General features: G+C 37.8%; 4 protein-coding genes across 11 annotated transcripts in view; all 4 read right to left on the bottom strand.

The window, feature by feature from the left end:
• Positions 1–27370, bottom strand: part of HCLS1 (hematopoietic cell-specific Lyn substrate 1) — a 39372-nt gene extending 12002 nt beyond the window's left edge. The window contains exons 1-8 of one of the 2 annotated variants that reach the window (XM_074214635.1): positions 27263–27370; positions 25242–25384; positions 24574–24647; positions 8819–8948; positions 5384–5494; positions 3995–4049; positions 3073–3183; positions 1389–1444 (exon numbers count right to left, since the gene is read on the bottom strand). In XM_074214635.1, the coding sequence (XP_074070736.1) occupies positions 1389–1444; positions 3073–3183; positions 3995–4049; positions 5384–5494; positions 8819–8948; positions 24574–24647; positions 25242–25325 (621 nt within the window). In that variant the 5' untranslated portion in view covers positions 25326–25384; positions 27263–27370. The remainder of the gene's footprint in view (positions 1–1388; positions 1445–3072; positions 3184–3994; positions 4050–5383; positions 5495–8818; positions 8949–24573; positions 24648–25241; positions 25385–27262) is intronic. The other variant, XM_074214634.1, reaches the window with a different exon arrangement.
• A 10527-nt stretch (positions 27371–37897) lies between these two features.
• GOLGB1 (golgin B1) lies at positions 37898–122979 on the bottom strand. 7 transcript variants are annotated; one of them, XM_074214627.1, is made up of 23 exons: positions 122874–122979; positions 117873–117938; positions 111601–111695; positions 110689–110841; positions 110348–110506; positions 103664–103795; positions 102865–102996; positions 101805–101927; positions 96074–96187; positions 94706–95108; positions 93714–93829; positions 89508–89622; positions 83890–83966; positions 77353–82667; positions 73211–75140; positions 58196–58374; positions 47668–47833; positions 47358–47498; positions 45401–45559; positions 44530–44627; positions 40198–40332; positions 39346–39451; positions 37898–39020 (listed from the first exon to the last, which is right to left on the bottom strand). In XM_074214627.1, the coding sequence occupies exons 3-23, from the start codon at positions 111691–111693 to the stop codon at positions 38886–38888; spliced, it is 9981 nt and encodes a 3326-aa protein (XP_074070728.1). In that variant the 5' UTR covers positions 111694–111695; positions 117873–117938; positions 122874–122979; the 3' UTR covers positions 37898–38885. The 7 variants fall into 7 exon arrangements, with proteins under 7 accessions (XP_074070728.1, XP_074070731.1, XP_074070732.1 ...); XM_074214630.1 differs by having other exon boundaries at positions 47358–47495; XM_074214631.1 differs by having other exon boundaries at positions 101805–101912.
• A 7298-nt stretch (positions 122980–130277) lies between these two features.
• On the bottom strand, positions 130278–133179 carry LOC141505484 (intersectin-2-like). Its single transcript, XM_074211356.1, has 2 exons — positions 133046–133179; positions 130278–131079 (listed from the first exon to the last, which is right to left on the bottom strand). Exons 1-2 carry the CDS (start codon positions 133174–133176, stop codon positions 130278–130280), a joined length of 933 nt encoding a protein of 310 aa, XP_074067457.1. The 5' UTR covers positions 133177–133179.
• A 932-nt stretch (positions 133180–134111) lies between these two features.
• On the bottom strand, positions 134112–135075 carry LOC141505479 (uncharacterized). The gene is made up of 2 exons (XM_074211345.1): positions 135072–135075; positions 134112–134713 (listed from the first exon to the last, which is right to left on the bottom strand). Exons 1-2 carry the CDS (start codon positions 135073–135075, stop codon positions 134112–134114), a joined length of 606 nt encoding a protein of 201 aa, XP_074067446.1.
• Between the last annotated feature and the right edge of the window lie 9104 nt (positions 135076–144179).

The following is a 144179-nucleotide window of genomic DNA, read 5'->3' as shown; positions in this document are numbered from 1 at the left end:
AAATATTTCTGAATTGATTTGACCTCTGTTGATCATAGATATTTAATGATGTTTGGCTTAATATCTCTTCTAATGACACTTATCTATCTATCTATATATATATATATATATATATATATGTAAGTATGTATGCAAGTACATATACATAATTCTGTATTCTTTTTAAGCAAGGTTGTATTCATTGTCCACACAGCTGAATGGTGTTCCTAATTGCATTGTCTTGGCTATGTCATCTCCCTATTCAATGACTGCCTCCCTCATACTGTTGGGATCAAAAACTTAACTACTATGTATACTATTTAAAACTCTTCACAATCTGCCCATTTCCAAGCTTCTTATATGTTACTGCCTTCTACAATATCAGCAATCTGGCCAATCAATTTTACTTGCTTTTCCTCACATTTTTGGGGGGGAGGGGTTGTTGTTGTTCTTTTGGCAAGGCAATGGGGTTAAATGACTTGCTCAAGGTCACAAGCTAAGTATGCATTAAGTATCTGAAGTTGAATTTGAACTCAGGTCCTCCTGACTCCAGGGCCAATGCTCTATCCACTGCACCACCTAGCAGCTCCTTGCTCAATCTCTTCTTATCTCTTTGTCTTTGGCCTAGCTGTCCTTGTACCTGAAATACTCTGCCTCCAAACCTCTGTCTCTTAGAATCTCAAGCTTTCTTCAAGATTTAAATCAAATTACACTTTACATAGGAGACCTTTCCCAGTTCCCATACCTAATAGTGCCTTCCCTTCTAAGGTTATATTTCATATATATTGCATACATCCAGTGAATACAGTGTCACCTCCACTAGAATGTTGGACAGAGATTGAGTAGCCCAATTTAGCCTGAATCTCACATCTTTTAAATGAGGCAATTTCATATGAAATGAGAGGCATTAATGGGTGATAGAGAGGGGTAAGTCAGGATGGCCAACTGAGTTAAGGTCAAAAAGAACATTCTTATAACACAGGGGAAGTTGTGATAGAGACTGGGCTTAGAATTAGACAACACAAGGCAATAGACTGTAGTGGTAGTGTGAAACAACCTTCCCACACCAATTCCTAGGGTTTGCATCTCTCTCACTTCTCCAAGTTCACTCACTCCAAAATCAGGACTTCTGACTAAGTCACTAGAAGCCAGAGCTAAGGAAAGTAAATGAAGGAAAAGAGTCCAATGCGTGTATTTTGTTCCCTAATATCCTTATTCCCACTTTGTTGCTCATCCACTCTTCAGAACTACTCCCTTATCTGTCATCACCCCTTTCTTATTCTTTCCCTCTTGACTGAACAATGGGTGACATACATAAGAGACAATAATAAATAATTTCTCCTGTTCTCCCACCCTAGTCCCATCTCCATCAACATTTTTGGTTTAGTTAGGGGGAATCCCCCTCTTACCTTGTCTACTCGGTCCCTCTGTACCCCATATTGACCACCAAAGCCTTTGGCATAATCTGAAAAACAGAAAGTTCCAGGAGTGAAATCCGTAAGACAAAACCAAAGAATGGGGAAGAGAGATGGAGAGAGAGAGAAAAACGAATATGAAGGTCAGGAAGAGATAGATAGGGCACAACCATGAGAAGTGTGTACTTAAAGAGAAGAATGTACAGATGAAGAAATAGGAATATGGATTGGGAAAAAGTACTTGGGGCAAAAAAAAGGTAGATAGGGATAGGCAGAAAAAGACAGAGTTAAGGATAATAAGGAGTTCCTCCCTAGCCCTGATCTATCCTACTCACTTCTACAGTAAGAGGCCTTGCCAGCAGTAACATATTGATATCTTAGGATGTCCCCTATGATACCAGTGCAGTAAACTCCCCTTTATTTACAAGAGCCTCTGGAAGCTGGTGGCCTAGCATCACCTCTCCACTCAGCTATATTTTTCTTGATTGGGGGGGGGGGGGAACAGGTTGTATTGTCAGATCTTTAATTACATGAATGTTGGATACTCTCAGTATCCTACTGAATGTAGTAGAAATTTCCTCCACTGATACCAATCAGCAATTGGTAAGAGCAGTGAAAGGCTAATTGCCTTAATTACTTTTATTATTTCCATAGAAGGCAAAGAAATTCTGCTATAAGGGACAGAAAACCTAGCTGAGTAAGGAAGACCTTGGTTTAGATCTTATTCCAGACACATATTGGTTTTCCACCCTTGAGTAGACAACTAGGTGTTGACCCAGTGGATAGTGTTAAACTTGGAGTCAGGGAAATCTGAATTCAGATTCTGATGATGCTTACTACTTATGTGACTCTGGGTAAGTCAATTAACCTTTCTCAGCCTCAGGTTCCTCATTTCTAAGTTGGAAATAATAACATCTACCCCACAGAATTGTTATGAATATCAAATGAGATAACATAATACAGAGCAAACTTTAAAGGACTATATAAATGCTAGCTAGTAGTAGCAGCAGAAGTAGCAGCAGCAGGAGTGATAAGTTAGTGCTTCAGGTAAGTTCCTAAATCTATAAATTGCAACTAACATAGTGAGCTGTATCGGTAGAGGAATTTCGTCACCACATTTCCTTATTCCAACAAGATCACAGGTCCTGGTCCTCAAAAAATATTTTTTTCACATCATGAAGTAGAAAGTTGATTTTAAATTTCTGTCTTTGAGCATATTGCATGCTACTTGCTAGTTCCAGGTAGGATGGAGAACAAAGGTAGAGAATGAGGCAGAGGTAGAAGTGAGACTGAAAATATCAGCTTGTTATTCTGTATTTTGTTCCCTAATATCCTTATTCCCACTTTGTTGCTCATCCACTCTTCAGAACTAACCCCTTATCTGTCATCATTCCTTTCTTATTCTTTGCCCTATTTTCCCACTCCTCCTATGATCCCTAGTCTCCCTGCTCACATCATTTCTCCCATCCAATCATCCCTTTCCCATTAACCCTCTCAATCACATTTCCCCCTCAACATTCTTATATCTAACAATTCCAACACGAAAGTATACCTGTGCTTCCAGGATGCCCACTAAGGTAGCTTCAGGGGCAGAGGTAATCTGTCTCATCTGTCTCAGCCTCTCAACACCAACAATCCTCCCCAAACTCTACTCTGCCTTCCAATATCTCCAACTCACCTCGCTGGGACTCATGTTTTTCTGTCTCTCCTTTGTAGTCATAGCCAACAGCTGCTTTATCTAATTTATCCTTCTCTACTCCATAGCGACCACCAAAACCCCGGGAGTAATCTGTTGAATGAGAAAGAGAGAAAGATATCAGACCTGTCATCCCATCTCCAACATGGAGATTAAATTCATTCAGAGAATGGGAAGTGGGATGGACACAAAAGAAATGGGAGAGAGAATGAACTAAGTGGATAATTATGAGACAGAGCATTGTTCAAGTGAAGGAAGGAGTGTTGAGGAAGGGTTATCTTATTCTTTCAGTATAAATTCAGCTACCTCATTTCTAATTTAATGCAAAGCACTTTTTTCACCCCCTTCTTCCTCTGCCCTTGCCTTTTGCTTCTTCCTGCTTTCCCTACTCTCAAACACATTTAGGGAAACTACCTAAATGATCTCCCCAACCTCCACCCTCTACAGAGTTTGAAAAACCTAAGGACAAATCAGGACACAGGGCAAAGAATAGTAAGTATTTTGAGGGTGGGGAAATTTCATTTTTGTCTTTTTATCTCCAAAGTCAGAATGGAATATGAAAAGAGAGCTGACCTCTGAGACAGGAAAGCCTGACTCATACTAGCTATATGATCCTGGGAAAGTTACTTAACTTCTCAGTGAATTAATCAATGAAAAAATGACCAACCTAACATTGGAAAAGGAGATTCCTGATTTGGAAACTGCCTATGTCAATGAAATTACCAGTCCAGTCCCATCCCTAATCTATCCCCAAAGCCTAGCATAATGCCTGACAAACAGCAAGCACTTGATAAATGCTTATTGACTGAGTAGGGAGTAAAACCATAAATGGGATGAACACCTGAAAGCTGAGAGGGGGAGGGAATTGGTCAGGGCAGAGGCAACCATAAGGAAGAGTCCTTGCCTTTCTGAGATGTGTGTTTCTCCACTTCTTCTTTGTAATCAAACCCGACTGCTGACTAGAGAGGAACAAGGGAGATTTGATCAAAACATCAGCTGCTAAAATACATACATTCTTTTTCTCCCACCTTCTTAACTTCCTGCCAAAGTTTGGGCTATGAGGAGTGCCAGGAACAAATGAGAGTTTACTGGGGAGAGGAAGGTGACCTGACCTGTAGGTACTACCTACTCTATCCTTAGACTCAAGTTCTTACAATATCAGCAAGGGAGAAGTTTGGGAGCTCTCTAACATCACACATCTCCAATTTCTTAATCTGTCACTCAAAGTCCATCATAATCTATTCTAAATTCCTTTCTAGTCTTATTTAATACAACTCTCTCTGATGCACCCTTCACTCTTGCCAAATTGGATTATCCATTCCTTTACATTTTCCCATGTTCAGAATGAATTTCCCTCATGTCACTGACTACCAATTTTTTTTATTTCAATCTCCATGAAGCCCTTTCTGATTCCCATTAATGATCCCTTTAAATCTTTTGGTATGCTTGCTTTAAATGCTCATACGTTTGATTTATGTATGAGACTGGTTGATACATGGATTTGATTTAGGGGTATTTAATCAAGGGGAGTGATAACGATTCAATCACATCCACTATTCAGCTACCAAAGTGATTTTCCTGAAGTACAGAGGAATGACCATGTCATTGCTCAATATAAACTCCAGTGACCCACTTTTACATCTAGGATGAAATAAAAGTTTCACCAGTTGGCATTGTAAGCTCTTCACTACCTGAACCCTTCCTATCATTTACATAATAGACTTATTAATCATGACTGCCCTCCTCAACTCAGCAGTACAGCCATACAACCCTAGTTACTGTTTCTCACATATAACCCTCCCTTTTCTTGATTCCATGCTCTTGCATTGGAATGCTTTCTTTCTTCACCTCAATATTTTAGAATCCCTAGCTTCCTTCTAGGCTCAGCTCAAACACCAGCTTCTAAAGGAGATCTCTCCTGGCCTTCCCAACACCTTCCATTCTATGACAACCTTCTATCTACTCTGAATGTATCTTTGTACCTACCTAGTTTTGTACATGTTGTCTCCCTCATTAGAATGTAAGCTCCTTGAGGGCAAGGACATTTTTGTTTTATTCTTTCATACCTCAGCATTTGGCCCAGTGATAAGATGGAACATAAAGTGCTTACAATATGATTTCTTTATTTATTGAATCATCATCCCCAGATGCCGCCATGAACTTCCTCCTTCTCTCTTTATTCCCATACCTAGGGTCCTTTTCCAGACCTAGACCACATACTTCATAGTTAGAGTACCTGTATTCCAGTAAGGTATGTTATATTCCTCACAAGAGACCAAAGAATCCCCCTTACCTTGTCTGTCCTGTCTCTCTCAACTCCATATTTGCCCCCAAATCCTTTAGCAGCATCTGTCTGAGAGGAGTGTTTCTCCACATCAGCAACATACTCATGGCCCAGGGCACTCTAGAAAGGGCAATAAGAGAGTCAAGATCAACAAAAACATGGACAGAAACAAATAAGAAGAAATAGGGTGAGGCAAAAACAAGACTGGAAAAGATGCTTGGTATGATTCTTTTATGAAAGCTCTCTTTAAATCACACAGAAAGAATGATAGTTGTCCTCTATGCCCTCACAAGTGAAGAATGCAATTGTAACTTGACAACTCAATTTTATATGAATATGAATCAATTTTTCACGACCCTTCTGCAGAGTGAGCTGTAGACTATGACATCATGGAATTGATGCCATGACACGTATGTGAATTGGATTCGAATGAAGGAGTTATATGATAAATCACCAGTCTCACTTTTTCCTCCAGAGCCATCTGGGTCCAGTGGACAGATATGAATCAAGACAACTGGACATGGCCTTGGATGTGAGGTAGTCAGGATCAAGTGACTTGCCCAGGGTCACATAACTATAGAGTATCAAGTGTCTGAGGTCTACATTTAAACTCAGATCCTCTTGACTCCAGGGCTGGTGCTCTACCCTCTGGTCCACCCAGCAAAAGAGGACAAGGATGAATGGACAGAGTGATTCCTAAACCAGAGGGGAGACAAACACTGGCCAAAATGTGCAATATGAGTCATACAATAGGTAGCAAATGTAGAACAGGTGTTCTTAACCTTTTTCACATTATGGACTCTTTGTCAGTCAGGTGAGAGCCCTCAGAGACACTGGAATACTAAATTTCTATAAGACACAATGGATACAGAGCTCTGAACTTGCAGTTAGTTTAATAGTTTAAGACCTGCTTTAAATGTTTACTAGCTATGTGACCCTGGGCAGGTCCTTTAACCTTTCTCGGTCCTAGTTTTTTCATTTTTAAAATGGGGATAATAACACCTTCTTTACAAGGTTATGAAAATTGAATGAGACTACATCTATAAAGTGCTATACAAACATCAAAACACTTTTTAATGCATAAAATAAAATACATAAGATTACAAAAATTCAATTATATTTGAATACATATATTAGAAAGAAAAAGTTCACAGATCTGAAAAATACCTGATTAGTTGAAATTTTCCCCACCCAAGTTCACACCACCTGAAATCTATCCACAGACCCCAGGTGAAGAACTCTGATAAAGACAAAAACCTAAGATGTCTGTAGGTCATCATTAAGAATCAGAAGTAAGACCTTGTCTTGCCTTTATTAGTAAGCTGGATAAAGCTAAGGAAAACCTACAACTCCAGTTAATTCTCCATTATCTATACTCTAGGTAGGAGACCAAAGATGGGGCTAATTCAAAATGGCATACTTAGGGGGCAGCTAGGTGGCACAGTGGATAAAGCACCAGCCCTGGAGTCAGGAGTACCTGGGCTCAAATCTGGTCTCAGACACTTAATAATAACCTAGCTATGTGGCCTTGGGCAAGCCACTTAATCCCATTTGCCTTGAAAAAACCTAAAAAAAAAATGGCATACTTAAATCATTTCTCTTTGATTTTGAAGAAGCATATAAGTGAATCTAATGTTATGGGAATTCATAATACAAAATGAAGGCACAAGGGGGGAAAATACCTGAATAAGAAAATCTTTATGCTTGTCTTTGCTAGTCTTTTCACACTACGCTGAAGTGCAAAGCAAAGAAGAGCTTGTTTTACAGCATTTATTTATCATGGTGCAAAATACTAACTTATTTGTTTGTTAAATAGATGACAAGTTGTCCATTTGACTTGATTTCCGACCCATTCCTAAATTCACTGACACTTCTGTCCTAGGATCCTAGGATTTTGGCCAAGAATTAAATGCACAAAGTAAAACAGAAGAATTTAAATTGAAGAGAAACTCAAGATTCTTCAGCAAGATTTTTAGTTGTTTCTTGGGAGGGAAGTATCTTTTCAGCTATAAGTCTGAATTCAGTTCTGCTATTTATAACTTAGCTTGTTTTCTGCAGTTTCTTCACTTGCAAAATAAAGCGTTTGGACCAGAGGGGTTCTTAATCTAGCTAAAAATCCAGCTAAAAATTGTTTTGATAACTGGTTTCATGTATCTGGTTTTCTTTGTAATCCTGAATATTTTGTTTTATGCATTTAGAACAATATTATGAGAGAGGTACATAGGCTGCTCCAGAATGCCAAAGGGGGCCATAGAAAAAAAAATTAAGAACCATTAGACTAAATGATCGCTAATATCTCTTTCAGCTCAGAATCCCATGATCCTATAACTGGATGAGCAGTCCTATCTGCCAAGTTTCAAAAGTTAAGTCCTATAGATATACCTTGAAAACTTTTTTTAAAACATCAAGTTTCTGAACCATCTAATTATAAAATAAAGCTTAGATTTTTCACAATAACTTTGTATTACTGTGATAGTTTTGTTTTAAAATATATATCTAAATAAGAATATTAAAAGGTCACTGAAAGCCAAACAGAGAAAAGACACCAAAAATATTGAAAATGATTAATAGAAAATAATTTTTCCTCACAAATCAAAGTTCAGGATATACTGGCTAGATCAATTAAGACACTAGCATTCCTAAGACTTGTCCCCAAATACTTCTTTTCTTCTCTATCTTTAAAATTTAGAATAAATATTCAGGATACAGCCTAGGGTAAAGATGATTTAGAGTGATAAGTACAATTCTGAATTGCAGTTGAATGGCACAGTGGATAAAAGTGCCAAACCTGGAGTCAGGAAGACCTGAGTTCAACGCCAATCTCAGACACTCACTGACTGTGTGACCCAGGGCAAGTCACTTAACCATATTTAGTTCCATATCCTCATGTGTAAGATGAGCTAGAGAAGGAAATGGCAAAGCACTCCAGTATCTTTGCCAAGAAAATACCAAAAAAGGGGTCATGAAGAGACTGGCATGACTGAAAAAAAAAATGACTGAACAACAAAGATGACTTGTTCCAAAGTCTATAGAATAGTAAAGAAATGCTTAGTTTAGCATAGTAATAGCTAGCATTTATATAGTACTTTAAGGTTTGTAAAATGTTTTACAAACATTTCACAACCTTGTGAAATACATACTATTATTAATATTTATTACAGATGAAAAAACTGAAGCAAACAAAAGTTAAGTGACTTGCCCAGGGTCACACAGCCAGTAAGTGTTTGAGGTCAAATTTGAACTCAGGTCTACCCAACCTCAGGCCCAGGCTTATATGTACTATGGCACCACTTTTGGTAGTAGCAGAAGAATTTCAGAGTGCCTATCACAGTAGACTCAGCACTCTTATTGGTTGTGTTTCTAGTAGCCTGGTTTGCATTGCCGACACTCCAGTTATTAGTGCTTAACCAGTTCATCTGTCCAGGTCTTTTCTCTTGTACTCACCTTGTCCATCCTGTCTTTTTCCACCCCAAACCTGCCTCCATACCCATGGGATGCTTTGGGCCCTGCTTCCATCTCTTTTTTCTTGAGGACATTATGTTCTTCTGACACTTTGTTCCGCAGTTGGTGGATGCTGGAAGGGACCAAATCGCACAGATTTAGGAATCATTCTAGGAAGGCAGTGTGATGTCAAGAGCCCTTGCCACACTAAACCAGAAGTGGGCATCATCCAGTTCACAGACAATACAAAGTCTGAAAAATCATTTGGTTTTTTGCTGCCATGGCAACTGCAGATGGGACTCAAAATTCAATAAATCTAGGAACTTTTTAGGGGTGAATTAATTAAATGTTTGACCAAATATAGCAGGCTAATTTTTAAGTTGTTAATTTTGTATGGTCTGTGAATGATGTTATAAATATTCAAATGGCCCTTGGCAGAAAAAGGGTTCCCTATCCCTATTCTAAAGAAACCAGAGAGGCTGAAGAAAAGGGGTGTTAATGGGGCAACTAGGTGAATGGATAGAATACTGGTCTTGGAGTCAGGAGGATGGGAGTTCAAATTTGGGCTCAGACACTTAAAACTTACTGTGTGATTTTGGATAAGTCATTTAACCCTGATTGCCTTGCCTTCAGTACCATCTCCATTTGTCCTGATTCACATCTGGCCACTGGACCCAGATAGCTCTGAAGGAGAAAGTGAGACTGGTGACTTAGCCTAGCACCCCTTCACTCAAATCCAATTCATGTGCATGTCGTGGCATCACCTTCCCTGATGTCATGTTCTTCTTCAAGAATGAAGGACAAATTAGAAAAAAAGTTATGTTATTATGTAATTTTACTAGCTTATACTTTATTTTTCTTCCTTAAGGATATGATTTCTCTGTCATCACATTCAGCTGAGATCAATATATAACATGGAACCAATGTAAACACTTAACAGAATGCCTTCCTTACTCTACCCCAATAGGAGGGTTTTTTTGTCCTTTTCCTACCTCCACTGCACCTATCCCTTTCCCATGCCATGCCTCTTTAGGTGAAGATTCCTGGTACCTCTTCCTCCTTTTGTCCTGCTGTTATAAAAATATAAATTTTTGTATGAATTGTGAGCTCTGGCTTCCATATGCATGCTCATTTCTCTTATAATAAACCTAGTTTTCACATGTTTCTTGAAATTGGGATTACCTATTGCCAACTCTTCTGTGCCAAGCTGTGTTATAAACTACCTGAGGTATAAAGAACACTGAAAGGCTAAGTGATGACTTGATCCCAAAGCCAATGACAAGCATATTCTTTTTTTTTTAGAAATTCTTTTTTAAAAATTTTTTTTTATTTATGGTAATGGGGTTAATTGACTTTCCAAAGTCATACAGCTAGGTAATTATTAAGTGTCTGAGGTCACATTTGAACTCAGGTCCTCCTGACTTCAGGGCCATTGCTCTATCTACTATCCCACCTAGCTGCCCCAACAAAAACATTCTTGCATAAACCTTCTAAGCTATTTATTCTTTAGGACCCTGTGTCAGACCCTGACAGAAATCTTTAAATTGTTCAAACTTCCCTTAACTACCGCAACAGGTTGTTTGTCAAGAAGGATGGACTGAATTAGGGACAGAATTCCTGCTATTGCCTGTCTAGAGACAAGCACAACAGTTCAGATGTTAGGGAAGGAAAAGGGGGGGGTGATAGAAGGAGACTGTGGTAGACAGAAGGCCAGCTCTGATTCCTTCTCCACAGGAGCAAGCAGAGGCGAGAGAATCAAAGTGACCCTGCCTTCTGAGGCCAAGAGATGAAAAATGATAATGCTTCAGAAACTATTGCCATTGTAATTCCACAAAACCTACACTTCTACTTGTATTATGTTGTTTAGGTAGAGTCAGGTAGTCCAATAATAATGATGTCTGCAGATGGGGCTCTGTGTGAAGTGTCTATAACCCATCTTAGGATAGAGAAAAAGCAGTACTAAATTATGGGAGCCAGAGGGAAAAGAGGGAAGGAGGCAATCAAAGGATAGCAGATAGATAAAAATATATTTCTCGCTACCAGGAGAGAGGAATTTGACCTGAACCATGAAGAGAGAGAAACAAGAACTACACAGATAATATAGACTCTGTGCCTCAGTGTCCTTATCTGTAAGATAATGAGCAATAATAATTGTGGAAAGAATGCTTCCTCTGGAGGATGTCCCTAGCTTAGATAAGCTTAAATCCTAGAGGTGCTATCCCTTAAGGATTGTTTTGCTGCTTTTTTGCTTTTTGTTTTTTATTCTCAGTTTTTGGCTCCATCTAGCATTCCAGGCTACAGAAAAATTGCTAGTAATATCATAGTAATATCATATCCAATGAAGTGTTTCAGAAGTAAACATCTCAGAGTGATGGAAGTTACTTCCTCCTCCTTTTCTCTCAATCATGTGCCAGTGGGTGGGATATCTTAAATATAGATATATTTATATCTGATATATAGGTTAAAAAAAATTTTCATTTATAAGCAAGAGAAATTTCTCTGCTTTTGAAAGGAGGAAAGAAAGCAAGACAGACATAAAGAAAGACAGAAAGAAAGAAAGACAGAAAGACAGAAAGAAAGAAAGATGGAAAGAAAGAAAGACAGATGGAAAGAAAGAAAGAAGGAGAAAGAAAGGGAGGAAGGAAGGAAGGAAGGAAGGAAGGAAGGAAGGAAGGAAGGAAGGAAGGAAGGAAGGAAATGAAAGATGTATTTCTTAGTGACCCAGAATTAAAAAGCTTGATCTCATCTAAGAATCAAAGCAAAAAAAGTAATAGACAGTTTTTAGGATTAGAAATGGAAATAGAAAAGAAATAGTCTGCTTTGATTGGTCAAAGCTATACAGATCCTGAATTCCCTCAGCTACACTGGTATGAAATGAATTAACTATATCTGACATATAATGTCCTGGTGTCCTGGAATAAAGTAGCTTTGCTAGCATCAAAAAACTGTCTTGAATACATTTCAACACCAATAAGTTCTTCCAAGAAGTGTTTTAGGAAACAAAGGGAAAGGCTAGACCCCCAAGATTGGAGCTATAAACCTTAATATTCTGTAAAAAATTAATTCTTATAAGAAAAACTCTTAAAATTGGGACAGGGGTTGTTTTCTATTTGTCTTAAGCATTGTTCTAAGAGTTGAAGGCCACATAAGAATAAAAAGCAATGAATCTATTTAAAGGAAGGGGGGGAACAGGTAAGTTTGTAAAAGAGAAATAGTAAAAGTTCAAATCGCTTCTTTTTAAAAGTTAAAACTAACAAATACAAAATTTTATTAAATTAAATTAATTTTATTGTATTTTTATTCTTATATTTATTAAATTACATTTTTATTTTAATATTAAATTAAAATTAAAAGACTGAGAGACATCCAAAGGAAAAGTCATTTTCTTGCCCACACTTCCTGGGAACCCCCTGACCTGATCAATGAACCTTACTCTACTCCCCAGTCATTCTCTTACCAGCTTACCTTCCTACCATGATAATAGCTCTAATTCGTCCCCCCCCCATCCAGTTCTGGAACTATAAAGCATTACAATCAAATCAATACTATAATTACTCCTGGAAAGAATATGTCAATCTATGGCCACATTTTATTAACTTCTCAAGACCAAATCACCTCTTTGGTCATTTCTCCCTTATATATGTTGTCTCCTTGTGAGACTGTGTTTGTTTTTGTTTTGACACCCCTAGTACTTAGTGTAGAGCTTGGTTTACTGTAGGTGCTTAATAAATACATCTTTCCTTCTTTCTTTCATTCATTAATATAGTGGGGAAAGAAATGGGGAGAGGGAGTCAATAGAGGAAAAGAGTGGGAGGAAAGAAGCTGATCCTTACATTAGCCTGTCTATCAGCCTCTCTGCTGAAGCAGCTTCAATATTTACCCTTTCTTCCTTCCTCACTTTCGCAGATAATTCCATTCTTTCTCGATATTAAACAACAAATACACATTTAAAAAAATGAGGAGTATCAGGTCAGAGGAAGGGAAAAGAACCTCCATCTGGGAAGATCAATAAAGATTTCACCTAAGCTAGCCTTGGAAAGAATAGAATTTCAAAGGGAAAACAAGAAAAGGAATATGGAGAAAACACAAGGGAAATATTATATATTGGAAATAATATAAGTAAATACACCAAGATGGGAAAGTATTTGACATGTGTAGGTAAAACTATCACATGCTACATCTATTTCATTACTAAGGAAACCCAGTAAACCTTAGCAGTAGGATCGGAGATGAAACTGAAATGGACTTGACCTCAGCGGTCATCTCATCCAACTCCCTCATTTCATAAATGAAGAAACAGTCTCATACAGGTCATTCAAAGCACCTTGGAGTAAGAAGCAGAGTTGTAATTCAAATTAAGATCTTCCTTATTTTCATTATTACATCATATCATCATTCAGCTTCTAGTCAGGTGATCTTTCCTACTTGGCTTTATCTCTTTTTGTATTTGATGTATCTGAAGAGTCCATCACTCCTTTTACAGCACTTCAGAGATGCTCTTCAAATCATTATTTTAATTTCCAATTTGTACCACTTTTTGTGACACCCACTTTTTTGTGACCCCTGTTTCCTTCTCTTTCTTTGTCATTTCCTCATACTTGTAATGCCCCCTTTGCTCTTCTAGTTCCATATATTTGGTTTTATTTTCTTCCTTGTATGGAACCATTATATGTTAGAGAGAGGGGGGACTTTTAGAATCGGTGTCTTCCTTTTTTCAGATAAGGAAACTGAAGCCCCAAAGGATTCAGTGGCATAGCTATCTAGTAGCAAAGCTGAGACAAGAATTCAGATTTATAGCATTGTGATTATTTTTTTTTCTTTCCCTTCTTTATTAATCAATGTCTAGCTTTTTTGATTTTGCTTTTTAATCTTTGACACAAATCATCCTGGAATAAGGATAAGGATTGATTGACTTATGATTTCTTTTCTATAGAGAGCACTCAGGATGAGGAAATTCCCTCTGCTACTACAGATTAGGACCTATTTAGCAATTTATAACCTTAGAGAGATGCTTGGAGCATTGAAAAATGAAGTGCTCTTTCTTCTCTACATCATTCTTGTCCTTTCAAGCCTGGTGAAAGAGGAAGACTTGGGATTTTCGCTTAGAAGGAGCCCTTTCCACCTAGGACATAAGCACCTGCATTCTCCTGTTAGCATGCCTACCACTGCCTAGATGTATTATCGCTTTCATCAAATGTGTGGGCAACAGAAAAAAGTTCTATTTCATGGAACTATACCACCATCATGTGGTCATTTTTATATTGCTGCTAACGACCTCTTCAAATCTTGCTTAATTTTAGGAAAATAAAACGGAAATGCAGAGAAATTAGGTGGCACTATGGATAGAATTTTGGGCATGGAGTCGGAAAGACTCATCTTCCTGAATTCAAATTTGACTTCAAACATTTACTGTATGACCCTAGATAAGTCACTCCTGTTGACCTCAGTTTCCTCATCCTAATAAAATGAGATAGAGAAGAAAATGGCAAATCACTGAACCATCTGTGTGTGTGTGTGTGTGTGTGTGTGTTACATACACACACACACACACACACACACACACACACTAGGGCTAAGTGACTTGCCCAAGGTCAAATTTGAATTCAGGTTCTCCACTACTGCTCTATATCCACTGCACCACCTAACTGCCCCCACTGACGTATCTCTGCAAAGAAAATACCAAATGGTTCATGAAGAGTCAGACATGACTGAAAATGACTGCTCAACAAATAAGGAAACTGAAATCGTGAGGCCCCTTGGCCAGGCAGCTGAGTTTAGCCTACCTAACTCAGTGAGTACTGAAATCCAAGTCAGGAAGACTTGTATTCAGATCCAGTCTTCCACTCCTATAAAACAAAAGAATTTTGACCAAGTGGAATAAAGGATTAAATCCATGGGGACATTACTTAATGGGGATGAAAATAAAGCCCTCGACTTCTCCTGGAGCTTATCTGCATAAATTCAGTTTATAATAAAATACAGACATTATTGATATGACAATGGGCAAGTCACTTTCTCAATGCTTTCAGACAATTCTTTATCTAGAGCAGAGGTTCTTAGCCTTTTTGTGTATGTTCTGGACCCCTTTATCTACTGAAGCTTATGGAGCCCTACTAAATATAATGTTTTTATTAAATGCATAAAATAAAACACATAGAATTACAAAGAAAACCAGTTCTATTAAAACCAATTCTAATGAACTAATTTTACTAAAATTCAGCTATCATTATATTTCATATATACATACATATGTGTATTTGTATGTGTGTGTGTGTGTGTATATACACAAAATAAATTCATGTACCCTTTGATCTTTGCAGCTCATGCTGCCCAGTCCCAGCCAAGTCCACAATCAGAACCATGCCATGGAAAGAAGACAGAGTCAATGGTCCTGAGTTCTAGTCCCAGTTGTGGAATTAACTAGCTGTGTAACTTCAGGCAAATTATTTGAGTTTTCACCAATAAAATGGAATTGGTGGGAGGGGTTTAAATGCTTTCTAAGATCCTAGCCTGTTGTCCTGATTCCTTGTCACTTATAAAGTGACTCAAGGAAACCTACCTCTCACTAGTATGCAACCTAGGGAAGGGAGAGACAAGACATTACTACTCTAAAATGCAAAAATTAACTGAAAATATTGGGGTTCAGAAAGACCCACACATTGAGATTCTATAGTTTGTTATTATTTAATCTTGCCTGACTCTTCATAACTCCATTTGGGGTTTTATTAAAAGAAATACTAGAGGGGCAGCTAGATGGTGCAGAGTTCCAGCCCTGGAGTCAGGAAGACCTGAGTTCAAATTTGACCTCAGACATTTAACAAGACACTTACCTAGCTGTGTGATCTTGGGCAAATCACTTAACCCCACTACCTTGCAAAAACTAAAGAGAGAGAGAGAGAGAGAGAGAGAGAGAGAGAGAGAGAGAGAGAGGAGCAATTTACCATTTTCTTCTGCAACTCATTTTTACAGAAGAGGAAAACTAAGGCAAACAAGGTTAAGTGACTTTTCTAGAGTCTCACAACTAGTAAACGTCCAAGGTTAGATTTGAATTCAGGGAGATGAGCCTTCCTGACTCAGGACCCAGCAATCTGAGTACTATGGCACCAGCTAGTATTAGCAAGGCTCTAGCCTACTTCAGTCTCAAACTCTCTTATTCTGAGAAATTTCAGGATTTCAAAGATGAGATGAGATTTGGCTAAGAAATAGGATAAATTGAAGACTGAGATGGTCCAGGTGAGTCATTATAAAAGTCATACTGACATGTCAGAAAGAAAAAATAACAGATGCAATTCTGACACTGCTTTTCAGTTCACTGCTGTAACATTCATTTGGCTTAGAAATGGAATTGTATACTGTCTTGTACTCGAATGGCTTGTGAATAATAGATTTTTTCCTACTCAAAAATCCAAATGCAAAGCCAAATTCAGAAATAGATTCCTTTATGACTTAAAGAGTTTCATGCTTATAAACAATTGCATATAAGCTTCCCCCCCAACCCATTTATTCCTCTATCTATTTGTAATTTAATGCTAGAATTTTTTAAATGGGATATCATTGGTTTTAAAAATAATGTATTTTAAATTACTTTAGGAAATGAGAGAATATATTATTTTACTGTTCTTAACACTGATCCATCACTAGTAAACATTTCAAATATTTAATTTCAAATAAATGTTCTAAGAATGATACTAGAGGCAATCTAATGACCTGAAGCATGAATCCCTGTAGCATCTTAACAAAAGGATATCCAAATTCTGCTTAAAAGTCTCAAGGGACTTGGAAGGTGTTAATACCCAAAGTCGTCTATCTCATTTCTGGACAGTTCTGATTGTTAGGAAGGTTTTTTCCCTTATACTGGCTGAAATCCTCCTTCCCATAATTTCTATCCTTAAGGTCCTAGTTCTTCTTTCTGGGTAAGATCAGATCAAGTCTAAAACTTCTACAATAGAACCATTCAAATATTTTAATATTCAATAACATGTCACCATCTCCACTTCCATGAAGTTTCTCTTGACCTGCTCTTCCTAGTTCCTTCAATTGATCTTATAAAGGGGAAGAGTGCTATTTATAAGGCACAGAATGAGCTGTCTTACTCCTAAATCTATCCCCACTCCAATTTTCTGTCAAGACAATCTCCATCCTCCCATTCAAGTTCATATCTCCCCAAGGGTTTCTTGACTTTTCTTTGCTCTCCATTCTCTTATTCAATCAATTACCAAGGGGTGGCTAGGTGGCACAGTGGATAAAGCACTGGCCCTGGAGTCAGGAGTACCTGGGTTCAAATCCAGTCTCAGACACTTAATAATTACCTAGCTGTATGGCCTTGGGTAAGCTGCTTAACCCCATTTGCCTTACAAAAACCTACAAAACAAAACAATCAATTATCAAGTCTTAAAACTTCTACAACTTCTACCATCTCATTTTTCTAAGTCTCCTAATATATTGAATAAGGACAGCCAGATGGCCCATTGTCCTTTTGATTTTTCAGAAACCACACTTGGTTTAGCCTTGAAGTTGAAATGTTCCCAGAGAGTTAGAATTTTTTAACAATTCTGCTAGAATATTCCAAATATTTAGTGATGTGCACTCCAGCAAATAACTCTTAACACATTAAAACATCTGCTCATGAACACTATGTGCAATGCTTTATTATTCCTAAGTCATCAGGAAAGACATCAAGAAAAAATAATGGCCTAAGATGTCACCAGTCCATCAAGGAATTCAATTTCTACTTAGAAGGAAACAACTTTGACAAACCTACACAGCTGACAATAAACTAAGCTATATGAAAAGATAGAGCAACTAAGTCCCATGACTTAGGTGTAGAACAGTGAATGTAATTAGGAAGATGCATACGCTTCTGAGGTCCTTTCCAGTTTTAAATCTATCACCCTGTGTTCTTTCCCCAAGAGACAGATCATCTGGGTCAATCATGGCAAAACTACTGTCTTCAATAAATTGCAGGGCAGTTGACAGAGAGATGAGTTGCTCCAGTCCATCTTTAACCTCAAATCACTAAACAATGACGGAATTTAGTCAAGATAGAAAAAAAAGCCATGGGGTGAGGGAGTGTTACAAGAAAAACTTACCACTTCCTTTTCCTGCTCTGTCATTAGAACTTTGTGAGCTATTGCTCCCTTCCCCCACTCCCATCAGACCTTCCCTCACTGTGTGGTATTTAAAGTGGCAACCACTATCCTCAGCATCCAAGCCTTCACCAGCTGCCACCCAGAGGGAATATAATTCTAATTCAAAGTTGGATCATGGGTTCAGAATAGGAAATATGGAGTTACTAGAGAAACTCTTGAGGAGTGAAAAGACTTAACCACTTTCCATTCTTTTCCATTCAAGCCCCATCTATTTCTGATAATTTGCGGGGGGTACTAGAGGAAAAAGTGGTTTGTTCTATGGAGAGAAATCAGATTAAAGAAAGATCAATCTACAGATGAGTAAAAAAATGGGTTTATGGTGGAGGGAAATTGCTAGTGTTTGGGTATCCCACACTAAATAAAAAATATCAATTAATGGACTCTTAAACATGTGTATAAGCATTTATTTTTACTTTGAGCTAATTTGGTATTAATTTCCCTGTGACTCAATTCAATTTATTCCAATAAATCTACATTGTCTACTGTGTACAAGATATTATAATCTCTGCACTAGACTATAAAGACAGATATATGACTTGTTCTCAAAGACTAATGAAGAAAAGGACAAGGATACATATAACTATGATCCCAGGAAGATTGAAATAAAGGCTAAAGACAATTTGGAATTTTGCCCAAAGGGCAACAAAAATGTGCATACCCTTTGATCCAGCAATACCTCTGCTGGGTCTATACCCTGAAGAAATGATGAAAAAGAGTAAAAACATCACTTGTACAAAAATATTCATAGCAGCCCTGTTTGTGGTGGCAAAGAATTGGAAATTAAGTGAATGTCCTTCAATTGGGGAATGGCTTAGCAAACTGTAGTATATGTATGTCATGGAACACTATTGTTCTATTAGAAACCAGGAGGGACAGGAATTCAGGGAAGCCTGGAAGGATTTTCATGAACTGATGCTGAGTGAGATGAGCAGAACCAGAAAAACACTGTACACCCTAAAAGCAAACATGGGGGTGATGTTCAACCTTGATGGACTTGCTCATTCCATCAGTGCAACAATCTGGGACAATTTTGGGCTATCTGTGATGGAGAATACTATCTGTATCCAGAGAAAGAAATGTGGAGTTTGAACAAATACCCAAGACTATTACCTTCAATTATGGGGGGAAAAATACGTTATCTCATGAGGTAATTTTGCTATTTCTTATACTTTATTTTTGTTCTTTAAGGATATGATTTCTCTCTCTCATCACATTCAACTTAGATCAATGTATACCATGGAAACAATGTAAAAACTAACAGACTACCTTCCTTGGGGGGGGGGTGGAGGGAGGGAAGCAAAAATAGGGGAAAAATTGTAAAACTCAAAATAAAAGTTGATTGGTTGGGAGAAAAAAGAAATAAAAGCTAAAGAGATATTCAGAGAAAGTGCTTATTTTCCATTCAGAGGAGTTTAATAGGACAAAAAAAAAAGGATCCTAAGATTTTTAGAAAAGGAAAGGAAATCATCTATCCTATACTACATCACTTTACATATAAAAAATCCGCACTCCCTCAAACCAATCCACTACCAAGTGCTCTGGTTTTGCTTTTAGATTTTTTTTGGTTTTTTGTTCTACTTCCATAGCATTTTTCATATCCTCATTATTTTTAGTCACTTCCCTGGTTTAGATCCATTTCCTCTCCCCTAAGCTATTACAGTAGTTTCATAACTGGTCTCCTTGAGTCTAGTATTTCTTTCTCCAACATATCCTCTAACACCAGTAGTATTAAACTCAAATAGAAATAAGGGCCATTAAACCATACATAAGAAAACCACTCATTAAAATTATCTATAATCTACTGTATTTTTTTTTTGCTAAATATTTTCCAATTACGTTTTTTAAAGCAAAGAAGTCAAAGAGAAAATATGCATAGGAGAATACATATCAGACAATATAGAATACAGAAGTTCTCCCATTTGAGAGCAAGATAATCCATTTCAACCCAGAGAGAGTCCTAGATTTCATCTAAGGGATATTGCTGATCATATCGCAGCAATCAGTTCCTGAAGATTCAAGTCTTGTAATTTGAACTAATTAGAAGCAACTACATTCTTTTGTATTATTTCTCTACTTATCTGAAGTTTCAACTGCTTCTTAGCAATTTTTCCAAATTCCTTCCCAATCTAAAGATCATTCTCCTTAGAAAGGAAAATAGGACCAAAATTTAGAGTTGAGTAGTTCTTATTTCTTTTATTCATTCTTCATCATGATTTCATCTATCTCATCAGTAATCTTATCACATTGTGGTATATGTATGTCATGGAACACTATTGTTCTATTAGAAACAGGAGGGACGGGAATTCAGGGAAGCCTTGGAGGGATTTGCATGAACTGTTGCTGAGTGAGATGAGCAGAACCAGAAAAACACTGTACACCCTAACAGCAACATGGGGGTGGTGATCAACCTTGATGGACTTGCTCATTCCATCAGTGCAACAATCAGGGACAATTTTGAGCTGTCTGCAATGGAGAATACCATCTGTATCCAGATAAAGAACCATGGAAATTGAACAAAGTTCAAAGACTATTCCCTTTAGGAGAAAAAAAAACAGATATCTTATTGTCTGATCTCTTTATGTCTTGTACTTTTTGTTTCTTCCTTAAGGATATGATTTCTCTCTCATCACACTCAATTTGGATCAATGTACAACATGGAAACAAAGTAAAGACTGACAGATTGCTTTCAGTGGGGGGGGGGAGGAAGTAAGATTGGGGGAAAATTGTAAAACTCAAAATAAATAAAATCTTTAATAAAAAAAAAAGTAATCTTATCACTCCTTTAAGTCTCCTCTATCTTTCAATTGGGAGCAGCTAGGTGGCACAGTGAATAGAGCCGGTCTTGGAGTCAGGAGGATGAGAATTCAAATCCAGCTTCAGACATTTAATTCATTTAACCCTGATTGCCTTACATCCAGGACCATTTCTGTTTCATATCTGGCCACTGGACCCAGGTGGCTCTGGAAGAGAAAGTGAGGCTGGTGACTTAGCACAGCATACTCTCATTCAAATCCAATTCATGTGAATGTCATAGCATCCCCTCCCTGATATCATGGTCTTCTTGGAAAATGAAGGACAAAAACATTATTTACTCAACTGGCTTCCCCTCCCCCCTCCCCCCAGCTTTCCTTGCCAGATTTTATTCTTTCGGAGCATTAGCAGTCCTGGCACTATTCTCAAAAGACTATGCCTTAATTTCATGTTCATCCTCCATTACCTGCTTTTGCTTCAATCTTCTAAACAAATAATTTTAAAATATAATTGGGTCAATGAATTCACTAGGAATACTTGTGTCTCTTTCAACAACTCCTTTTCTTTAAGAAAATTGCTCCTCTTCATAATTTTATTCTTGAAAATTTGCCAACTAGTCTTTCTATACAGGAGTGCTTAACCTGGGGTCTAAAAACATTGTTTTTCTGAAATATTTTGATAACTATGCTTTTGTATAATTTGTTTTCTTAATATGATATATCTTATTTTATGAGTTTTTAAACATTATTCTGAGAAGCAGTCTCTGTCAGACTGTCAAAGGGGTCCATGACACAAAAAAATTTTTAAAGCCTTTGAAATCTCTCTCTTCAAACCTAGAGGATTTGTCTGTCTATGCTTAGCTTTCCTCTTTTCTATCATAGATCCTAAGGTGAAGTGGTCCCTCCATGATTTCCACCCTAGAATAGAAATTCCCCTAAATTGATTATTTCAGTTTTTGAAATAACTGACTATCATTAAAGTGAGTCAAGAAAATGTTATTTTATTCTGCTTTAGGGAGAGAGAGTATATGCAAACTAGTGATATGCTTCTCCAATTCTTCAACTATTCCCTCTTTCTGTCCTGGGGTGGGGTGGGGGTCTATAGCAAATGGGGTATTTGCTTGACAACAGCATTTCTTCTGTTGATCTTCCCCAAAATATATTTTTTAAAATCATCAGAATGCATCACACTTGTCCAGTCCACTTTCCAGTTCCAAAAATTCCTTATAAGTAAATCACATTCAACTTTTGAGTCTCAGACATATAATCATAAGTTTCTTCTAGCATGATGTAGTGAAAAAACAAGATTTGAGGATGATCTTGGACAAGTCACTGAGCTTTACTGTGACTTGTTTTCTTAATCTTTAAAGGGGGGGGGAGGGAATTGAACTAGCTCCATGAAGATATGATTTTTTGGTTCTTAAATGCATAGCTTTTCTAAAAGTTTGAAGTTTCCCAGGAACTTTGTACCCCTAATTGTTTTGCATATCCAAGTGGATATCATTATTTGTTTAAAATTCTCAAAAGGGAGCTTGATTAGTAGATAGTCAGGAAGATCTGGATTCAAGTGGTATCTAAGCCAAACACACACACACACACACACACACACACACACACACACACACACACACACACACACACACAGAGTGAGAGAGAGAAAGTGAGAGTGATAGAGATGAGAGAGGAAAGAGAGTGAGAGAGAGAGAAAGAGAGAGAGGGAAAGAGAGGGGGAGAGAGAGAGAGAGAGAGAGAGAATGAGAGAAAGAGCATGACTGTGTAATCACAGACAAATCACTTGACTTTTCAGTGCTCTAGGCAAGTTTCAGAGTAGTTACTGACTTGTATTGATAAAGTTTTCTCACTGGAAATTCCTTATCCAATTCAATTCCGTAAAGATTTATTACCCATCTTCTATGTGTCAGCTCTGGGCTAATGGGGGGTCATAATAAAGAGGCAAAGGACAATTCTGCCTCTAGCAGATTACAATGCTGGAGTGGGGGGAGGACAATATGCAAACAAAACAAGCTACCTGCAGGATAAATAGAAAATAACTAACAGAGGGAAAGTACTAGAAATAAGAGGGGCTGGAGAAGCTTCCTTTAAAAGGTGAGAGTTTTAGCTAGAACTTAGGAAGCCAAACGGTAGATGAAGGAGAGTATTCCAGGCTCTGGTGATGAGCGAAGAGGATGCTTGGAACTCAGGGATGGAATGCCTTATTTATGAAATAACCTGGAGTCCAGTGTTACTGGATGAAAGTATTTGTTAGGTAATCAGGTGTGAGAAGACTGGATCAAACAGAGCATAGATTTGATTAAAAATTCTTGTTACCTACATACATACACAATAGATATGGATCCACAGATCTACAGATTTAGATGAAATAGAGGTGTAAAAAAATAGAGAACATAGCGATAAAGATAGAGATATAGGTATGGGTGATATAGATGACAGGGATAAATATAGATATACAAGTCTTTATTCACTCTACTTATGTAGTCTAATTTTGTCCTCTTCCATTCATCCAGACACCCTTTCAACAAGTTTTTATTAAGCCCCTATTTAATATAATGTATATAATATAATAATAATGGAAAATCACTGAGCTGTGAGAATCCAGGTATGAGAGAATTGGACAAAGTTGCCACCTATTCTGAAAATACCATATTTTCATTTATTCATTCCAACCCCTTTTTTCCTCTTTAGAAGTCCCATGGACAACAAGGTGAAAAGAGAATGCCATGCAAGGATCTCTTTTGGATTGCTAGAAATTAGAGACAGATTATATGGAAAAGGACCAATTGTTCAACAGTCCTTCTTGAAGAGGACCAACAACATCATGAGGGTGATGTCTTGACTTGAAAGTGAATTTGATTTATGTGAGACATTGCTATACAAAGTCATCAGCCTTACTCTGTCTTCCAGAGTCGCCTGAGTCCAGGGCAAAACACAAGTCAAGACAACTGGCAATGACTCAGAAAATGTATATAATAGGTTTCAGTAGGCGATTCTGAGAGGCTAAAGACCTTCAAATGCAGAAGTCTAGTTTAATTACCCAATGAACTTTTTACTTCTCTCCTTTTACTAGTTTTATAAAGAGATTACCTTACCCTGATTTTGTAGTATACAGGAAGTGAGACATGCCTCCTGAATTTTATAAATGTTTAAATCAGTCATGATCCCGTCTAGTCATGACATCTACAAAGGCAGACCTAGATTAATTGTTTTATTTAATGCATTCTTCTGATTATTAAAATAAAAACTTTTGTCTCAGGTTGAAAAAAAAAGTTGGGATAAGGTGGTGAAGGACTTTAAAAGACTAAACGGAATTTATTTTTGACCCTATAGCTAAGAGGAAGTTATAAGAATTTGAATAGGGGAATGACATGGTTGGATCTATATTTAAGGAAAAAGAAGAAACAATCAGGAAGGGATGAAGATAGTAATTTGTTTAGAGATGCAAGGAAAGATACCCAGATAATCAATGAACTCACAAAATCAGAAAAAAAAAACATTGTTTACAATGTATACCAAAAGTTTTAGTTCAATGCCCAGATATTTAAGTCCCTCTCATGACATTTGGGTGTCTTTCCAGACAACCCTACCATGGAAGACTGCTTTAGGATCCTAGTTGCCTTTTCCTAAGCTCAAAGAATCCCCACCAGCTACCAGAGCTCATCGATTAAAATTTAAAACCACAATAAGATTTTTGAGAGGTCTCATAAACATTGCTACATAACTCTAAAAACAAAAGGCACAAAAGCATCCTCTTTTCTTTCTCATCCCCACCCACCCATGAAGCCCAAAGCTTCCTTTGTGCTGCCCATCCATCTGCTATTCACTCTGTTCTTTCCACACTTACTTGATGTGTTCTTTTCTTCCAGAGCCCTCAATGGTCTTGGCTCCCCACCGCTGCTCCTTCTCAGAGATGTCATTCTGTAAAAGACAGCCTTTGGCAATAAGGATGCAAGGACCACCAGGACCTCAGAAATGTCCCAATGGGATATGTATACTTTCCCTTGTGATCTCTGGCTACTAAGGAGATTCTTTAGAGACTTCCCATCTACTCTTGTTCCATCTATCTCCAGTTTGAAGTCTAATCAATGACTATCGATAGAGAATGACTCTCATCCCCTACATTTATAGGACCATAGAGGTTATATAGCCCAGTTCCTTCATTTTATATATGAGGATGATGAGATCAGGAGAGGTTAGATAATTTGATTTGATAATTTCCTTCTTCCATTTGTTTCTCTCTCTCTCTCCTCCAATCCCAGTCCATCCTTAGATCCCATGCCAAGAGTACCTGATCTCTTTCTGCTTTTCTCAAGAAATTCAACTACTCCTTCTCTGTGGCATTTTCTTTGCTCTGCCCCTTTCTTCTCTCAATGCTAGACAAGGAGTCTTCATGCCCTACCTCCCATGACAGTCAGCCCTACCATGGGAGAGTCTTTAGAACCCCCGGTAACCTTTTCTGAGGCCAGAGAACCCCCAATAGCTTATTTGGGCCCATGATATTTCCACACTCACTACAAAGTCAGGATCTGTGTCCCAGTCGTCACCTTGTGTCTCCACAGAGACAGACACATCGTGCCCCACCACCGATTTCCACATCTGAGGATGATGCAATCAGAGCACACATCAGTTCTTGCAGTTCCAGAAACCATAGGAATCTGATACCAGTAAATATATAGGAATACTTTCACCACAACCACCAATCATCTTTGGACCATTATCCTCTAAATAGTCAAATCAAATAACATTTATTAAACATCTTATGCTAACCACTGTGCTAATCATTTCTATAAAATCCAAATAGAACCTTGGTTAAAGCCTTCTCCATATGATCCATTGGAAGCATATACACAGTTCATGTATCATCTGATACCTCGTAGGAAAGTAATAGCCAATAACACATAAACAAACCTTCCTTCCCTTTCTCTTAACCAATAGGCTCCTCAAAGAGTTCTTAAATGCAACTCTTTAGGGTATTTCCCCTGGCATGCCATTGGAGACCTTATATAGTACTTCAATGACCATCTCCAGGTTCCCAAACGGATTCGTGGGCTTGAACCCCAAATAATTTTATTAAAGCCCTCTACAACCCTGCAATAAACATATAAAAAGTAAATTGAATGTTGTACAATGATAATGACCAAGACTGGTTTTGGAGAAGTGTTGAGGTGATGCATTTCCTCTTTCTCCCCTTCTTTGCAAAGGTGGAAGATGTTTTTGTAATATTACATGTACTGATGAACATGGTAATTACGTTTCCTCTTTTCTAAAAATATCTGTGATGAATTGGGGGGATATAAATATAAATGGATGTGAAAACAAAAGATATCAATAGAAATATCAATTATATATTTTTAAAAAATGTTCTTGCACACACTTCCTCTTGAGAAGCCCTTCCTTTCCATCTCCATCTTCTCTACATAGTCCCTTGGCAGGCCACCCTTCACAAATGTTTTGAAGGAAAGATGATGTTAAAATTTTTCCAGATCTCCTCAATAGTCACTGAAAAGGTAAATGTTAGGAGACTGACTTTTTTGAAATGTTACTGGAACACTTCAAATTACCAAAACTGTCCTTGGGCTACATATGACAGATAGTCCTGCAAACATTTCCTCCATCCTCATCATTCACTCCTTGAGGTTTCAGTTATTAGAAAACCTGTGTTCCTACTCTCATATATTCCATCATGCCAGATCTCTTAAAACACTCTCATAATGCAAGAGGCTCAGTGCAGGAACCCAGAAAGAGGAAGTTTCTGAAATTTTAGTATCTATGAAAACTGGTCTGTAAGGGATCTCTTCTGTTTACTCTTTCCCATGATCTTGCAACCATCCTCTTTCACAAAAGAGATCTTTGAAGGGAAATGATGTTGATATGGTGGTTAGGGATGGGTAAGGTAAAAATCAACATCCTAGGATTCAGAGCTGGCAAGGAGATTCTAATAAGAGGCCTAAGGTCCATTTCTCAATCAATTCATAGGATGATGGAAAACAGTTAACAGTTTTATTGTTTACTCAGTATCCCAACATTTGCTCCTTTACTCGCTTGGACATCCATTTATACTTCAAGTTATTTTACAATGCTTCATGGGTGGGTTCTGTCTTTCCCACTCAACTATAGCCTTCAAGGCAGAGATTTTCTGACTTTTTTTGTATTGTATTTTTCTTCCTAACACAGTGTGTAAAACTCATCGGATAGCTAACAAATGTTCCTTCCCACCCCTTTAAACAATAACAATAACGATAATAATAATAATAAATAATAGAGGGAAGGAAGCCTAAAGAGTCACCTTCTCTGATTGAGTTTTGGCCTATATCCAGTCCTGAATCAGCTTCTCATAAACTCTATTCCTCCCACTTCTGTTCCTCTCCTCCAGTCTCCCTCATCTCCATCTCTTGTCATTCAAGGCCCAAGTCTTTCATTCAAGACCTACCACTCCAGGGGCTCTGGGGACAGACAGGATCACCTAGGAGTTTCCTCTCCTTTCACCCTCCTCACTCTGTTTTCCAACTCCCACCATGTCTCAGATCTCCTACCTCCAAGGATAATCACTGATTCTGCTGATGATTCTGCTCGCTCTCTGGCTGCTGCTGCTACTGCTTCTGCTACTGCTGCTGCTCCAAGTAAGAAAGTACTTACTACTTAAGTTCCTGTTTCAAGTTATTTTCATTTCCTGCTGCCTCAGTCCATAGGGCAACTTCCTGAAGTCTGAGTCAGCTTAGGGGATTACAGTTCAGTTAAATTGAAAGCAATTTATTGAGTCTGTTCTGTATGTCCAACATTATTGTACTTGATATAGAAAAAAAGGTCCTGATCATCAAATGACTAACTATCTTCTTAAAGTCACTGGGCTAAAACCAGGTCAAGAAGCTGGGGATGCCTCAGAAAAGACCAAAAATTGTTCCTTCTGCCCTAAAATTAGTTTACAAGGTTTTTTAAAATAATAATGCTTGTCCTTCATTTTTTTAAGGTTTTTTTTTCAAGGCAAATGGGGTTAAGTGGCTTGCCCAAGGCCACACAGCTAGGTAATTATTAAGTGTCTGAGACCAGATTTGAACCCAAGTACTCCTGACTCCAGGGCCAGTGCTTTATCCACTACACTGCCTAGCTGCCCCTTTGTCCTTCACTTTTGAAGAAGACCATGACATCAAGGAGGTGGTGCCATGACGAGCACATAAATTGGATTTGAGTGAAGGGATGCTGTGCTAAATCACCAGCCTCACTTTCTCCTCCAAAACCATCTGGGTCCAGTGGTCAGATCTGGATCAGGACAACTGGAGATAGCCCTGGATGGGAGGTGACTTGCCCAAGGTCACACAGCTAGTAAGTATCAAGTACCTGAGACCAGATTCAATTTTACATTAAGCAGTGGTCCAAGAATTCAGCTATGTCTGGTGTTGCTCCAGCATATCTGCAATGGCAGCATTCAAAGCCTCAAACTACCTCCTTCTAGTGAGGAGTGTGTCTATAGGATGCCAGTAGAATGTGTCCGTAGTGTTGCTACTTATCCTACTTTTGACTTTTGGAGTGGTCAATCAACAACTCAACCATTTTGCTATGCCATATAACTATTTCTGGTCTCAAGAATACAATATTTGTACTTGCAGACACAATTGGATGAAATCTACCAAAATTTGGGCTATAACCAATTGGGAGGGCAACTAACTAATACATTCTACTAGAATCACACTTAATCCTTACTCTCAGGGATCCTCATAACCAGGAGAGTCTTGAAGGCATTTAAGTCTTGAAGGAATACAAGTTCTGTAAAATTCCACTAAACTGGATGAGATTAACATATGGTTTGGCTGTTTATCAAAGCAACAATTTAGCAACAGGAAAATCCAGAGTAGGATGTCAACAGATGTTGGTCAGTAATGAATTTGTTTTGAAAGAATAGTTAAAAAAAAAACTGACTGGGTAGGTCCAAAGTCTAGTGATTAATGCAGAATAAATTTGTAATAAAGTGATCCCTAGAATCTATATTAGGCCCTATATTCTCTAACATTTTGAGCTTTTGCTTAGATAAGGTATAATTGGAATGTTAATCAAATTTTTAGATAAAATGAAACTGAGTGGGGTAGCTATGATTTTGGACAACAGGCTAGAAGGGGTAGTTAAAATATTGGACAATAGAACCAACACAAAAGTGAGCTCAATATCTTAGACCATGTGTTCTAAACCTGGGGTCTATAATTTTTAAAAATATTTTGATCACTATATTTCAATTGAATTGGATTTTGTTAAAACCTTAGATATTTTATTTTATGCATTTAAAAGCATTCTTCTGGGAAAGGGTCCATAGTTTCATTAGATTGACAAAGAGATCCTTGATATAAAAAAAGGGAAAAAAAGTTCAGTGACCTTATGTTAGACAATGGAGCTGGCTACAGTAAGATGAACTTCATTAGAGATCAGAATAAAGTCATACTTTATTGAATTTATATGAAAAAAAGTACACAAACACAAGGCAGGGAGGTAAGGTAAGATAACAGTTCATGTGAAAAATGAACTGGGGACTGATAAATAAATGGTCAAATAGGCAGTTTTCTGATGAAGAAATTAAAGCTATAATCTCATGGGAAAATGGTCTAAATCACTTTTTTTTAGGTTTTTTGCAAGGCAATGGGGTTAAGTGGCTTGCCCAAGGCCACACAGCTAGGTAATTATTAAGTGTCTGAGACTGGATTTGAACTCAGGTACTCCTGACTCCAGGGCAGGTGCTCTATTCACTGTACCACCTAGCTGCCCTCTAAATCACTTTTGATTAGAAAAGTGCAAATTAAAATGATTCTGAGGTACCATTTTACACCTATCAGATTGGCTAATATGACAGAAAAGGAAAATGATAAATGTTAGAAGGAATGTGGGAAAACACATTACTGGTAGAATTGTGAACTAATCTAACCATCTGGAGAGCAATTTGGACTATACCCAAGGACAATAAAACTGTACATGCCCTTTGATCCAGCAATATCACAACTAGGTGTCTATACCCCAAAGAGATCATTAAAAAAAAGGGAAAAGCTCCATATATACAAGAATATTTATAGCAGCTCTTTTTTGTGGTGGCAAAGAATTGGAAATTGAGGGGATTTCCAATAATTGGGGAATGAATGAACTGTGCTTTGAAAAAAATCAAATTACTACCCTGCCATTACCCCCAAGACATCAGTCCTACACCCCAACCATGACTCAATAAAACATTGGGTTTGACCTTATGACCATCTTTATAAAAAATACAAATCAAATAGTCCCTCCCTGAGACAGTTCTGGGGAATTGGAGGTAGTGGCCCTGGAAAGGGAGAGAGAAAAAAAAAAAAAAAGAAGAGACCAGGAAGAGGAGGAGGTTTCAGAGAAAGGAGTGGAGGGAGGTTTTTAGAAAGGTCAGAAGACTTTTCTAAGCCCCTACTTTTCAGTTCAAATACATATAATTATTCACAGAGTGGGAACCATTAGTCCTGAGAGAGTAAGGTGGTCACTGGGAGGGTGGAATGGCTTGAGGAGGGGGGGGTGGGATGCTCAGTTTCAAAATCCTCCAAAGTGTCCCTCCCCACAAAGGGGAAGAAAGTCCAAACTTTGAACCCCCAGCCTAATCCCAGCAGCCCCTTCGAGTCCTGGGGACTAGGGGCTGCCTCAGCCATGTGGGATAACTGAAAGGCAAGGAGACCAGGGTTAAAAGGAAGACCATCAGAGAAGGCCATATATACCAAAGTGCAAGTCAGAAGCAGAAGTAGTAGCTGCCAGTCCTAGGCTTATGTCCACAGACCAAAATCAAGCATCTGCAGCAGACTTGGTGGTGCAATGTAGGTGGCCCCAGCAGCTTAGAGAATACCCCCCCCACACACACACACACACTCTCAGCCAGCCCCTAGCACCTGAGGCCCTCAGTATCACTCCAGATGCTCCCCAAAAGGAGATAACCCAATGTCAGGCCAAGTACAAAACCAGAAATGGGGTTACATGTAGGAAGGGGGGGATATAGTAGTCAAATGAGCTGCTCCTCAGGGGGAAGCTTCAGGTTGGGGGGCAGTGGAGCCTGGGCACCCACCTGTTCTTCACTACTGGACTGGTAGGTACCCTCTGTCAGACATTTCTTATGAAGCTTCCAGTCCAGCAGGACCAGTACCCCTACCAGAGGAAGATACCCAGAACTGAGAATACTGTGATGGCAGTAACTGTGCCTTGGGATAAGACCCCACTGGCTGGCAGTGCTGTGGAAGGGGGAGTAGTGCTACTTTCATGTCCAGTGGAGCCAGTTCAGTGCCAAGCCAGATGCAGGCCAGGGCTGCTCTCCATGCGTCTCTGGGAAACCAAAACAGATCTGTCCCTCAACTGACCTGGCTCCCACTCCTAAACAGCAAGAATACTGGTGGCTTCTACATCTCAGGCTATTGGGGCCAGCCTTCAGCTCTGGTCCTCAGACTGGCAGTTGATCTTTCTGTCCCTCAGCTGTCTCCAGTCCCATTACTGTTTTCTTTAGCTGATTAGAGGATATTTTCTATGAGGGGTAGGAGGTTGTGTTTTAAGAGGACTATCACCTTTGGTGTGAGGGCTTGCAAAACCCTTTTCAGGGCAATTTATCCACCTTCGATGTCCACCTAACTCTCACCTGTGGCTCCAAGAAGCTGCAGTCTTGGCAGATGGACAAAGCTAGGTAAAAGGAAACTTACAAACCTCAAATCTGTGGGTGAGTTAGGGGGTGTCTACCTAAAGCATATGAAAACTTTCCCTGGCAGAGTAGTGGATGAGAATGGTTTGTTCCAATTGCAAAGTTATTCACTGCATCCCAAGCCATCATCAATGATTCTGGAAGGGTGAGGCTGATGACCTTGCCCAACTCTATTTCATTTTAATATCATGCATAGCACGACATCACTCATCATCCACTATTTCCCCAGCATTTTGATGTCATTGATCCTCTTCAAAAAGGAAGGATGAACCACAATATCCTATGTGTCATCTGCTTTAATCCAGTGACTTAAAACTTCTAGGATACATTCAAATTGATTACAGACTTATTCCCACATAATCCCTAATTCATTTTGATTGATTAATTCCAGATGTCTGGACTTCCTGTGACTTATTGGGAAGGGTGGAGTTCATCTATCATATTGTTGCCAAATTACCTCTCCCTCTGGGCTATGTCATTCACAAATTTGACTATCTTGCCACCTGTCTTCATCAAAGTTCTTGGTAAACATGTTGAATAGAACAAAGATAATCATAACTCTATGACTCTCTATTAGAGAGCTCCTTTCAAATTTACTTTGAGCTATTATTCTGTTCTTCCCTAACAAAATACTATCATAATTCAGAGCTTTATCATTTCTCACTTCATTTATTAGATGTTTACTTTCTCTTTTTTTAGAAGTTTTAGAAATTTCCTAATTGATTTTCCCCAACTTCATCTCCTTCCTCCAGTTCAATTCATGCCACACACTATGTCAAATTAGTCATATTTCATACTTCTGCTTTTGTCATATTACTAGAATGCTCAGGAACCTACCTAAGACGGTTTCTTAATACCTATTACATCAATTCTAAACTACTCAATCTAGCATTCAAGACCCTCCATCATACGTCCATCCAATATTATTTCCTACTACTTCCCTAGCATAAGCTCTCAGCTTTAATAGAGCATTCTCTTTCCTGCCTGAAAATATGCTATATTCTTTCCTATTTTATTCATGCTATTTACTACCCTACACCCATATTCTCACACTAGTAGTTTATAGCCTTTCTTTTCTTTCCTTTCCTTCCTAGTCCTCTGTACTAGTCTTTATGAGAAATGCAAAAACAAATATTTATCCAATATCTTTCAAGATCCAGAACATCTCACCAACTTAAAAAAAAACCCAATCCTTTTTTTTTCTATTACAGTTTATACTCATTTCCCACTTCTTTAAATACTTTTCAAAAAACAGTCATCTCATTGCTGCCCAGACTTCCTTTACTGAAGCAATCTCGACTCCTCTATTGGTTAATCACCAAATATCATGCTCTGAATTGGAAAGGGCCTCATGAGTACCAACATGTACCCGACAGAGAAGTGTATTCTATCATATTTATGACAAATGGTTGGTCATCCAGTCTTATCTTGAAGATTTCCTTTAAGAAGAAACTCATTATATATTATAGCAGCCCACTTCCTCAAATGTAGAAGTCAGGACTAAACATAATAATAATGGCTTAGTGAGGGCAGAATGCAATGGAATTATCACCTCATTTATTCTGGATGCTATTCTTTTTTTTAATTCAGTCTAAAGTCATTTTAACTTTTTTTGGATAGTCATGTCATGCAGGTGGCTTGGAGCCCCAGTTAATTTTCTTTTAGTTTTTAAAAAAATTTTATTATTTATTTTTCCTGCTATGTGTATAATTTTTAGCATTCATTTTTATAAAGTTTTCTTCCTCCACTCTGGGATCGCAAGTAATCTGATTTAGATTACACATGCACAGTCATGTTACACACATTTTCATAGAAGTCATGCTGTAAAAGAGGCAGAGCAAAAAAGGAAAAAAAAACACAAGAAGAGCAAAATTGAATTTAGAAAGATGAAAATAGTATGCTTTGATCTGCCTTCAGACTCCATAGTTCTTTCTCTGGATTTGGATAGCATTTTCTATCAGTTTTTTAGAATTGTCTTTAATAGGGACAGCTAAGTGAAGCAGTGGATAGAGCACCAGCCCTGGAATCAGGAGCACTTGAGCTCAAATCCAGCCTCAGACACATAATAAATTACCTAGTTGAGTGGCCTTGGGCAAGCCACTTAACCCCATTGCCTTGCAAAAAAAAAATGTCTTTAATAACTTTAATAGCAATGTCCCTGGAACAGTAGTGCTGATGGCAGTATCTGTTTCAGGATTTGAGAGATATGTTGAGGACAAACTAATAAAGCTAAAGCTAGGAAAAGGAGCATGGGTTCTATGAACAGAGAAAAGGTCACATTACAAAAGTATTGACTCTCAGAGCCTAAAGGGAATTTTTTGAGGATTCTACAAAGGGAAAAATGGGACGATTAGGTGCTGTGATTTGCTCCTTCTTTACATATTCTCTGCCACTCCTTTGGGGCTTTGAGATTGAGCCCACATTCTCCCCAGGAACTTTGTATGTACAAAAAGAGCATACCCTTGTTTGGGAGGGTTTTTTTTTTTTTGGTAATTACATTCCTTTCAATATCTGTATTTATTTAATACCATTTCTACAAATTTTGTATGACTGGCAATCAATGGGAAATACACCAGTGGAGACTCATGAACTAGTACCAGAAAAATTTCTGGAGATGGCACGTTTTGTTTCAGGCTTTCTCCTTTGCTTTAGGCTATTATTTATATAATTTGCTCCACTGCTCTACTTTTCAATTTCCTTACACCAATACCAAATAATTTGATCAATTAATGATGGGTAGTAATGTTTAGATAGAGTTGGGTCTGAAGTTAGGACATCTTCATGAGTTAAAATCTGGCCCCAGACACTTCCTCTGTGACCCTGGGCAAGTCACTTAACCCTGTTTGCCTCAGTTTACTCATCTGAAAAATTATCTGGAGAAGGAAATGGCAAACCACTCCAATAGCTTTGCCAAGAAGACCTCAAATGGAGTTATGAAGAGTTAGAGATAGGGGGCAGCTAGGTGGTATAGTGGATACAGAAATGACCCTGGAATCAAGAGGAGCTGAGTTCAAATCCAACCTAAGACACTTAATAGCCTAGCTGTGTGGCCTTGGGCAAGCCACTCAACCCCATTACCTCAAATAAGTAAATTTTTAAAAGACTTAGAGATGATTGAAATGACCAAACAAGAAGTAGTGGTGGTGATAGTGATGTGGGAATGGTAATATCCATAGTAGTAGTAGTAGTAGTAATAGTAGTAGTAGTAGTAGTAGTAGTAGCAGCAGCCGCAGCAGCAGTAGTAATAGTAGGAGTAGTAGTAGCAGTAGTAGGAGTAGGAGTAGGAGATGCAATAGTAGTAGCAGTAGTAGTAATTGTAGCAGCATCGGTAGAGGTAGTAGTAGTAGTGACTGACATTAATATAACACTTTCATAGTACTTTACATAAAAGCAAAATTTTTAAAGTAATTTACATAAACCCTTTAATTTTACTCTCACATCTACCCTACAAAGTGCTATTATTATCAAAAGGCAGCACAGCATAGAGGATAGGGCAGTGACCTTAGAAAGACTTGAATTAAAATCTTTCATCCTAAATTTACTAATTATATAACCCTAGGCAATTTCATTAATCCCTCTGAAGCTCAATTTCTTTATCTGCAATTGTGATGGGGGAAGGGATGGGGGTGCATGTGTATGTAAGTGTGGGGAAGGGGTCTTGGCCTCCCTTAATTGGCCTCTAAAATCCCTTCCAGATCTACATATGTGATCTTATGATCCCTATTGAACAGATGAGAAATAAAGGGCTAAGAAAGGTTAAGTGATTTGCCCAGGGTCACATAACTTGTATCTGAAACATGACTCAAACTCAGATCTCCTATCTCCAAGTTCATTGTTCTATCCAAATGACCAAGGGGCTAAAACACATTTCCATCAAGATCAACATTCATTAAGCATCGGGTGTTTCCGGCACCACCTAGCTGCAGTTCTAGAGTCAGGAGGACCTGAAGTCAAATCTGTCCTCTTGTACTTACTGTGTGACCCTGGGAAGTCACTTAACCCTGATTGCTTTATATCCATAGTCATCTTCAGTTATTCTGATTCATATCTGGCCACTGAAGAAAGTGAGGTTGGTGATTTAGCACAGTATCCCCTCACTCAAATCCAATTCATGTGTTTGTCATGGCATCACCTTCCTGATGTCATAGTCTTCTTTGAGAATGAAGGACAACCATCATCATCATCATCATCATCATATGCCTGGTACTGTGCTAAGCACCAGGGATATAATTAATAAAAAGACAGTTGAATTCAGTTTTGGAATGCATTGAGTCCAGCTTCTGCCCTCTCTAAAAGGTTTCGGGAGAATTTTGGTCCTTCCAACCTTTAGCTCTCCAGGAGAGAGAAGGTACAGCCAGGTGGAGTCAACCAAGACTCCAGTTAGCAACATGGTAGTGAGTTTAGAAGTGATGTGGATTGGTAGAAAGTTTTAACTGTATATCAAAAAGAGAAAAGTTTGCTGAGTGATGGCAGCAAAGGAAAAGTCTGGAATTGGGAATGAGGAACAAGGAGTATTCACACTCCATCTCTAAGAGGAGTATTTTGTTAGGGACAGGAAGGGCATGGGCAATAGTATTACCACTGATGGAGAGAATAGCCAGTTTTGCATTTTTGTCAGGAAGGAGACTGATTTTATTGAGTATCAGAAGTTGGAAGGAGCAAAAATGGACGAGATCCAGATTGACAGAATTTTTTTTTTACTATGAAACAAATTACAGAGGGTATAGCTTAAGTAGGATTGAGGTAGATGGGGATGAGAAAATGGGAGGTGGGAATTAGGGATAGTTTGTTTCTGTGTGACTGATGACATTAGGACATAGGGAAAGAGGTGTTGTGGGAAATTGTTAGTCACAGAGATAATAGACTAGCAGATGAATAGTAAAGCTCAGTCTTTTTTTAGCAAGGCAATGAAGTTAAGTGACTTGCTCAAAGTCACACAGCTAGGTAATCACTGTCTGAGGCCAAATTTGAACTCAGAACCTCTTGACTCCAAGGGCCACTGTTCTATCCACTGTGCCATCTAACTGCCTCTGAGTGAATTTTTTTATTTTTACAAGGTAATGGGGTTAAGTGACTTGCCCAAGGTCACACAGCTAAATATTGTCTGAAGGATTTGAACTCAGATCCTCCTGACTTCAGGATCAGTGCTCTATCCACTGAGTTACCTAGTTGCCCCAAGGTTCACAGTCTCAAAGGGCAAAGACAGGGTCCTCTTTCAGTGTAGCAGGGTGTGGGTTGGGCTGGGGTGAGTATGCCAAACATTTTGCTAAGAATTATGCATGTAGAAACAAGATAGGAAGAAAATAAAGGGAGAAAGGTACTCTTTTAGAGGGGAGGTGTTAAACTTGACCATTAATAATTACAGTGAGGGTTTCATGTTTGGTTCTTTCCATTTAAAATTATTGCAGTCATGTGTGTAATCTCTTGTTTTTGTGGTTCTGCTAACTTTATTTTATACCAGTTCGTGTCTTCATATGCTTTTTATTCTTCATTCAGTATTTCTCATGGTGCATTTGTGTTCCATTACATTCACATTCCACAAGGTCCCAATCGCCTGTACAACAGCACTTTTCATTTCATCTAGAACCAGGCTATCCATTGAGATTACATGGCATGTTCCTATGAACCCATTCATCTCAGCAGAAGCCCTTGATCTGATTGTACACCCACCCCTTTGTAATGATTATATTTGTCACTCCCAAATAGCTTAGGTAATGCCTGCCAGGGGGCCATATTCTACTCCATGTTTAGAGCAGCCATTCATTCTCTTCCAGAGTCATCTCTCAAGGCATAATCTGCCTGAGCAACTATATGGATCTTCCATCTCTGCTGCCCATTTCATACTAGGACCCAAACTGTATAGCTGTGGGTCAATAGGTTCTATGCTGTGGTTGTTTTTTTTCGTTGGGTAACAATGTTTAAAAGTTGTCACTCCCTTCACAATCCCAGGTTCTTATGATGGAGATTCACAGCACAACCTAAGACCAATGTCATCCAGGTGAATGGACATTGGGAAGGTTATGCTTGTCCTTCAACAGAACCTTTGAGGCTAACCCAGGAATCTCTGCCCTGGCTTATACACCCTCACCTTCCCTTAGTAAGACCCCACAATTTTTCAAATCTGAAAATAATTTTATTTTATTTGTTACAAGTGTTCAGGCAAGTTTCAAGGGGAGCTGTGACTAAGAATTTGGTCATCACAGGGTAAAGGATTCAGAGTCAGCAAATGGCTGACCCCTCATTTCTCTGGGGCAGTGATATATGTGAGTAGGAGAGAGAAAAGGTGAATGGTGGTAGTGGAGGAAATGGCCAGGACCATCTCAGTTTGGCAGAGGGGTGGGGTGGCAAATGGGTTTCAGTTTAGGCATTAGTCCTCAAGGCCTGATTTCATCATCCCTTTCCTACAGCTTTCTCTACTTGTATCCCAGTCCCTTACTATAAGCAGTCAGGTGACTGGGAGGCTGAAAAACTGGCATCCCTGAGATCAATAATAACTGAGTTTGATTTTTTTTTTTTTGGTTATTAGGAATAAAGAGGGAGGAAAAACGAATGAACATGGACACTAAAGAAGGCAAATTGAGGGATAGTGTTACTCTATTCATCTCTTGAAGAAAATGAAATTCACCTGATTGGCCCATTGTCTCTGAGCCTCAGGATGGACAGATAACATAAGTGAGTCTTCCAGGAACCAACCATCTTATTAACCAGACACTTCCTTTAGAGTTTGTGTGTGTGTGTGTGTGTGTGTGTGTGTGTGTGTGTGTGTGTGTGTGTGTAGGGGGGGACAGCAAGTGCTGGCCATTTAAACATCCATGTTAAAAACTTCTCATCGTCCACACTCATACAGCAGGATTCAGGAACCCCAGACCTCAGCCTCATAGCCCAGTGGCTCATGTGCTCACTCCAACGGCTATCTCAAGGTCAGGGAAAGGTCCCAGGATGCTACTAAAGCCTCGCAGTAGGGAAGGAGCCACATTCTCCAGAATGGTCCTGATCCCATGCTTCATGAGACTATACACCTTATAGCAGTTCCCACCTATGTTATGCAAGAGGTAACATTGAAACAAATGAACTAAGGTCACTATAATTCCAAATGTCTATGGTCCTAGGAAAAACCTTGGCTCCTTGGGCTTACTGGAATCAGCAATGGAGCTAGTGTCACTTCCCAGAATCTGCTCTGGAGAGTAGGAATAGGCACTATAACTTACAAAATATTTGTGTTTACACATGATGATAATTGTGTCTAAACACAGAGCAGAAGGCAATGGAAGAAAGCAGATTTTCTAGTACCTACAGCTCCTTTTTTTTTTAAATCAAAGAACCCAGATGTGTGTCTGAATTTTGCAGGAATTAATCCTAAAGAAGACACTAAGGGATGAGCCTAGATAAGCAGTGCTTCCCATGGAGGTATCGGTCCTGGGACTAAAGATTGGAGAATCCAAGATTGTGGCTCTAAGGAGAGAAATCTGACAGGGGGGAAGCTAAGCTCACAGATGGCCAGTGAAACAGAGAAGAACCAGGATGTGGAGCATAAGAATATAGATAGCAGCCAGCAGGGGAACGCGGGTTCTGGAATAGAAGAGTGAACGCAGGATTCGCCTCCATCCAACATTGCTCCTGGTCTAAAAAGAAGAAAGATGAAAACGTCAGAGACAGTCCTGCATATACTAGGGAAGTGCCTCTATCCCCAGTTTAGACTTTAATGATCTCAATATTTCAGAAAATATTTTTACTCAGAGATGTTAGTTCTTAATTTCACCAGTTTGTCAATGATCATCAATATTCCCAAGTCATGAATTCAAATCAATTTTATAGATGTGGGGTCTCTGGAAGAACTCTCCATCCCAAGAGAAGGGTACCACTTATATCCCTTCGTAACATGGATCTTTTTCTATTCTCTTCCCTCCCACTCAAATCTTTTTTCTCTTACCCATCCATATATCTTACCCTTCGGAAGGTACTGCTCCCAGACTCTATTAATATTGCCTGTTCATGCAAACCACAGTCACTGATGCTAGAATTCTGGGCAGGGGTCCACTCATTCAGTTCCAGCCTGGGATATAGGAGGAAAAATACACACACACACACACACACACACACACACACACACACACACACAGTGTTTTATTTTTGGTTCAGTGAAACAAGTGAAGCTAAATAACAAAGCAAGGAAGACATTTAGTGCCATCTTAGGTAAAGCTCTAGAGTTATTGTTAAGCAGGACTAGCCCAAGGCCCCTTCCTCTTCAGAAGCAAGCAGAAGTGCCTATTATATGCTAGGGACTGTGCTAAGTACTTCAGAAATACAATTTCATCCCGGGAGGAAGAGGTTATTATGATCTCTATTTTATATTGAGAAAAATGAGGCAAACAGACTTGTCCAGGGTCACATGGCTAATAAGTGTCTGAAATTGGATTTGAACTCAGGTGTCTGATTCCAGGCCTGGTGCTCTAACCACTAACCAATCAAGCTGCCTACAAAATGGCTCAATTCAGCAATCAGACAGAAGCAACTAAGGAGAGGCAGTTGTGAAATTCTATGAAAATATTGTCATTCAACATTCAGACACTCTGTCCATGAAAGATTTAGACTTTGATGGTTTCCATTGCTGATGGTGAAAATATCTGCCTACACAAGGGATTCTGTCTTGATACACTCAGAACATATAGTGGCATAAGCTGTTTGAAGATTTAGCACCCAGGAGACTCTGTGTCTAGGCATTACCTTCTCCAAAGAGAATGCCTGTTCCCCCCCCCCCCAGGGTACACTGAGGCCAACTCTTCCTTATGACACTTCTACCTCCTAATCTCCTCCTGAGCTGCAGAGAGGGCATCCTCAGCAGCCAGCCGGTGGTCCCGCTCCTCTTCCAGCAATCTCTTTAAGTGGCTAACCTCCTGCTTAGTGTTGCATTGCTCTTGCTGGGCCTCAGAAAATCTGCAGCATGAGGGAAAATGAAGTCATTAATGGCTGAATGGTCATTATGCACAGAGCACTATACTATGTGTTAGAGGAGGATAACAAAGATGTGCAAGTAGATACAGGCCCTGCAAAGCAGTATTTACAGGAGATATTGAACAAATATATGAATACAAAGGAAAATATAAACACTAGACAGTGTAAGGAGAGGTATATAAATTGTGTTAAAGGATTATTGAATATCTTTCATTTATATAATGCTCTTAAGTACATTCATATATGATGTTTATTCAATGTTGTTATTGCTCATTCATTGTTATATCTGACTCTTGTGATCTCGTGGACAAACATACTGGAGTGGTTTATAATTTCCTTCTCCAACTCATTTTATAGATGAGAAACTGAGGCAAACAGAATGAAGTGACAGGGTCACACAGCTAGTAGGTGTCTGAGATCACATCTAAACTCAGGTCCTGGGGTGGCTAGGTGGCGTAGTGGATAAAGCACCGGCCTTGGAGTCAGGAGTACCTGGGTTCAAATCTGGTCTCTGACACTTAATAATAATTACCTAGCTGTGTGGCCTTGGGCAAGCCACTTAACCCCATTTGCCTTGCAAAAATCTAAAAAAAAAAACCAAAAAAAAACAGAAACAAAAATAAACTCAGGTCCTCCTCACTCCAGATCCAGGCTCTCTCTCTTTGAGCCACCAGCTGCCTCATGTTTATTCACAGATTATTTTATTTAGTTCTTACAACAAATTTGAAGCTCAACAATTATTACGGCAAATGCCATGAGACATTGCTGACTGCTACACATTGCTCTTACTGAGTCGTTTTAATTGTGTCTGACACTTCATGATCCCACTTGGGTGAGGTCCTCAGATGAAAAAACTGAAGCAAACATGGTTAAATTACTTTCCCAAGTTCACATAGTAAGTAACTGAGGCTAGATCTGAACTCAGGAAGAGGAGACTTCCTGGCTGACTCCAGACCTGGCTCTTTACCCATAATACTGTCCCATTACTACATTATTCTCTGAGAATTTGGAAAATTGTAATGTGATTCCTGTTGGTTTTTAGGTTTTTGCAAGGCAATGGGGAAGTGACTTGCCCAAGGCCACACAACTAGGTAATTACTAAGTGTCTGAGGCCGGATTTAAACTCAAGGACTCCTGACTCCAGGGCCAGTGCTCTATCCACTGCAGCACTTAGCCACCCCGATTCCTATATTTTAATATCATGTTATAGGAAAGTTATTCATTCTAGTAAATGAATGATCCACATTCAAAATTCAATTCACCAAACATTTAACTAACCACCTACTATCTTAAAAGAACAGACAATATAAGATAAATGAAGCTAGCTTTCACAGATGCAGGGCCACAAAAACAAAAATAAAATAGTCCTGGACTTCAAGAAACTTACATTTCACTGGGGGGGATAAAACCTGCATACAAGTAATTTGAGGAAGGAGAGCATGCTAACACCTGGGAGAATTCATAGTGCCAAGCTCTGTGGCTCCTGTTCCTTCTCCCCCAATCATCGTGCCCTGGAAGGTCTACTAGGCCAAAGGAGGGAAAGAATCAGCTTTTCTAGCTCTGAAACATCAGTGTGTTCTGTAAATGCCCACCAGGTGAGAGTGAAAGACATTTTCCTCTTTCCAGCTTTCTATTTCTCTTTGTGAAACTCCCCCTTTGCAATTATGGGTGATTCAACTGCTGAACTCACAGGAAATAGAGAGGAACCTGAAGGAATGGGCCCTGGATTAGCACTGCACAGCAAACAGAAGAAAAATGAGAAAATAATTTCCCATATATGCTATCATCAGAAATATTGGGAGCTGTGGGGTTGGATGGAATTATTACCTACTACAGCTAGCAGTATATAATATGTTTGGTATTTTTATCTTTTGACTAAAATGGGATGGGTTACTTCAGAAATTAGTGGATTCTCTATCAATAGTGGTCTTATAACTTGGGTAAATGCCCAAAACTGGACCAAAGTAGAGAAGGAAAAGTGTGTAGCCTGACTCAGAACTAGCCTTCCAGAGAGGGAGGAAGGGGGTTTAGCAGAGAAGAGTCTTCTGTATCACTTGTTTTGTTTCTCCCCTAATGAAGCAAAAGAGCAAAGGATATAAAAGGGGTTGCCCACAGAGCTTTGCCCAGAAATGAACACCAGATATGGTAAGACAAAACAAAACATCATTAGCATCAGTATGGGTTTTCTTCTCCTGTTAATGGAAACTGAGATTGTATTCATTTTTAGTTTGTCACATTACATTGCTGGCTCATATTAAGCTTTAATCTACTAAATTTTGGGATCTTTTTACACAGTTAAACTTTCCAGCCTCCCACCCCACCATACTTACACAATTAGCTTTATGAATTCAAATGGAAAAGAGGATGTTATATTTATCTCTAATTAAATATCAGATTAAGCTATTGAGATCACTGTGAATCCTAGATCTGTCCTCCTGTATATTAGTACCTGCTCACTTCTTTTTTTTTTATTTTTTTATTTACATATTACTAAAATAGTCTTCTTGTAAGAGTGAACACAATCACCCCTCCCCCTCAGAAATAAAAGAAAAACCTCATGAGAAATAAAGTGAAAGAAAGATGGAAAAAAAAAATGTGTTTCAGTCTGTGTTCCGATACCATCAGTTCTGTCTCTCGGGTGAATCACTTTCTTTATCATAAGTACTTCAGAGAAGTTACTTCTATATTTTTCCACAGTTACTGTTGCTGTTTGTAATTCCCTCCATCCATTTCTCCCTACTACCAATTATTATATTTTCTCTCTCCTTTCACTCTGTCCCTCTTCAAAAGTGTGCTGTGGGACAGCCAAGTGGCACAGTGGACAGAGCACCGGCCCTGGGCCTACTTCCCACCCCAGAGACCCAGCAACTACCCAGCTCTGTGGTCCCAGACAAGCCATCCAATCCCACCACCTTGCAAAAAGTAAAAAAGAAAATGTGTTATATCTACTATCTCTCCCATGACCTACCCTCTCCTAACGCCTACATCCCCCTCCCTTCCCCCTGCCCCCTTTCTCCCATTCCCTTCTCTCTCCTTTTTCTTCTAGATTTCTATGCCCTGTTAAGTATATATGTTGTTTCCTTTTTGAGCCATTTCTGATGAGAATGAAGGCTCTCTCATTCCCCTTCACATTCCCCCTTTCCATACCATTGCAAAAGCTATTTTTTGACTCTCTTACATGAAATATCTTAATCTATTCTACCTCTACTTTCCTTCTTCCCAGGATATTTCCTTTTCACCCATTAACTCCATTTTTAAAATATATTATACCTTCAAATTCAGCTCCCTCATGTATCTTGACTATAAAAATTCCTTCTAACTGCTCTAATAAATGAGAAGGTTCATATGAGTTTTATCTGTATCATTTTCCCATGAAGGAATACATGCAGTTCATCATCATTAAATCCCTCATAATTTATCCTTCTCATCCACCCTCTCTATGCTTCACCTGAATCCTGTACTTAAAGATTAAACTTTCTGTTCAGCTCTGGACATTTCAACAGGAATATTTGAAATTCCCCAATTTCATTGAAAGTCTATTCTTTTTCCCCTGGTAAAAGGATGTTCAGTTTTGCTGGGTAGTTGATTCTCAGTTGTATTCCAAGTTCTTTTGCCTTCTGGAATATCACATTCCAAGCCCTATGAGCCCTTATTGTGGATGCTGTTAAGTCCTATGTGATCCTGACTGCAGCTCCACAATATTTGAATTGTTTTGTTCTAGCTACTTGTAGTATTTTCTCTTTGACTTGGGAGTTCTGGAACTTGGCTATAATAATCCTGGGGATTTATTTATTTATTTATTTATTTTTATCTCTTTCAGGAAAAGATTGGTGGATTCTCTCAGTTTCTATTTTACCCTCTGCTTCTAGGATATCAGGGCAATTTTCTTGTAGAAATTCTTTAAAAATGAGGTCAAGGCTCTTTTCCTGATCATGACTTTCAGGTAGCCCAATAATTTACCTTTCTAGCTCTCTGCTAGAAAAGGACAATTATGTCCCTCTATGAGGTAGGACAAGAAGCTTACAAAAATCACTAAAGTAAGCTACATAGGTCATCAGAAATAGAGTCACAATGAACACCCAGGCATGCTTGTGTATCAGTCTCCATCCTATGTGCTTTTCTAGCTGCAGGATAGGAATTAAGAGTAAAAGATTTTGAAGCCTGGTTGAGAACCCTTACCTGAGTTGCAGTTCTCTCAGCTCTACAGGGTCACTCTCTCTATGGGGTTCATTCTTTTCTTGGGGAGCTCCAGGAGCAGCATCTGTTGTGAGAGTCCCCTAGAAGAACAAGACTAGTAAATAGAGAACCTATAAAGAGTCACAAACTAGGAAGAATGAGAAAAATTGGAGGAAAACATCAGTAAAAGGAGGCTTTTATTCACCTTTTGGTAGCTGAAGAAGATACTTTCTCTTCAGCTAATTCTTTTTTTTTTTTGCAAGGCAATGGGGTTAAGTGGCTTGCCCAAAGCCACACAGCTAGGTAGTTATTAAGTGTCTGAGGCCAGATTTGAACTCAGGTACTCCTGACTCCAGGGCTGGTTGCCACCTAGAAACCCCCTTTTTCAGCTAATTCTTTCTAAAAACAAAGCAGAGATTTCCTCTTATCCACTCAAATGGTTGATCCTCTCACCCTGATTCAATCATTCCAGGAGCCCACTTTCTTAATTTTCTTCAATTTACTACTAAGTTCTTTTTTCCTCAAGTGACAGTCCATGGTTTTCCTAGAGGAACAGGTCCTCTGGCTTCCCTGAAGTCCCTTGGTTCCAAAGCTGCTTTCCTGTAGCCTGCTCAGATGTCCTGTTAACTTGATGTCTGAATCTTCAAAGTCTCGTTTTCTCACTCTAATTCCTTTATCTGTGTTTTGCAACAATTTTCATCATTTCAGAAACCCACCTACTCTAATCCCTTCCCCAATGTAACAGTTGAGATCTATTGCCTACCTCTTTTTCCATATGCTTCTATCAGTCCTTATTGTATATGGATATAACATGTATAGTTGTTATCTTTAGACCAAAAGTGTCACCATCCTTATTTATTGCTCTCTCACTCACCGTTTCTTTGCTTAGAGGCTGCATCTCTTGAATCTGTCTCTTTAAGCCCGTGCAGTGATTCAGGAGGTCATTATAACGCTGATGGCTTTCACGGAGACTCTGACTGCTACCACGAAGCTGAATGGAAAGGGAACTTTTTTCTTCAAAGATCTGAGACAGCTAGAACAAAAAAAGTCAAGTTAGTACTTGCTCACAAAGGCCACCCTCAACATGCAGAGATCATGAAATATCCAATACTTTTGATGGAAAACCTTTATCTCCAAAAGTTTGTCTGATATTGTGACCTAAATGAAGGTCAAGAAAAAGATATTGCTTTGGGTATCTAAATTGGATGGTACAATATCCTGGTCCCAAGTATAAGAAATCATATATTCTCTTATCTCTCAGCTTCACATAGCTGAATAAGGAGCTGTCACTTAAAACTAACTTTGATAGTTTTGCACAAAACCCTGAACTATTACCATGCAGAGGAAATAAAAGATCCTGGAACCACACAATCAAATAAACATAAATACAAGGAATAAAGAATCAGAATTAGAAAGGACCTTCCTTGAAGGCGATTTACTACAACCCTAGTTGACCCATTTATTTTCAGACAGATCTCATCATTAGAAAAATTCTCTCTTGGGGCAGCTAGGTGGTGCAGTGGATAGAGCACCGGCCCTGGAGTCAGGAGTACCTGAGTTGAAATACGGCCTCAGACACTTAATAATTACCTAGCTGTGTGGCCTTGGGCAAGCCACAAAGGAAATTTTGCCTTACAAAAATCCTAAAAAAAAAAAAAAAAAAAAAAAAATCTCTCTTCTATGAGCAGAAATTCCAGTAGCTTTTACCCACTGGTTCTTCTCCTTAGAGCAGGGATGGAGAAAATCTGCTGTAAAAGACCAATGCTCTGGTGCTGCCATGGCAACTGCAAGCTGAACTCAAAATTCATTAAATCTAGGAGCCTTTTGGGGGTGAATTAATTGTTGATCAAATATAGTAGGTGAACGATGTTACAAATGTACAACTGGCCCTTGGCAGAAAAAAAGGTTCCCCACCTCTGCCCTAACATCACATCAATTAAGCCTATTTAAGTTAACATCCCAGCTTCTTTGATCTTATCTTCACACCTAAGAGGAAAACTTCTCTGAATCAAGGCAAGAGCTGCATCGTTCACATTGGATCCAGAAAAAGGCAAAAGGGAGGAAAATCAGTACAAAACATCAAAGTTAAAATTTCTCTTTCCTCTAATTTTGTCCAAAGCTGACCCTGCATCCTCTCTTCCTTCTAGAAAATTAGAAGGGAAGCAAGTATTGCTTTCAGGCAACAGGACCCAAGAAACCCTATGTCCCCACCAGAATAATCAACCTATCCTAGAAAGCCTAGCAGTAGCAGATGAGGGAAAGCAACAAAGGGGATACCATTCCAGAATCAGAGAATTTGGGTATCCATGGTCTTTCTATGGGGGTGGAGCTCTACCAAACTTAGCATGGTATCTGGCAAAATGGCTCCAGATTCAAAAGCACATCACTCTTTAGTTATGAAAGAACTGTTTCTTGTGGACAAGGCTACTTGGTTAAAGATATCTTCCACTTTTTATTTTTCTGACTCTCCTTGATAAACTTTCCCCTCTTCCCAATACTGAGTTATTGCCCTCTTGGAAACAGAAAGGAACCTGAAGGAATGGGTCCTGGATTAAAAGAAGGTATGTGGGGACATCTGCTGGGCTATACCAAGCCAGTGGGGAGGCTCTCCACATTTAACTTCTTCCTATCTTTCCTAAGAGATCTCCAGTGTGGAAAGTGGAAGAAAGAATGACTGGATTTCCAGGGCTAAAATTATGCAACCTTGTTCAGAAAAGATTCTCTGCCTACCCCTGAAGAGATACTTAAAAGTTAGAATCTCAACCCAATCTGCTGCTATATGCTCTCTTTCAGTTCTAACAGTTCTAATTTGGGCCTGAAGAGAAACTCACCTTACTGTTCAGCTGTTGAATTCTCAACTCCTTCTGATGAACTTCTTTCAAGCTTTCATTAAGCTGGGTTTTGAGAAGACCAATCTCAGAATCCAGGGCCCGAGATGATTCTGGGGAAGTTGCGGCTTCTTGGGATGCCTGCTGGGAGAGAGAAGCACTTATGGAATCCACACCTCATTCCAACTTACTTTCTCTTTTAAGGACAAATTGACCATTCCATACTTTGGTCAAGACACATTAGATTTTCTTTGGAGGTCAGTCAGACACAAATTCCAGCTATCTCTTTGAATCAATCAGGGACCAGGCTCACCTGTCTTTGGTATTGCTCTGAGAGAAGAGAAGGCCAGCCAGATGCAGACCTCAGTTCTTGCACCAGACTCTGCAGGTGGCTCAGCTGCTGCTCTTTGTCAGAGAGGGCCATCAGGTACTGCTCTCTAACCCGCTTCTCCTGGACTTCCCAAGTATTTTTCTCCACTCTAGAAGGCAGAGGAAATTGTCAGAGGAGGTCTAATCCAGACATTCACTTCTACTGGAAACTTGGTGCTTTTTCACTTAATCCTAAGTCTAAATCATAATTAAGTATAACCCCAATCTTATTCCCATATTCCAAGTCCCATTTGTCTTTTGCTAAATTGCACTGAAGAGCAGGGAACTGAAAGAAGCATTCTTATGACACCACTTTTATTTTTCTTTCCTGGTGGATTCTTCCTTACAGTAGTAAAGAGCTCTTGCATCACACTCTGCAGGTGACTCATCCAAGACAAAAGAACCAAGCTCCATTTACATCAGTATGCAACAGAGAGATAATCTGCTCTGGAGTTATAAGTATTTTATCCCCACCCATTAGATTATAAACTTGAAGGCAGGGGCAACATCTTGTTCCTTCTTTATATCCTCCTGCCAAACAAAAGGCATTGCACACAGTATTTGTTTCAATACATATTTACTGAGTTTAATTTGTTAAGCTCTCCTGGATGCTCAATACATTTAGAATTTGACTGTCTCATTCATTATTTTCTCCTTAAAATAAGCTCCATTAGCAGACTCACACATTATAGCATTTCTCCTCATATCACCTTTTAACCAAATGATATAAAACTCTGCAAATAAGAGTAATTGAGAAAGATTATTTAAAACACAAAAATGTTTTTTCCTATATTAAAAACAGAGATAAATAACCAGCAGTTAACCTTGAACCAGCAGTTCAAGGAAAGTAGAGAAGAAACTGCAAGATGTTAGTAAGTTTTTTCAAACAGTGTGTGTATCTGTTTTCTTTAGAGAGCTTTCTTATCTTCTTTTCCATCTAGCCAATTCTGCTTTTTAAGGTATTTTGGCCAATTTTAAGGTATTCTGCTAATTTATTTATTTATACATATGTTGCCCTCTCTAGAAAAGACTTTCACACTTGGGACAGAAATTTGGAAGGCAATTGGACTGAGTTGGCAATAAGGGGTTTGGCATAGCCTGATCCAGGAGAACAATTTTGTGGGAATTCAAATTTGTAATTTCATTAGTTCAAAGGACTCTTGGGGAAAAAACTTCCTCTAACAATCAATAACAACAACTTATCTTCAATTTAGAAGTTTACTTGTTAAAGAATGCTCTAGGGACACTGAAAGAACAGGTGACTTGCCAGAATCATTGTGTCAAGTTGGAAAGAACAATTATTTTTTTCTCTTATTTCTATTTTTTAATATTAAAAACTATTTTTTCCATTAACATAAATATAGTTTTCAACATTCATTTTGTAAGGTTTTGTGTTCCATATTATTCACCATCCTTCCATTTCCTCCCCATTCCCCAAGTCAGCAAGTGTTAGTCATGTCATGAAAGAAGAATCAGAATTGAGGTAAAAAATCATGAGAAAGAAAAAACATTTTAAAAAGCAAGCAAACAGTATATTTTGGTTCACATTTAGACTCCATAGTTCTTTCTTTGGATGTGGCTGGCATTTACCTTTACAATCTTTTGAAACTGTGAAAGAACAACTTTTCAAAAAATATTTCATTCCTTACTTTAAGTTTAAAGAAGGCAGTCACTGAAAAGTCTTTCAGAGCAGTCAAGTAACTACTAAAAAGCTCTACCTCCAAAGAATCTTATAACCACACTGTAGTTAGTAATAAAGGGTAGATGATTCTAGTTCTGTAACCTCCCTGAAGTCCCTGATAATCAATTATATCCATGTGCCCCATAATTCTAAATCCTTTTTCTGTTTCTAGTTCCTCAGCCCCATTCCCTCCATTTTGTCAGCTGAAAGCTTACTGTCTCTAACTATAATCTCCTAAGTATGTTTGATTGAGATAAGATATTAGGTAAGAATTTCCAAGTATTTTCATATTAAAAATATAATCCTTTTTCTAAAACAGAGCAACTATATGGTTTGTAAACAAATAAGTCTAATATACAATAGGGTGTTTGTTGGAGAGAAGAAAACCAACAATTATTTTAAAGGAAAATTTGATAAGGGTAAATCCATGACCTTATTTTCTCTTTCTCTGTGATCTTATCTCTTCCCTTGGGTTCAACTGTATTTGGATAACATTCAATCCTATACATAAGTAGCTATAATGTCTCCTCAGAGCTCCAGTTCTAAATTTTCACTGGAAATCAGGAAGGTTTTATAAAAAAGGTGACATCACCTAATCAAGTTTTAAAGGAAGAAAATTTCAAAAGGCAGGGGGAAAAAAGGTATACATTCCAGGAAGGTACAATGCATCATAAAAGCATAGGAAGAACAGCTAGTACCCCAGTATGGCAGTAACATATGTCAAGAGAAATAAAAAAAAAAAAATAAAGCTTATCAGACAGTTTAGAGAAAAATTGTATAGCAATTTAAATGCTAGGCCAAAGAGTTTATATTATACCTTATGGGGCTAGGAAGTTTCCAACCTATGTTAAGGCATAGATTTTTGACACTACTTTCTCAATCATAGAAAGAATTCCTATTATATTAGACTTTTAAAAACACTACTGATATTTAATATAAGACACAGTAGATAGGAAGAACTGATGCAAACAAAAAGGACCAGAAGCAGATCTGGTCACTGAGTCAAAAGCTCAAGGAAAACACCAAAAAGGAATAGGGACAACAGGACCAGTAAGCTGGTACCTCACCTGTTGAAGACCTCAAGATTGACTGTAGTGAACTTACTGCTAGCTAGGGCAATTGGATAGGCTCCAAGGATCCCTGATTCCTCAGCTGTCACAAAGAGATTGGATCCAGCCCTCCAAAAGATCAGACAGTGGGAGGACAAAAGAGGGCCAAGTGATGTCAGGCCTCAATATGCAACAGTCCTTGGTGAAAGTCGATCTGGTAACAATTTTTTACTGTTAAAAGGTAGCTCTCATAGTTAAAAAAAAAAAGTTGGGAGCTAACTTCTCTATGTTAGGTTGCCAAAAACAGTTTAAGGGGGTGTGACATAGTTAAACCTGTGCACTAAGATGATTACTTTGGCAGATGAGGGAAAGAGGAACTAAAAAAAGTATACAGATTGTAAGTAAGGGGATTAGTTAGAAGGGTATTACAATCATACCAAAAAAGAGGTAATGTGGGCATAAATTAAGGTGGTAACTATACTGGTGAAGAGATGGATGCAAGAGATGTTGCGGAACATGGGACTGATGATCAACTTTAATGGACTTGCTCATACCAACAGGACAACAATCAAGCACAATTTTGGGATATCTGCAATGGAGAATGCTATCTGTATCCTGAGAAAGAATTGTGAATGAACAAAGATCAAAGATTATTACCTTTAATTTAAAAAAATGTTATCTTATTATATAATTCTGCTATATCTCATACTTTATGTTTCTTCCTTAAGGATATGATTTCTCTCTCATCACATTCAACTTAGATCAATGCAAACCATGGAAACAATGTAAAGACTAATAAACTGCCTTCTGTGGTGGGGTGGAGGGAGGAAAGCAAGATTAGAAGAAAAATTGTAAAATTCAAAATAAATAAAATCTTTCAAAGAAAAAAGATGTGGCGGAAGTAAAATTGACAAAACTTGATGACAGTGTAGATAGAAAGGTGAGGGAAATCAAAGACTCAAAAGAATACCACAAGCTTCAGAGTTCAAGTGATTATCAGAACACTACTGTCATCATACACCAATAAACAAGGATGATGGAGAAGACTTAGGATAGAGAATGAATTCAGTTTGGACATGTTGAGTTTGAAATGCTGGTGCAATATCCAGGTAGAGCCATCTATTGGACAGTTGAATCTGTAGCACTTTCAGGAGAGATTAGGGCTAGATAAATAAATTTAGGAATTATCTGAATAGAAAGGATTACTGAACCCAGACAAGTTAGCAAAGAAGAGAAAAAAGAAGAGGGTCAAGTGGAGAATTCTACAGAACACCAATAACAAGATGATGAACCATCTAAGCAACTATATGAGTGGGTAGACAATAAGGAAAAGATTCAGAAGATAGCAGTGTCAAACTAAAAGAATGCTTTCTCTCAGTTGCATATAAAACTGATAGTCTTTAATTAACTACTCCCTGATCAGTGTGAATGTAAGGCTTCTCTTTGCCCTTCTGTCTTCCTCACAATTTTACATTTCTAGAAGTTATCCTCATCTTCCTCCTCTCCTCCATAGCAATCTTAGACTATTCCCTTGGATCCCTCTCAACACTGATAGTTAAACTCTCACCTATCTTAGAGAAATGCAAATTAAAGCAATTCTGAGATCTTACTCATCAGATCAGCAAAGAGGAAGCTAGAGGGGCTGTAGGAACACTAATGCCTACATAATGCTGGTGAAACTAAAAATTGGTGAAACCATTCAGGATGCACTCAAAGTCATTAACTATCTATATCTATATCCTTTGAACCAGAAATACCTTAATCGATTTATATCTCAAAAGAAATAATAAAAAAGGAAAAGAACTCATGTGAACACAAATATTCATAGCAACTCTTTTTTGCAGTGGCAAAGAATAGAAGAAAAACCAACCAAGGCTGTCTGCTGATTGAGGAATGGTTAAACAAATTATAATTATTTGAATAAATAAAATATTCCTGTACCATATAACATGCATAATTTCAAATTTTTATGAATAATGAATAAACAAAACAGAAAGAGAACATACAATAAAAATAATATTTTCAAAGACTAGGGAAAAAACTTTAGGACTCAGAACTCAGAATCATAGTCATGATTCCAGAGTTCTTTTTCATTTTGGGGGGGGTTTTGCAAGGGTTAGGGTTAAACAATTTGCCTAAGGTAACAGCCAAGTAACTATTAAGTGAGGCATTTGAACTCAGGTCTTCCTGACTCCAGGGTTGGTGCTCTATCCACTGTGTTGCCTAGCTGCCCCTCCAGAGTTCTTAAGATGAATCAATCTACTCATTCATGCCAAAGAAGTGATGGGCTTCAAAAGCAGAAGGAGACATACGTTTTTGGATATGGCCAACCTATGTTTTGCTGAACTATGCATATTTGATATAAGGGGTTTCTTTTTCTTTTTTACTAGTTTCTTTTTCTTTTTTACTAGTTCAACTGAAATTTAAATTAAAATATTTAAATTAAAATTTAAATTAAAATTTAAATTAAAATATTTTTAATTTAAAAAAACTCTAAGCTCTTTGAGAGTAGGGCCTTTCTTGTAGGCTCATATTTAGAGCCCTGGTGCTTAGCACATTATCAGACATACTGTATTTGTGTAATCAATGTTCTATCTCTATCGCTGCCATATTTCTCCAATCTGAAAAATCCATGCCAAATAAAACCAGCATTCCCTCATTTCCAAGAATATCAAATCTTATGATAATGCTAATGCTAATGCTAATAATAATAATAATAATAATAATAGCTAACATAGAACTGTACTTAGAACCTTATAAATGTTATCTTGTTTGATGCTCACTACAATCCTGAGAGATAGTTGCTATTATTATCCCCATTTAACATCTGCAGAAACTAAGGCAGATAATGTCCAAGTGACTTGCTGGGTCACACAATGAGTATCAGAGGATAGATTTAAAGACTCAGGTCTTCAGGACCATCACTCTATCTACTAAACCACCTTGCTGCCATTCATAGGAGGCTTTTCTTGAATTATTTTTGATTTTATCTTTTTCTTTCCTCTAGAAGTTTAGTACAACTTTCTAAACTACCCTGTGTTTAACACACAAGCACCTACTGCTTAGCCTATCTACTTATATTTGGAGATTTCTTAAATTAAAACCAAAAGCTGGGGTGGAGCCAAGATGGTGGAATCAAGATGCAGAGTAAAGGCAGGAAATCCTACAAGTTCTCCCCCAAACCACTACAAATACCTTTAAATAATGACTAACCAAATTCTAGAGTGCCAGAACCCACAAGAAGACCGAAACAATTTTCCTGACCAAGACAAGTGGAAGATCCATGGGAAAGGTTTGTTAGACCAGGGTTAGAAAGGGCCCACAATGCAGCCCAGGCCATGCTAGGTAAACCAGCTCTAGCCATCCAGAGACAGCCCATGGGACACCTGGGTTTGTGGCAGTGGTAGCAGTTTCCAGACTTCAGTCCAAAGATTGTAGAGGATAACTTGGAAGGTCAACAGGAAAACTCTGCCACACCAAAGTGAGAGCAGAGCCCAGGCCAGTGCAGAACTCAGGGAAGGTCTTGGTCCCAGGTGTCCAGGAGCAGACCTGGGGAACCAACAGGCAAGGACCTACCCAGATGCTGCTTTCAGAGTGTTAATCCCATGAACAAAAATGGGGGCTGAGGGAGACTGCTGAGGTCTTTCTGCTATCCCTGGGGCAGGGCTCTTTTCCTTTGCCTGTACTCCAATCCAGGTCAGTCTAGGGACCCAATCCCAGGAAAAGGAACTTTGCTGCCATAGCAGAGCAGGGACTCTCTTCACAGTTCCAGGGCACAGGGGAGTGCTTGTGATCATCCACAGACCAGAGCACAGGCTAGGAGAGTAGTCATAGTCTCTCATAAGAAGGTCCTTGGGGGGGATGTCCCTGAAAACAGCTGCAAAAACCCTCAAAAGTTTGAGACAGTGTGTCCTACACCCAGGAAGCAGAGCCCCACCTTAACAAAGAGTTAAAATCAAGTCATAGGCTAGGGAAATAAGCAAACAAGAGGAAAAGAAATTCAACTATAGACAATAACATTGGTCCCATGGAGTATCAAAATACACACTCAGAAGAAAACAAAGTTAAAGCTTCTGTGTCCAAAGCCTCCAAAAAAATATGAATTGGTTTCAGGCTATGGAAGAGCTCAAAAAAACTTGAAAATCAAGTAAGGGAGGTAGAGGAAAAATTGGGAAGAAAAATGAGAGCAATGTGGGAAAATCATGAAAACCAAGTCAGCAGCTTGATGAAGGAACGAAAAAAAATAATGAAGAAAATAACATCTTAAAAACCAGTTTGGGTCAAATGGAAAATGCAGTCCAAAAAAAAAACCCCAATGAGGAGAAGAGTACCTTAAAAAACAGAATTGGCTAGATGGAAAAGGAAATATAAAAGTTCTCTTAAGAAGGGAGCTGAAGGGGTGGCTAGGTGGCGCAGTGGATAGAGCACCAGTCCTGAAGTCAGGAGTACCTGAGTTCAAATCCAGCCTGAGATGTTTAATAATTATCTAGCTGTATGGCCACTTAACCCCATTGCCTTGCCAAAAATAGCGGGGGGAGCTAAGGGAATCTGATGGCTTTGTGAGAAATCAAGAAACAATAAAACAAATCTAAAAGAATGAAAAACCTAGAAGAAAATGTGGGATCTCTCAATGGAAAAACAACTGACCTGGAAAACACATCCAGAAAGACAATTTAAAAATTATTGGACTACCTGAAATTCATGATCAAAAAAAAAAAGCCTAGACTTTTCAGGGAATACTACAGGAAAATTGCCCTGCTATCCTAGAAGCAAAGGATAAAATAGAAATTGAAGGGATTGACCAATTACTTCTTGAAAGAAATGAAACCAAAAAAATGAAACCTGTCAGGAATATTAACAGCCAAATTTTAGAACTCTCAAATCAAGGAGAAAATATTAGAAACAGCCAAAAAGAAACAATTCAAACATCATGAAATTATAGCTAAGATTACGTAAGATTTAGCAGCTTCTACATTAACGGCTTGTAGAGCTTGGATTATGATATTCCAGAAGGCAAAAGAGATTGGATTACAACCAAGAATCAACTACCCAGTAAAACTACGCAGCAAAAATGCAGCAATGTTTAGGGGAAAAGATGAGACATTCAATGAAACAGGGGACTTTCAAACTTTCCTAAAGAAACAACCAGAACCGAATAGAAATTTTGATTTTCAAGTGCAGGACTCAGATGAAACATAGAGAGAGTGGGAAGAGCAAATTATTAGTGATTTCATAATATTGAACAGCTTGTATTCCTGCATGGGAAGATGGTATTAGGGCAGTTGGAAGGAGCATATATAGACAAGGCAAAAGTGAAAGTTGAATTTGAAGGTATAATTCATTTTAAAAATGGAGTTAATGGGTGAAAAAGGAATGTCCTGGGGAAAAAAGGCACAAAAGAAGCAAGAAAAAGCTTTTGCAATGGAGTGGAAGAGGGGGAAGGTGAGGGGAGAGAGAGGGAGCTTTTACTCTCATTGTAAGTGACTCAGAGAGGAAAAAAAAGCATACACTCACTTGGGTATAGAAATTTTACCCTAGAGGAAAAGAATGGGAAGAAAAGGGACAGAAGAGGGAAGGGGAGGTTTAGGGGATAGAAGAAAAGGAAGAGCATGGGAGAGGTAGTCAGATACAATACACTTGAGGAGGGACAGAGTAAGAGAGAAAGAAAATAGAATAAACTGGGGTGGGGAGAGTAGGATAGAGGGAAATAATGCTAACTATATAGCAACTGTGAGAAAAAATATTGAAGCAATTTCTCTGATGGACTTAAGTTAAAGAATACCATTCACTCCAAAGAAAGGGCTGATGGTGACTGAATGTAGACTGAAGCACAGTCTTTTTTTCCTCTCACTTGATTTTTTTTGAGGGTTCTCTTTCTTTGGGGGGGGGATTATGTTTACTTTTATAACATGGCTAATATAATAATGTGTTTTTTGGCTACATATTTTTAATCTACACCAAGTAACTAGCTTTCTCAAAGAGGGAAATTCAGGAAGGGAGAAAATTTGGAACTAAAGGTTTTGGAAGGAAATGTTGAAACTTGCTTTAATATGTAGCTGGGATAAAAAAAATTAAATAAATAAATAAATCCCTTAATTAAAAAAAAAATAAAACCAAAAGCTATAAAGACAGTGGTAAAAAATTTAGAACAGAAACCAAACAAGGTTTTAACTAATTTCATTATACCATGACAAAATAGTTCCTTCTAAAGTCTAATCTACAAGGGTTTCTATATATATATATAAAATTACTCAGAAAGGAGGAGGGAAAACAAACACTAGTAACCATTTTTTAGTGTTCAGGTGGAATGGTTGTGGCAAAAAACAAAACCCTCAATGAAGACTAGATGTACCAAAGGACAAAATGGATTCCTGCATTGGGGAGGGGCTGTCTCACTTATCAGTCAAAATAATTTCACGAGTTTCTGTTTATGATTTCATTCAATAGGGAGCTATGGAAAGAGGAAATTTCCTCTAGCAAGGTAGATCATCAATTGTTCTGCAACTTACAGTCTTACAGTTCCTTGCCCATGACAAAAATAAGATTCTTGCCAAAGGTCACAAAACCAGTATCTGATACGGGGAAAGACTTGGACTTATATATCTTAATTCTAAGCCTAATTTTCTCTACCCAATGCCATCCTGCTTCTCTCCACTAAAGATATAAGGAAAACAGAACCTGATGAAAAGCTTTTCTAGCTCTAATCCCTCAATTTGACAGATCATAGGATTAAATATTCAAACCCCTCCTTTCACAAAGGAGAAAACTTGAGGACCAGGGAGGTTAAGTGATTTACCCAGGGTCATACAATTATTATGTGGCAAAAGTAGAATTTGAACCTAGGTCTTCTAATTCTAGAGCCAATATTCCTTCCACTATATCATGAGGAAACAAGACTAAAGATATTGATTTGCCAAAAGTCACAAAGCAAGCTGATATATATTGCAGAGATGACATTTCAATTCAGGGCTTCTAACTCCAAATCCAGCAGCCCTTGGGAAGGAAAACAAGAAATTCAGAATTGGACATGAAAGACTGTCCTGAGAATAATCTCTTAAAGCAGTCACATAGATTCTGGTCAAAAAAATAAACAGATTTCAACAGACAAAATTATACAGCTGGAGAAAAGAGAAAATAATGCAGTCATTGTAGAGTTATCTTGGAGTCACTTAAAGTTCAGTCTCTGAAACAACAGGTCAGAGACCTTCCTGTTCCTAAGGAAAACTTTCTCTACTATTTTAAATGCAACTCTTCATTCAGATCTGAATCTTAACTTTGAACTTGCATCTTTTGGCCAATGCCATGCTTTCAATTATCTAAGGAAATTTCAGAGATTGGTACATTATTGGAATAAAATATTCCTTGGTAAAAATTCACATCAGAAAACATTTTATAAAGTTTACCTAAAGCCTACCTCAAAACATCACTTCTATGACATGTTCATTATCTCAAACTAAATGTGTGTGTCCAACAAAAACATTGTACCAATAAGAACAAATAATTCTCACAAGGTGTTATTGATGGGATCATTTTGTTTCTGGATTTTTTTTTTGTTCTGATGGCCTTTGTTAGAAATGAGATTAAGAAATCACAAGGACTAGTGGGAGCACAACCCTTTTTTTCTGTCATGCAAAATGCCAGCAAACAATTCCTAACAGATTTATTACAAAAGAAAGATTATTGGAATTTATATGAAAGATCATAAAAATAACATTTTTCTTTAAGACAAAAAATTATCTTACCTGAGGTGTTGTAGTTCCTGCTGACAAGAGAAGTTTTCTTGCTTTAGTTGTTCCTGGAGAGACCGATACGTATTTATTTGTTCCTGATATTCCTCAAGTTGAACCTTCAGTAGACGAAGTTCAGTGTTCTCTTGGTTAATCTGCAGGTATTGCTGCTGAAGATTCTTTAACTCCTTCAGCTTTTATTAAAGGAAATATAATAAAGTCAGTCATCAATTTACCATTCCCAATGCAAACCAGTAACAATTAACAATCCAAATTTATTCTTTTAGGGTGGTTAAAAGAGGAGAGCTAAAAAGATTTCACTTTTCAAAAGTCACAAAGAAATAAATGAAGCTAGGCTATTATCACATATAGATTGCTATCATAGTCAATGAGCATTATCAGGCAGTTTTCCATGTACAACATCTCACCCTTTATCATCTACCACTTCCTGAACCTGCTCCTCAATAATTCTCCTGAGACCCAAATCCTGAAATCACTTTAAAGCTACAATTTTGAGCTAGTTAGATTTAGGAGCCATAAAGACATAACCAGGGGTTTATTCTGAGGTTGAGAGAAATGGCAAGGTCCTTAATTACCCTTTTGTTACTTTCCACTTGAATTGCTCAAGAAAATTCAGAGAAGCACTAAACTGATGAATTGACTAGGAACTTCACCAAAGCATTGCAAACCACTCTAATACATATTAAGTATTCAGACTTAATAAAGGTTTTGCCATAATTATCCCCATCCCAGGAAAAAAAAACCAAAGATCAATATTGGTCTTGGCTTCAATGCTCATCTATTTAGCAAAGAGGTCTAGAATTTGCTAGCTAGGAAAATTGCTGGTTGCTTGACCTATTCTTTGTGCTCAGTTCTTAACATCAGTTAAATATTATTAATTTATATATAGTGATGATCACTGTCTTTTTCAGATGAGTGTATTTACTAAACAAATGTTGCTCTTCACTTAGAGAGAGACAGTATGATATAGTGGAAAGAAGGCTGCACTGGACTCGGAACCAGCAAGACATATTAAAATCCCATTTAAGGCATTTATCCTGGATATGTGATTATAGACAAATTAACTTTTATGAGTATCAGTTCACTCATCTATAAAAATGGGGTTAATATGCACCCATCTTTTGATTGTTATGAGGTTCAAAGGTAATTTACTTAAAATGCCAGTTACTTAAAATATTATATAAATATTATCTATAATAATCATTCCTTTATTCCTTCCTATTTTTTGGCATCAACAGCTCATCTGAATAAGATGGGTTGGATTTTAGTTAACTGCACACAATTTCTTCTCATCTTTATACCTTCCTCTAATTTAGCATTGATTTTTATCTTTGTCACTACTCCCATACTAGTAACTAGTCATCTCTTGTTAAAATTTAATCATTTTTATTTTTTTGTGATGTTTCTTCGGTGATTTCATGACCAGTGCCTTCCAACTACCTCTGTGAAGATAATATTCCAGACATACAAGCATGAAACATCTGTGTAGTAAAAAATGGTCTTGGCTATTTTTGTTTCTTGAGCCTAAATCACATTTTCCAAAAATTTTTTGGTCATTTTCCTCTGGGCCCATCTTCAAATCAAAGTCAACAAACACTTGGTGATTTGGTTTGTAAGATTTTGTCTTTAAATATTTTTTTCTATTCCTCATCATTTGTAACAGATCTTAGCACATAACTATAATTATTTTCAATCATGGGCTTTATGCTTACATTCATTATAAGTGCTTTAAGATTACCAAGTGCCGAGGGGTGGAGCCAAGATGGCAGCATTTCCCAAGAATTCCAATCCCCCAACCCCCCAAAAAACAAAGGATAACTCTAGCCAAAATTTAGCAGGGTAGAACCCATAGAAAGACTGAGTAATACATTTTCCCAGTCCAAGATAAGGGAAAGGTGTGCTTCACCAGGACTGGGGGGGTTGGAAAAAAAGCCATATGTGTGTGTGTGTGTGTGTGTGTGTACAACCAAGAGGGATCTCTCCTTATAGTCTCAGGGCAGAGGGCAGTGCTGTGGTCATCTACATATCAAACACAGGCTAGAGAGCATAAGACCTTGAAGGAATAAAGGTCTCAGTGGCATGTCCCCCCCACCCCAAAACCCCCAAAGCCTTGGAAGTGCTGCAAATTAGTCTTGGGCTGAGAAAATGAGAATCTGACCATAGAAAATTACTTTAGTCCCTGGAAGATCAAAACACATACTCAAATGATGACAAAATCAAAGCTTCCATATCCAAAACCTCCAAGAGAAGTAGAAAATGGGCTCAGACTATGGATGAGCTCAAAAAAGACTTTGAAAAGCAATTAAGGGAGGTGGAGGAAAAATTGGGAGGAGAAATGAGAGCAATGCAGATAAATCATGAAAACCAAATCAAAAGCTTGGTGAAAATTATACAAAAAAATACTGAAGAAAATAATATGTTAAAAACCAGTTTAGGCCTAATGGAAAAAGCAAAACAAAAGGCAAATGAGGAGAAGAATGCCTTAAAAAGCTGGAAAAGGAGATAAAAAAGCTCTCTGAAGAAAAATAACTCCTTCAAATGCAAAATGGAACCAAAGGAAGCTGATGACTTTGCAAGAAATCAGGAAGAAATAAAACTCTTCCCAAAAAGTCAAAAATGAGAAGAAAATGTGAAATATCTCATTAGAAAAACAACTGACCTTGAAAATAGATCCAGAAGAAATAATTTAAAAATTATTGGACTATCTGAAAGCCATGACCAGGAGAAGAGCCTAGACTTCATTTTTCAAGAAATAATTCACCAAAATTTCCCTGGGATCTCAGAAGCTGAGGGTAAAACAGAAATCGAGAGAATTCACCAGTCACCCCCTGAAAGGGATCCCAAAAGAAAAACTTCCAGGAATATTACAGCCAAATTCCAAAACTCCCAAATCAAAGAGAAAATTCTAAAAGCTGCCAGAAACAGACAATTCAACTACCAAGGCTCAATAGTAAGGATTACAAAGAATCTGGCAGCATCTACATTAAGGGCTCATAGGGATTGGAACACTATATTCCAGAAGGCAAAAGATCTTGGTTTACAACCAAGAATCAACCACCCAGCAAAACTAAACATCCTCTTTCAGGGGAAAAGATCGATTTTCAATGAAATGGGACTTTCAAACTTTCCTATCGAGATGACAAGAGTTGAACAAAAATTTGATCTCCAAGTACAGGGCTCTGGTGAACCACAGAGGGAGTGGAAGACAGGGACTAACTATGAGGAACTTGATGATATTGAACTGTTTGTATTCTGCATGGGAAGAAGATATTGATAACTCATATGAACTTTCTCATTTATAACAGTTGTTAGAAGGAGCATATATAGACAGGACAAAGGAAGGAGTAGAATATAATGGTATGATGTGGTAAAGGGATAGAGTCAAGGGGTAATGGGGGAAAGTACTGGGAGGAAGGAAAAGGAGATGAAGAAGTAGCTGAGAAATTTCACATAAGAGTCAAGAAAAAGCTTTTTCAATGGAGTGGAGGGAAGGGGAAGGTAAGGGGGAATGAATGAGCCTTCATTCTCATCAGAAATGGCTCAGGAAGGGAAGCCTACACACTTAATAGGGTGAGGAAATCTGTCTTGCCCTGGAGAAGGATGGGAGGAAAGGGACAGGATGAGGGGGAATGGCGGGGAGGGAAAGGGGGAATAGGTGATAGAAGAGAGGGAAGATCGAGGGAGAGGGCCAGAATGAAGGGAGAGAATAGAATAAATGAAAAGTGGGGAGAAATAGAGTGGAGGTACAGCTAGTAATAGAAACTGAGGGAAAAATATCAAAGCAACTGTTCTGGTGGACTTATGATAAAGAAAGCAACTCACCCCAGAGACAGAACTGTTGAAATCTGAACACAGACTGAGTACATTTCTCTCTTTCTCTCTCTCTCTCTCTCTCTCTCTCTCTCTCTCTCTCTCTCCTTCCCTCCCTCCCTCTCTCTTTCCTTGAGGTTTCCCATCTTCTTGGGGAGGGGTTTTATATTTATTCTTATTCTTATGTTTACTCTCATAACTTTCAATTTACATCAATATATGACATGGAAACAATGTAGAGACTGTCAGACAACCTTTTGGGGGGGAAAGGGAGGAGGGGGAAAATTGTGGAAGCCTTGCAAAAAATGATGGGTACATATTACTATTGTATATAATTGGAAAACAAATAAAATGTTAAAATGTTAAAAAAAAAATTAACAAGTGCCCCTGATCAAGTGCCCATGAAATGGTGTTTCCTTTGTGGGCATGAGGAAATCAACTCAATCAACTTTATTTGCTTCTCCAAATAAACTTCTAAGCCATTCTTTAATTTTGTTGAAATGTATGTCTTCTAGTTTCAGCTTGTTAGAATGTCAGTATTCATATGCAGCTATTCCAGTAGTTATGTCAACTTGGTGGTGAATGGATAAGGATCTTATATTTAGACTATCAAGAAGTCATGCTGAGGGGCGGCTAGGTGGCGCAGTGGATAGAGCACTGGCCTTGGAGTCAGGAGTACCTGAGTTCAAATCCGGCCTCAGACACTTAATAATTACCTAGCCGTGTGGCCGTGGGCAAGCCACTTAACCCCACTGCCTTGAAAAATCTAAAAAAAAAAAAAAAAAGTCATGCTAATGATTCTTAGCATTCTTTTCTTTTCTGCCACTCTTACTGTCACTGTGGAAGCTGCTCTTTTCATGGGTTACCAACGGCCAAAGATTAGCACCCTGGGATCAACCTACTGGTGATGAACCTCAGCAAGCTTAGGCTGGTCATCAGATAGCACCCACAGGATACTACAAGGTACTATATCTGAAACTTTTATAGCCAGTGGAGCTTGGCTCCACTGACATTGTCATTGAGAATCTAAATATCCATATAACCATAAAGAAATGAAGGACTTTTGTGGAGGAGTAACAAAAATGAAAATTTTGCTATTTGTAAAACAGTGTTAGGAGTTTGGTGGGGAAAAAAAAGTATAAGTAATGGCTTCTGTTCTCAAGAAACTTCTTAAGATGGAATAATGCACTATATAAAAATATAACAAACTAAATAGTGTATATAATTGTGTGAAAATGGGTAAAAATAAATACTATAGGAGTATAGAAGGGGATCACTATGGAATGGGGGTGCTTAGGAAGAATTACACAAAAGTTCTCAAACTAGGCTTTGAAGGATAGTAGGAATCAAGATAAACAGAAGGAATAGAGAAGTGATCTAATGTAGTGGAATTATGTGTGCAAAGGCATATCTGAAAGACCAACTGTTATTGTTGTTTGACCTTCATTTTCAAAGAGGAATAGTAACAACATGGATGATATCTTGACTTGTGGGTGAATTGGAATGAAATGAGGCAGAGTTACATCAGGTCATCAGCCTCACTCTCTCCCAGAGTGATCAAAGTCCAGAGGCAAGACAACAATCAGGATGACTGGCAATGAGTTGGTTTGCAGGGAAGGCCCTTGGGATCTTCTATGCCTAAGCAAGCTCTAAGTGCTCCACAGCACCCAATTCAGCCCATAGGAACACATTTTTTTCTCAATCATTCATTCTATCAGGGGAAAGTCTTGTAAACTTGTAAACTTGTATACTTGTAAACCTCCTCCACCCTCTAATTTAACAAGTAATCAGAAGCCTCTCAGTTACTTTCAACCTGGTTTAGCCCATCTGCCAAAACTGTTTACCAGGATGGGGCTATTGTACATGCTATATATTGCTTCTTGGTCTAAGAGATGAATGCCAAGTGGACATCAAAGGTGGATGAGCAGGCCTAAAAGGGCTCAGAAAGACTTCACACCAGAGGTGCTTGTTTTCCTTGTACATTCTAGCAAGGTGATGCTGTGGATAAGAGTGCCATCAGCGTCATCCTTGTGAGTTCAAATCTGGACTCAAATATTAGTTTTGTGATCCTGAGAGTCATTTAACCTTGTTTGCTTCAGTTTTCTCACCTTTAAATAAGATGGAAAAGGAAATAGCAAATTATTCCAATATCTTTGCCCAAGAAAACCCCAAATGGGGCCATAAAGAGTCATCAAAAAACAACTGGAAAATGACTTATTGACAAAACCAGTATGCCTGATAAGGAGAGATAATGTTGGGACAAGACTGTGCAAGGCCTGACTGTAAGACTAAGGAGTTATGAGACTGCATCATTTGGGAAGTAAAAAGTTAAAAAAAGTTTTATGAGCAGGTAAATGGCATGAAAAAAGTGGTATTCTATGTAAGCTAATATAGTTTGGTGTGAAGGATGGATTACAGAGGAAAGAGACTAGATTCAAAAAGATTTGTTAGGAGAGGTTACTATTCTAGTTTGAATATTATTCTAGGGCAGGAGCACTGACAACAGAAAAAGGACAGATGAAAGAAATATTACAAATACTGAATCAAGAGATTCAGAACCCACCATACTCTGGCAAATGAAGAGACTGTGAAATCTCACTACTTTTGTTTTTCTCTTAACTATGCACTTATCATTTTTCTAATTTCTATTACTGTTCTTTATGTATATTTCTTATGTTCCTGAATATGTTTTAACTCTTTGAAGAGAGGGTTCAATGATATGCAGCTGAGTATACAGTAAATACTTAACAAATGTCTATTATTTATTATTGAAGAAAATTTATATGTTAAAGTTTTGACTGAAGATATATGCCAAGATAAAAATGAGTTGAACCCTACTGAGAGGAAGAGGATATAAATGAATTATATGGATACACACAAAAGTATAATTAAAAGTGAGAATTAGGGGCAGAATAAAGACTCTCCCGCGTTCTCCCTTAACTACTCTAAACACCTTTAAATAATGACTAACAGATTCTAGAGTGGCAGAAACCACAAAAAGACTGAGTGAAACAATTTTCCAGCCCAAGACAACTTAGAAGATCCAGGGGGAAGGGTCTGCTGCACCAAGGTGAAAGAAGAGCACAGGTGTTTCTTTGCTATCACCAAGGCAGGACTCTGTTGCTTTGCTCATCACAGTCTGGGTCCCAGTCCCAGAGAAGCAGGGACTCTCCTCACAGTTCCAAGGCAAAAAAGGAGAGTTTGTGGTCACCCATAGATAAGAGCACAAACCAGAGAGTAGTCATAACCTCTCCTTAGGTCATAAGCCTTCTGAAGAGTTGAAAACTTGCAAAAAAAACTCAAAAGGTTGGGACAGTGTGTCTTTCACCCTGAGCAGGGTCCTACCTTAACAAAGAGTTAAAATCAAGTCATAGGCTGGGGAAATGAGCAAATAGCAAAAGAAAAAAAAAATCTCTCCTTAGTTTCTATGTCATCAGGAAGATCAAAATACACACTCAGAAGAAGATTACAAAGTCAAAGTTACTACATCTAAAACCTCCATGAAAAATATGAATTGATCTCAGGCCATGGAAGTGTTCCAAAAGGATTCCGAAAATCAAGTGAGGGAAGTAGAGGAAAAAACTGAGAAGCGAAATGAAGAGTGTTATGAGAAAATCATAAAAATCGAGTAAGTAGCTTGGTGAAGGAGACACCAAAAAATACTGAAGAAAATAACATCTTAAAAACCAGACTAAGTCAAATGGAAAAAGAGGTCCAAAGAGCCAAGGAGGAGAAGAATACCTTAAAAAGCAGAATTGGCCAAATGTAAAAAAAAGAAACAAAAGTTCACTAAAGAAAATAATTCTTTAATTAAAGAGCCTAGATGTCATTTTCCAAGAAATTATCAAGGAAAACTATCCTGATATTCTAGAAGCAGAGGGTAAAACCTAAATGAATGGGGCGGCTAGGTGGCGCAGTGGATAGAGCACCGTCCCTGGAGTCAGGAGTACCTGAGTTCAAATCCAGCCTCAGACACTTAATAATTACCTAGCTGTGTGGCCTTGGGCAAGCCACTTAACCCCATTGCCTTACAAAAAATAAATAAAATAAAATAAAAAAATACCCTAAATGAATATTACAGCTAAATTTCAGAGCTCCCAGTTCAAGGAAAAAATATTGCAAGCAGTCCAAAGAAAAAATTCAAGTATTGTGAAGTCTAAGTCAGGATTTCAAAAGATTTAGCACCTTCTATATTAAGGGATCATAGGATTTGAAATATGGTATCCAGAAGGCAAAAGAGCTTGAATTACAATCAAGAACAAACTACCCAAACAAAACTGAGTATTCTTTTAGGGGAAAAGGTGCACATTCAAATGAAATAGGGGACTTTCAAACTTTCCTGATGAAACTACCAGAGCTGAACAGAAAATATGATCTTCAAATATGAGGAAGGATAAAAGGGTAAACAGGAAAGGCAAATATCATAAGTGACTTAATGATGTTGAACTATTTACATTCCTGTATAGGAAGATGATATTGATAATTCATATGAACTTCCTCATTTATTAGGACAGTTAGGAGTGTGTGTTTATATACATATATATATATATATACATATATATATATATATATGGACAAAGCACAGGTTGGAGTCGAATTTGAAGGGATATCTATAGATCTATAACTATCTATCTCTATAACTCTATATATCTATCTCTATATCTCTACACACACACACACACACACACACACACACACACACACACACACACACATATAAGAAGACAGGAGTTAAAGGGTGAAAGAAGAATGTCCTGGGAGAAAGGGAAAGGGAAAGATAAAACAGGGTAAGTTATTTCACATAAAAGAGGCAAGAAAATACTTTTGCTATGGAGTAGAAAAGGAGGAAAGTAAGGGGGAGTGAGTGAGCCTTACTCTCATCAGAACTGGCTTACGGAGGGAATAACTGGATAAAGAAATCTATCTTGTCCTAGAGAAAATCAGGAGGGGAAAGGAATGGGAGAATGGGGAGGAAAGGTGATGGAAGAGAGGAAAGATTCTGGGAGGGGGTAGTCAGATGCAAGCATTTTTGAGGTGGGACAGGGTGAAAGGAGGGAGAGAAAAGAATGATTGGGAGTGGGGAAATAGGATGGAGGGAAACAGTTACTAATAGTAACTGTGGTTAAAGAAAAATATTGAAACAAATTTCTCTGATAAAGACCTCATTTCTCAAACATAGAGAACTGAGTCAAATTTATAAAATATAAGACTCATTCCCCAACTGATAAACTATCAAAAGATATGAACAGTTTTCAGATGAGGTTATTAATGCTAACTATTAAATCTTTTTTTTTTTTTAGATTTTTCAAGGCAATGGGGTTAAGTGATTTGCCCAAGGCTGCACGGCTAGGTAATTATTAAGTGTCTGAGGTCGGATTTGAACCCAGGTACTCCTGACTCCAAGGCTGGTGCTCTATCCGCTGCATCATCTAGCCACCCTATTAAATCATATTTTTAAAATGTCCTAACTTACTGATGGGAGAAACACTGGTTGGAACCATTCTGAAGGTACTATCTTATACCTACTGAATTTGTTAATAGAACAGAAAGAGAAAATGACAAATGTTGGAGAAGCTGGGATATGATTCAACAATCCTGTAGAGCAATGCCCAAAGGACTATATAAAACTATGTCTAGTTCTTGACCTAGGAGTTCCACTACTAGGTCTGTATTTCAGAAGAAAAGGAAAAACAGGATGTATAAGGATATTTATAATAGCACTTTTCTGGTGGCAAAGAACTACAAATTGAGGAGATGTGCATTGATTGGAGAATGGCTGAACAAATTGTTGCATGTGATTATGATGGATTGTTATTCAGTTATAAGAAATGGTGAATAGGGTGCTCTCAATAAAAAAACTTACATGAGCAGATGCAATGGGGAATGTACTATATACAAAGTAACAGCAATACTGTAAGATGATCAATTGTGAATGATTTACCTTTTCTTTACTATGACCCAAGACAACTCTGAAGGACTTGTGATATAGAATACCATCCATTCCAAAGATAGAGTCTGATGATATCTGAAAACAAAATAAGGTTTCTCTTTTCTTGGGGAGTGTGTGTGGGGGGGTGCAGTTAACTTTTATAATATGACTATTATGGTAATGTTTTTTCATGATTCCATATTTATAACCTATTTCAAATGACTTGCTTTCTCCCAAAGATTTTATTTATTTTGAGTTTTACAATTTTTCCCCTTAATCTTGCTTCCCTCCCCCACCCCCCACAGAAGGCAATTTGCCAGTCTATACATTGTTTCCATGGTATACAATGATTCAAATTGAATGTGATGAGAGAGAAATTATGTCCTTAAGGAAGAAAAATAAAGTAAAAGAGATGTCAAAACTGCATAATAAGATAAATATTACCTTCTAAATGGAAAATAATAGTCTTTGGTCTTTGTTCAAACAAATAACTTGTTTTATCAATGAGGGACTTTGGGCTGGAAGGATGGAAGAAAATTCAGATCTGAAGGTTTTAAAAGGTTTTGAAACTTATTTTTGCATGTAACCAGGAAAAAATAAGATAAAATTTAAAAGTGAGAATTAGGCTAAGATAGATTATGCCTACAGATTAGACACTAGGAATATGGATTTGCTGATGATGATAAAAAAAAGAAATCTACAAAACATAGAAATATTTTTATTTACCAGGAGCAAACCAGCCAGTAGAATTTTCAAACTTTGGGTATGTATCACATTTTAATTCTGATTCAAATATCTTACTTTTCTAATGTCAAATTCAATTTGGACTTGGTCTAGTCTGCCAAAGATAGACACAGCTACAATAGGTAGTATCATAAAAGTACAATTACAGATGAAATGACCCAATCACAAATAAGAACTAGTTATGCTGGTTTAATCCTGTCTTTCATCTTCATGTCACAGTATCTTAAAAACTGTCCTGGCTTTAGATCTTGATTCTTACTTGAAAGTAATATAATTTCAGAAAGTTTTTTCACTTTCTTTTTAAAAAATTAAAAAGAAAAGAGAGAGACACTACAAAATATGGGTGAGTGACTTGGACAGAGAGTAAATAATTTCTATATATTATATGAAAGTATATAATAAATTTTATAATAAAAATTATAATAAATTTTAAAAATCATCCCCAAATTGGGGCTGACACATTTAGATACAAAGCAGTCTCTCTGAACTAAAGCAGGCATTAAGTTATTCATACTCTCTATTTTTATGTTAAAATAAATTCTGCCTACATTTTCCCATTTTAGCATGTCACAACTCTTTTATAAACCATGCTACTCCTTTTGAGCAGCACCAACAAAGAGAGAATCTGTGCCTAAAGTATTTGTGATTTGTGTTAAAGTTAATCAACTAGCTTAGCAGATATGGAAATAGAAGGAAATATCAAGAGATAGGAGTAAAGTGAAAATAAAATGGATGGCTATAAATCCCAAATCCACGACTACAGAAGTTACCAAGAGATTTGCTAAAAATATCTGTAGGATCAAATGTACCTACTTCTTTCTTAGATCTTCCCTTTACTCACTGCTTTATTAAGTCTCTCCAAGTCTCAGATTCAAAGAAATGAGGAATTGATACTTTTCCTCCAAGTATAGACAATTTCACTTACTTGATGGCAAAATAAAGGTTAAATTCTTTTCTAACAACAATACAACACTCCTCTGCAGTTCTAGTCAATTTACTAATATTTTAAATTATTTAAAAAATTATTCTATTCTGTACAAATACCAACACATGTAAGCATAAACAATGAACTAAAAAGAAGACTGAATATGAGACTGTGAATCTCCATTATGAACTTAGGGGTTTTTTAATTACCTAATAAGTCTAAAAAATTAATTCCAAAGCTGTCCTACTTATTTCCCTCTGAACCTCTTTTGGCTTTCTTCTGTACATTTTAAAATGTTTCATTAATGTTCTCATTATTCTTTTCCTTTTTTTATCACAATTACTACTTTTTCTTTCCTAATTCCTAAATGAAGGGCAGCTAGGTCTTGCAGTGGAGGGAGCACTGATCTTGGAATCAAATGGATGGAAGTTCAAATCTGGCCTCAGACACTTTATTCTTAATTAGCTGTGTGACCAGTTAATCCTAATTGCCCCACATCCAGGGCCATCTCCAGTCATCCTGATTCATATCTTGCCACTGGAACCAGGTAGCTCTGGAGGAGAAAGTGAGGCTGGTGACTTAGGCAAGAACCCCCTCCCTCAAATCTAACTCAATGTGCTTGTCATGGCAACACCACCTGTAATGTCATGGTCTTCATCATACTGGCCTCATGATTTTGGCATCACCATCCACATCCAGAGACAGAACTATGGAGTCTGAATGTAGATTGAAAGACAAACAACAATTCCTAAATGACACCACACTCCTCACCATGCCTTTCAAATAAAAAAAAAGGCCTTTTGTGGCATATTTATGAAATGCACAGGTCACATTACTCTGGTAAAGACAGTCAAAACTTTAGACAGTATAATCAAGACCCAACATGATCTCAACAGAATACATCTCTGGGCAAAATCTAATAAGATAAAATTTAAAAGAATAAACATAAATTCATAAAATTGAGTTAAAAAGACTAAATCCTTGAAAGTCTAAATAATTCAATATCAGAAAGACACATTGTTTAATCAGTGGAAATAACATTAAAGATACATCTGTTTTGTCAATGAACTTTTCTGACTTGAAGCTGAAACCTTCTATATATGTCTCTCCCTATCAGAATGTGAGCATCTTGAGAGTAGGGACTATCTTATTTCTCTATTTGCATCCCCAGAGGTTTGATTATAGCAGACAATTACTATTAAATAAATGAATTTTCATTTTCATTTCTGTAAAGGGAGGATTGGGCAAGAAGTTTCTTCCATTCTAAGGAATGAAGTATAGATAAAAAGATGACATCATATGAGAGATCATATAGTAGAGGTCGGAATAATACATAAGTAGTATCATTTAGTGATGAGGGATACTGAGGCAGCTATTTGTCATACGCTTATGCTAACATCAACAGCAGAAAGAGCTATTGTCTTCTTGGAGCAAGTATCCAAAACACAGCACACAGTACATACAAGTTGCCTGTCAAACCTGATTACCACTACATACTTCTGATAATACATATAAGGATAAAGGATGACATCAGAAAGAAAGTATTGCCAAGAATTATAGAATCTTTGATCATGATCTTGAGATAAGGTGATGCTTTAATCATTATTGCCAATTAAAGGCAGGGGAACAAAAAGAGAAATGTCGTTTTGGGAAGCAGGTTTTGGATTTCTGAACTACGGTTTAAGATACAGAGATGACAGAATCTTGGAGAGAAACTGATTCTACTTAAGGAGAATTGATTAAAATATATATTTTCTTAGTATCTTGAAAATCTAATAAAAAAGGCTTTAAGTTGAAAAGGAACAGGGAGGGTAACAGAAATATGATAGGCCTAGTACCTTAGACAGTAGCAACAAAGGAAGAAAAATATCAGAACAACAATCTGTAATTCATTCATAGGACATGAAACCTTAGGAAAAAATCATGGAAAAAAATAAAATCCTTATCCATAGATATCCACCTCTAAATGCACAAAATATGGAAACATACACAGGGTGATAAATTTTCCCTCACAGATTTGACTGGATTATTAAGATTTATAACTGGAATATTACTCTAGAAGGAAATTAACTTAAAGTTTAAATTTAAATAAATAAAATTTAAAACTTAAATACTTAATATTAAAAATATTATTTAAAAGGAACAGAACAGATTAAAAGGACTATTAAGCTACTATAATTTATTAAGAATATATTTTCACAAAAGGAAATTCAGGAACTTGATGGGAAAAATTTAATGAAGTATATGAATAGAGAATCAAAAGAGGAAGAAAGACAAGTAATATTATCATGAAACTACCAGACTGGCAGCAGGTAATGGAAAAGGATTTTGGGAAGAAGATCACAACCTCTTTACCAGAGGTCTTCAAGGAAAAAGTAGACAATGCAATTAGAGTTGAATTGAGATAATCTCTAAAGTGCCTTCCAACTTTTAGATTCTATAAAAATAGACTGAAACCTTCATTATGCTTTTTTTCTGAAATAAAAACAGAATTGCATCATACATGATCTTTTTTAATGTGTAGGTCAGGAGTGGGGAACCTTTTTTCTACCAAGGGCCATTTGGATATTTATAACATCATTCTCAAAATTATCAACTTAAAAATTAGCCTACTATATTTAGTCAAGTATTTAATTAATTCACCCTTAAAAAGTTTATAGATTTATTGAATTGAATCCCACCTGCAGTTGCTATGGCAGTGCTAGACCAAAGTTCTACAGAAATGAAAAAAATTTTCAAAACTAAAAAGATTCTGATTCTGCTGTAAAATGAACTGGATAGCATCTGAAGAAATTTTCAGCTCTAGATTCCTATGAATTCTATGTCTTCCTTCGTCTCAGATACATATATGATCAATATTAAATCTATAATTCACAGTCCTTTGAGGCTCTGATGAATTCTCCCAGTTTTACATCTGCCTTACTTTTTTTAAAATACTACTTTAGTTTATTATTAAACCTTCAGATAAATTCTGCCTAAAAATATATATTTTCTTTTTGAATTCTACAGGTTTTTAAATGAACAAAAATGAGGTAGGACTTTTAAGTCATTTCACATTCCCCTCCAAATCCATCCTTCCCTTAAAATTCCCTAATTTTGTTGATGGCCCCATTATCCTACCATTTACCCAGGATTATAAACTTAAAAGTCATCTTGACTTCTACTCCTTCTTCCCCAGGGTCCAGTATTTTTGGATTCAACCTCCCTAATATCTATATTTCTCTTACATCTTTTACCCTTTTTCCATTCAGATCAGCTTTATTTCAAGCTTCTGTCATCTCTCATTAGACTACTAGAGATTCCCTAATTGGCCCCACTCTATCACCAACATCCTATTTAGATTTGGCCTTTTCAAAACTTAAGGAGTATCCCAAGAAAATGGAATAGTGAGTTCTGATTTGGTCTAAGACTATATTTGGTCAAAGACCATATTATTATTATAAGCTTTCAGTAAACTACTGATGATAATGCAATGAGCCCTTTCATGAGTACTTTTTATAAATTAGTATTATTCTATCCATGTTTCAGAAAGATTAATAGTAATATGAATGTTTCAATGATTCTCAATTAATCAGCAAAGGGGAGAGAAGTATGGACTCACCAGTCTATCTCTGTCATTCTGAAGTGAAGACATTGCTTTCTTTAAGTTCTGTACTTCAGATGAGCCTGTAAAGTGTTGGGATGATGACCACTGCTTTCCTTCTTCTGACTTTCGCATTTTGTCCAGTTCACTCAAGAGATGATCTCTTTCAGCCTGTAAACTGGCCATGGCCTTGGAAAAGGACTGTATTTGGTTGGAGGAACCCTCTAACTGGGAGGACAAGTGAAATAATTCCTCATCTTTCAATCTGAGCTCTAGGTTAAGCTTCTCAAGATGAGATAATGAACTATCATCTTCAGCACAGCTTTCCAGAGAAGCCACTTTAGAAACAAGATCATCTCTCTCTCTACTCAACAGAATCTGCTCCTCTCTCAATTGACTCATCTCTTTCTTCAAAGCATCTCTAAGACACTGTTGCTCCTCAAGACTGGCACTATGCTTCTTTTTCAGCTCTTGTAACTCCTCATTAGCATGGTCCCGACTATCTTGCAAGGAACTCATAGATTTCCCAAAAGCCTGAATCTGAGCTTTAAGGTCTTTATTTTCTTCAGTGACTTTGAGTAGTCTTTGTTCCATCTCTACCAAATCACTTGCCAGTTCAGCTACCCTCTCTTCAGCTGTTTCAGTTTCATTGCGCATTATCCCTGCATCATGACGAAGATGCTTCAATTCTTTCTTTAGCTTTTCTTCTGCTTCTTCCACCTTCTTAGCAGCTTCCTTTTGTACACGTTCTAATTCTTCCTCTAGTTCTGTGACTTTCTTCTGAGAGAGGGAAAGAGTAATGCCTAACTTCTGCATTTCTTCTTCCCCATCTTTCCATTGTGCCCGAAACTCTCCTAAAGACCCTCCCCTTTCTTGTAAAGTTGTTGCTTGACATTTTAACTGTGAAACACAAGTTTTCAAGCTCTCAATTTCCTTAATCAAAGTTTGTTTCTCCTCCTCAAGGTCATTGTAAGATCTTTTTAGATCTTCCCTTGATGTTTCAGACTCTTTTAGCTTTCTTTCTAACTTGATTTTTTCATTTTCTAGTTCTTGACTCCGCTGAAGTCGAATTTCAAGGAGCTGCCTTTGTTGATAATCCTTTGTTATTCTCTGGTACTGTTCTGCAGTTAATTTGGCATTTTCAGAATTGAGATCATCCATTTGTCCCCGAAGGCATCGGATTTCTTCCTTTAGCTTATTGTTCTCAGTAGCTGCTTCTTGGATGAGCTGGTCTTTCTCCAAGATCACTGAGAGATGCCGTTCTTCTAGCTGTCTGTAATCTCCTAGAATGCGATCTCGGTCATCCTGGAGAGAAGACATAGATTTAGTAAAGGAATCCAACTGAGCTTTTTGCTGCTTGCTGTCTTTTTTGATAGTTTTCATTGTTTCCATGAGCTGGCTGGCTTTGTCTACAGCTTTCTTTTTCTCATCTTCTATAGCAGCTTTCTCCTCTTCCTTCTGGGTCAGTTGGCTTTCCAATTCCTTAACTTCTTTGCCATGTTGTTGTTGCAATTCAGAGATAGCTAACAAGACTGCCTCCTCTTTAGCAGAAAGAAGAGTAATAATCTTTTGATCTTTAGTGCTAATTTCTTCATGTAGTTTGCCGGTCAGGTCTCTGGAAGCTTGCAGATCAGTCTCTAACTGCTCACAGTTGAACTTGAAATTCTGGAGGTCAATCTCCTGTTGCTTTAGGATTCCTTCTAGTTTTTCCTTGGCTTCCTTACATTTTGCAAAAGAATTATTTGTTTCAGTCAACTGGTCTCTCAGAGACTTAACTTCTGCATCCAATCTAGCCAACTCATTCTGAGAATTAGAATACATTTGTTTAGATTCTTCTAGTTGAGACATGAGTCCTTTATTTTCTCCCTGCAGGTTTTCAGAGACCTTCTGTTGAAACTGGACTTCTGTCTGGGCTTTGGACTCCCAGGTCTGTTTATCATGCTCAAGCCTGGAAAGAGAAAGAAAATGATTTATCACAAGGCACGATTATTTAAAGATCCCATGATTCCTTCAAAACCTGATGCCTCGGGGCAGCTAGGTGGCACAGTGAATAGAACACTAGCCCAGGAGTCAGGAGTACCTGAGTTCAAATCCAGCCTCAGACACTTAATAATTACCTACTGCCTTGCAAAAACCTAAAAAAACAAAACAAAACAAAAACTTGATGCCTTCCTATATTAACAGACTTATTCTTTACTCCTCTCTAAATACTGTACAATCCTGTTCCTCACACACAATACTCTATTCTCCCCATTTCTTACCTTTATATTAACTGTTTCTCATGCCTTGAATGCATGCTCTAGATTTATTGGCAGCTAACAGTAATGAGAACTATCAGGTTCCAATTTCTGTTACCTACCAATATCTATTAAACATGAAGAAAAGCAAGTTCTGACCAAATACACATGTGTACATATGTATGTATATATATAAGCATATATACTCATATAAACATTAACATATATACAAAATATAGATAGATAAATAACTGACAGATAAACAGAAGAGGAGAGGGAAGGAGGGATACAATACATAAATATTCCATGAGCATCACTCTTTGATATGGCCATTAAGCACTTGTCCCCAAATCAAACCTATTCTTCCAGAATGCAATAAAAGTAATATACCCTCAAATAGCTTTTTATATGAAAGATGCTGGTTAAATCTATAATCAGTATCTGATGTTGATCTTTTTGGGAGGGAGAGGGGGGTGGAAACAGGGAAGTATTGATTCTTAAGGTAAACAATAACCTTTGAGAAACAAAAAAGGAAAGTTAGTACAATATCGGAAAGAAATAGGTCAAGGACTTAGAACAGATGTGTCTAACCCATAGGTGGCATGTGGCCCCAAAGTCATACTTTATTACGTTATTACATTCTATTATTATATGCAATGATAATATGGATTACCATGAATATTAAGTATTATATATTATATGCAGCCCATGACAAGCTTTTGTTGGGTGATGTGGCCCAGAAGAGCTAAAAGGTTGGATACCCATGACTTAGAGGATAAAAATTATCTGAAACCAAACAACTAATTGTAAAGAGAGACTCCTAAAGCAAGACATTTCTTTGCTCATGTGTCATATCTATACTGCTGCTTATGTTGCTATCAAAAGGCTTTGACAAAAGGAGACCTGGGAAAAGTTGTTCTGTAGAGGCTTGTCACCACAATGGGGATGGGAGAGTACCATTATGCCAGGTTCACAATGCAGCTCATTTTAATCTCACCTTAGATCAGGCAAGTAAGGACAGAGGCCTTAAAGCACTGGAAGAAAAAACTCAAGGGCTTGTCTCTTGACTGTCCCTTAATGTCAACAAAATGAACCTATTCCTCCTGCTCATATATTCTTCTTCTCCATCTAAAAAGTAAATGGCCAGAAGGAAAATGACAAAATGTATCTATTACAGTACTTTCATAATTCAGAAACTATTTGGGTTAAATGTCAGCTTTGGGGCAACCTCTTCCTCTGGAGTTGGTTTAATGGCATGTGTTCTCTACTTAGTGAAAGAGAAAAGATGGAGTACTTTTTTTCCCCAATCATAAAACTTAAAACAGCTGTTCCACTTGAAATTTCCCTCTGACGAAACTTACAAACTTTTATCAACATCTGTATTACTTAATATTTATCTTTGATGTGTTCATCTATACAAGGATATCAGATCTTTCTTTGGAATGTTCTATATACAATGTGACATACCTAATATGTCAGTATATTTATCTCATAGGTACAAGGAATAATTACTGGTTCTAGTGACCTTTTCTAAACATGATGCCCTCCTAACTTTATAGCATTCTTCTCATTTTGCTCTAGCTAAGGTTAAGTTCAGAACTTTTTTTAATCTCTTGGCTTTATTCTCCCAAGCTATAGAGTGTAAACTTTTTGAGGAAAAATCATTTCTTACACTGCTTTCAGTCTCTATAGTGTCTAGTATACAACTGAACACATAGCAGTTGTTTTCCCTTGCAAATACATATATATATATATATATATATATATATATATATATATATATATGGGTTTAAAATTTTAAAAGGGAGGGAATACAAAAACATAAAGGAGTATTTAAAAGAAATAAAAATTACATAAATAAGGAAAAAGTCCTTTGCTGCTAAATACATGAAAGTATAGATTATAGGGTTATAAATGGCTTACCTGGATATATTAATTTGTAACTCCTCCATATGGATGGACATCTGCCTTAGATGATCTTTTAAAACACTACAATTTTCTTCTTTAGCTCGAATTTCTTCTTCCTTTGTTTGAATAGCATCACTGAATTTTTGTTCCCATTTTTTAGCCTCATCTATAACTCGATCCCGATCATCCTGGAGGGAAGACATGCTTTTGGTGAAGGCTGCAAGTTGGGCCAAAGTGCTATTTAGGTTTTCCTGAAGCTGCTTGACTTCTTGGTCTTTTTTGTTCAAGGTGATCTTAACTTCTCCAAAAGTCTCTTCCAAATGAACCTTTTCTCTATGCAAAGCATCTAGCTTTTCTTGCATGTTCTTGACCTCTTTCATGTGTTTATCTTCTGCTTGTTCCAGTTTTCTTTCAAGATCTTCATCCTTTTGTTTCATTTGACTTTTAACAAGTTCTTTATTTGACTGAAGTTCCTTTTTCATCTTGAGACTGTCTGCTAGGACCCTTGCTGCTTCACTCTGAGTGTCATCTAGTAACACTTTACAGTAGTCCAGTTCTGCCTGGGCTTTCTTACAATCTTCTTCTACTTGGGCTAGGTTTTCTTTGACCATCTCCAATTCCTTCTGTGATTCATTTTGTACAAATTCCAGAGCCTTGACAGTTCTTTCTAGACCACTTATTTTCTCTTGATATCTGATGCAGTCCTTCTGTAACTGCTTTACCTCTTGTTGCTTCTCTTTCAACAATTCCTGAAGCTCTTTTGTATGGGTCTTACTGCCATGTCCTCCTTTTTGAGCACTCTGTAGCTTCTCCAAGTATTCCTTCCGAACTTCTGATTCAATCTTGTTTTTTTCTTTAACTGCCTGTCGCTTTTCTTCTTCCAGTTCACTCACACATTTCTGAAGGTTCTGAATTTCAGATTCTAATAACTCATTTCTCATTTGGGCATCTGTGAAATCTTGCTGATAATTTCCAATGCTTCCATTAAGTTCAGCTAACTGATTCATAAGTCTCTCTTCCAGATCATCCTTCTCTACTTCCACTGTTTCCTTCAACTTGGTGATTTTGACAAGATCCTCTTGGATTTTCTCATTTAATAGGTTTATCTTGGTAACTTCTTCGTGAAGAGTTTTCAGTTCAACATCCTTTGCTTCTAATTGGTTAAGTAAGGCATCTTTCTTGTCTTCTAAAGTACAGTCTATTTCTTCCCTCATCTTCTTCTCCCCCTCTAGCTCTTTAATTCTCTCTGTAAGCTGATCAATTTGCTGTATATAGGTATTAATTTCATCATGTGAACTTACACCCTCATTTGCACTAACATCTGCCATGGTATTGTTCTCCACTGGGATGGGTGCTGAATATTCTGAACTTGGACTTGTCCTCAGAGAGACTTTTTCTTCAACTTCTTTTGACATAGGTACAGCTACACACAGAGATACAGCTTGCTGTGCCACTTCTACACTATCCATTTGGATCTCCTGTTTCTTAGGGCTTTCTATACTTTCTCTCAATTTGGATTCTGTTTTTTCCAACTGCTGCTTTAAATTCTGAACCTCTTCACTTAAAGACTTCTTCTCAGTCATCAATGTTTCAAAATCTTTAGAAAGAGATTCATACTTTAGCTTAGTATTTTCTAGTTCCTCCTTCACACTGGAACTAGAATGAAGCATTTCTGGAGGCTCTTTGGATTCACAGCCAGATGGGTGAATTTCTGCTCTAAGGCGGTCATTCTCTTCCTCAAGCTCAAGGATCTTCTGCTGTTTGGATTTGGCAAATTTCCTCATTTTCTCTTTCATTTCTTCCATTTCCTGCTCTGCTTCCTGAAGTTGCTTTTCTGTCTCTTTCTTCTTTGCTTCTGCATTTTTTAACTTACCATATAGTTCTTGTTTCTCTTGTCTCACAGTTTCTACAACATGCTGAATACGTTCTGCCTCATTGCTAACATTCTCATAGGACTGAAGAAGAATTTCATACTCCTTTTGCAGTTCCTTGTGTTTTTCCTGCCACTCAGTGTTTTCAGCAACCTGGGTACATTTCAAAGATTCAATTTCCTTCACTAACTTCTCCTTGTCTTCAGTAAGACCTTCTAGAGCTAGTTTTAGACTTTCACATGAGCTACTGAGATTTTGACTTTCTAATAAAGATCTGTCTACTTCTGCAATAAGTCTCTCTTTCTCTTCCTGAAGAACAGTCAATCTGTTTAATAATACATCCCTTTCTTTACAATGAGCAGAAATTTGGCTTTCTGCATCTGCCAAAGTCTTTGTGAGAGTTTCAATATTATTTTTGGCCAAGGACAACTCTTCTTTAAGACATTTGCTTTCTTTCAAAGTCTCTTTTCTGGAGATAAGTGCAGCTTGGAGTTTCCTCTGAATTTGCTGCTTAGATTTAGCTTCTTCTTCTAACTCCTCTGGTTTCCGTTGCATTTCAGAAAGTTCCATCTGCAACTGTTTAATTTTTTCTTCATGTTCTTTGACTTGCATTTCTAACTGTGCATGCAAAGCTTTAATCAAATCATCTTGCTCTACAACCTCTCTCTGTGCTTTAACAAGGTTCTCATCTTTTTCACTTACTTGCACATGAAGGACATCAATTTCTTCATCTTTTTTGTTTATGATGATTTTCAATTCATCTAGTTCAGGTTGTAAGTCCCTAAAATGTTCTAATCTTGTGATTTCCATTTGACTGGTTTCCAATTCTAGTTTCAGACTGATTACCTGAGCTTCAGTTTCATGAGCAGTGACTTTAAGACCTTCTGCCTCTAAAAGCAGTTTTGTTATCTGTTCTTGTAATTTAATTGTCTCTTCTGACTTTTGAGAAAGATCATTTATGGTAGAGCTAACTCTGAATTCTAGTTCTTCTTTCTGGATCTGTAACTCTTTTACCTGAGCTCTAAGCAGTTCTACTGAATTGTCCTCTTCTTGCAGGTCATTTTTGTCTCCTGAATGCTCCACCCAGTCTGGGTGGCAGTCAGATTCTGAAGTCATTTGTGAGGGCCACTGTTCTTTGACCTTGGATGCAGGTACAATCAAACTCTGAGGAGTGTCTAATTCCTTTGTGCTACTATTCATAGCTAAGCTGGTGTCTGTAGATTCTCTTACTCTTATTTCAAGTTCCCGTAGCTGATCCCGTATGCTCTCGTTCTCCTTGCTCTGTTCATCAAAACGTTCCTGTAAGAGATTATAATCATCTTTCTGTTGCTTTAGCTGTTCCCTATGGTGTCTGTCTTTCTCCTGTGCTTTTTTTAAAGTCACCTTGCGGGAAGCTAGTACTTCTTGTAATTTCTTTTGGAGTTGTTCCTTTTCTTGTTCAAGATTCAAAATTCTGTCTTCTAGTTCTAGTTTCCAATGTTCTCCACTTTCTGCACCAGTTGTGCTAATTACTATTGTCTCTTTTATTGCAGAGTCTCCATCTCCAGAGTCCTTGTTAGAGGTGGTTAATTTCTGAATAACTGTCTGGTTTTCGGTTATTTCAGCTTTAAGCAAATCTATAAGGCTTAATTTATCCTGCAAGCTCTCTTTCATCTCTTTGATCAATGCCTGTAGCTGTTCTTCAGCTGCTGCCTTCTCTTCTAAATCTCTCTTTACATGCTGTAGCTCAAGTTCTTTCTCAGATATTTTCCGATTTAAAAATGTTTCAGTTTCCTGACTTTCAGAAGTAATAGATTCTTCTACCTTTGTTTTCCCAACTTTATTCTGCTGAGTTACTTCCATACCATTTCCTTCACAGAATTGGATCTCATCCTTAGATTCATTTTTCACTTGTGCTAACTCTTTCTCTAGCTCGGTGACTTTCTTCATTAGTTCCTTCCGGTTAATGAGAGCAGCCTGCAGTTTTCTCTTCATCTGATCACTTTCTTTCTTCAGAAGATTCAATTCACTCTGAAGTTCTTCATTCTTTATTAGAGGAGCTGAAACTACTTTATCATCCTGCTCATGTTTTAGACTCAAACATTCTTCCTTTTTCTCTTCTATTTCCTTCTCCTTTTTACCTTCTTCAAGATTGGACAGCACACTGAGCTTTTCTCTGAGTGCTTTGACTTCAACACTAAGAGAAAACTTCTCTTCATTGAGCTGGACCATTTTCTCAGACATACGAACACTGATCTCAGTCACCTGTTGATCCTTCTCTTCAATGGTTTGTTGAAGGCTCTCTACAACCCTGGTTTTCTCTAACAAAATTTGATCTATTCTTGTTGTTTCAAGTTCTTTCTGGGAGAGAATCTGGGAAAGCTCTTCCACCTTGTTTGAGGTTATTTTTATATGTTCCTCCAAATTAAGCACTTCAGTTTCTTTCATTTGCAGTTCACTTTTCAAATTTCTGACTAGTGTGTTCTGGTCAGAAAGCTGAAGATGCACTTCATCCAATTCCTTCTGCAAAGTTTCGATTTTCAAATCCTTTGATCTTGATTCTGTGCTGAGACTCTGAATTTGTTCAGTTAGTAAGCTTTCCTGGCTTGCTTTATTTTCATAGTCAGATATTCTTTGTTTTTCTGCCTCCACAAGGTTCTCTTCAAGTTGCTTTACTTGTGCCTTTAGTTCTGAAATGATGCAAAGCTCTTTTACCTGAACCAAAAGTTGGTCTCTCTCATCACACAGAGCACTGAATGTACTCTTATTCTTTTCCTCATTTTTCTTAAAGTCCTCTACTAGCTGGGCTAGCTTACTGATTTCCTCAGCTTTCTTTTCTTCATTATTCTTAAAGTCTTCTATTAGCTGGGCTAGCTGATTGATTTCCTCAGCTTTCTCCCCTAAACTTTTCTCATATAATTCCTCTGCTTTCTGAAGACTTGACTCAAGTTCCAATATTCGCCCTTCTAATCTTTTCAATTCATCTTGTTGAGACAAAATAAGATCTTGAGTTACAGAAAGAGAGTTTCTTTCCATCTCTTCTGTTGACTCCATTTTCACTCCAGTGTTGTCACTATAGGTATGACTATAGTCATGAACTATAGGTATCTCCAGTGGTATGTTGCTCTGATTCTGAGATATATCACTTTCTGGACCTTCCACATCAATAATAATAGGACTGCATGCTTCACTTTGTATTAAAGGAAAACTCTGTCCTGTGCCTTCATGTATCATTCCTTCAACTTCTGCCTGCTTGATTTCCCCCTGTTCAGATGCCTCTGAAATCAAATTGGAATTGGGCTTTGCAATCTGGAGCTGCCCTTTAAGGAATGCAATCTCCTCTTGGGCTTCTTTCATTTCCAATAATAAAACTGACAACTTATGTTTCTGTGAGACAATGATCTCCAAACTGTCTTCTTGTCTACTTTCTTCAGTAGAAGGTTTGTTGGTACTGCTGTTAGTGATTTTATCAGTGATGATCTGTAGTCAAAAAACAAAAAAGAAAAAGAATGAAAATGTTAACCAGAATTATAAGGTAGCCCAGATATTGATGTATTTGTTTCCTTATTAAGGAAAAGATTAGAGTGATTATCTCTCTAAAATTAAGCCTGGAAAAAGATAGGCTAGAGGTACTAAATCAAAAACGTAAAGTGTTCTAAATATAACTGACATCCTAGATTTAGATAAAATAACACCAACATCTAAATACCCTCTCTACAAGAGAAAAGACATTAAGGCATTAATGCCTTTTTTCTGTTATCAGGAAAAATAACTGCAATGTCAAAACATCTTCTTCAATAAGTAGTCCTCAATGTGTGAGCACAACTCAATTATTAGCCATGTGGGATAAAGAGAAACAATTAAGATAGCATGGTATAGTGGGAAAACCTATGGATCTGGATTCACAGAACTTGGGTTCAAGTCCTAACTTTGTCATTTATGAGCTGTGTGATTTTGGGGTGATTCTCTTAACTTCTCTGTGCCTAAGTTTCCTTATCTACAAAATGAGAGGGGGTAGGCTAGATAATCTCTATGGTCCCTTCCATTTCTAAAACTATGATACTGTGATTACATACAATTTGTCTTCTAATAGGCACAGAGATATATAGAGCTGTGCTCAGAAAAAAGTGAAATAGACTAATGATAGGATGAGCTATGTAGAATTACAATTATTTTAGAGCAGATGAAGGATCAAGATATCTAGATACAAATGTAAATAAAGTATAAATCATACCATCTATGTCTCCCATAAATGTTCTAGTTTAAGCTCAACTTGGAATGATAATGCTGTAAGTTGTAAAGACCATTTGGCTGAGAATCATAGAACTTGGGTTCAAACCCCAGTTCTGACTACTACTACCCATTGTGACCCCAAGTGAGTACTTATCTCTTTGAGCCTCAGTTACTTTATCTGTAAAATGGGGGCATGAAGCAGAGCAGGCTGGACCAAGATGATCACTAGTCTTTTGCAACTCTAAACCTATGATTTTTTCCTTTACTCTGGTTCATTTTTTTTTTTTAGGTTTTTGCTAGGCAATCGGGTTAAGTGGCTTGCCCAAGGCCACACAGCTAGGTAATTATTAAGTGTCTGAGGCCGGATTTGAACTCAAGTACTCCTGACTCCAGGGCCACTGCTCTATCCACTGTGTCACCTAGCTGTCCCTGGTTTATTTTTTTAAATTTTAAGAGTTTCATCATTTACCTGTCCTGTCATTTCTCCACCAGCCATCTGAGATCCATGTTGAACCTCTAGGAGAGTAATCTGAGAGTGTAGTCTTTCTGAAATGATGACAGAATATAGTTTTAGCTTCAGAGAAAAAAATCAAATGCTAGCTCTCTCATACTTTCATGGAACAATCTTAGTCAATCCCAGAAAGTGAGACTAGATTTTTAAGAATGATGCAAATTGAAAAACTTGGAGACAGACTTAAAATTAAGAATGAGGCTACATTTTCTAATACAGGCAATATGGAAATTTGTTCTGCTTGATTATGCATATTTATTACAAGGGTTTTTTTCCTTTCTTTTTTCTTTTTCAATTTTGGGAGGAAACAGAAGGGAAAGAGGGGCTTTCCCAGGGAAGAAAAGTCTGCCCATAGGCTTCAGCAGAATGCCCAAGAAATCCATGCTATAAAAAAAAACCCTGCTCATTAATTTTAGGTGAGTTGGAAGTCACTATGCTAAATAATATGGATATGAAGTAAAGCAAAACCTATTCCCTGCCCTTAGGAGTCCATATTTTAATGACCCTGATGTCATTCAAAGGGAAAGCATTGTCAGGTATGTCAGGTATTAATGGAAGGCAATGTCAGAGAGGGAAAGGGACTGGGAAAGGCATGCTACAGAATGTGGTATTTGATTTGATTCTTAAAGGATGTTAGGGAAGTCTGGAGATATGGAAGTAGAGGTGAAGATGAAGAGAATTTCAATCAAAGGGATCACCCAGTATAAATGAATAAGAATCAGAAAATAAGTGATGTATTCAAGGACAAGAAGAAGTTCTTTAACCCTGGATCATGCTGGGGGGAGTGGGGGAGAAGGGGGAGAGATTGAAGGAAAAGGGGATTAAATTGCAAAAAGTCTGAAAAATTAGGAAGAGGAGATTTTGTGAAGGGCTTTGGGAGTCAAACAGAGCACTGTATTTTGCTATTTGCTACTTGATCCTGGGAATAACAAAATGTTTCTAGGGTTGAACAGAAGGATAAATATGGTCAACCCTGTATTTTAGGAAGATAATTTTGTCAGCTGACAAAATTTTCCACAGCTGAATAGAGAATGAACTAGGAAACGAAAAATGTAAGGCAGATAGACAACTAGAAGTTCTATTATAACAGATGGGAACCTTCAACCAGAATAGCAGCCATGTGAGCAGAGTACAAGAGACAGAAGAAATAATGTGTTGTGAAGGTAAAAAGGACAAGATTTAACAATAGACTGGATATATGGAGCTTGGAGGGAAAAGTCAAGGATGACACCAAGATTGTGAGTCTGGATGACTGGAAAGATGTTGATATCTTCAAGAATAGTAGGAAAGTTGATAAGAGGTTTTAGGGGAAAAGATAAATTCTATTTTGCACTTGTTGAATTCAAGATGTCTTCAAATGCAGAACTAGAGCTGAAAAAGTTAAAGATGAATACACAAATCTTTGAATCATGAGCATAAAAATAATAATTGAACCCATAGAAACTGATAAGATGACCGTAAAATAGTATAAACAAGGAAGAGAAGAGGGTTCAGAACCTTGTCAGGTACCCGTGGTCAACAGATATGATCTAGATAAGCATCTACCAACAGATATTGAGAAAGAGAGGTCAGCAGATGAGAAAATCGGGAAAGATTAGTGTCACAAAAACCCAGAGGAGAGATTATCCAGCAAAAATGGTACCGAAGATTGTAGAGAGATTAAGAACAATTAAGGTTGAGAAATGCCATTAGATTGAACTATTAACTTTGATGGAAGTGGTTTCAGTTCAGGCAAGAATTATAGATGGCGGGGTGGCTAGGTGGCATAGTGGATAAAGCACCGGCCTTGGAGTCAGGAGTACTTGGGTTCAAATCCAGTCTCAGACACTTAATAATTACCTAGCTGTGTGGCCTTGGGCAAGCCACTTAACCCCATTTGCCTTGCAAAAACCTAAAAAAAAAAAGAATTACAGATGGCTTTCTCACTGAGTTTAACTGTAAAAGAGAGGAGAAAGTGAGGATATTAGAGAAGATAGTCAGATAAAGTGAGGTTTTGGTTTTTTTTTAAGGCTGGGAGAGATATAGCAGTATCAGTAGGCAGAAATAAACAAGGAGAGATTTAAGACTAAAGACAGGGTGAGAATGATAGAGGGGGCAATCTGCTGAAAAAGTTGAGAAGGGATCGGTTATGAACTGATCCAACCATTCTGAGGGGCTATTTGGAATTATACTTCAAAGGGCTATCAAACTGTGTGAACACTTTGATCTAGTAATGTCCTACTGGATTTGTATCCCAAAGAGATTTTTTTTAAATGGGGGTAAAGGACATATTTGTACAAAAAAAAAGCAGCCCCATTTCTGATGGCAAGAATTGGAAAGTATGGAGATGCCCATCATTTGAGAAATGATTGACTAAGTTGTGGTACATGAATGTAATGTAATACTATTATAAGAAATGATCAGAGTTCAGAAAAACTTGGAAGATTTACATCAACTGATGATGAGTAAAGTAAGCAGAACTGAGAGAATACTGTTTATAATAACAGCAATATTGTACAATAATCAACGATAATAAGAGTTAACTCTTCTCTCAGCAATACAATGATTCAGGACAATTCTGTAAGATTTGTGATAGAAAATGCTATCCACATTCAGAGAAAGAATTATGGAGTCTGAATGTAGATTTAAATTTTTTTTTTAATTTTACAAATTTTCCCCTAATCTCACTTCCCTCCCCACCTGAATGTAGATTGAAGCATATTATCTTCACTTTTTTTTATTTCTCATATCTTTTTCCTTTTGTTAGGATTCTTCTTTCACAGCACAACTAAAGTGGAAATATGTTTAACATGATTTTACTTATATGACAGATTGCTTGCTGTCCTGGGGGGAGGGGAAAGAAGGATGGAAGAAAAAAATTTGGAATTCAAAATCTTACAAACATAAAAGTTGAAAACTTTTTTACATGTAATTGGAAAAAATAAAGCACTATTAGCTGCAAAAATAAAAAGATTTTAAAAGGGAAAGAAAGTGAGAAAGAGAGAGATGGAAATAATCCAAAATTCTACATAGCATGAAGGATGATAGGAAAAGAGGACAAAATAATATAGAGGGCAGTATAGAGTTAAATTAATCACCCAGTAAAAAGATAGGAAGGGCAATATAGCCAGTGTAATAATGACCTATTAAAAAACTGAATAGAGAGGGTGAAAATCATGGTGAAGGGAAAACCTAGATAAAGATGGAATGGTAAAATGTTCATCCAATAATCAGAGACCATGAACATGGAAGTAGAATACTTATGGGTGATGGTATGATCAAGAGTACAAATGTATCAAAAAAAAAAAACCCACTAGTGTATTAAGTAGGTTTTGGAAGGATTTTAAAAAATGGTATGGGGTGGCTAGGTGGCATAGTGGATAAAGCACCAGCCTTGGAGTCAGGAGTACCTGGGTTCAAATCTGGTCTCAGACACTTAATAATTACCTAGCTGTGTGGCCTTGGGCAAGCCACTTAACCCCATTTGCCTTGCAAAAACCTGAAAAAAAATGGTATGGATGAGGTAGTTACAGGTAAATTTAAAAAAACACAAGGAAGGTGAAGAAACCTGGAATTAGGAGGATAAAATGAAATAAGCTGGAAAATACATCAGTGAGCTAAAACAAAAATATTTTAAGAAGAGAGAGGGAGACAATCATAGGATAATGTTTTATAACAGTGGGATTTAGGAAAAGAATACAAAAAAGGGAGACAGATATGTTTACTACAAAGTTGATTCATAGGAGAAATATTGTTGGATGCCAATGGTAATCTAAGATCTCAACATTTTGTTTTATGATATTTTGCATCTGTCTGACAATTGATTAGCAAAAAGTTTACTCTGATCCCTAAAAAAGAATAATATTCTATATTAGATTCTCCAGGGGTTCTTTTTTTTAACTCTTAAAAGTTTCCTAAAATGGTAATATACTTGACATTGTTTAATGTTCTTTTCCTTCATTTATGTATTTGAAGATAAAGTGATTTTTCTTTAAAAGTTTATGTCCCTTGTATAGTTTGAGAATTTCTTCTTGGTTAAACTCATGCAGAATATCATAGCTCCTCACTGTTTCTGTACTTACTTTGTGAAACTATTCTTCTTTAAGATCACAGATCACCCCCACCCACTTTACTAAATCTAATGCCCTTTCTGTTTTTATTACCCTTTATGCCTCTGCAGCAGAGGTGTCAAAGCATGTGGCAAGCAAAAAAATGCTACTTAAATCAGATTAAAATGTAAATGGGAACTATTTAGCAAAATAAAAACTAATAGAACATATATGTGGTTTTCTAAGTCAACATGCTGCCATTAAAGAGTAACTCATTTCTCTTTGAGTTTTTCCACTATTGCTCTGCAACATAATACTCCCTTCTTGAAACTTTCCCCTTCTCTGGCTCCTGTGACCACACATTATATTGTTCTTAAATTTTTCTATAAGCACTCTTCTCTTTCCTACTACTTTATCTAATCCTGTTTCTTCCACCTAATGATGTATCTATAAAGCCTTTCCAATTACCTTTGGAGTATTTCTATTATAGTCTATTAAAACGGTCCTCTAGTCGGTCTCTCTGTCTCAAATCTCTCCCCATTTCAATTCTATTACCAAAGTGATGTTCCCAAAGCACTGATCTGACCATGTCCCCTCCCATTCAATAAAGATAAGTGGCTCCAAGCTGCCTCCAAGGTCAAATATAAAATCCTTCATTTGTTTTTTAAATTCCTTCATAAACTTTCCAGGCTCTTGTACCTTACTCTCCCCCACCCCACCCCACCCTGCCCTGCCCTGCCCCATATTCTACAATCTAGTGAAACTGCTTTTCCTAGAATGAGCCACTCCATCTTCTCCATTTCACTGGTTGTTCCCCTTGCTCAAATGCTCTCGCTCCTTGTCTTTGCCCCTTGGTTTCCCTGATTTCCTTAAAGTCTCAGCTAAAATACTCTCTTCTACAAAAAGTCTTCTACTACCTTCCTAAGGTAGTAATATACTTTCCCTCTGAGATTATGTTTGCATATTGTTAGGACTGCGAACTTGAGAACAAAAGAACTTGATTTTACCTGGCTTTTTTTGGATCCCTATTACCTTACCACAGTACCTAACAGAGAGTAAACACTTAAGAAATGCTTGTAGTCTTGGATTGACTACTTGGATAAACTATGATCATCCTTTTTAACTACATCACACTGTCAATCTTAGGTAAAATCTTGTATCCCAAGAGGAGAGAAATATAACATCCTTAGTTAAAAGTCCTTGATTGTCCTGTTGCACATGGATTCTTGATTTATATTAAAACAGATACTTTAGTATAACAGAAAAGGCATTAGATTAGAAGATAAGAGAACTGGGTTCTAATTCTAGCTCTGTTTCTAACTACTCATCACTGCAGATAAATTAGACAATCAGGGTCTCAATTTTCTCATCTTAAAACTGAGGACCTTCTAGGTATCTTCCAAGTCTATGATCTTTGATCTATAGGAATCTTAGTTCATTTAAAAAATTGTCAACAATTATGACTATATATACATACACTCTATTGGATAAGAAGTCATTATAAAAAAACTCAGATTTTCAGCTAATATTCTATAACATTGTAAGTACCATTCTCAGCTTTCAGCTCCTCCAGTTCCACAGTACAAAGAAGCAAGGTGCATTTTTCCTCTTCCAGTTCTGCTACTCTTTTCTGCAAAGAGGTAATGTTCTCTTCTGAGACCACCTGGAATGCAGAAAAAAAGCAAATGAGACATTTTCTGACTCACATTCTCAAAGAGCTGAGAGAAAACTATTAAGCACTGTTCAAATATTCTCCAGGATTTATATTTAGTTTTCTTCAACATCTCTTTCACTGGAAAATTCTAAAAAACAGGAAATAACCCTGTTCTCTTCCTGGACAAACTCAAAGATATTCCCATTTGTAGGTAGAGAAAGAATGTCAATGATCTCAAAGGAAGTAGCAGCTGAAGGATTTTTATTCAAATCAGAGTTTCAAAACTAAGTTTCAAAGCTAAAGTACAAAGACTTTCATCCAAAATTATCTGTAGAGAGAAAAATATCTAACTCTGTAATCCCTGGTCCAAGGGCCAGAGTGATGGGAAATTTGCTCATAACCCTCACAAAACAAGGGCTTGGAATAATAATAATAATAATAATAATAATAATAATGATCCTTTGAATAAGAGAATAGAAATTTCAAAAGAATGATGGCAAAATAATATATATCCACAATGAAGAAAAGTTATATTAGTTTTGATTCTAAGCTTAAAATCCCACTTACCACCTAATTCTGGGACTGTTGCACCTTAACAATTTTATTTATGAACACAAATGTTTAGTATTCTCTATGAACTTAATTTTTCATCTTGTGTTCCTTCAGATATGGATGACTTCATTACTTGTTACAGAATTGTATTATTTTACAACTGGAAGGGAAGTTTTTGAGAGCGTTCAATCCAAATTTGTCATTTTTTCAGATAAGGAACACCATGGCTTGGAGAGTTTAAAGAAGTTTTTCAAATTAAGATAGTTAGCTTAAGACATATCCGGGACTAAAATCTAGGTCTAACTCTTATTAGTTATCTTGCTGTTGCTATTTTAACAAGGTCTGTGCGGCAATAATTGCCCATCGTGCTCTAGTACTTATTTTCTGTACCAGAAGTTTCATACTAGTGGCCAGCAAAGCTCCAGTGTACAGCCCAAATCAGAGAAATGTTTTAAAAATAAATGAAAATATAACAGAAATAATGTTAACATTTGGTTTTCTAAGTTAATAATGTAGTCCACCAGGATCAATTTACAACTGAGTCTGACAACAATGGTCTTTATTTATTTATTTATCCATTTGGCTCTCACCTTGTTTTCCTATTAAACTATTCACGCATGAACATTATTTGCCCAAACACATTATTAGCTTCTTAAGGATAGGAACTATTATTATACTACTTGGTATTTCCTAGAGCTCCTAGCTTAATGTAAAGTATATAATACTTGATAAATACCTTTTGAATTAATGTATCAATGGTGGATACTAATCCTATTGAAAATGCTATCATAAGGGGCAGCTAGGTAGCATAGTGGATAGAGTACCAGCCCTGGAATCAAGAGGACCTGAGTTCAAATCCAGCCTCAGACATTCAATAATTACCTAGCTAAGTGACCTTGGGCAAGTCACTTAATCCCACTGGTTCTTAAAAACAAACAAAAAAAATTCTATCATACTGTCTTACCACCACTAATTTAGTATTATTTGGAAACCTAGTAAAAATGGTTTTTTTGTCCATGATCTACAACTTTGATGAAAAATTCCACCTGTCTTTAATCCAGACAGGACTGACTTTTATGCAAAATTTTTTGTATATTCTGCCAAGTAATTACCATACCTATAAAAATATTACATAGTCTATAAAGGACATAATATTTGTATACATTTTTCATATAAATCTGTCCTACATAAATTATTAGTAACTAATCTCTCTGCAATGATTAGGACATAACTAAGTACAAGGGACAAATTTGTGTTTACAGATTCAAATACATTTCAATGGATCCAAGAAAATGCTATTGTGAGTATTCCTTCTCATAATCTATACATGCCTTATCTATGGGACTATTGAAAATATCTTATCATAAATTCTTTATGGAGAATTTACCCTAACTGCTAGAAGCTGGTCTTACTTTAGGTCTTTTAACAGGCTTTCTACCAAGTATGTCTTGCTGTCTTAACATGAATTATTTTGTGATATACATTTTTAACATGTCATTTTTTATACCATTTCTTGGTGGTAAGTCACAGTTGATAATACAATGCAAAGCATTTATGCTAATTATGTGTCTGCCTTTTGTGTCAACTGCCATTTTGATTTTTTTAGAGATTGTTATATTCTATGACTTGCAATCATCCACAATCCCTGCAAGAATTTTTTAAAAGATAGGTTTTGGTTTCAGAGAAGAACCTAAAAATACTGAAAGTACCATATAAATTTCCAAAAACCATTTATCCATATTCTTTCTCCTATCCTGGGTCCCCCTCACTGTCCATCTATACTATCTATCCAAGATTTATGCTCTGATGGACCAGCTAAAGGGGGACATCCCTCCACCTGCACATCACAGTCTGGATATTAGGCATTCTTCATCAACATAGTTTTCCTCATATAGACTATTAAGTCAAATCTCTTAAGTATTTAGATCTCATTTATGAAATGTGTTAGGATTTTAGGACCTGGTACAATCAGCACAATTCTCAAAATCAAGGAAAATATTAAAATAGAAAAATACATGATCCTCCAAAGATGTTTGCCACTGATTATAATGAAAGTCCATCATAGAGTTAAAAAATGAGTGATTCTTTCTGGGGACTGAGGTCTTCTAGATGACTTTTTTGCAGACAACCTACTTGAGATTTAGAGAATACAAGATCCTGTGTTTATTGTTTGTTATATTTTAAAACATTTGATTTTTCTCTATTGCTTTTTTTTTGGCAATTATATCACCTGTAATCTATTTCATTATTTGGCCTCTTCCCCACTTTCAGATATCTTGAAAAATCACTCCCTCAATATTCAGTTATGTTACTACTAAAAAGATTTCCAACATGCATAAATGGCAAGTCATCTACCTGAATCTTTTAATGCCTTCACTCCCTCATTTAGCATATCAAGGACTGCTAAGAGTTCAAATGTAGTAATTCTGCTGTCACTGATGAAGAAAATAATCTTTTATTAACATGATGATAGATAGGTTTCATTTATCTGTTGTCTTACTTCCAGTTTCATTTTTAAATGCTCTTGGGATGATACAGTTTAACTGGATTATCTCATGCCATATTTTCTACAAACTCAATTTTTCCTTTCAGTGGTTCTTGGTACTTTATAAGGTAATTCTGCTTATAATTTTGCAATACTTTCCTCTAGTGATTTTGTAAATTTGTTTCCATTCTAAACCAGTGTTGTCTTTGGCTGCTATGTTTGTCCATTTGACTAGAATATAAGTGCTTCCTGGATGAGGCAATTTATGGGTTCTTTTGACTTTTTCATCACAATGTTTAAACTTCCAAATGAAGCTCATTATAATTTCTTTTGCTTATTCCTATTTTATTTTTTTATGCCTAATAGCTTGTCTGAAGAGAACAGACTGTAACTATTGTGATTGCAAACTATATCTTTTCATCTTTATACTTTCTTCTAATCTAGTATTGACTGATTTTTTTTTAGTTAATGTAGAAATGACACCCTCATTGATAACCAGTTGTTTCCTGGGAAAATATAATAAATTTCATTTTTTGTGATCTTGTTCAGTGATTAAACATAGGTTAAAACTTCTACATACACTAAAAGCATTTAGAACATAGATTTTGTGGACTTACTTTTTTTTAAAAAATGGAAATAGAACTGATTTCTTTTGTAACCCTATATTCTTTATTTTATATTTAAAATATTTTTAAATATCATATATTTAAAATATTTTTAAATATCATATATTTAAAATATTATTCATGATCCAAGAGTAGAGAATCTACTCATTTATACTTTTTAAATTTCTTAATTCATAACTCTATTTTCCAATGTATCTTTTTGCCACTGTCCATTAATTTTACTTATGCATCAAAACCACTGTACCTATCAATTTATTTAAATATTTGATCAATAACTAGATTTACCTAAGTAATAAGCATTGGGAAATAAATTTAAATTATCAAGATGTTAAGTTTTTATTTATGAGCATTACTAAGTGTTATGATAAAGTATGAAACATCTGGTTATTCACTAGGTACTAAAGAACAATAGCACCAATATAATCAAATTTTGTTACCTTAAGATCCTGACTATTCTCATCTGGGCTGAGGGTCTGCGAGGCCATTTCTGATTTCTGCAACACTGGTTCAATCAGAGACTGGTTAATTTCTTTGGATTTTTTCTGGAGTTCATCTAAAGAAAATAAATACATTACAATGAAATGCTACAAATCTGAAACTTTATGGAACAGCAGTCTCCAAAAATTTCTAGAGTTGTCAGTCTCAGGGGCAGCTAGGTGGCACAGTAAATAGAGCACTAGTCCAGGAGTCAGGAGGATCTGAGTTCAAATCCAGCCCCAGAAGCTTAATAACTGCCTAGTTGTACAATCTTGGGCTAATCACTTAACCCCAGTATCGTAAATAAATAAAAAATTTTTAAAAATGACTTTTCAGTCTCTACTTAAAGTTTTCTTAGTACAAATTGAAGATATCAGTGACAATGTTTCATTTTAACTCTTCAAATTCAGGTTTCTCAAAGACACCTGAATAAAATATACAATGCATTTCCTATTCTTCTCTGGTTCAATTAACTTTATTAAAAATGTGTTTTGTTCTTCCTGGAATTTAACAGTTTTTTAACTCTTTTCCAAATCCATAACACTTTATTCAGGTCTCCAAGGAAACCTTTATGAACTACCTTTGTATCAGACAAGGACAACTCAGATTATCTTCAAGACTGACAAAATGCAATTTTACACTCTAGGCCCTAAACCTAGATAGAAGCTATTCAAATTCTCTACCATACCTTAGGAGTAACCACTAATTCAGGGTCATACTTAGCACAGTCTTCTCTAAGTCCTTAGCACACTGATGAAGTTTTCATTATTGACAATAGTAAGTATAAAGTCATAAACATAATTTCTAATAGGAGAAGAAATTAATCTAAGGATTTCTTTTGTAGTTTAGGAAGATCTTCCTTTTAACTCTTCTTTTGATTGAGTAGGTTTTAGCAATTAATTAAGTGACCAATACTCTGAGAAAAGAATTATAAAAGTAAGATATTCCTGACCTTCCAACTGCTGAATGGTCTGGGCTGACTGAACCTTCTGGTTACTGATATCCTGAAGAAGCTTTTCATTTTGAATCTTTAAGGCCTCACAAGCAGACTGTAGTTCTTTTTCACTCTTCTGAAGACACAAAATTTGAGAGTCCTTCTCTTCTCCTATTATTTTATGCTTCTGCTCCAAAGAACTACATTGAGACTCTAATTCAGCCTGGATTTGGCCCGCCTGCTCTAACTGCTCCAAAAGACAACGCATTTCTTCTCCTAGGCTGTGTAAAGACAGTTTCCTTTCTGCTACTTCAAGCTCCAATTTTTCAATCAGATTCTTGGACTCTTGTCTCTCTTTTTCTAGTACAGTCTTTAATGTATTTTGCTCAGCTTCCAATTGCTGGAGCTGTTCAGAGAGAACCTAAGAAAAAAAAAGAAAGAATATTCATAACAAAACCTCAACCAACTTAAAAGCAAAAACACTTCACAGTGGGATTGTTTTATTTAATACAAATTGATGGAGAGAGAAAGCTAAAAAAGGTATATTTATACTATCAATCAGCCAGGTGATATGGCAGATCTGAGTTCAAATCCTACTCTGGATATCTACTGTGTTATCCTGGGTAAATTACTTAATTTCTCTCAATCATCAGTATCCATCTGAAAAGTAATAGTTCTTACCTCACAGGGTTGTTTTGAAGTTCAAGTGAGATAATATATTCAATGTACTTCAAAAACTGTAAAGGTGTTATATAAATGGTAGCTATAATAAATCTAGAAAGCCTAGGAAGGAAGTTATTTAAGATGAATTAAGATATTAAGTGAAGTAAATTCTCTGAGAAGAATGACAGTAACTACAGTTATCCCTTCCACAGTGAGGGGAATAGCATCCCCGCAATCTGGAAAATCCATGTAAAATTCCTTGACCTTTCCTTCATATCAGAGGAGTCATCTGATTTTTTTTCTTTTTCTATTATGGCATCTTTACAGTACATTACTGTGGAATTCAGAATGATATTATTCAATATTATACATATATTTATGCATTTCTGATCTTTTAAACTTTTTCTGTGTCACCTGCTAACCTTTGCATATTGTCTGTAGCTTCCACAAAACCCCCCCAAAATTTCCATTTAATTTCTTATACCAGCCTGCAATATAATAAAATCAATGGGGAAGTCACAATGTGGAAGGAAAACTATATACTAAAACTCTAGACCTATGACAGTGAAAAGAAAGTTTCTAAATAAAGATATCAAAAATGTCTACCCTTAAGGACTTATAGAAATAAGAATTTATGTCCACTATGTAAAAATAAGACCCAGTAGGAAAAAAGAAAAAATATCCCATGTTGAGTATAGTAATGTACATAATAAAAGGAGATACCTGATTTTTCTGTTCTGCAACAGATAGTTCCTGCTGGAGTAAATCTACCACCTGAGCACGCCCTAATAAAGCCTCCTCCTGTTCTTCTAACTTCCTGTGCAGAGTTCTTAGGTTCTAGGAAGAAAAAGAATGCATTAGGCTAGAAAGTCCTAGAAAGCCACCATCATTATTTGTTTACCTTTCATAATGCCACATGAATACTTAATACTATCATACTTCTCATTTAATATAAGAAATAATTTTCTCAAGACGCTAACAAAGTAATCTTAACAACTGAATTCTGAGACAGACGAGAAGACTTTCCATCATAATTAGGATAAAGTTTGTGGTCTGTTATCATATTCTACCTAAAAATTCTATAAACAACCAACAAAAGATACATATGCACATATATGTATACATATATGCATGTGTGTATATATACATACATATATACATATATATGTGTGTGTGTGTGTGTGTGTGTGTGTGTGTGTGTGTGTGTAGTCAGTATCCAAGTTTATGGATTATACTCTAAAAGTTTATAAGTTGGGGCGGCTAGGTGGCACAATGGATAGAGCACCGGCCCTGGAGTCAGGAATACCTGAGTTCAAATCGAGCCTCAGACACTTAATAATTACCTATGTGTGGCCTTGGGCAAGCCACTTAACCCCATTTGCCTTGCCAAAAAAAAAAAAAACCTGAAAAAAGTTTATAAGTTGTCTGCAACTTGGATCACATTTTCTCAATGAGACACAAGGAGCCAAAGTAGTAGGTAATATTCCCAAACTAGTCCACAAGAACCTATTTAAACCAGTTTAGCTATAAATGTACAATTATAAAACAGATAGGAAAAGAATATCTATGATATTAATAATTAAAACAAACAATAAAATAAATATTAAAATTATTTCCTATCCAATTTTAAATGTTAATGACATTGGAAAAAGTAGGGAAGGTTAAAAACAAAAAAGTAACAAAATTTTAAAATATTTAATATTGATACTCGAGTGTGTATCCCATTCCTTTATTGGCATGTTGTCTTCTATCAATCTGTATCTGACAATAAGTAAACATTTATTCATGACAACCCAAAAGCTAAATCCTTGCCAGTCCCTTAGAAATTCCACCATATAGTGAAAAAGGGAGCAGTTTAATTCTTTCTGCCAATTAATCTCTCTCTGAGTAAGAAGAAGGATTGGTACAAGTATTCTAGCCAAGTTAATATACTGTGTCTGGGAAAGAAAAAAGTAATGCCACACAGATAATGAGTCTTAGATTAGGATCTGGGTTAGAGTCTTGGTGTTGTCACTACCTAGCTGTCACTCAAAGAAAGTAACCTCTCTGAACTTTATTTTCTTCACTGTAAGATTAATGAGACCAGTCCAGATGATCTTTGATGTCCTTTTCAACTCTGAGAGTCTATGGTTCTATGATTAGGAAATATGTGAAAAAAAATTCTCTCTCCAGTTAAACTCCAGAGAAAAGGAATTATCACACTTCATTCTTTCCCCTTAGGTTAGATGGTGGTGATTATGGTGGCCCAGAACAAAGTACAGTTGAAATCTGAAACTAGTCTCAAACAAAGGTTACTGGGGCGGAGCCAAGATGGTGTCTTAGGCGCTCTCTCATAAAACTCATCAGCTAAGGACTCTAACTCAATTTTCAAGAGACAGAACCCACAGAGAGACCCAGTGCGGCAGTTCTCCAACTCAAGGTAACCTGGAAAAGAGCAGAAAGGCTCTGCTCCCTGAGGTTGGAGGGGCGGCCCGCCAGAGGGGTGGCCCGCCAGAGCGAAAGAACTTCAGACTCCCAGAGGCAGCCCCAGGACGCTGGGGTCTCAGCTCACAGCAGCGGGGGAGTTCCCTGAGCTATGCCCCCACCCCCAGCACCAGGCACAAATGGGGGGGGGGGGACGACCTCTGTCAGAGCCCAGCCCTCAGGGCACACAGCAAGCAGCATGGCCAGCACAGCCAAGTACAAGGAACAGAAGCAGGCAGTCAGTAAGCAGGAGCCCCCAGAGCATGAGCCCATTGAGCTGAGGGAGGGGAGTGAAGAGAGACTGCAGAGCTCTGTCCTCTGCCCCTGGAACGGGACTCTGGGGCCCTGACCACATTCAGATCCTGATCCCAGTCTAGGCCCCCCCATAGAACAGCAGGGTCCCCCCCTACCTCAGCCCCATGGCAGAGGGGGGTGCTTATGGTCATTTACAGACCAGGAGGGAGGACAGAGCCTCACACACTGAGACCCTTGTGGGAGTGTCCCAAAAGCTCAGGAAGCACCCCAAAAACAGGCCCAGGCTAGGAAAATGAGCAAGCAGAGAAATAAGAGGAACACCATTGAGAAATATTTTGCAAATGAGCCCAAGAAGGATCAAAACACTCAGTCTGAAGATCAGGAAGCACAAGCTCCTGCATCTAAAGACTCCAAGAAAAACAGAAATTGGGCTCAAGCTATGACAGAGCTCAAAAAAGACTTTGAAAATCAAATGAGGGAGTTGGAAGAAAAACTGGGAAAAGAAATGAGAGATGCAGGAAAAACATGAAAATGAAGTCAGCAGCCTAGTCAAGGAAATCCAAAAACAATGTTGAAGAAAATAGCATGCTAAAAACCAGCTTAGGTCAAATGGATAAAACAGTTCAAAAAGTTATGGAGGAGAAAAATGCTTTAAAAAGCAAAATTGGCCAGATGGAAAAGGAGATAAGAAAACTCTGAGGAGAACAAATCCTTCAGACAAAGAATAGAATTCAGGGAGATTGATGAATTTACCAGAAATCAGGAATCAATACTTCAAAACCAAAAGAATGAAAAATTACAAGAAAATGTGAAATATCTCATTGAAAAAACAACTGATATGGAAAACAGACTTAGGGAAGATAATTTAAAAATTACTGGAATACCTGAAAGTCATGATCAGGAAAAGAGCCTTGACATCATTTTCAAAGAATTACTACAGGAAAATTGCCCTGATATTCTAGAAGCAGAGGGCAAAATAGAAATGGAGAGAATCCACCAATCCCCTTGAGAAAGAGATCCCAAAAAACCAACCCCTAGGAATACTATAGCCAAGTTCCAGAACTCCCAAGTCAAAGAGAAAATATTACAAGCAGCCAGAAGGACACAGTTCAAATATCGTGGAGCTGCAGTCAGGATCACACAGGACTTAGCAGCTACTACATTGGAAGCTCGTAGGGCTTGGAATATACCAAAAGGCAAAAGAGCTTAGAATGCAGCCAAGAATGAACTACCCAGCAAGGCTGAATGTCCTCTTCCAGGGGAAAAAGATAGACTTTCAATGAACCAGGGGAATTTCAAATGTTCCTGTTGGAATGGCCAGAGCTGAACAGAAGGTTTGATCTTCAGACACAGGAGTCAGGTGAAGCATAGAGATTGGAGGAGAAAGGGAAAATATGAGGGACTTAATGATGATGAACTGCATGGATTCCTGCATAGAAAAATGATGCTGATGATATTCATATGAACCTTCCCAGTTAATAGAGCAGGCAGAGGGAGCATTTATAACTGAAGCACAAGAGAAAGCTGAATTTGAAGATAAAATATGGTGTAAAAATGGAGTCAACAGAAAAAAAGGGAAATGGAATAGGAGGAAGAAAAAGGAGAGGGGGGAACAGGCCAAGGTATTTCATATAGTAAGATTTTTCTTTATTACAATGAGCTATTGCAATGATATGGAAGGGGGGAAGGCAAGGGGGAATGAGGGAAACTTCACTCTCATCAGAGGTGGCTAGGAGAGGAAACAGCATATATACTCAATAGGGTATAGGCATCTGGAGTAAGAAGGGGGTGACAGGGGGAAGGGGGGATGTGAGTGATGGAGGAGAGGATGGACCATGGGGGGAGAGTGGTCAGATATAACACGTTTTCTTTTTTACTTCTTGCAAGGGGCTGGGATTGGAAGGCCTGTCCGGGACCATAGGGCCAGGTGGATGCTGGGCCTAAGGGGTGGTAGGAGGGCTCGGGGCCTCTTGACCCCAGAGCCGGGGATCTGTCTGCTGCACCACTCAGCTACCCTACAGCAGAGTCAGAGTGAAAGGAGAGAGAAAATATAGTACACGGTAGTGGAGAAATACGAAAGGAGGGAGTTGCGATCAGCAATGGCAATGGTGGAAAAATATGGAAGTAACTTTTGCCATGGACTTATCATAGAGAATGTGATCCACCTGTGACAGAGTTGTTGGTGTTGGAACAAAGACTCAAGCACATTTATTACTATTATTATTATTATTATTATTATTATTATTATTATTATTTGGGGGAGGGGTGCAGGGCAGATGGGGCTGGGTGGCCTGCCTGGGGCTGCATAGCAGGGTGATCGTTGGGTGTCTGAGGCCAGATTTGGACCCAGGTGCTCCGGGCTTAAGGGCCAATGCTCTGTCCGCCACCCAGCCACCCCTACTATTATTACTATTTTATTTTATTTTGGGTCTTTTTTCTTCTTTTTTTTTTGGTTTTTGCAGGTCAGTGGGGTTCGGGTAGCTTGCATGTCACACGGCTGGGTGATTGTTGGGTGTACGGGGCCGGATGTGGGCTTGGGTGCTGGTGGCTCCAGGGCTGGTGTTCTGTCCATTGCGCCACCTGGCCATACCTACAATTATTACTATTTTTTTAATTTTAGTTTTTCTCTCTCCCCTTTACTTTATAGCTCAAGCAAGTCTATATTTATGGGGGAGGGGTATTTCATTTACTCTTAAACAAGAATATTTTATTAATGTAAAAAAATTATTTGTACAAAATGAGAATAAATATTAAATAAAAAAAACAAAGGTTACTAGAGAAACAGGAAAAATAAGCTTTGAGGAGTGTACTTATACAATAAGGAAGGAAGAAGCAACAGACAGGAAGGAGAAATGAGTTTGCCTGGTTAGAAAGCTGGTAATAGTCTGCTCTTCAGTTGAACTAATTTATTTTTGGCAAGGCACTGGGGTTAAGTGACTTGCCCAAGGTCACACCGCTAGATAATTATTAAGTGTGAGGTCGCATTTGAACTCAGGTCCTACTGATTCTAGGGCTGGTGCTCTATTCACTGCACCACCTAGCTGCCCTTTGTCCTTCATTTTTTTTTTTGCAAGGCAAATGGGGTTAAGTGGCTTGCCCAAGGCCACATAACTAGGTAATCATTAAGTGTCTGAAGCCGGATTTGAACTCAGGTACTCCTGACTCAGGGCCAGTACTCTATCCACTGCGCCACCTAGCTGCCCCTTGTCCTTCATTCTTAAAGACCATGATATCAGGGAGGAGATGCCATAACATGAATTAGATTTGAGTGAAGGGGTGCTGCTAAGTCACCAGCCTCATTTTCTCCTCCACAACCATCTGGGTCCAACAGCCAGATAAGAATCAAGATAACTGGAGATGGCCCTGGAGGAGAGGCAGTCAAGTTTAAGTGACTTGACCAAGATCACACTGCTGGTAAGTGGCAAGTGTCTGAGGCTGGATTCAAACTCCCTTCCTCCTGACTCCAGGGTCATTGCTTTACCCACTGCATCACCTAGCTGCCCATCAAGTCCCTGATTAAAGGGGTAGGGGGAATGTACAATCCAAAGAAAAATACAATAAAAGCAACACTGGAACAAGATCACACACAAAGATATCAGTTAAAAAACACACTTAGACTACATGAAGAATAAAGATTAATGAGCAATAAAGTGAAAAGGTAAGGAGAAAGAGAACTTGTAATAGTTCATCAAATAACTAAAATCAATACCTTTACAAAAAAATTTTAGTCACACACCTGCTGCATCTCTGTCTCCACCTCCTTCTGAGTAACTAACTGAAGAAGTTCATCTTCATGAAGACGAACTTGTGATTCAAAGCGAGCATCTTTTTCCCGGACCACCTCCTGCATGGAACTCAACTTAAGACACAACCAGAAAGACTATACAAGTTACATTCCCAATCTTTTAAAAAACAAACATGAAATTCCCAACATGTTCAGAGATTTTAAGAAAAAAAAGGAAAAAAAATGACAGAAAAATAGAATTATCAAGTAGCTACAAAGAGTAACTTGGTTTTACAATTTATTATTCTTGTTCTAAATAGGTTGGTGGATATAATCTCCAAATACGACAAAAGGAAGTCAGTCTAAACAAAGACTCTTTTTTCAATTAAAAAGTCAATGAAGAACAATAAAATTTTTAAGTGCTACTAAACTGATATTATATTCAGAACCACTTAATAATTCCTCTGCTCAAAAATCTTTTATTATTTTTTATTTTCTAAAACAGTATCCCAACTCCTCAGGCAGTCATTTAAGACAACACACAATCTGACCGAAAGTTATGGATTCAGCCTCATTGTCAGGAGAATGACCTTGTAAAGGAACTGCATCTGCTCCCTATTCCTCATCTTACTAACAGCTATTTTCTTTATCACCTGCAAGTCTCCACACCAGGACTCTCACCAAAGCATGAGAGAGAAAGAAAACAGAGAGTAGAACAACCAGCCTCTTTATTAGAATAATTTCCTTGATACATTACAGTTTTTTCATCTGCCTTGCCTCTGCTCCTATAGAATTTGTTTATAGACACCTTTGGCCTTCAAAGCTTACAAATCTTCTAGCTGCTATATGCATAAATTATGATCTAGTAGTCTTTCTCTACTATCTTTGTCCTTTTGATTTTTATATGCTTATCAGATTGGTGCTCTGACCTTCATCTTTCATGAGTACTCAACTTCCAGAGTCTCAAACATTTTAACCAGTCTCTCTGACCTACTAATACAGGAATGTGCCATTCAGTTCAATTCAATAGAAATACAACCATCCTTTATGTTTTCAAAAATTTAATTCCTACCTGTGCTGCTTGCTCTGCTTGCACTTGACTAAGTTGGGTTTGTAGACTGTTAATTACAACCTCCTTCTCCTGGAGTTTTTGTTTCAGCATTTCAAATTCTTCTATCTGATCTTCTTTAGAAGATGTGTCACACTGAAGAAACAAAAAACAAAATAATTGATTTGATTTGAACAAAACTACTTCTTTATTCTCTGCCAATTGTTCTACAATCTATTCTATCCTTCAAAGCCCAAGGTAGATGCCTCTTTCTACATCATGAAATCAGTAATGTCTATCCTAATGCTCTTTCCATTTGAATTTCAAAAAATCTGTCTAGATCAATGATATCAAACTCAAATAGAAATGCTGCAGCTGGCATATTAACTTAGAAAAACACAAATTAACATTATGTATATCATACTGCATTTTTATTTGTTTTTTAAACATTTCCCAATAACATTTTAATCTAGTTTGGACTACACTGGAAATTTTGAGGCCTTGTAGTGAATCTGACACCTCAAGTCTAGATCATTTATTAAATACCAATTCATGTACCTGGTTTGCTTCCCCAGCAAAGGGGCAATAAGAACAATATAAAATTCTTCTTCATATATTCTTATAAAATGTGTTGTATGTTTTAATTCTTAAATAAATCACAATGCCAAAGGATTAAATTAAATAATTCATCTCAATTACAGAAATACAGCACAATAGAAATATCACTATCCTGTAGTTTTAGAAACTTACTATTGAAATTTCCTTGCCGTAACATAGTTTATTGAACTTTGGCCCTTAGCCTGATGGTAACTTTAATTCCTACCTCTGCTACTCGCTCTGCTTGTACTTGACTGAGTTGGGTTTGTAAGCTGTTAATTAATTCCTCTTTCTCCTGGAGTTTTTGTTTCAGCACTTCAAATCTTTCCATCTGAGCTTCTTTAGAAGATGTGTCACACTAAAGAAACAGAAAGACATAAAATAACTGACAAACAAAACAACTTCATTAGCTCTACACCATTTATTCTACAATCTATTCTACCAACCAACCAATCAATAAACATTTATTAAGCACCTATTATGCACCACAACCTGCTAGGTTTCCTCAAAGACATATCAGTTTTTCCCTCTATAAATCTTGAATTCACCCTTTCCTCTTCATTCTGTTACCCTTCTCAGAACTAATCATTTCATATCAAAAACATAATAGTAGATTCCTAGTTGGGCTCTAGCTCTCTGTCTCCTACAATTTCTCTAGAATACAGCAACTAGGCTCACCCTCCTAATTTTGATCATTACTTCCTTTCTTAAGTCCTTATAACAGTCACTTAAATCAAAATATAAATATCTATGATTTTAGGCTTCTCCAAAAATTAAAAACCTATTTGTGCCCTATGCTGGCCTTACTTAACTATCCTCATCTTCTGTTAAAACTTTTTTTTGGGGGGGGGGGAGGGGGAGAATTTGCAAGGCAATCGGGTGAGGCGACTTGCCCAAGGCCACAGCTAAGCATTTATTAAGTGTCTGAGTTCATATTTGAACTCAGGTCCTCCTGACTCCAGGACCAGAGCTCTATCTACTGCCACCTAACTGCCCCTAAAAGTTCTAATCAAATAAATGTATTGATTCTCCATCATACTTTGCCTATCTACATTCCCACAACCCTAGCCATTCATTACACCAAACACAACTAGAAAGTCTCTTTTCCCAAAAATGTCCAGATTCTCTGTTCTGTTCAAGAGTCATAAAACTTTCATAAAACTTTCCCCAAACATAGCAGCAAAGATTCCAAGTTACTTTGATAACTTCTTAATTATATATATTATATATATAAAATATCTAACAAACTATTAAATTATGATTGTGTTGACAATTCTGTCTCAAGTTAATTGTTACTGATTATGCAATCAAACAATAATAATTTTTTTATTAAAATATCTGTTATGAGTAGTAGGCACTCCCAGTGGTGATAAAAAGATAATTATGACACATTTCCTGTTCTCAAGAAATTTCATCTGAGAGTGGAAATATGACAAATACAAATATGCAAAAAAATGCACAACATTAGAGTTAGTCATAGAAAGAAAAAATATTTAAAGAAAGTTTGGTAAAACTTGATAAAAGAACAAGTCACACCCAGGACATTTAAAGATGAAACTGAAAAAAATGACAAGAAGACAAAAGAAGAAAAAATATCTGTAAAACACTGTATAACTTTTACCACCATAAAGGAAAGTGAAACCCCTTATTTGGACGAAAATTACAGTCTCTGATAAGTTTCTTATAGAAATGGAAATGGCACTAAAGAAACATAAGATAGGAAAATCAGTTGAACTAGAACTAAACATGCATAAACAAAAAAAGGAAAGAATACAATTTTGAAGGTATAAAGGGACTGATTCTCAAGGTAACTGAAAGAGAGGAAGATACTAACTGTGCAGAAAAAAAAACTCAGACTATATTACCCAAAAGAGGTGACTAAGAAAAACTTCACTAGTTACTAATCTATCTGCCTAATTTCCCACTGCTACAAAAAAGATCTAATGCATAGGACTACACTTACCAAGGTTTCAGAGAGAAATAGGCAAATTCAATATTCCATAGTAAACTATACCTTTACCATCACACAACTGAGAGATGAAAAGAATAAAACAATCCCTCCATACTAATATTTTCACTGACTAAAATAAAATCCATCTGACTTTTTAAAGCAAATCATCAGTCTCTCTCTCTCTCTCTCTCTCTCTCTCTATATATATATATATATATATATATGTATGTATATATATAATCTATTAAGATAACTCTCAAGCATATGTTAGTTATGCAAAGTAGCTTAAAAATATTATAGGAATAATTTTGTTCAAAAGTCCTCTGATAATTAATACAAAGCAAACAATAAAAAGCAGATATACGCTTCTCAAATGAGTTTGAGAATAATGGAGGCAGTCTACTACAGAGTTCAAGTTAAAGAGGGATTCCCTATAGATGATGAGGTCCTCCAGATACTTATATTTTGCAGATTTTATTGTACTGAATGTATTAAGATCTAAAACACACCTAAGTGACTTAATAAAGGACATCCAAAATTGCAGAACTGAGAGTGTAAAGGGCTTTCAGCAGTCATCTAGAATAGTCATCTAGCCTTAAGAGTTTCCACCATAACATATCTCTCCAGTTTCTATTTAAAGATTAACAACAAAAAAAAAAAGGTTGACTTGGTGCAGCTAGATGTTGCACTGGATAGGGCACTGGTCCTGAAGTCAGGAGGACCTGAGTCCAAATCAGACCTCAGATTATCATCTAGGTATATGACCCTGGATAAACCACCTAACACCACTGCCTTGCCAAAAAGAAGTGTTAACTCATCTTCTATTGAAGAAACCCTTTCATTTTTGGCAGCTGAAACTATCAGAAGCTTTTACTGAAATCAAACCTAGGGGGTCAGAGCCAAGATGGCGACAAGAAAGGATCAAGTCTCAGGTGCTCTCTGAGAAAACTTCTAAACTAAGGACTCTAACTAAACTTTCAAGAAACAGAACCCACAAAGGGACTCAGAGAGGCAGTTCTCCTACTCAAGGTAACCTGGAAAAGAGCGGAAAGGCTCTGCTGCCCAGGGTTGGAGGGGCGGCCTGCCAGAGAGAAAGAACTTCAGCCTCCTGGAGGCAGCCCCAGGGCTCTGGGAGCCCCAGCTCACAGCAGCAGGAGAGTCTCCTGACCTACAACCCGGGGAGCACCGGGCACAAACTGGGGGAACAGCAGGGGAGCCCAGCCCTCAGGGCACACAGCAAGCAGCTTGATCTGGAGCCCAGATCTGGAAACAGCAGGCAGAGCCAGTAAGCAGGAACCCCCAGGGCATGAGCCCATTGAGGGGAACAGGACTCTGGGGCTCTAACCACAGTCTAGACCCCACCCCATAGCAGGGCCCCCCCCACCTCAGCCCTTTGGCGGGGGGGGGGGGGGGGGGGGGGGGGGGGGGGAATATGGTCATTCACAGACCAGGAGGGAGGACAGAGCCTCACACACTAAGACCCTTGTGGGAGTGTCCCAAAAGCTCAGGAAGCACCCCCAAAACAGGGAAACTGGGAAAATGAGCAAGCAGAGAAATAAGAGGAACACCATTGAGAAATATTTTGCAAATGAGCCCAAGAAGGATCAAAACACTCAATCTGAAGATCAGGAAGCACAAGCTCCTGCATCTAAAGACTCCAAGAAAAAACAGAAATTGGGCTCAGGCTATGACAGAGCTCAAAAAAGACTTTGAAAATCAAATGAGGAAGTTAGAAGAAAAACTGGGAAAAGAAATGAGAGATGCAGGAAAAACATGAAAATGAAGTCAGCAGCCTAGTCAAGGAAATCCAAAAACAATGCTAAAGGAAATAGCATGCTAAAAACCAGCTTAGGTCAAATGGATAAAACAGTTCAAAAAGTTATGGAGGAGAAGAATGCTTTAAAAAAGCAAAATTGGCCAGATGGAAAAAGAGATAAGAAAACTCTGAGGAGAACAAATCCTTCAGACAAAGGTTAGAATTCAGGGAGATTGATGAATTTACCAGAAATCAGGAATCAATACTTCAAAACCAAAAGAATGAAAAATTACAAGAAAATGTGAAATATCTCATTGAAAAAACAACTGATATGGAAAACAGACTTAGGAAAGATAATTTAAAAATTACTGGAATACCTGAAAGTCATGATCAGGAAAAGAGCCTTGACATCATTTTCAAAGAATTACTACAGGAAAATTGCCCTGATATTCTAGAAGCAGAGGGCAAAATAGAAATGGAGAGAATCCACCAATCCCCCCGAGAAAGAGATCCCAAAAAACCAACCCCTAGGAATACTATAGCCAAGTTCCAGAACTCCCAAGTCAAAGAGAAAATATTACAAGCAGCCAGAAGGACACAGTTCAAATATCATGGAGCTGCAGTCAGGATCGCACAGGACTTAGCAGCAACTACATTGGAAGCTCATAGGGCTTGGAATACAATATACCGGAAGGCGAAAGAGCTTAGAATGCAGCCAAGAATCAACTACCCAGCAAGGCTGAATGTCCTCTTCCAGGGAAAAAGATGGACTTTCAATGAACCAGGGGAATTTCAAATGTTCCTGTTGGAATGGCCAGAGCTGAACAGAAGGTTTGATCTTCAGATACAGGAATCAGGTGAAGCATGGAGATTGGAGGAGAGGGGGACATATGAGGGACTTAATGATGATGAACTGCATGTATTCCTGTATAGAAAAATGACACTGATAATACTCATATGAACCTTCTCAGTTAATAGAGCAGGTAGAGGGAGCTTTTATAGTTGAAGCACAGGAGAAAGCTGAATTTGAAGCTAAAATATGGTGTAAAAATGGAGTCAATAGAAAAAAAAGGGAAATGTAATGGGAGAAAGAAAAAGGAAAGGGGGAATAGACCAAGATATTTCATATAATAAGATTTTTCTCATCAGAGGTAGCTAGGAGAGGAAACAGCATATATACTCAATGGTGTATAGGCATCTGGAGTAAGAAGGGGAGGAGCAGGGGGAAGGAGTGGGGATGTGAATAAAGGAGGAGAGGATGGACCATGGGAGGAGAGTGATCAGATATAACACATTTTCTTTTTTACTTCTTGCAAGGGGCTGGGATTGGAAGGCCTGTCCCCCATAGGACCAGGTGGATTCTGGGCCTAAGGGGGTGGTATGGGGGATCAGGGCCTCTTGGCCCCAGGACCAGGGATCTGTCTGCTGCGCCACTCAGCGACCCTACAGCAGAGTCAGAGTGAAAGGAGAGAGAAAATATAGTACATGGTAGTGGAGAAATAAGAAAGGAGGGAGTTGCGATCAGCAATGGCAATGTTGGAAAAATATGGAATTAACTTTTGTGATGGACTTACCATAAAGAATGTGATCCACCCATGACAGAGTTGTTGGTATTGGAACAAAGACTGAAGCACATTTTTTATTATTATTATTATTTGGGGGAGGGTGCAGGGCAAATGGGGCTGGGTGGCCTGCCTGGGGCCACATAGCAGGGTGATCTTTGGGTGTCTGAGGCCAGATTTGGACCCGGGTGCTCCTGGCTCAAGGGCCAATGCTCTGTCTGCCACACAGCCACCCCTACTTTTATTACTATTTTATTTTTGGGGGGTTGGTTTTTGCAGAGCAGTGGGGATTGGGTGGCTTACATGTCACATGGCTGGGTGAATGTTGGGTCTACGGGGCTGGATGTGGGCTTGGGTGCTCGTGGCTCCAGGGCTGGTGCTTCGTCCATTGCGCCACCTGGCCATACCTACAATTATTACTATTTTTTTTAATTTTAATTTTTTTCTCTCCCCTTTACTTTATCGCTCAGGCAAGTCTATATTCATGGGGAGAGGGGTATTTCATTTACTCTTAAACAAGAATATTTTATTAGTGTAAAAAAAATTTGTACAAAATGAGAATAAAAAAACAAAAGAAAACAAAGAAAAAAAAAGAACCTAAACTTTTCTCTTTGCAACTTTCAGCCCTAATCCCTCTTCCAAATGAAAGCCCATCATATATCTTAACCTGGTTATCATACGCCCACTGAGTCTTCACAGAGCTATGCTAAACATCTCCAGGTCCTTGAACTGGACCTCATATGACATATAATTAAGGTCCACCATTCTAACTGCCCTTCTTTAGACACTCTCCAGTTTATCAATGTCTTTGGAATCCAGAACTGAATCCAATATTCTACATGAACTATGAGAAGGAAAGAGTACAGAGGAACTATTACCTTCTTATTACTGGAAATTTTAGTCTCTCAATGTAGCCCAAGACTGTTAGTTTTTTAGATGAATCTCTCTGACAGAGGGGTAGAGATCTGGATTTCCAAAAGTGTTCTCAAAGGATGTCCTTAAAGGATGACATGCTCTTCCCTCCTCACCCTGCCTTTAACCACGGTGGTATCTGTGGTTAAGTTCAATGGCAAATGGAATTCTCCTATTTGAAACAACTCTACTGTAGATCAAAGTCTAAAAGTTCAGCTACTACAAAAGACTCAGAATTAGGAATCTAAAGATAAATTTATCAAAACATGCCATAGCAGGGTCTCCCTCCCAACAATAATCATGCAACTTCTCTCTCCTCTCTTCATATTCTTTCTCTTTCCCTCTTGGGGGAGACAAGACTGTTCTACCTATTATCTAAAAGTAGGTATTTCATGAACCTGCTTTTTATATGACTTCTATTTGTCTTGAATTTTGATGTCCTGTTTGATGTCTTTTCTTGACAATATATTTGTTTTGTTTGTTTTTTGTTTTGTTTTTGCAAGGCAATGGGGTTAAGTAATTTGTTCAAGGTCACACACTAGTAATTATTAAGTGTCTGAGGTCACATTTGAACTCAGGTCCTCCTGACTCCAGGGCTGGTGCTCTATCCACTGTACCACCTACCTGCCCTTTTCCTGACAATAAAACATCTGAAGTTTATGCTATATATTCTGACACCACAGAAGATTACTACACTGAAAATATTTATTATACTCAATTCACCCATACCTTGTTAGGGAGCTGCCGTTTCTCTGACTTAGGTTCTTGGGATGACTCCATCCCTACTTGTGCCTTCATTTCTTCCATACGTTTATTCAGGGAGGCTAATCGAGCTTTGGCTTGAAGCTTCAATTTTGTCATTTTCATGTCTGCAGCTTTCCTTTCTTCCTACCAGAGAATAACAAGGCTAAATGAAAAGACAATGTACTTAATGATAGTAAATTTTATTAGGCACCACTCATATGCTGGAGAAAGAACATAATACAGTATTTATCTTTAATTGGCACAGAGAAGAGCCAAAATGAATTATAGTTCTTTTATCAAATACTTTGAAAGGGAAAAAAAAGTACCTCTAAAACAACATCTTTTTGCTGTAACTGATTATCTTTTTCTCGAATAATATCCTTCAGCTGTACCACCAACTGTTCTGTATGAGCCAATCGCTCTAAAATATCCTCATTTGTTCCATTGTTTATTGCCATGTCAGGCTCTTGTGTTCGTTCCTACAATTGGAACAAAGGAAAAACAAAGAAAATAGTAGGACAACACACTTTTAATTTCCAATATAAGTTCCTTCATTCCTTCCTATTTTTTTTTTTTTGGTTCTTAATTTCCTTTTCAAACTCCCATACCCTTCCTTCTTCCCATTTCAACAGATTTCTTCTCATATTATGTTAACATAAAAAGATCCCTTCTGTATCAGTTAACAAATACATGACATAAAATAATAGCAACAACATTAATACAAGGGTAAATGCAAAAGTGTATTAGGAACATAAAAATCTGATTTCTCCATTTATCACTCCAAATATTTCCTCTGAAATACAGAGGAAGTGATAAGGAAAGTTATCAATTCTACTTTTAAAAAACCAGACGAAGACCACATAGCTAGAATGATCTCTTAATCTCTATCCAGAATTTTGTCCAGTTATGATTTTCTTATCTTCTTTAACTATACCTGTATAAATCTTAACCTGTCATGTAGAAGTACCAAGAGGGAGAATTTTTTTTTTGGGGGGGGGGGTTAACAAGGCAATGGGGTCACACAGTTAGGTAATTATTAAGTGTCAGAAGTTGGATTTGAAATCAGGTTCTCCTGACTCCAGTGCTCTATCCACTGTACCACCTAGCTGCCCCAAGGTTAGTAAGTTCTTAAAACAAAAGTAAGAATCCCCTGATCCTTACCTATTACATTCTGTCTTCCCCAAAAAGCAATGAGAATGAATCTTATTAGCTCACAATTAAAACAACAAACTACTCACTAGATCTGAAGGCCCCACTATGTCACCATCAGCACCATCTCCTGATAACTCCTGCAGAACAGTGTTCGCTATTTCTGACATACGGCTCAGCATTTCTGCAATAAAAGAGCAGTATCAAAATTAAGCACCTTCAAAAGGCCATGGGCTTCTTTTAAGTGAAAGCTTATTTCATTATACAGAGGATATATAAAAAAAATACCAAGCTGGTGTTCATCAAATGGAATTTGTGAAAGTATTAAGGTTTCTTTCGTTCTTTTGCTAACATTTCTTCAAAGAGTTGCTACAAAGAAAAATTTATAAACACATAGAGATTGGTCTCATACTGTTATAACCACACCTATTCAAAGATTTCAGTTACTATAAGTAACATCGTCTTCAAAATTTCACTTGATTATATGGGGGATAATAAATATAAATATTAATAATAATAAAAGTGAGGTTTAATGCCTCTATTTTAAAATGCCCTTAAACACAAATGACCTTCATTTGTAATTAGTTACCAAATCTAGCTGCTTTCCTTTTATGCTGCTAATCTTATCTGAGCTATGGACTATTCAAATCTGGAAGAGTCAGAGAAAGTGTGACCTGTGTACTTGTATACACAAGTTAGGCTCCTTGGAGGGTAAAACATTATAAAGTTAAATTAAGTTATATGCTAAGGATTACCCTTCAAAATACATGGAATAACTATTTTAGCAGAATTTTCTTAAATTTTCCTTTAAAAGCTAAATGTTTCAAAAAATTTTTCTAGAATAATTTCACCACCCTCTAGACTCTAGCTCAATTTCTGATCCCATCTCTCTCTCCCTCAATTTACCCTTAAAATGATGGCTTTGATCCCTCAATCATATTAACTGTATGTTAGTCTTGTTTTAGTTTTTAACATATAAACTTTTTCACAGGAAAAAAATGCATTCACTATTCATTATCAGAATACACTATTTATACCTAAATTTTGTGCATTTTGCTAATTAGATCATAAAAAATATTTTCTTTGGATTGGAAAACATTCATTAGCTACTACACTGAATTTCACTCCTATGTCAACTGTCCCTTATCTGTTAGAATCCCAGTCACTTAACCTCTCTGTAGCTCAATTTCCTCAGAAATACAAAAGAGGTTGTTGGAGGGGGTTGGATTCAATGACCTCTGAAGTCCCAGCTCTAAACAAATTATATTAAATCCTACCCTAATGAAAGAAATTGTATTACTCTGTAACACTCTAGTGAAACTGTATTATTCTGGACAGTGGACAGTGTCTGTGGAGTAAAAGGAATCAGGTTCAAATTTAACCTTTGATTCTCAATACTTCCAAAACTTTGGGCAAGTTACTTGACTCACCTGTAAAATGAGGGTATTGGACTAGATGACCTTTGAGATCTCATCAAGTTTTAAGTTCCCTTTCAATTTCAAATCATGGGTTTTTTTGTGTGATTAAAATGTTTTTTTTTTTTAATTAAGATATCTTAACAAAATGGCACACCTCTCAAGAAGGGAGAGAGGGATGGGGAAATCCCCAAATGCAAGGTCTTTTGTGCACTTTGAAAGGCTTTGTTCCTGGCCCCCTCATGCCAATCACAGGCTGGGGTCACAATCTAAGTGATACATTGATCCCTATACATTTTCCCCACCCTGCTCATTAGCTAATGATCAAGAACAGCTAGAGCTCTTTCAGCATGCACAAAGGAGAAGTCAAAACTAGGTTAACTTAAATCATATAATTTTTTTAAAAAATTTAAATGCTGCATTAGAAACATTAAATATCAATACTACTACTGGTTCTAATTTTTTCACTTTGCATCATTTCATAAAGGTCTTTCCAGACTTCTTTAATCTGTATTCTTTAAACTTTATACTCTTAATTTCATTATATTTCATTGTAATAATATAACACATCTAATCATTATTGAACATTTTAGGCTACTTGTGATTTTAAAAAATTATTATAACACTGCCATGAAAATCTTCAAATACACTGCTGTTATTTTGTGATCTTTGTCTTTAAAATGGAGAAAAGTTAAATTTCTCAAGAATTCTAAACTTTCATACATCATATTAGACCCAAATATTGGATAAAAGAAGCTATCACCAGTAAGCAATAATGTAAGTCTCTGATAATTCAAATTGTGCAATTAGACTATGGACAATATACAAAAAGTTTTTCTCATAATTAGCACCAGGTAGATACCAAACTGCCCTTCCACTTTCTGGTGCCTTGTTTTCAGTTAGAAAAAAAATTAAATATATTATTATATACCAAATTGCTTATACCACTGTTCAAATAAAAAGATGATAGAATCTTCCTATCTATGCCACAACCTACTAAATTTCCAATTTTTCTAGGTAAATTTGGAAAGGACTTGAAGGGGTGGAGGTGGAGGGAGGAGAAATGAAAGAGGGGAGAGAATCTCATTTTACAGATAATAATAAATGCTGGTCAAGTGTTTATTACAGGGTGCCCCAAAAGTCTTAGTACAATCTTAAATTTTGTTAACTTAAAACTGCACAAAGACTTCTGGGATACCCTATATATTAACAGCTTAATTTATGGTTGAGATGATTTGATACAATTACAAATGATTTGCAGTTACAAGGAGCTTTTGCAAACATCATCTAATTTGCTTATCACAAATCATCCTATAAAGGAGATAGTGCAAGTGTTATTAAGTATTATTACATTCATTTTAAAGATAAGAATAAACATTAATAAGCATGCTACGAGAAGTAAGGCAGTTTAAAGCTCAGTGCTCTGATCTTGATTTTCATACTGACTTGGGCTCAATCTGGATTGAACCTGACTAGGGTTAAGTCACAAACTAACCTTTCTCAGGTTTGATTTCCTCCTCTGCAAAATGATAATCTCACCTACAGCTATGGGCTGTTCTGAACATCAAATGAGATGCTATATGTGAAGTGCTTTGTGAACCTTAAAAAATTTATACAAATGTTAATTATTACTTCAACTCCATATTTTACAGTCAAATGCCAAGTTCAGAACTTCTTTCTTTGCAACTAAATACAAACTTTTCTCATCAAATCTTTCAACTAGATCAACTATATAAATCTGAAAGGGTCAGAAGGGTATAATATTTTATGCTTTTTCCACAAAAGAACTATTCTGATGCAACCAGGTGGCATTTGTTTCCTGGTGACCTTTGGCTGTCTGGGGCTATGCCATGGAAGCACAAGGTCTTCTAAGGTACAGTCCCAGCAACAGAGAAGTATGCAAAAAGAGTTGACAAAGTTTACTTCATCTTAGGTTCGAGTACATAATAAAACATCCATTCACTGAAAACATGGACACTTGAACTATCCATAAGAATAGCAAATATAATGGCTGAGAACACAATGCTTCAAATCAAGTCATTATGTACCTTGATAATCTTTTTTAGATTGGATCTGTGATTTCATTGGAATAGGCAACTTTTAGTGAGAAATCAACCTTCTAATTAATACATTGTAACCTAGAGTTTTGTCTGGAGGACAGAGAGGCTAAAAGACTCTTCCCAAAATCACTGTCAGTGTGTATCAAAGACAGAATTTGAAACTGGGTGTTCCTGACCCCAAGGTTATCTCTCTATACCTATACCATTCTCCCTCTTGAACTTGACCTTATCATACCACATCTTCATAACCACAATACAAAGTTAACCACAGGGAAGGTGCGGGGGGGGGGGGGGGGGGGGGGGGGAGTCTCTCTCTCTCTCTCACACACACACACACACACACACACACACACACACAATGTATATGTACATGCACACACAAACATTAAGAATTAAAGTTGAGATGTAGAAATAAAAGAGATCAAAGACCTCAGAAATCTCAAACCTGAATAAGATGAAATCTTCTTTTAAGAAATCAAGTAAAAGTACTGCATAAAAGTACTTAACCAAAAGTAGGATTCAAACCAAATCTCTACTCACTCCAAATTCTTTCCAAGACAATATCTTGTCTTTTAAATATGTACACAGAAAAAAAATACAAGATAATTTGAGGAGGAAAAAAGCACTAACAACTAGGAGAATGAGAGAAGGCTTTGTTGAGGAGCTTATTTCCTTTATAAAAGGGGCCTTGAATGAAGGATTCTAAAAAGTCAAAGATGAAGAAAGAATGTATTTCAGGTTTGTGTTGATGCATGAAGGTGATGATAAAACTGTTGAGTTCAGAGAACACTTAGAAATCTAGTTTGACCAGAATGTAGAGTCCTTAGAGAGGAGAAAGAAGAGGGCCATGTTATAGAAGGGCTTAAATACCTAAGTGAGGCATTTTTCTCTTTTATACTAACAGCAAGAAGGAACTACTCACACTGCTAATGCAGAGGAGTGACTCAGTCAAACCTGTGTCTTAGGAAGATAATTTGAGAGCTGGTGAAAACATAAAATGGGAGAAGAGAAAGATTATAAACTGACAGACCAGTTAGGAGGCTATTACAATAATCTAGGTAAGATGATGAAAGTGATATTGGATCTGAAAATCCTTCCTTCTTAAATAAGTTTAAATAAAGTTCTTATTTTTTTTTTAAATGCCACAACAAGGAATCCATAGCCAGAAAACATTTGATCTCCCCAGTTTTGGCATTGCAGCCAAGGCCAACATCAGTTTACAGCACAAACTCATATTTAAAGAATGATTTGAAAATATTAGTACAAACATATATTTAAAATGATTTAAAATTATTCGTACAATCACCTATAAAATAGCAAAAAGCAGGGATGGGGAAGGGACCTGCTACTAAATCATCCCTAACTTAGAAATGAAACTAAAAAGGAGAAAAATAAATAGAAATAAAATAGAAAGGACTTACAACATTTCTATAGAAACATTCTCATGAAAGCAGAACCAGAAAATTTGAGCTCTACGCTTAAACAACCCCACTGCTATGTGTTTAAGTAGAAATAGTCCTTAAAATGAAATCAAGAAGAGGACATGGACTTGACCCATAATATATCAGAAATCTATATAGGAGGTGACAAAATTCTAAAGGCGTTCCAGGATTGATTTTCAAGATTTCTTAAAGTGAAAAAGATTTTAAAATAATGAAAAAGATCATACATGGGTATTATTGCAAGAAAAAAGAAAAAATAATATCACTATATTGATGATGATGTTTGTCCTTCATTCTCAAAGAAGCTCATGATATCAGGTAGGTGACGTCATGACATGCACTGAATTGGATTTGAATGAGGGGGTACTGTGCAAAGTAAGCAGCTTCACTTTCTCTGGAGCCATCTGGATTTACACTTCAAGGTTATTACATAAATTCCACTAGATACAGCCCTGGATGTGAGGCAATCAGGGTTAAGTGACTTGTCCAATGTCACACAGTTAGAAAACATGAAGTATCTGAATCCAGACTTGAACTCAGAGCTTTCTGACTCCAGGGCTGGTGTTCTAACCACTGACCCCATCTAATTGCCCTGTATATTAAGAGTATATAAGAGGCCTGGGGCGGCTAGGTGGCGTAGTGGATAAAGCACCAGCCCTGGAGTCAGGAGTACCTGGGTTCAAATCTGGTCTCAGACACTTAATTACCTAGCTGTGTGGCCTTGGGCAAGCCACTTAACCCTGTTTGCCTTGCAAAAACCTAAAAAAAAGTATATAAGAGGCCTAAGAGACTGGTCCTGTCCATGAAATGCTTAAAATCTTGAGAGAAAATGTATATACATATATATATATATATATGACTAGTAAACGTGCTAATATATGGATATTTTTATTTGTACAACTATAGTAACTTGGTAGAGTGAAAGGAGTAATGAATAGGAGTTAGAGCTATAAAATGAGAATATTGGGTATTTACCTCACAGAATTTTTGCATCAAATAACTTAATTTGTATAATAAGCTAAAAATGCAGATCTTAAATACATATATGGATATGTATGTATGTATGTGTGTGTGTGTTTGTGTAAAATGCAAGCTAGTATTTCAATCACCTAGCCAGTTTGGCAGAGGGTAAAGGAAATAAAATTTTAGACAATAAAAATTATTAACAAGTAAAAACATTAACAAGAAATTCTTGTCAGTTCCAGGTTTACAAACTTAGAATTCCCTTCTGAGTTTAGCATCATTCATATATCTAAGATATCACCAAATACTGCAATTTCTTCCCTGGTAACAATTCCTACATTTTTTCCCCCCATCAAAAAGATTATTCCTTGGACCTAGTCCAAGTCTAGGTCACATACTTTACTACAATAAATAGCCTCCTTCCTATTTCTACCTCAAAGTCATATTACAAAGAGCTGCTTGTTTTGGTCATGTCACTCACCTGTTCAGAAAGTTATAATACTTTCAAAAAACCAAATTAAAGTTCTTCATTGGACTTCAAGCAAGTCTGGAAGGAAAAAAGAACAAATGCATTTTATATATTTATTATATGCTAATTTTTTATACATATTACTTATTACTATTTATTTGTTAATTGGTTTGGTCCAGCCCTGTTAAAGGGTTAGGGATTTAGGGCAAGATTTTATAAATTCATTGAACTATTTCTTCATCTTGACATTTTTAAAGGTTATAATAATCGCTTTTTAAAAATCAATGCTTTAGGTTCCATGGGAAAGGTGTGCCTCACCAGGACCAGGGGTTGGAAAAAAAGCTGGCACAGGCCAGCCCAGAGATCCCCTGCAACAGCCTGAAGGGGTGGTGAGAGAACTCTGCTGCACCTGGGTGAGCTTGGAGTGAGGAGCACCAGCCACAGAACCTGCAGTGAGAAAGCAGCCTGCACTCCCAGAGACAGTAAGGGAAGTCTGCAAGAGATTTCTCTGCTGTCCCTGGGGTAGGACTCAGCTGTTTGCCCACACTCAGAAGCAGGTTGCAGTTTGGGCTTCCATACTAAGATAGCACAATCCAGCCTTATAGCCCCAGGGCAAAGGGCAGTGCTGTGGTCATCTACATATCAAAACATAGGCTAGAGAGCATAAAACCTTGAAGGAATAAAGGTCTCAGCAGGTGTCCCACCCCCCCTCCAAAAAAGACCCAAAGCCTTGGAAGTGCTGTAAATTAGCCTTGGGCTGAGGAAATGAGAAAACAACAGAAAAAGAAGAATCTGACCATAGAGAATTATTTCGGTTCCACAGAAGATCAAAACACATATTCAGATGATGACAAAATCGAAGCTTCCATATCCAAAACCTCCAAGAGAAATAGAAAATGGGCTCAGCCTGTGGATGAGCTCAAAAAAGACTTTGAAAAGCAATTAAGGGAGGAGAAATGAGAGCAATGCAGATAAATCATGAAAAACAAATCTGAAGAAAATATGTTAAAAACCAGTTTAGGCCTAATGGAAAAAAGCAAAACAAAAGGCAAATGAGGAGAAGAATGCCTTAAAAAGCAGAATTGGCCAGCTAAAAAAGGAGATAAAAAAGTTCTCTGAAGAAAATAACTCCTTCAAAATGCAAAATGGAACTAAAGGAAGCTGATGACTTTGCAAGAAAGCAGAAGAAATAAAACTCTTCCAAAAAAGCCAAAAAATTAGAAAAAAAAATGTGACATTTCTCATTGGAAAAACAACCGACCTTGAAAAACAGATCCAGAAGAAATTTGAAAATTATTGGACTATCTGAAAGCCATAACCAGGAGAAGAGCCTAGACTTCATTTTTCAAGAAATAATACAGCAAAATTGCCCTGAGATCCTAGAAGCTGAGAGTAAAATAGAAATCGAGAGAATTCACCGGTCACCCCTTGAAAGAGATCCCAAAAGAAAAACTTCCAGGAATATTGTAGCCAAATTCCAAAACTCCCAAATCAAAGAGAAAATTCTAAAAGCTGCCAGAAACAGACAATTCAACTACTGTGGTTCGGTAGTCAGGATTACATAGGACCTGGAAGCATCTACATTAAGGGCTCATAGGGAATGGAATACCATATTCCAGAAGGCAAAAGATCTTGGTTTACAACCTAGAATCAACTACCCAGCAAAAGTGAATATCCTCTTTCAGGGAAAAAGATGGATTTTCAATGAAACGGGACTTTCAAACTTTCCTATTGAAACAACCAGAGCTGAACATAAAGTTTGATCTCCAAGTACAGGACTCTGGTGAACCATAGAGGGGGGGTGGAAGAGAGGAACTATGAGGAACTTGATGATGTTGAACTGTTTGTATTCCTGCATGGGAAGGATATTGATAACTCATAAGAACTTTCTCATTTATAAGAGCTGTTAGGAGGAGCATATATAGATAGGACATAGGAAGGAGCAGAACATAATGGTATGATGTGGTAAAGGGATGGAGTCAATGGGCGATGGGGGGGAAAGTACTGGGAGGAAGGAAAAGGAGATGAAGAAGCTGAGAGATTTCACATGAGTCAAGAAAAAGCCTTTTCAATGGGGAGGGAGGCAAGGGGGAATGAGTGAGCCTTCATTCTCATCAGAAATGGCTCAGGGAGGAAATGACATAAACAATAGGGTGAAGAAATCTGTCTTGCCCTGGAGAAGGATGGGAGGAAAGAGACCGGATGAGGGGGAATTGGGGGGGGGGGGGAGGGAATAGGTGATAGAAGAGAGGGAAGATCGAGGGAGAGGGTACTCAGATACAACACATTTTTGGACAGGGCCAGGATGAAAGGATAGAGAGAATAGAATAAATTAGAGTGGGGAGAAATAGAGTGGAGGTACAGCTGGTAATGGAAACTGTGGAGAAAATACTGAAGCAACTTCTCTGGTGGACTTATGATAAAGAAAGCAACTCACCCCAGAAATGAGCCCATTTTCAGAGCCATTGAAATATGAACACAGACTAAAGTGCATTTTTTTTGTCTCTCTCTTCTTGAGGTTTCCCATCCTCTTGGGGGGGGGGGTTATGTTTATTCTTATGTTTACTCTTATAACATTCAATTTACATCAATGTATGGCATGGAAACAATGTAGAGACTGTGGGGGGGGGGTTGTAGAATTCAGAGCACTGCAAAAAATGATAGGTACATATTACTACTGTATATAATTGGAAAACAAATAAAATTTTAATAAAGCTTAAAAAATGTTTTATGAAGCTTTACTTGCCAATTATCCATTTCCTTTACATCATATCTGCTTTACTTTATAATCTATATTATCATATGCTCCACCCTGACCAATTCAACATTTGCTAAAGCACTGTTCTAGATGCTGGGACATACAGACAAAATGGAAAGCAAATATTAACAAGTAAGTCAGACTCCCTATTTTTCATTCCACAACTGGTTTACCAACACCATCTTCAAAACTTTATACCCAGGGCAGCTAGGTGGTGCAGTGTTGATAAAGCACAGGCCCTGGAGTCAGGAGTACCTGAGTTCAAATCTGTCTCAGACACTTAATAATTACCTGTGTGGTCTTGGGCAAGCCACTTAACCCCATTTGCCTTGCCAAAAAAAAAAAAACCTAAAAAAAATTTTATGCCCCCCCTTTCCAACTACCAACCATGTTATTTCCTTCCTCCTAAACTCCTGATCAAGTTTCCGTTCCTATTAGAGGCTTCATATATTGGGCTCTGAAATCACATCTAGAAATCTAGTCCTACAAGGGGCAGCTAGGTGGTGCAGTGGATAGAGCACTGGCCCTGCAATCAGGAGTACCTGAGTTCAAATCCAGCCTCAGACACTTAATAATTACCTAGCTGTGTGGCCTTGGGCAAGCCAATTAACCCCATTTGCCTTGCAAAAAAAAAAACTAAAAAAAAAAAAAAGAAAATCTAGTCCCATCTTTCACACTTGTGACATCCTGAAAAAGTCACATAGTTGCTCTGGATTTCAATTTTTCTTGCCCATAAAATGGAAATGCTTTATTTGCTGTCTCACAGGCTGTTATGAGGCTCAAATGGAACAAAGTATATGAAAAAAGAAACTCTACCTAAAGCTGATGCATCAAAGAGTACTGCAAGTTCTTACCTGGGAGGAAAAGTTATTTCCTTCACCCTTAAGTTAACCATTAACACTGGTGCAATTGTTCAACAATAACATTTATTCAATAAACATTTATTAAACAAAAATATGCTAAAGATAATCCCTGCTTTCTATAAATAAATATCAAGCATCTACTATGTGTAAAGCACTGAGAATACCAAAAAGAGAAGCAAACGACAGTCCCTGTCCTCAACAAGCTTGCAATCTAATAGCAAAAACGAGCAAACAAATATATACAAAGTAAGCTAAATGCAGGTTAAATAGCCAATAATTGAGAGGGGAAAGCACTGGAATAAGAGGGTTTAGGGAAGGTAGTAATAGATTTGCTTCTGTGCTTTCCATTCCTTTTCATTTGTTTTGCTAGTGTTTGTCTAAGACAGTGCCAAAATTCATTCATTCATTCATTCATTCATTCAACAAACAAAAAGTGTGCCAAGGTGCTTAGTGCTGGATATGCAAAAAAGAAGCAAAAGACTCCACTCTCAAAGAGCTGTCAACATGCAAATACATACAAAGCAAGCTAAATACAAACTAAACAGAAAAAAGATTGACGAATAAATTGAGAAGGGGGTTAAGTGTCCCGGTGGTTAGAATACTAGGCCTGAAGTCAAATCAGACCTCAGACGCTTAATAGTTACCTAGCTGTGTGACCTTGGGCAAGTCACTCAACCCCGTTGCCTGGCCAAAAAAAAATCAAAATATGGGATAAATAACCATTTTTTATTATCATTAACCCTTTACTAAAAGCTTAATAAAAAAAGGATTTATGTTTGCTGCTGTGTTTTTTAAGCTGTGTTTAGGCTAGTTTTGCTGTCTTCCCGCAGACAGCGAGGGCGGTGCCAAGGCCGCGCTTCTCAGGTGATCCTCACGGTCGCGGGCAGAGAAGCCTTTTTTTCCCCCATTTCTGGGGTGGGAGAACAGTCCATTGTTTCCCGGTCTTCCCATAATTTCTCGGAATGCCTGAACGTTAAGATCTGCTCGCGTGCGTCAGCACCAGCTTGGGGGGCAAACTGGCGCTCAGGCCCCTTCCTCTGCCAAGGGGGCGAGGCGGGCCCGGGGCGCGGGCATCCCCCCGTCGCCTCGGCCTCGCCCTCTCCCGGTCTCTCCTCGGATACCCTGTGTGCGCGGGGGCACCCAGGGTGCGGGCACCCCGCGCCCGAGGCCCGAGGGAAGCAGCGCCGGCGCGCGGAGCGGGCATGCCGCCACGCAGGCTGCAGGAACGAGGAGGGGGCGGGCAGCCACGCACCGCCCGGCCCCCGCCGAGCGCCCGAGCCGGGGCTGGCAGAACCCTCCTCACCCGCCCCCCGCCGCGAGAAGGGCTCCCAGGGAGGGGGCGGGGAAGGGCCGCGGCAAGGCCGCCGGCGGCGGGAAGGCCGCCGCACTCACCTGAAAACGGCCGCAGGTAAAGCCTCCGGCCCCACCCCCAGCCCGGACGCCCGCATCCAGCCACGTCAGTCCCGGAACCCAGCCAGAGGCACCGCCCTCCTCCTGCTCCTAAGAAAAGATTCTCCAATTAGAATGGAAAGAAAAAAGACGGAGCGGGCGCGGACCAATCGGAACAGCCGGTCCTGTGGGCGTTACCAAGGAGACCCGACACTCCCCCAGCTTCTCTTCTCTGTAATTGGGCAACGCCCAACAACAAAGATTCGAGCCAATCAGAGACGGGTCACTCGGTTTCCTCAAAAGAACATCCAATAGATCCTGCAGACTGGAAATAGGTAGCGTCCGGTGGTGGCGGGGGATGGGTCCGGGAGGAGACCCGGAAGCGGATGTGAAGGTCGACAGCTGGGCCAAAAGAAGGTTGTCTTGGGCGGCCGCTTCTTAAAGTTGGGCTTGGAGGCGTTGGCCGAAAGTTTACTTCCGGTTTTGACTTGTGTTAGGTTTCCAAGGAGACAGAGTTTCTTATCTCCTGGGAACCGAACTTATCCAAAAGGAAGGCTTCCCCCCCCCAACACCCTACCACGCCTCCATTTCCCTTTTTTTTTTTTTTTTTTTTTTTTTTTTTAGTTTTTGCAAGGCAAATGGAATTAAGTGGCTTGCCCGAGGCCACACAGCTAGGTAATTATTAAGTGTCTGAGGTCGGATTTGAACCCAGGTACTCCTGACTCCAGCACCCAGTGCTCCATCCACTGCGCCACCCCTACTCCTCTATTTGTCAAAAGACCTCCGCTCTTCTTCCAGGTCGCCCGGATTTGCGGCCTGGGAGTCATCCCTTAATCTTTGCTCTTATCCCACTAGTGCCTAATCCTGTCGCTGCTACCTTCCCAACTCTGCTGACAACACAGCAACACTTTGGTTAAGGCCCTCATCATTTCTCACAACTCTTCTCTCCATCTGTTGTCCGCAAAACTGCCAAACAAATATTCCTAAAGGAATACTACCTTATTTCTTCCTGCCACTAGAACGATATACCAATTCCCCTGTCATTTAGAGCCATTCCCTGTCTGACTCCAAACTTTTTTGACTTAAGCCAGGATGACTGGTCATACATTACTGTTCACACACTTTGCATCCCAACTTAACTGGACAAATGTGACATTTCATCTCCTATTTCCAAAACTTTTCATAAGCCGTCTCCCACGTCTAGAACTGTATCTTTCCTCACCTTTACTTCTTGGAATCCCTTGCTCCTTTCTTGACTAAGCTGCTAGTTCCAAATTGAGGCTTCTCTTGATTTCCCCAGTTGCTACACACATCTTACAAACCACCACTGATGTCATTTTGTGTATATCTTCTATCTACAGTATTTAATTTTTCATATTCTCTATCTCCAGTAGGATATAAGACTCTTGAGGCCAAGAACTGGTTTTTCTTCTTTTTTGTCTTTTCATCTCCATCCTCCATAAAGAATACTCAGATGAAGAAATCATCTTTTTTGCAACTAATTGTCCTAGGAGATTCCTATTCCAATAACTATTTATTGACTTGGACACAAAAATCACACAGGATGGGAACAGCACAGGGCAAGATGATCCGAGTAACTTAACAATAGGCAACGCAGAAAATTCAGAACTTAATGAGAACTGCCAAGGGAAAGCAATCAAATAGTTGCCTAGAGACTCGGCTGGTGGGGAGTCTTGTATAAACTGGAAGGCAGGAGCAATTGGAGTAAAGGTTGAAAAGAGATTGGGTGTGGAAAGGGTAAGGAGGATAAGGTGGTGGCAGTGGAGAGAAAACACATTCATGTGTAACAGGGGCAGGGAACCTCTGCTTGCCAAATGCATTACCAAGGTCACCAGAGGCCTTCAAATTCAATAAATCTAGTAGCTTTTTAGGGGTGAATTAATTTAATGTTTAACCAAATATAACTCTGAAATGATGCTACAAATATACAAATAAGGGGCAGCTAGGTGGTCAGTGGATAGAGTACTTGGCCCTAAAGTCAGGAGGACCTGAGTTCAAATCCAACCTCAGACCCTTAATAATTATCTAGCTCTGTGACTTTGGGCATGTCATTTAACCCCATTGCCTTGCAAAAATCCAAACAAATATCCAAATGGCCCTTGGCAGAAAAAGGCTCCTAACCCAATGTAACATCATCTTTTAGGGCAAGAAATTTAACATGGAAAAAAAGTAAAATTATTTTTAAAATAAAAATTATTTTAAAACAAAAACCCCAAGAAGATAAAATATAGAATTCATCTTTTAAAAAACTCAGGTATCGGGGCATCTAGGTGGTGCAGTGGATAGAGCACCGGCCCTGGAGTCAGGAGTACCTGAGTTCAAATCTGACCTCAGACATTTAATAATTACCTAGCTAACCCCATTGCCTTGTAAAAACTAAAAAAAAAAAAAAAAAAACTCAGGTATCAAAAATTTGGATTTTTTCCAAGATGAGGAAAAAAAATAGAATTTTCCTGATTGCTCATTTGATTTTTTAAAAATTTTATTTATTGGGGCAGCTAGGTGGCGTAGTGGATAAAGCACCAGCCCTGGAATCAGGAGTACCTGGGTTCAAATCCAGCCTCAGACACTTAATAATTACCTAACTGTGTGGCCTTGGGCAAGCCACTTAACCCCATTTGCCTTGCAAAAACCTAAAAAAAAAATTATTTAAAGGCAATGGGATAAGTGACTTGGCCAAGGTCACACGGTTAGGTAATTATTAAGTGTCTGAGTCAGGATTTGAACTCAGGTCCTCCTGACTCCAGTGTCAGTGCTCTATCCACTATGCCACCTAGCTGCCCTTATTTGATTTTTATGTATAGTATCCCCTTTACCATCATGCATCCTATTTAGAGCTCATAATTTTTTGACATTTTCTATTAAGTTGTCTTTGGTGATTTAACCACTCATTTAGGTGGAAAAGGCACCTTCCCCCAGATTTTCCCTTATTATTTGGACTACCAATCTCAGAACTTCTTATTTTGAAATTGAAAACTTGGTACTCACATGATATACCATGCTGTGGGCTCTTGTGGCTGTGAGTTACAGGTTGGTGGGAAAAGAGAGACCTTAGCAGGGTGGGAACAAGTTATGGATGATAACTGGGTTACAATTTCCTTCTCATGACTATTTTCTTCCCCTTGCAAAGTTAACTATCATTCTTTTTGACGTTTGTATGTGGTACAGTGGAAAGAACACCAGATGGAAGTTAGAGGATCCAGGTTCAAATGTTGATTCTCACACTACCTGTATGACCTTGCACTAGTCACTTAACATCTCTGGGCCTCAGTATTCTGTAAACTCTGTACTATAAAATGAGAAATTTGGACTTGATGATTTTTAAGATTTCATTCAACTCAAAGTCAATAAGATAGAAAAACTAACTTTGTCTTACTGGGCCCTGGGTCTATACCAAATTGTTCAGTTTAATACAGTGATGTCAAACAGAAATAGAAACAGGGCCTTTAATACAAACCTAAGAATCCCTAAAGGCTGTATAACAACTTAGTTTTAAAATGGAATGTTACTTATGTTTATTGTATTTTTGGCTTTGTAAATATTTCCCAATTACATTTTAATCTTTTTCCAACCTGTTGCTAGGGCATGCCATCTGATGATGTTTTTGTCCTTCATTCTAGAAGAAGACCTTGACATCAGAGGAGGTGATACTATGAAAGCACATGAATTGGATTTGAGTGACAGAGTGCTGTGCTAAGTCACCAACTTCACTTTCTCCTCCAGAGCCACATGGGTCCAGTGGCCAGATATGAATCAGGATGGCTCTGGAGATGGCCCTGGATGCGAGGCAATCAGGGTTAAGTGATTTGCCCAAAGTAAATGTCAAGAATCAAGTGTCTGAGGTCACATTCGAACTCCTAACTCCAAGGCCAGTGCTCTATGTAATGCCACCTGCTGTGTTAATGCACCACAAGGCTAAACTTTCCCCAGATATAGATAACCAAGAGAGTATGGATTAACAAATGATAAGATCAGTTGTGTTTATTTCATAAAAATATAACTTTATTAAAATTGCCAACATAAATAGTTGCCAGTGTGTGTTTGCCTTTTAAAATAAAATACAGAGTATCATTTAAAAAGATATGCCTTCTATAATATTGTATCCTTTTCATTCTAAAGTTCAACTTTTAAAATCATTGCCTGGTAACTCTTGGTTTTCTTTATTTTGTGTCTCACCCATAAAGCTTTGATTAGCAATAAGCCTTGAAATTTTTATTTTTTGGAGGCCCAGTAAGCTTACTCAACTCCGGCTCTTGAAAAAGGAAGTTAAAAATGTACCTTCTTAAGAACTTTTCAGTCAGCTCATTAGTGATGTCCCTATAAGAGTAATTTGTTTTCTATTCTTTGAAATTTACTTTACGATAGACTCCCTTTCCACCTTCAGAAGCAAGATTTTTGTCCCCTCATTTTCGCAAATTCATAGATTGGAGATATTGTTGTCCCTGGTTCTGCATATAAAAATCTCATGATTGCCTCTTCCAATCAGGACCTCTGGAAGTTAGCTTTTATGTCATTTCAACTAACTCTTTCCACCCAATTGACCTTTGAAGTTGGTTTAGTGTAAACATTGCTTTACACTAACCAAATACACTAACCAAATACACAAACTGTGCTTGATTTCCCCCCAAATGTTAAAATATAAATAAAAAAATAATAGTATAGTTTTAAATCATATATGTGGAGGTTTCTTTTCATTCATTTTCTCCCTTTTTCCTTTTTTTTCTCTCTTTTTTTTCTGTCACTCCTATTCTGGCTATCTTTTCCTTTCTCCTCCATTCTTCTCTCTCCTCCAACTACTTCATATGCTGTTCATTAATTTCTTGGTTTAACCTGAGGTCTCCTGCTGCCTTCATCTCTGCTTTTACTAAATCTGCTGCCCTAAACAGAGAAGTTGAAGAAGAGGGTATAAAGAGATGAAAGAGAGAATCAGAAAGGGAAAGGGGAGAAAGAAGAAAATTTTGTTTTGTTTTGTTTTTTAGGTTTTTGCAAGGCAAATGGGGTTAAGTGGCTTGCCCAAGGCCACACAGCTAGGTAATTATTAAGTGTTTGAGACCAGATTTGAACCCAGGTACTCCTGACTCCAAGGCTGGTGCTTTATCCACTACGCCACCTAGCTGCCCTAGAAGAAAATTTTTAAATTTTCTGATTTTATTTTATTTGGAGACTCACGGTTCTAGTTATACTATTCACAATGGCTCCTCCAGGAGAACGGACTCTTTTCTGTCCCCCTTAACCCCAATATCCTTTGTCCAGCAACCTGATTAATATTAGCAAGAAATTCGATCCAGCAAATAGGAATATAAATATATCAAAGTGCACAATTAAAATCTGAAAGGCTTGGTTTTTCTCCTTTAATTGTTTAAAGTCTTTGGGAAACTTGTATGTATTCTCCACACTTGGGAGTGTGGAACAATAGAAAAAGTATAAGGACCTCTTGGGAGCTGAATTAGAGGATTTGCAATAACCTAATTGGTCACCCAGATCTCTAGGTTTTCCTCAGAAACAAAGACTCTCACACTTAGAGGGGACCTCAGAGGTCATCTAGTCCAACCTGTACCTTAATCAAAATCCCCTCTTACAGCATCCCTAACAGTAGATCATCTTGCCTTTGCTTGAAGACCTCCAGTGAGGTGGCACATTCCACTTTGAGACATGTTCAAATTGTTTAGAAGCTCTTTCTCAAACTAATGCCTGCCTTTTTGCGATTTCCTCTAACACACTGAGACCATATTAACCTTATTAAAGTAAAATTTTTCTCATGTCTTCTTATTCAGAAATCTTTCTTTCTTTCTTTTAGATTTTTGCAAGGCAATGGGGTTAAGTGGCTTGCCCAAGGCCACACAGCTAGGTAATTTTTAAGTGTCTGAGGCCAGATTTGAACTCAGGTACTCCTGACTCCAGGGCCGGTGCTCTGTCCACTGTGCCACTTAGCCACCCCCTTGTTCAGAAATCTTTAACAGCTATTTATTTCCTACTAAATGAACAGCAAATTCCATCTGATAAATAAGGCCCTCCTCAATTTTGTCTCAATCTAATCTTCCTAGGCTTATCTCCACCTTTTTTCTTCCACAAATCCTATGTTTTAGCCAGCCTGGACTATGTGTTTTCCAAACATACTTTTCCCATAGCATTGTCCCTTTTGGTTGGAATCCCTTTCCATTCTACTCTGCCTAACCAATGTCTATCCATTCTTCAAAGCCCAGTTCAAGTGCCATCTTCTCCAGAAAGTCATCCTTGTTACTACCTTCAGTCAGAAGGAATCTCTCCCTTTTCTGAAGTAATAAAAGACTTTATATCTCTTATTATAATTTCACATTATATATTAAAATTATTTATATGCCTGTAATAACTCTCTTATTGGACTTTCAACTATGAAGACAAGCAAACACAATGTCTTACTCATCTTTGCATCTTCCATCACTTGTTGAATAATGAAATCCCTGAATGAGTCCTAAAGTAAACTGAAGGAATTGGTAGAAATGACAAAACAATCTGAATAAGCAGAAAGGAATTACTTATATTGTTTGCCCTTGGGGGCAAAGACCATTCATCTTAGTTTCTACTATAGGACTCTGACCCTAGTGCCTTGCAGAAAGTACCCATTCAAGATAGACTGTTTTGAATAAATATATGCATAAATTAGGTAAGATTTTGGTGTTTTGGCATTTTTTCCTTCTCACCAAGAGTGATCTCTATGGCAATGATTGGGGATCTCTCCATTCCCAAACTCAGAATCACTAGACAGCAAGCAATACTCATCCTCCCAGTCAGTGCCTTCCTCCTCCTACCCCCTTTTCTCTGTAGCAATCCTCCTGAATCTGCCTTTTCCAGCTACTTTACCTTTCCTCCTACTCTGTTATCATGCCCAAATGGTCAGCTCCTCATTGCAGCCACAATCCAGAAATTCCCATGAATTAGACACCAGGCAAAAATAGCATCTCTGTATATGTTTGGGGGTGTGAGGAGGTTGGGTAAGAGGAAGCATAGATAAACATGGTTCCAAAATAGTCTAAGCTAATAAAGAGGACTGTGTATAGTACACTATCTTCACTCTCAAGCTTTGATTCCACGGATTTGGAAAAAGACATAGAATCTGTTTCTTGATCATCTGCATTGACAACTACATGGTCCCTGGGCTGGGTAGGGGTATATTGGCAACCAAGACTAGCAGAAGAGAGAAGCTAAGTCAGACCAGATGTAGTCCTTCCCTCTAGACTCAATAGGAAAATTAGGTAAACTCCAAATGATAGATCTAGGGTGCCCAGCTCAGGAAGGAGAATAGGGTCCCTAATATATACCTAGACCCTTCCTAGAGAGATACATTTTAGGGATTTCATGTAATTGAGATCATGTTTTTAATTTCTTTTTTACCCCTAACCCCCAGGATCAGGGATGACTGGAAATACTGATCATGATATTAGGCAATGCATTTCGACGCCTTTTCCAGGATCCTAGCTGGTGGGCATAACCACGGATATGATGTAGCCAAAGCTGAGTATGGGCATAGTCATCATCACGTAAGATAAAGGCACCCTGCTGTATCTCCAGTAGTTCAAAGGTCTTGTAAATGGGGTCAGATGATACCACACACTGGCCCAACCTAATTGGGCTCCTCAACAAACTCGGCTTACCATGATTCTTATCACGAATTAGAACTAATGCAGCATCTTCCACTGGCCCCTGACATGGGCCCCCATGTCTTGAGCCACTTTCAGCTGGTCTCTGTAGCCTAGCCATTAGTATCACCTGCAGAGTTTGGAACTTGAGGGTTCGGCTACCCTTCTTAGTCCAGGGGCCATCAGGGGGCTGAGCCAATTGCAGTCCTCCCTCCATAACAAATCGAGTCTCCTCCCACAGCCAGCCTAGTGACTTCAGTGCCAGCTCCCGTCTATCAATGGCAGCAACTGGCTCATGAAGGTGCCAGACGCTCTGGCGGAAGGGGCGCAGGGTCCAGGGCAAGCTACATTCCTGTCTTGCCTTCCTATTGATGTGCTCCAGGTAAGAGACTAGGCGACTTGTGGCCTCACATAGACAACTATAGTCAGGGTGGAAGGTAGCTGTGGCCTGTGTGATACGGTTCAACAAAAGTGGATATTTGGTGATGCGCTGTAGTGGTGCCATCAGGAATGAGTGCAGGTTCATCCGCCTCAGGGCTGTGTTGTTAGTTTGTGAGGCATGGAGGAAAATGCTGGGGATAGAGAATTAAAAAGGCAAACAAGGATGAGGTTATTCTTTCTTACCAATGAGCCAAAGGAAAACCTAAAAAAAGAGATTTGCAATCACCACAAAATCCTAGATATAGAACTGAAAAAGGACCTCAGAGGTCATCTGACCTAATCTGAGAGGTAAATCTAGATCACACAAATAGTAAATAGCAGAGGTAGAGTTTGAACCCAGACCCTCAATCTTCAAACAGCACCCTTTCCACTATAACATTATCACACTCATTCACACCTCATAATCAATACATTACTTTGCTAGTTATAACATGGCCTTTATATCTTTTACATGTCTTCTCATATATGTGACTTTAATAATATGCCATTTACACATACCATGTTTCTATTGTTGACATATCTACAATTTGGATTCTTCAGAATCTGAATTTTCTATAATTTGTAGCCAGAAACATCACCAGAAGAATAATGGCAATCCTGTATGGCTTACATACCACATCATTGACATTAATTTACCAAAAATTCCAAGCTGGAACCCATACTCAAGAAACCCTGACATCAAAGCCACAGACACCCCAAGAAGATGTATTTCTGTAAAGCAAATAATTGGGAATATATAACAGACCCTAAGTTCAAGGCATCTTGTTTCTCCCTTCCACTACAACTACATATTCCTATATTCTCCACAATACCAAATGGAATTGGATAGAAAAGGAGCACTCAGTAAAGAATAATACATCTAATCACATCTAACTTCCCTCAGATATTTTCTCTTGATCCCTCCCCCATTGCTCTCTCACTTTGTTTGCCTGGCAAACTAGACTTATGCCTTGGTCTCCTGGCCTTAGCAGTTGTGGGCACCTAAAGTCATTCACAACATAGAAGTAATCCTCTCTTAATCTACTCTGAAAACATCCCAGCTGGTGGAGTAAAAGAAATAATCTGTAATCATAAACAGCTCTGATAAGAGACCTCAGGGAATAACAGGGTTACCCAAAAGTTCAGCTTAGTTTTCAAACTAGAGTAAAAGCATCTGAGATTGTTTTTGTTTACTTAATATTGAGTTGGGCATGCTTGGTTGTGTACTCATACATAGGTTTGAAATTCAGAAGGGAAACTTTTTTTCAAAATCACAATTTTAATCATAATTAAAAAACATGATGATAAGGGAAATATCTACAAAATGTTAGTTTGACAACAAGCATTTAGGTAACCCTTAAAGAAAAAAATCTCTAACTGCAAAAACAAATTGGTGTCAGAACAAGAAAAACTTAAGTGAATTCAATTCAGTAAATAACATTTTAAATGATCTAAAACACTTTAAAGTGCAACTGGAGACAATGAGCTTCTAATGAGCCATTGATGAGTGGTATTTGATTGTTACATTTATTTTTAACCCTTCACCAACTATTATAAAACTCTTGCCATTGCTCATCTCTTTCTATCACTATTTATACTACAACAGAAGAAGAAAAAGAGAACGAAAAACTACACTTCTATTTGGTACCAGAGATTTTATTACAGATTTGTAGGTGAGGGGAGTCCTAACTATTAGAACTGTAAAACAGGAACTGAGTGCTACCATAAGGAGATAGTGAAAGTGTCAGATCACTGGGAGATTTGAACAAAGGTTGTATAACCTCTTCTCTGGGGTTCAGTAGGGATAATTCCTGTTCAGATACAGGTTGGACTAGTCCAGCTTGGATTCTCTGTAATTATTTCTGCCAGAGGAACAGATCAAAGATCAGGGAACATGTTGTTTCTCTCATCATGGTAAAGATTTGAAAGACCTGAGGCTACTATTTATACCTTATTCAGGATAATAATGGGGCAAATATGGCCAAATACCGGGCATCAATTTGTGGGGTTTTATTTAACTGATAGCTCTTTTTAAAGCCTCTGAAGTCCATTTTCTTGCATACCACAATCCATTAGATCTCTACCCTTTCCACCCAATATTCCCGCTCCATTCCATACCGAAGTAGCTCCTTTTCCTTCTCCAGGGTGCTGAGAGTGTTTATGGAGGATGCCTGCTGAACACAGTAAGTTTGGAAAGCAGGCAACATGTTGATGTACTCCAGGAAGATCTCACCAATGCAAACAGTCATCAGGTCGTCATCACCCTGTAAACATGAGGCACACACCCCAACCACTCACCAAACAAGGTTGTATCAGGGAGGAAGAAGAAAATATTACAACTGCCCAATTCTTCCTTCCCTAGGAAAAGGTCCTAGGGCCATTTCTAACTATGAAAATGGTGTTTCCAGGGTAAAAATTATGCATAGACATAAACCAATCTATCAGGACTTCATGATAGAATCACAAATTTAGAAGGGACCTTTCAGGTCACTGGAGTCTAATTTCTAATTTTATAGATGAGGAAGGGAAGCCAAACCCTAGAAAAGGTCAATGACTTGCCCTCTGTCACACATAAGCTGATAAGACAAGATTTGAACTCCAGTCTTTTCAGCTACACCAGGGTCCTATCCACTCTTTCATCTGAATTCTGTTCCTTTTTTACTGTCCCTACTGGAGATGGAAAGGAGCTTATTACTCACATCTAAAATAATCTGAAATAATTTTTTGGAGATCATTTCCCCCCAGGCTTTTAAATAATCTCCTTCCCTAATCATCAAACTTCCTAAGCCTTTCATAATTCTTTTATGTTCCTTTCTGCATTCTTTCCAAGTTCTTCATGTCTTTCTGCAATTCATAATTTGGGGGGGGGTCTAGTTTGGATATGAATGTTGGATCACAATGAATCTTTCATCATTTCCAGTACTGATTCCTTCTAAGCACTGGCAGACTTAATCCAAATGTGTATGGTTACAAGTGGCCAAAGAAGAAAAGAGAACAGAGAGTCCTGGTGGTGGAATGTACTGAACAAGAAGAGACTGGGAAGAGACTAAGGACTGGGAGCTAGTCCTAGGTACAAGTAATCTCCTACTAGAGTTTGATGATCCCAATACTAAGGCCCTTGAAAATATTAAATCTGATTAGAGTAAGATAGATTATCAGAGAAAAGGGTAGCCTCTCTCAGACTTCATACCTGTGACAGAGCCTGGTCAATCTCTTCTTTCAGACTCTCCAGAAATCTCTCATTGAGATCAATGAGCTCCTGAATGTTGCTAAACACAACTAGTAACTGCCCAGGGCTCAGAAGTCCAGCAGACTTCATAGGCAACTGAAAATGTTCCTTGATAATGCGCAAGTCCTCCCCATAGCTGGCCTCGGTATGAATGAGTTCTAACACCGCCTGTTTTCGGTGCCAGCGTAGCTTGGTACACTGTCCACAAAGGCTCCTGTGCCCTAGGTTCAAGGCTTCTTTCCTCTGTCTACAATCTGTGCAAAGTGCCTCTGGTGAGTTTAACATTATGGATGTCTGGCTGGGCCAATTTCTGACCTGCCCTGGCTCAAGGCCAGTGTCCTCTTGCTCTGACTCTGCTACCCTAGCCCTCAGGTCTTGTTCTCGCTCCTGGTCTCCACCAGGCTCATTGTCATCCTGCTTTTCACTAAAACCTGTCATCCCATTATCTGTACTAAGGCAGTCCATGTTATTCCAATGCTGTTTGGCAGATGGGGTACAGTTGTTCTCATCCAAGTTCCAGCCATGAGGGAGAGTTGGAAGTTCCGTTCCAGCAAAGGCTGAAGAGAAGAAAATTCATGTGAGAGAAAACAAATTCAAGAATCCCATTCCCTCCCAATTCCATCCAAACACAAACACATATTAAAACTCAATTATTTTCAAATCAGGGAGGGAAAAATTTAGGCAGGAGGGAAGAGAAGCATTGGATTGGTCTAAATTGTTGTAACATAAGAGCTAGGAATTCATTGAATCTGAATTTCATGAATAAAAGGGGATCAATTATCTCAATCAGCCCTCAAGTTTTACAGGCAAGGTTATGTGAAACCCAGAAATTAAGTGGTTTATGCAAGGTCATACCTAATTAATTGTCAATCAAAGATTAAAACAATGTCCTTGCCATTATATCACACTATCCACCCATGGGCGCAATTCTCTTCCCTACCCCCCTTTTTATCTTTCAACATCTCAAGTCCAAAAACCAAAATTATCTTTTCCTCCTCAAAACTTTCTTTGCTTCATAATTTCCCTGGGCTTAAAATTTCAGATCAAGGGGTGGGGGGGGCAGCTAGATGGCACAGTGGATAGAGCACTGGCCCTGGAGTCAGGAGTACCTGAGTTCAAATCCGGCCTCAGACACTTAATAATTACCTAGCTGTGTGGCCTTGGGCAAGCCACTTAACCCCATTGCCTTGCAAAAAAAAAAAATTTCAGATCAAGGTTCACAATTGTAAGGGGTATGATATGTGGAATAGGTTTAGAGGAATTCAAAGTAAATTAAATACTGTATTAAAAATATAGTAAAATTTTGCTAATCTGTATTAATTAGAAAAAATTTTAGGTTGAATTAATAGAAAGTCAGAATTAAAGCATATTACTTTAAAATTATATTTTATTACTTTTCAACATCTAACAGTACTGTTTCTAAATTAGCTCCCAACAATTAATAAACAGTTGTTTCTAATGTGACTGAAGTTGTTTTATTCTTTTTAGTACTTTAAATACATCTTTGCAGTATAATCTATATTTTTCAGAGATGTTAGAGTTCAGTTTTTGTGCAAATAATCAAATATTCTGAATTAGTTGAGTCCACATTTATGAAGGGGTTCCTGCAGTTTTTTTAATAGTTTCCCTGGTATGAAAATAAACCTGAAATAAAGTCTAAAATTTGGATTGTTAATAGCTTCCTCATAAACTTGTTTTGCCACACCATAACATATTGAAATCATGTAAGTAGGGTTATTTCTCTGCTTAACTATCTCAGAAGTTAGCAATTGATTCTAGACTTTAGGAGGCAAAAAGTTACCCTTTTATCCCTTTTCCACTATAGTTGTTGAAATTTCAAGGGACGCTTTTCCTTTTCACTTCAAAATCAGTGCAAATCCCATAGTCACCCTTGTGATTCAGGGACAGAGGTCTAGGGGAGGTTCATCATCATGACAGAGTAAGTCTAAGAAATGTCGATAGTATCAAAAGATATACAATTGTTTCAAAAGTCTTGGGCCATTCAAACTGAATAAAACCAGCTGAGAAATTTCTTTAGAAAGTGAGAAGTATGATATTGTTAGAATTTTGAGGCAAAATACACCCTCCTGGGAGGTAAAGTCTCCATCAGTTGAGTGTCATAGCTACTCAGATGAGGCTTACTTACTGCAGGGACAAGGCGAGTCTATAACCAGGACACTTCCCAGGAGAGGTATGAGAAGAATGCAAAAGACTCAAAGGGAGTGGCAACCGGGAGAGAAACAAAATACGTTGGTGAAGGACATTTCTTGGTAGGGATTAACTATGATTAGAAATGTCATTCATGATACAAAGCATCTGTTACCTTTACACAAAAGTCGTCTCTGTGTCTGTGGAGAGAGAGAGAGAGAGACAGAGAGAAAGCAAGAGACAGAGAGACACACAGAGACACAGAGAGAGAGAGAGAGAGACAGAGACAAAGATACAGAGAGACAGAGACAGAGAGCAAGAAAGACACAGAGAGAGACAGACACAGAGACACACACACACACAGAGAGAGAGAGAGAGAGAGAGAGAGAGAGAGAGAGAGAGAGATACAGAGACAGAAAGAGAGAGAGAGAGAGCAAAAGAGATACAGAGACAGAGAAAGCAAGAGAGAGAGGGAGACAGACACAGAGAGACAGAGACAGAGAGAGAGAGAGAGAGAGCAAGAGAGACACAGAGAGAGATAGAAAGCAAGAGAGAGAGACACAGAGAGACAGAGAGAGAGAGAGAGAGAGAGAGAGAGAGAGTGAGTGATAGAGAGAGAAATTCTTTGCCATTATCTGGTAGCTTTCTCTGTTGTCATTCATCTGTGAAGACTGGGAGATCTAGGGTCAGGGTCATTGATCATGGATCTAGATTTAGAAGGGATCCTAAAAGACCATCTAGTCTAACTCCTTTATTTTGCAGATGAGAAAACTGAGGTCCAAAGAGGTTATTTGACTTGCCTTGTGCCTTTGAGGGTATATGGGAGTCTCTATGGAATCAAGTCCTTTTCTTTGGAGTATGAAGTAATACTATTACCCTTCTGTGTTCCCTTAGAAGAACCTCAGGGCCAACTAGATGGTGCAGTGCATAGAGCACTGGTCCTGGAGTCAGGAGGATCTGATTTCAAATCTGGCCTCAGACACTTACTAATTACCTAGCTGTGTGACCTTAGACAAGTCACTTAACCCCACTGCCTGGCAAAACCCCCAAAAATAAAAATATACAAAAAAATACAAAAACAAGAAGAGCCTCAGGGGCGGCTAGGTGGCGTAGTGGATAAAGCACCAGCCTTGGAGTCAGGAGTACCTGGGTTCAAATCCGGTCTCAGACACTTAATAATCACCTAGCTGTGTGGCCTTGGGCAAGCCACTTAACCCCATTTGCCTTGCAAAAACCTAAAAAATAAAAATAAAAAAAAAAAAGAGCCTCAGAAGGATACAAAGAGGATCACAGACCCAATTAATAAGGATAGAAAAGGGCTTCTCATCCTGCTCCTTGATTATCTTGGGGGTGCAGAGTACATTCCACCCAGCAGAGTAGATGAAGCTGACCAATCACACAACCTTTCCTCCTTCCCTAGGTCCCATTATGGACTATGACACTAGAAGCCGGTGGATAGGAGGCAATAGGATGGGTTAACTGTGGTCACTTGTCACTGGTTATAGGGGAAGATAATTAGTGGGAAAGACTAGGTACCAGGGTTTTTCTTGATCTGGCACCTATAGGTGTGCTGGTGAATGGTGGCAGCAGTCCTCAATTGCAGTGATTTTTTCCAACTGGCTGTCTTTGATGTTGAGCCACTAAAATGAGTCTGAGGTTGGCATTCCTGGAGGGATCTAGAATTCTCCAGGGGACTGTCAGGCCTCAAGGTCTGTAAGACATGATACAGCAATCAGTCAGGAATGGGGTCAGGAGAGGGATTGTAGGGGCCGGGTAGGGATAGGGGTGGGGGTGGGGGCTGGAGTATAGAGGTAGGAGAGAGGGAACACATAGGAGGGTCAGAGTAGTGACAAACAGAATAGTTTAGGGAAGAGTATTAGAAAGATCAAAGCAAAGAAGGACCCAAGTAATGGAGAAGATAAGGACTAAGGGAACAGTGAGGGGAATAATTGCCACAGTCAGGGAAAGAAACTACTTATCTAGAAATATCTCCTAGAGCAAGGTGTTAAGGAGAACAGATTAGGTGAGAATAGAAAGATCCTGAATTAATCATTGAGATTAGCCCCACACTCACTGTATTTACCTTTCTGTAATCTCTGTATCCCCCAAGGTCATTTTTATTTTAACTCTTCATCCTTTGTAGTTAGGAATTCATCACTTTGACCTTGCTTTTAGAGCACAAAATTCACTGCTACAGTACTACCTGCTAATTCTGCTCATCCTAGGTCAGAAACAGGTTTTCCTTTTCAAGCTGGGATATGCTCATATTACCAGAATGAAGGGTAGAGAGATGATCTATCTTTGAACAATAGGAAAATAACCTGAAATCATTGTCAAAGTGCCCTAGACTCACATGATCTCTCTCTAGATGTCAATTTTAGCCTACAACTTCTCTCTAGATTAGGAGTGTTTAATCTATGGTTTGTAATCTCATATATTTTATACATTTTAAAATGTTATTCTGGAAGGGGATTATAGGCTTTAGTGACCTGCTCTAGACCATTTTAAACTCTCAGATTTGATCGGGGGTCTCTTTGAAGAAGTATCTTGTGACTTCTTCCCAGTCCTAGTTCAAATTCTCCAAATGTCTATCCTTCCTCTTTTAATAATATACAGAATTCTTTCCTATTATATTGTTGGCTGTCATATGGAAAAGGATTTGGACTTATTCAGCTTGGCCCCAGAAAACATAACTAAAAACAAGTAGAAGTCAGAGAGAGAAACAAATTTAAACTTGACAAAAATCATAACTTCCTAACAGTTACCTGAAACTCCGTCACTAGTGGTCTAAAAACAAAATCTGGGGAGCCACTTTTCAGAAGGAATTATAGGAGGAATTTCTCAGCAGGTACCATTTGGATTAGATAATCTTTAAAGTTGCTTTGAAATGCTGTGTTCATAAGTGGCACAGTAGATAGAGCACTGGCCCTAGAGTCAGGAGGACCTGAGTTCAAATTAAACCTCAGACACTTAATAATTGCCTAGCTGTGTGACCTTGGGCAAGTCATTTAACCCCATTGCCTTAAATAAGTTAAAAAAAAATTCTGTGTTCACTATTAACTATGGTCTGGGCTTACCCATTCAACCAGTCCAGAATCCCTTGTAGTCTTGTCCTTTAATTCCTTCCAGCACTTCTGTGTTACTATGGGAGCCTCCAGGGAAGGCTTGTTATTGTCCAAAGAAAGATGTTCAACATCTTGGTGGTCCCATGACCATGATGGAGACTTGACAGCAATATTGAGGCTACAGGAAGCAATGTTACCATTAGCTCCACAAGTTATTAGTAGTAAGATGGAGGAGATAAGTCAGTCAACCTTTGTTGTGTGTCTTCCTACCCAATAAACACTAAACTAGTCATTGTGGATGATATAAGAAGAATAAATACTTGGGGTGAATTTAGTGAATTTTCAATTATTTTCATTCTTGAAAGAGACTGCACCATGCAAATGTCAACAAAATAATGCAGAGTATATATAAGGACTGAGGTATGAGTTCATAGCAAATGTGTTATTAAATCAGAAAATGCTTCAAGGATCTGTTTGATAAAGTTTTTAAAGAAGGAAGGAAAATGAATTGGCAGAAGGGAATGACATTTTAAATGATGGAAATAGCATGCAATTGCAAAGAAGTTATAGATTCTACCTTTCCCTCTCATACATAGAAGTCACTTTCTCCTGGTAGCAAAGTGATTAACTGGCTCTTGCATAAAAGACAGTCATCATTTAGACTTAGCTTCAAGATTGTGCATTCAGTAGAGAGTGGCCCCAGCATTTACTAGGGATTAGAAAATAGGAAATAGCTTGGCTTAGTAGATAAGTAGATTGTTGGCCCCAAAGTCTAGAAAAGCCAAGCTCTAATCCTACCTCAGATACTTAGTAGAGGTATGACCCAGGGCAAGTCACTTAACTTCTTTCCGGCTGTTTTTCATCTCTAAAATAGGGAAAATAATTACCCAAAGGGTTGGTGTGACAAATAAGTTTATATGTGCTTATATGAAAATATATATATACAAAATACTTTATAAACCTCGAAGTATGCATAAAGTTATTTTCATAATCCAATCAAAAAGTCCCTGAGACCCTTGATCATCCTGGGGAGCTCAAGGTTACTTTAAAACAGTGGTTGCAGGTGGCACTCCTATTTCCTTTCTGCCTGAGAGTGACCCCATCATTTCCAGATTGGACATCTGGAAATTAAAGAGTAAAGAACAATTTGCTGAAGTATTTTTCTCATAGAATTTGCCTTTTTCAGGTCATGTAAATTCTATACCTTTTCTTAATCAGCCCCAAGGCTGAGTCAATCATCCCATCCTTCATCTTTTGCAGTTTATTGCCATAGCAAGACAAGTCAGTAGCTTCAAGCAGCAATGTGGGACAGCAGGATGATGGCATAGCAGAGGCTGGGGTCTGTTGTGAACCATGGCAGACTACACATGGAAGGTCTAGAATGCTTGCATTGTCCTCTTTTAGCTGGTCCTTTTCTTTGTTGGAATCTATTTGCAATGTAGACCTGGGGATTGAACTGCAACAGATGGGATCTGGAGGGTCATCTCTGCTGGGGACCACCAAGTTGCAGCTCTCAGGGCTAGGAACCCAAGAGTCAATATTCTGTGAAATAAATGGGTTTTTGTCAGTTGTTGAATTGTGAGATATAGGGTGGTTTGGTGATGGAAGGTGCTGGGTAGAGTTTAGACCACACAACTCTACACTGCAGTTATTGTTCATTTCTGAAATTGGTTGGGTCAAAGCTACAGTGAATAGAGAAGGATCCTTAAAGGCAATAGAATTTTTGTTCTCACTGCTTTCCTGGGGGTTCTGGAACTCCTTAACAGTTCTTTGTTTGGGGGGTCCTAAGGATGTGTCCAGCAATTTCTGTCTCATCTTCTTGAACTCTTCAAAAGTTGGAATATACAGTCGGCCCTTGAGGTGAACTTTTCTTACCAATTCCAGTCTCCTTGTTTCCCTAGAGTCTTGTGCAGTGTCTGTGTTCCTGTATTTCATCATATCTAAGCTATGCTTTAGATGGTAAAGGGCAAGATTTGGGGAGCTGTTTTGTCTGTGAAGCTGCAACCGACGCCTTGCTTCCTGTTTGATATCCTTTGGGCTAGGGAGTGAATGGAACAGGCTGGGTCTAGGAAAGACTGCAGGTTTAGAGGGAGCCAGTTCCTTGTCTCCAGAGATACTGTTCTGAGGCCTCTCGGGACCATCATAGAGCATTAGTGGGCAAAGCGGCTTACTGGGCTCAGTTACCACCTTGGTGCTCTGCTCCCGAAGCTTTTCCTTTATTTCTAACCGTACATCTCCATGAAGTGCCTGCTTGTCAATAGGAAAGAAGAGCCAGGGGGGAACCTTGGCACATAGGGGAGCAGTGGGACTACAAATATTAGACATCTTCACTGAGGTGTTGGTAGGAGGTACATCCCAATGGTCATCCATCTGGGGGTCACTCCCCTTACAATGGAAAAACCAATCAGCAGTACAGTTGCCACAATGACTCCAAAGGCTGGAGAAGCCAGTGGTACTAGAATCAAAAATCCAAGTTATATTCTCTAAATTCCAAGTGTCATTGTTGACTTCAAGTGTTTTCTCCACAGGATAGAAATTCAAAGGTAGAGTCAAATGGTCTTTTTTCTTCAAATCACAGGCAAAGGGTGAGTGACAACATGGACTGCAAAGGTTGGCTTTGTGTGGCTCTGGTCAACAGGAGTTTACAAGCTCTCAAAATGGAATGGAACCAACACACCATGTAGAACAGTGACATTCATATTGAAGAACCCTAAATAAATCAATCAACAATAAATAAATATTGTGGATATATATATATATCATATCATATCATATCATATCATATCATATCATATCATATCATATCACCATTCAGCAACACAATGCAATGTTAGCTGGAACCCACCCACTTGTTTTTCCTCCTAAAATCAGGGGGAATGATATAGTTGAAGCTAAAAAAAGGAGAATCACAGAAAGGTCAAATTTCCACTGAAAATATATTCTCAATAGATAAGAATGCTCCTTCTTATTTTGGGTTCTACCTGTTTCTGGTAGATTCTAATTGACACTACTTTGTTATTCTTCCCCAACCTCAAATATGTGAAGGAATGCTTAAGGATGTGAGGGAGAATAAGTAAATAAGTACCTTAAAGAACTTGTAGTGGAGGTATGAATTAGTCCAAATATTCTGGAGAATAATTTGGAACTTTGCTTAAATGGCTAAAAAATTGTGCCTACAATTTGATCCTGCAACACCACTACAAGGTTTGCACTCAAAAGAGATCAAAGAAAAAAGGAAAAATTCTTATATATACAAAGATATTTACAACAGCTCTTTTTGTAGTGGCAAATAATTTGAAATAGCGGGAATGCTCATCATTTGGGGAATGGTTGAGCAGGTTGTAGCATATGATAGTGCTATTATGCTATAAGAAATGATGGGGGGTGGTTCAGAAAAAAATATGACAAGTACTATATAATCTGATGTAAAGTGAAGTGAAAAGAACTAGGGAAATCATTGTCCACAGTAATAGCAATGTTCCAGTGATGATCAATTGTGGATGACTTAACTACTCTGATCAATGCAATGATCCAAGACAATTCAAAAAAAACTCATAAAAATATTATACACCTCCAGAAAGAAAATTAATTATCTCTGAGTTCAATGTGAAATATAATTTTTCTCACTTTTTTCTTTTTTAAAAAATGTGGCTAATAAGAAAACATTTTGCATCATTTCACATGTATAATTGATATCATTTTACTTTCCTTCATAATGGTTTGTGGAGAGGTCGGAGGGAGAGACAATTTGTAGCTAAAAATTTTAAAAGAAAATAATGTTAAAAATTAAAAATAAAATATTTTTAATTACAAAAAAGCAAAAGAGATCTGGGTTTGTAATAGTTGGTATGGAATTGAACCCATGAGAGATAAGATCACTGAGATGATATATAAAAAGAAAAGCCCAAGGTAGAACTTTGATAGACACTTAGACTTAAAGGGGAAGAGTTGCATGATGATCTTGATGAGAAAAAGTAGTCAGATAGGTGGAAGAAGAACAAAAGAAAGGACTGACACAGAATCTAAAGGAAGAAAGAGAATTCAGGAGGAGAGTGTGGTCAATGATAACCAATTGCTAACATTGATATAGTGCCATAACGTGCCAGTATCTCATTTGATCCTCACAACTTCAAGAGGAGGTAGGTGCTATCCATATCACTATTTTATAGGTAAAGAAATTGAATTAAACAGAAGTTAAATTATTTTTTCAGGATTATATGGTTATCACATAACTGAGGTCACACATTGTCCTGACTCTTTATGAAATACACCTTAAGTTATGTATACTGAGGAATTCAGGAACTGAACCTATGAATTCTGTCTTCTAGGGTGTCAACTATATTCTATTTTGAAATGTCACCAAACTTAACAAGTATACCATCTATATCTCCATCCAAATCACTGGCAACAGTGTTGAAGAGCACAGATCCCTGGGATACTACATTAAAGACTTCCCTTCACACTGACAACAGCAATGACTCATTAGTCCTTGGGGCATAGTAACTTATTCAAAATTCATTTAAGTACACTATCCTTCATCCAAAATTTCTCCTTTTGGCTACAAAACTAACAAGGGAGCTTTGTCAAAAACTTTACTGAAATCTATGTAAACCATATTTATACCATTCCCAATTCTACCAATATCATTATTTTGTCAAAAAAAGGATATAAGGTTAATTTGGCATGTCCTGTTCTTAATGATGTCTTGCTGACTATGATCACCATTTGTTTTTCTGAATGTTTACTGATTATCTCTTTAATTTTTTCAAAACTTTTTTAGTAATACAAATCAAACCCACTGGTGTACATT

Source organism: Macrotis lagotis, chromosome 1, assembly GCF_037893015.1.
Source record: "Macrotis lagotis isolate mMagLag1 chromosome 1, bilby.v1.9.chrom.fasta, whole genome shotgun sequence".
Classification (NCBI taxonomy): domain Eukaryota; kingdom Metazoa; phylum Chordata; class Mammalia; order Peramelemorphia; family Peramelidae; genus Macrotis; species Macrotis lagotis.
The sequence above is the reverse complement of the archived record's forward strand: the minus strand, read 5'-3'. Positions and strand labels throughout refer to the sequence as shown.

What these genes read in the sequence shown, in the direction of transcription:
- LOC141505484 (XM_074211356.1), bottom strand. Translation starts at nt 133,176, where the DNA reads ATGACTGTTTGCATTGGTGAGATCTTCCTGGAGTACATCAACATGTTG. An exon ending in AAGGAAAAGGAGCTACTTCG is followed by an intron (nt 131,080 to 133,045) that starts GTATGGAATGGA and finishes CTCTATCCCCAG; the next exon opens with CATTTTCCTCCATGCCTCAC.
- GOLGB1 (XM_074214627.1), bottom strand. Translation starts at nt 111,693, where the DNA reads ATGCTGAGCCGTATGTCAGAAATAGCGAACACTGTTCTGCAGGAGTTA. An exon ending in AACGGCAGCTCCCTAACAAG is followed by an intron (nt 103,796 to 110,347) that starts GTATGGGTGAAT and finishes CTGTTTCTTTAG; the next exon opens with TGTGACACATCTTCTAAAGA. An exon ending in GACCATTCAGCAGTTGGAAG is followed by an intron (nt 93,830 to 94,705) that starts GTCAGGAATATC and finishes TATTTTCTTTAG; the next exon opens with ATGAACTCCAGAAAAAATCC.